This window comes from Scleropages formosus, chromosome 5 (genome assembly GCF_900964775.1).
Source record: "Scleropages formosus chromosome 5, fSclFor1.1, whole genome shotgun sequence".
Lineage (NCBI taxonomy): Eukaryota > Metazoa > Chordata > Actinopteri > Osteoglossiformes > Osteoglossidae > Scleropages > Scleropages formosus.
The window spans coordinates 20,338,227-20,461,849 of NC_041810.1; the positions used below are offsets into that span (position 1 = coordinate 20,338,227).

The 123,623-nt window shown below is 43.3% G+C and overlaps 8 protein-coding genes across 9 annotated transcripts; 6 read left to right on the forward strand and 2 right to left on the reverse strand.

Moving 5' to 3' along the window:
• The first annotated feature begins 215 nt into the window (after positions 1 to 215).
• Positions 216 to 5,019, forward strand: LOC108937802 (centrosomal protein of 290 kDa-like). 2 transcript variants are annotated; one of them, XM_029252433.1, is made up of 2 exons: positions 216 to 262; positions 2,589 to 5,019. In XM_029252433.1, exon 2 carries the CDS (start codon positions 2,601 to 2,603, stop codon positions 4,611 to 4,613), a length of 2,013 nt encoding a protein of 670 aa, XP_029108266.1. In that variant the 5' UTR covers positions 216 to 262; positions 2,589 to 2,600; the 3' UTR covers positions 4,614 to 5,019. The 2 variants fall into 2 exon arrangements, with proteins under 2 accessions (XP_029108266.1, XP_018613477.2); XM_018757961.2 differs by lacking the exon at positions 216 to 262 and adding an exon at positions 839 to 1,552.
• Positions 5,020 to 17,225: 12,206 nt separating this feature from the next.
• On the reverse strand, positions 17,226 to 36,386 carry LOC108937798 (uncharacterized). The gene is made up of 8 exons (XM_018757956.2): positions 36,254 to 36,386; positions 29,710 to 29,751; positions 27,985 to 28,176; positions 25,012 to 25,038; positions 21,644 to 21,739; positions 21,233 to 21,280; positions 18,621 to 18,693; positions 17,226 to 17,980 (listed from the first exon to the last, which is right to left on the reverse strand). Exons 1-8 carry the CDS (start codon positions 36,354 to 36,356, stop codon positions 17,908 to 17,910), a joined length of 654 nt encoding a protein of 217 aa, XP_018613472.1. The 5' UTR covers positions 36,357 to 36,386; the 3' UTR covers positions 17,226 to 17,907.
• A 3,880-nt stretch (positions 36,387 to 40,266) lies between these two features.
• rbm17 (RNA binding motif protein 17) lies at positions 40,267 to 46,341 on the forward strand. Its single transcript, XM_018757955.1, has 13 exons — positions 40,267 to 40,378; positions 41,567 to 41,710; positions 42,152 to 42,268; positions 42,475 to 42,641; positions 42,783 to 42,892; positions 43,000 to 43,056; positions 43,191 to 43,335; positions 43,491 to 43,642; positions 43,947 to 43,997; positions 44,762 to 44,835; positions 44,980 to 45,078; positions 45,154 to 45,226; positions 46,169 to 46,341. Exons 2-13 carry the CDS (start codon positions 41,591 to 41,593, stop codon positions 46,270 to 46,272), a joined length of 1,269 nt encoding a protein of 422 aa, XP_018613471.1. The 5' UTR covers positions 40,267 to 40,378; positions 41,567 to 41,590; the 3' UTR covers positions 46,273 to 46,341.
• A 2,863-nt stretch (positions 46,342 to 49,204) lies between these two features.
• On the reverse strand, positions 49,205 to 60,092 carry chchd3a (coiled-coil-helix-coiled-coil-helix domain containing 3a). The gene is made up of 9 exons (XM_018757954.2): positions 60,023 to 60,092; positions 59,647 to 59,729; positions 58,372 to 58,567; positions 57,185 to 57,278; positions 56,483 to 56,639; positions 55,708 to 55,791; positions 53,722 to 53,792; positions 52,031 to 52,166; positions 49,205 to 51,208 (listed from the first exon to the last, which is right to left on the reverse strand). Exons 2-9 carry the CDS (start codon positions 59,725 to 59,727, stop codon positions 51,185 to 51,187), a joined length of 843 nt encoding a protein of 280 aa, XP_018613470.1. The 5' UTR covers positions 59,728 to 59,729; positions 60,023 to 60,092; the 3' UTR covers positions 49,205 to 51,184.
• Positions 60,093 to 60,341: 249 nt separating this feature from the next.
• copg2 (COPI coat complex subunit gamma 2) lies at positions 60,342 to 72,852 on the forward strand. Its single transcript, XM_018757953.2, has 24 exons — positions 60,342 to 60,441; positions 61,856 to 61,908; positions 62,250 to 62,330; positions 62,600 to 62,671; positions 63,051 to 63,130; positions 63,257 to 63,332; positions 64,060 to 64,152; positions 64,244 to 64,330; positions 64,478 to 64,635; positions 64,783 to 64,916; positions 65,033 to 65,100; positions 65,823 to 66,011; positions 66,832 to 66,927; positions 67,021 to 67,264; positions 67,352 to 67,427; positions 67,981 to 68,084; positions 68,366 to 68,491; positions 68,712 to 68,780; positions 68,937 to 69,076; positions 69,859 to 70,030; positions 70,137 to 70,234; positions 70,879 to 71,017; positions 71,172 to 71,270; positions 71,679 to 72,852. The coding sequence occupies exons 1-24, from the start codon at positions 60,405 to 60,407 to the stop codon at positions 71,807 to 71,809; spliced, it is 2,622 nt and encodes an 873-aa protein (XP_018613469.2). The 5' UTR covers positions 60,342 to 60,404; the 3' UTR covers positions 71,810 to 72,852.
• A 3,107-nt stretch (positions 72,853 to 75,959) lies between these two features.
• Positions 75,960 to 83,842, forward strand: LOC108937801 (decorin-like). The gene is made up of 8 exons (XM_018757960.2): positions 75,960 to 76,536; positions 77,323 to 77,564; positions 79,604 to 79,716; positions 80,315 to 80,528; positions 81,096 to 81,209; positions 82,364 to 82,457; positions 82,927 to 83,065; positions 83,493 to 83,842. Exons 2-8 carry the CDS (start codon positions 77,348 to 77,350, stop codon positions 83,691 to 83,693), a joined length of 1,092 nt encoding a protein of 363 aa, XP_018613476.1. The 5' UTR covers positions 75,960 to 76,536; positions 77,323 to 77,347; the 3' UTR covers positions 83,694 to 83,842.
• A 6,224-nt stretch (positions 83,843 to 90,066) lies between these two features.
• LOC108937799 (lumican-like) lies at positions 90,067 to 91,714 on the forward strand. The gene is made up of 2 exons (XM_018757957.1): positions 90,067 to 91,231; positions 91,362 to 91,714. Exons 1-2 carry the CDS (start codon positions 90,067 to 90,069, stop codon positions 91,508 to 91,510), a joined length of 1,314 nt encoding a protein of 437 aa, XP_018613473.1. The 3' UTR covers positions 91,511 to 91,714.
• A 2,469-nt stretch (positions 91,715 to 94,183) lies between these two features.
• LOC108937800 (epiphycan-like) lies at positions 94,184 to 99,855 on the forward strand. The gene is made up of 6 exons (XM_018757958.1): positions 94,184 to 94,363; positions 95,121 to 95,271; positions 96,577 to 96,735; positions 98,465 to 98,667; positions 98,856 to 98,951; positions 99,685 to 99,855. The coding sequence occupies exons 1-6, from the start codon at positions 94,184 to 94,186 to the stop codon at positions 99,853 to 99,855; spliced, it is 960 nt and encodes a 319-aa protein (XP_018613474.1).
• Positions 99,856 to 123,623: the final 23,768 nt, after the last annotated feature.

The following is a 123,623-nucleotide window of genomic DNA, read 5'->3' on the forward strand; positions in this document are numbered from 1 at the left end:
ACAGAAACTGGCTCTTTCAAATGTCATGTTTCTCATATTAGCTTTACCATCCCACTCCTGCATAAAGGTTCTAGTGATCAAAATTGACTATATATGGTGTTTCATTAGGTACATATGAGCATAGAGGTGTGATGCAACAGGGGGGCGAGGCATTTTTTGGAAAGAATAAATACCTTTCCCTATTGCAAGGTTCCGAAAGAACAGCACAAGCTGGGGAAAAAGCTTTTTAGCTTCAAACACCATTGACATTGATCAGCATAAGGTATTTACATTTATTTACACTTTCATGTTATTCATTTAGCAGTCACTTTTTCTCCAAACTGAAGTACATCTCTGAGAAAAAGAGTGCATTACATCAACATTTGTTTCATTTTATATTTTTATTGGTATTAATATTTTACATTTTCAAACAATTTATTTTTCAATGTTTTAAATGAAAGACATGTCGCACGTTTACTATTTTATGTAGATTAAAAGTGGGCATTACTGAATGAATGCATCACAGGTGTGTGACATGGATTCCACTGAGTCAATAGAAGAGATTGCAAATATGTGAACTGGAGGGAAATAGTGCCCAACCAACTTGTGCAAGCTGACAGTATCGTGTCATATCTTTACACACCTACTTGTCTTCTTAAGATTACGATTTAGATAGCAGATCTAAAGCTTTTCTTTGTGAAAATGCAGAGAGTCGACGCTTGTAAACGGATTTTCCCCTCTTAACACCGACCGTCGTTATCACATCCTGATTGGCTATTTCTGGCACGTGCGCACAGGAGCCCGACAAAATACCAATATTCCGGACTACTGTACCACCAGTACGTTGCCACCACTGTGGTGTTCTGGCACCAAAATGTGGCTTCATACCTTAAAGAAAAGTTGACCAAGAAAATGGACAGCGCGATGAAGACTGGCAGTTAGAATTTATAAACGCTGAAACAAAACCAATCAATGTCTTTGGTCTGAGGCGAGTCCGTCGCTGACAAGAGAAGAGTACCAGAAGCGCTGCAACGAACAAGCGCTCAAACTTTGACAAAAATTTACGAACACGCGGATTAATGGGTTTTAAAAAGAAACCGGACTCATTTTCATCTAGCGGGAAAATGCTGCGGTTGCCCTCACCACGCACAAAATACGACCGTAATAACAGGAGCATGTTAGACAAACGGAACAGCGTTTCACAGCTTCCGTGTTCCCGTCGGGGCTGGTTCGCGAAAGAACCGTTTACAACCGATGCGAGACGAGAGTTTGTACCGAAATGCCACCAGGCGCGTGCAGTTAACTGATGGACATCCGGGTATCTTCTTGTGACCTGAAGTGCGCGCTTTGTGCGGTGTGAACCTGTTTTGGGGGGACAACTGGATCAGCCAGGTCCAGGTCACAAACACCAGAAGGATCACACTTGTTCTCTTGACCATGTAACATGTTTGCTATGAGCTTGACAAGCTTTTCGCATGTTAATGCAATAAAAATAAGTCGCCCACCCCCACTCCTCCCATCAGTGTCTGCGGATTGCTTTTCATATCATGCTTTACAGCTCCAGGAAAGTCAGGTAAGTGCAATTTAAGAGATAAGATCTAGGAAAACTGTCTTGTCTTCTCACACCTGTACTCTAGCTTCTAATTTACTCTGTACACACACTTTCACTCTTCATGCGAGTTTCACACCCCTATGTCCATAGAGTTGTTAGAGTAATACATGTCTGTGTGACCTCTGAATGTGACAGCTATGGTAAATGTACCCTGTACTAACCAGCTGAGTTAATAGATGCCTGTAAATTGCATCCAAACAGACTAGCAGTGCAGGACAACCTGAAGTCATCTTGCTTTGCTCATGTTTATAGTTTGTGCCTGGTGTTTGTGAGTGTTGCTGATTTGTAGTACAGCCAGTAAGAGGTTACTGCTAATATTATGTTGACAAAACAAGAGAAAGCTGAAATAGCAGAAACATGACGAACATTACATATACTTATGGAATGAACTGGTTGCACTTGTAATTTAAAACTACGAAAATAAAATGCTTACTACTTCAGCTGATGCTTTCTTCAAAGCAACGTACAATGTTAATCTTCCTACAACTATTTACATTTACTCATTTAGCTGATGCTTTTCTACAAAGCAACTTACAGGGTTAATCGACCTACCCCATTTATACAGCTGGGTAATTTTTCTAGAGCAATTTAGGGTAAGTAGTTTTTTCAAGGGTGCTACACCTGTAGGTGGGACTCAGACCTGCAACCTTTTAGACCAAAGTATTTTTTTCCATAATGAATTGCAATTAAATTATACTGCACACACACACACTTCCTGAACCGCCTGTCCATTACGGGGTCACGGGGAACCGGAGCCTACCCAGGCAACACAGGGCGTAAGGCCAGAGGGGGAGGGGACACACCCAGGACGGGACGCCAGTCTGTCGCAAGGCACCCCAAGCGGGACTCGAACCCTGGACCCACTGGAGAGCAGGACCCGGTCCAACCCACTGCACCACTGCACCCCCATAAATTATACTGCAGAAGAAGGAATTTTCCTTAATGGGATTAAATATTAAATTAATTTTTAACCTAAATGTAAATGTTTTCTTTCCAGGAAAGAAGAAATATGACAGAAGTTGTAAAATCAGTAAAATCACTTTGCAGGGCTGAAGATTTTAGAGAAGACACAAAAAAGATAATGCAACCGTATGCTAACTGGGAAAAGTTTTTGGTGCCTGGACCAGTCTCCATAGCCATTCTGGGGGAACTCGTCTGCATCTCCTCAGATGTAGATTTTTCCATCAACAAGAACCCCCCCAGTGGTGGGTTTCAGTTTATCAAGTATCCAGAGTCATTCCGTGCCTGTCTGATGCAAGTGGCCAATTCAGGATGGGCAGCATTCAATGAAGCTCATAAGAACATGGACCAGATTCGTCTCCATACTGCCAGTGTTCCAGGTTACGTGACAATGGCAGTGAAAATACTGCTCCAGGACAATGATGAGCTTGTCCAGACTCTCCTCCCTGACCAGCTGGAAAACATAGCTACTATATCAAAACAATGCACAAATCTAGCTAAGAATACTGAAAAGAAGTTCAATATTGTCATTAACCTGATCCAAGAATTATTAGAAGCATGCGTCAATGCAAAGAAAATCTATGGGGATGAGCTTGAAGAAGTGAAACGTAACATAGAAGCAACAAAAGAGAAGAAAAAGGCTTCAGATAAAGCCAATGAAAGAGCAACGAAAGCATATGAGGAGTTAAATAAGCACCTAGAAGAGGCACAGAACACATATAATACGGCAATAAATTCAATGCCAAGTGGATGGGAAGTTCTTGGGATGAACTTCGTTGAAGGACTCATGCAAGGTTTAACAGGTATGGTCGCTCAGTCCACTACTATAATAGGAAGTGACCAGAAGGATGAAAACAAGAATATTTTTGCAACAAGCAATGTATTCTCCAAATCAGGGCAGCTTCTTAAATATGCACAATCAGTGCGTGATTTTGTTCATGGAAACAAAATCAGTTGGTCTGACATATATGATCAACAATCTGAAAAATCCAAAACGGCTTTCCTGAAAGAGCAGTTTGAACAAATTCAGAAGGAGGTGAAAGATGAATCCTGTAAAGAAAAAGAGCTTGTAGCAAACATCTGCACAAAGGCTGTTGAGCTCTGTGCTGAGCTAACAAAGATTGCACCTACAGGAAAATGTGACGATGCTAAGACAAAAGAGCTGATTTCTGGAATCCAGGACTTGTTTATGCAAGCACATGAATTTGATTCTAAGAGTAAATCGTTCTCTAACACTCCTGCTTTTACACCTCAGCCCCCACTGCTGTCTAAAAGCAGCGAAAAGAAAGGGGCAGGTGAAGCTGCAGTGGAAAACGCCCGATTCCGTATAGAGCAAAGTCGAGCCCAGCTGGAAAAGATGAGAGAGGCACAGAAGCAGAGTTTGGAAAACCTGGAGAAAAACCAGAAGGAGCTGACTGAAATCCTCATCACCCTGAGAAGCTGTGAAGTCAAGGAAATAGATTTCACCACCACCATTAAAATGTTGGTTAAGGGACTTGATGCCATGGGAAGAGTGAAGGAGCAGTGGGAGAAGATGGTGCGATTCTTTCAAATGATTTCATCTATTATCGAGACCTGCTTGAGCACATCTCTGAATAATTTTGTTAAAACATCTGAGAAGTCATTAGAGAAGAAACTCTCATATGACACAAGAATGTTTCAGAAAGACCTGATCTATCAGCAGGCTTTTCATGCATCTAATGTTGCCAGTCTGGTGAACATGATCTCAGGGACCTACGTGGAGATTTCTGAGAAACACCTAATGGACAGGGTCAGCAGCCTGGGTAAACTCATGGCTCTCGATCCCAAATCAGAGGGTTTTGTATCCGAACGCCTAAAATTACAAAAGGGCTGCGATGAAGCTCAGGAGGCAATAAAAACTCTGGTTTCTGAGAATTGCGAGACCTACGATAAAAAAACTAAACAAAGATTTGAAACTATTCAGCGTGAGCTGAATGCAGTGCTGCCCCCAGCATCTGAGAAAGAAACAGAAAAACTAAGATCAATCACTGCAGCTGCATTTAAGGACTTGAGTACGGACGATGCAAATCAGTTTTGCTAAAGGTGTCAATTTAAATCAGTCAGTATGTACTTTCCTAAATTCTTAAACCTTTATTTGCTTTCATTCATGCTGGTGCTTTCCTACTGTATAGCACTTCTCATTGTACATAGACCGTTCATTTTCTCAAGTCTCTTCACCAGCTCCCCCTGCTGCTAAGATCCAGTTCAAGTTCCACAACCTACAGTTTCTTACATGGCTTGACTCCTCAGTACCTCCAGTCTGTCCACTCTCCTAGGGGTAACCTCTTTCCTGCCTCTGTTTCTCTTCTCTTGGAACTTCCTCTCTCCTAGCGTACAAGAAAAGACTGCTCATTCTCTCATCTTGATCCCAAACTGTTGGGTGAGCTTCCGCTCAACATCAGGTGGGCTTCCAATCTTTTGACTTTATGCTGTCATTTCAAGAGTCTCCTCTGCACTTGTCATCTTGGAACTGGCTAGCATCTATTACTATCTGTTACTCATAGAATTTTTTTGTATGTTGTATCTAGCTATACTTTCACCTTAGTTTATTGAGTTTTTAACAGCTCAGAAATCTAATTGCAAATGGCAAATTCCAGTTCATTGTTTTAGTAATTTGATCACACATTATTTATAGGTCAATATTTCATTTAAAAATGTATTTCAAACATTGTGAAAATTGGTAAATACACACACACACACACACACACACACACACACACACACATTTTCAGAACCGCTTGTCCCATACGGGGTCACGGGGATCCGGAGCCTACCCGGCAACACATGGCGCAAGGCCGGAGGGGGAGGGGACACACCCAGGACGGGACGCCAGTCCGTCGCAAGGCACCCCAAGCGGGACTCGAACCCCAGACCCACCGGAGAGCAGGACTGTGGTTCAACCCACTGCGCCATCGCAAAATTGGTAAATAGCTTTATTTAAATTAATTTTTTATCAGTTCCAAAATGTTTTTTTTAATAACTTTATTAATATAATTTGATCCAGAATCCAGATAATTCAATGCTTTACTTACTTTTTCTAAGCTTATTGATTCCGTTTTATTATTAAATACTAAAATATTGTTTTCTGAGTTCAACAAGAACAGGAACTCAAGTTGAAGTCAGGTGCTGCAGCAAAAGAGAATGCCTTCTACTGTTTTCCGAGGAAGTGGTCAGGATTTTGCTATTTGCATCATGTTTTCCTGACTGTGAGATATTAGTTTGTGTGTCAATTTTAGATCTAGGCAGAATCATGGCACACAAAGTAATATCTCACAGTTGGGATATAATCAGTTAGAACATGTTAGCAGTGACACTGCTGATGTCCATGACAAAATCACAACTGAAATGATTGTGATGCTCGAGGTGGTTTTACGAAATTGAAAATATTCGATGGCTTTAGAATGACTTTGTTGTTATGGGGGAACATGTGCGTATTATTGCTAAAGAATATTGTACTTTTGAGTTTACAATTGCATGTGATCTAGCGGCATACATTTCTGAAGTATGTAAAGTACATCAGTCTGATTTTTTTTTTTGACAGGATTAAATCTGTTTCTGAAGGCTCGGTAAATTCATAAATGTTCATATTCCAGCCACCGAGTAACGTGTGTAATTGTTTTTATTTGCTTTTGTCATTCTTTTAGTTGTTTCCCATTTATTTTTCTTTTACCATTCATTTACATTTATTTTTTTAATCAAATTTAATCAGTTTATCTTTTGTGTAATATCTTTTACTCTTTCCTGTGTTTGCTGTAACCGCAAGTAGTAGTTGTGCCTATGGGTGATACAGTTCATTCATAAGTTTGAGTTTGTTTCTTTTAGGCTTGAACTATAGGTAACATTTCCACTTTTCACTTATTTAGAATCAAATAAGGACGCATGGGACTTTTGAAGTGTACTTACTTTTTTACAATTGTATTATTTTCTCTTTATTATATTGCCATTTTCTTTCTACTACCATAAACTGATTACACTTGTACCTCTTGTTACGGACATCCAACTTAATACTTCTTGAAAGTACAAACATTTCCAAGTTTATTTTTAATTGCATTTCCTTTATCAGTCTATTATGTAAAATGTCTTAGTGAAAATGACCTACAGTTCTGCTTTACACCTTTAGGGGACAGTAAAACAGTCTTGCATTTGTAATACAGAGCACACCACTCTTTATGACAGTCTTATGGTTAATTTTCAGTTCATATTAACTTTCTCTAATGTGCTCAACCCTTTCCAGACAGACATTGCAAATTAGCATCAGCTCGTAATTATTTTTCCAAGTAATTTTGCCCAGAGAGAGTTAACAGAATGTAACCCATGCATAAGTCAAAGGATTAAGCTGTATAGTTCAATTTCTTTGATTATGTAATAGTGGGTGGACTTATGGACTCTTGAGTCCAACTGCTGGTCTAACTTGCGGTACAAATGTGTAATGATCTTTTTTTAATTATTCTTGAATTATTCTTTATTATGTTGGTCACTATATGGTAAACATCTTTTTTCTTATAGCATATTTCTTTATTTCACTTTATTGCCTGCCTTTGTTTTCAGAACAAACTAAAATTTCAAAGTGTTTTAAATGATAGCCCATAAACATGTTGGCATGGCAACACATGGGACACATTAACCTCATCATGGCCATAAGTTCTTTGCAAGTGCATATTCATTCATGATTGATATCATCCAGTGAGAACTGTATTCAAAATATGGAATGGCTAACTTTTGAAGATTTTTTTTGCCTCATTATTGAAAACTCCAAGAACCTCCAACTGGAAAAAAGAAATCAATCAGATCAATTCAGAAACATCAAGACTTCCTTGAAAAGTCCTGCAGACAAGTGTTGAACATCTCTGCAGACAAAATGCACAATTCTGAAGACAAGCAAGATTGATTACTATACCAGGACAGCGCTGTAGTTAGCGCTCTTCCCTTGTAAGCTAAAGACCGTCTCTGTAAGACAATTCTCCTGAATTGCTTCAATGAAAATCTTGTATGCATAGATAAATAATTGCAAGTTGGTTATTTAACATTGTAATTTGGCTCATAGAAAAAGTAAAACTTTTGCTTTTTCATTTTTCTTTAATTTATAATTGTTGCCTATATTTCAAATGAAGAATTTAGTGTGCACCAGGAAATGAGTTTATGTTTCTGAGTTTTGTGTAGATTACTATCAGGGATGATTTTGGGGGAATATTCTTTAACCGTAAATTACCCTTCAACTTGGCATTGAGTGCTGTGTTTCTGTTTGTCTTGAGATTAACAGTAGTTCTTCAATATAGAGGACAAAAGAAGCAAAGAGTTTTTGACTGTAGAACCCTGAAAGACACTGGTGGAAACCACTGCAAAAGAAGGTCTGAATGGATTATGTTTGTACCTGTACATTATATGGTGTTTTGGAAAGCTATCACTCTATGTCACCTTGGACAAAAGCATCGGCTAAATAAACATTTTGCTTCAATTTAGTCTGCATAAACTAATTTCAGTTCTCTCACTCAATCACAAATGTCTTTTCAGAAAGGAGGTATGATGGTGCTTTAAGGAAATTGTTCTGTGTTTTATAAAGAAGTGCAACATTCACAACATTTTATTGAGTAATGTTATTACAAGACTAAAGGATCAAATAAAGGCCAGAAAAACAAGGGAAATTGGGAAACAATTTTTAGCAATTTGAGATTTCACAGGTTATTTTAAGACTAGTGTAGACTTACTAATGCTATACACTGAATATACTACGTATGTTTGACATGTTGCATTTGTAGTACAATTAAGATATATATGGCTATGAAAACTATGGCTCCAGCTCGCCGCGACCCCGCTTGGGGCAAGTGGTTGTTGACAATGCTTGGTTGTTTGGCTATTGGTACTAATGACATAGTTAAAGTCAAGTGTGTGGAGAAGCTGTAAGTTTACAACTCTCAAGTCTGACAAACTGTTGAAAACACAAGAGAAAAGAAAAAGATTTAAAAGCGTCAAAGAAATACTTCTCTGTTCTGAGGACAGCGGGCTGGCTGACTCTGAGTCTGCACCTTGCCACAGATAACTGACTTGATTCATGAAATCAAAAGCTGAATGCAGAATATGTGTACTGTGAGGAAAGATTATTTAAACTGGTTGGGAGAGAGAACGTGTATAATAATCTCTAAGCGTTTAACTCTGATGGTCTGAATGTAATGGAATAAGTTTTCAATCATTATTGTAGACTGATTTGTGTTTGTACATTCAAGAGGATTTACTGTCTTTTATTTTTAGGTATTATAGCAATACTGCAATAGAAAAAATTATTTCTGCACAAAGAATGAAAAAGTGAATGAAAGAATGCAGCACAAACGGCAAGATAAACAATGACTGAAAACTTATTCTGTAAAGTTTACATGATTTGAGCATAACAGACTAATTTATTCCTTGTAATACTGACAATTTTTTTTTAGCTGTATTGTTAAAAGTTTTCTTTGGATAACTTCACAGAGAATTTTGCAAATAGTAGAAAGACACTTGAAACAATTAGCATATTAAAAATCAATTATGATGCAGAGTTAAAGGTAAATGATTTCGAAAAACTACAAGTCATCCATATAGAGGAAATACCTCCCAGTTTTGGCAATGAAGAGAAAACAACTGTCTAAGTGTTCAAGAAAATTTGGACTACCCATCATTTTTAGATGTGATTCCACATCCCACACACTACGAGCAATTCAGAGTCAGTACTTTGCATAAAATATTTCTCGGATTGTGGGAGAAAACAGGAGCACCTAGTAGGAAACTGTGTGAACTCCATATAGACTGAGCTTGGTTAATTTCCATGTCCAAACCCTCAACTTCTGAGCTGTGAGGTTCCAGTGGTAGATGCTGTGCGGCCGCATTGTCCCTTCTGTGTCTCGTTTGAGATATGGCAATATAAGGAACGGTGCTTTGCAGTGCTTGTACCTGGTATTTTCATTTTGTTATTATATGCTATGATAATTCAGAAACGGTACTTATATTAGCTTTAAATTTCTGTATATAAAAATATATATCTGCTTATAAATACATCTATATTAACAGTTATTACTTTTTATATTTACATTTGCTTATTTAGCAGACACTTTTCACCAAAGCAACTTCCAGTGAACTCTATGTAGCGTTATCAACCCATACACCTTATTCACCAAGGTGACTCACACTGCTAGATACACTACTTACACTGGGTCACTCAACCACACATCAGTGGAACACACTCTCTCTCTCCATCATTCACACACTATGGGTGAACCTGCACAGCATGTCTTTGGACTGTGAGAGGAAACCAGAGCACCCAAGGGAAACCCACACAGACACCGGGAGAACATGCAAACTCCACACAGACGGGGATTGAACCCATGTCCTCTCGCCCCACCTAGGTGCTGTGAGACAAGAGTGTTACTCACTGTGCCACCTTGCCACCCGCAACATTTATATACTTTGCTAAATATTTTCAGAAAATATTTATATGAGTATAACCCATGTACTAAAAACTAATGCGAAGGAATAGACACTTAGAAGAGTTTTTTATTGACATTGATCAGCAAAAGGCATTTACATTTATTTACATTTATTCATTTAGCAGACATTGTTCTCCAAATTGGAGTACATCTCAGAGGAAAATGCAAAAACTGAATTATATTAACATTTGTTTCAATTTATATTTTAATTGGAAATAATATTTTACATTTTCAAATGTGTTATTTTTCAGTGTTTTAAATTAAATAAATATTACATATTTCCCGTCCTGGGTGTGTCCCCTCCCCCTCCAGCCTTACGCCCTGTGTTGCCAGGTTAGGCTCTGGCTCCCCATGACCCTGAATGGGACAAGCGGTTCAGAAAGTGTGTGTGTGTGTATTACATATTTTTTATATGTATATTAAAAGTAGACATTACTGAATGATGAATTATGGATAACACACACACACACATTGTGTATAATATGGATTCTATCAATTAAGAGTCAATGAGCATGAATGTGTAAGCATATGTAACATACAGCATACAAAAGACTGCAATGTGTGAACTGGAGGGGAAATAGTGCCCAACCAGCTTGTGCAAACTGACAATACGGTGTCACATCCACACCACCTTGCCCTTTTAAGATGAACATTTAGAAGGCATGTTTCTGAGTTTTTATTTGTGAGTGAAAAGATGTACCTACTGGGGAAAAGAATCAGAACAGTAAAGGTATGAATATTGCTATGAATTAACACTACAGAAAGGGCTGCAGAAATCTGTGATTATGAACTGATGCATCTATGTTATGAATGGATAGCTATCCTGACTCCAACCATAATCCTATTCTCACTCTTAACTCCACCGCTAACCCCAACTCTAATCCTGATTCATTCCCCCATCCTCAAGGCAAGAGACCTGGGATGGTAACCAGGGCCTCTGAACCAGGAGGTTATGGGTTCATACCCCACCACAGTCTGACAAAGACCTACCCAAAAAGGAAAAAGTAACAGCAGAACACAAATAAAAAAAATAATAATAATAAAAAAAAAAAACAAAAGAGCAACTACATTCTAGGTAACCTCCCTAAAAATACCACAGAATGGAGCCAGACCATTTGAACCATTTCAAATACAGATCAGCTCCTGATGCACTTAACCACAAGGGGGTACTGTACAATGAAAAATTAAGGGGGATACTCACCTTTATACAGCTGGGTACACAATACCCAAACAAGAGAACAGACCAGAGCCAGAAATGCAAAGAGAGGGAACATTATAATAAAGCCAGAGCAAATCAAACACAACACTGGTGATTTTTTAAAGAAAGAACCTCTAATGAACTGATGAAGCACCCTATTTCTTCCCTTGTGCCTGACAGCGAGAGAGAGAGAGAGCGATGAGAAGCAGAGTGAGAGCGCGAACCCGAGCACGAGGACGGTGTAGCAGTGACCGACTCCCGGCCCCAGTCCCGAACGACCCAGGAGCATCCCCGCCATACCCCTTCTCAGTTCCACCTTCTCCTCCCGTTCCTTCCCCATGACAGGGGGTAGGGCTCGATCCCTGGTGATCCACGCAAATAAAATAACAGACATGAGAGCACCACACCTGCGGTCTCTGGCATCATCTGTTACACCTGTATACAGTGGAACGAGATGTCGTTTCTCCGGGACCATGGTCCAACACAGAAGAGTATGCAAAATTACACAAAGTGCAAAAAATACACAACACTGTGAGATACGTGCAGGATAATAAATATGCAGAACAGAACAGTTGATACACTGGACAATAAATACCCAGGACTAAAGATACACAGGACACGGGCTGTAAACTGTTTTGAAGTGTAGCAACAGTAAGTATTAAGTAGCAGCAAAAATGAGTTCCATAATAAGTGTGTCATGCAGTTTTGTAAAGCGCAGGTGTGCAATGGTATTTAGTCATACCGGGTTAGCTCTTTGATTTTTCCGGGTGAGTGTTGGGAGGCAGCAGGGTGTTGAATAGTTTGACTATTGCAGAGAAACTGTTGCGGAGTCTGTTGGTGGTGGCACGGATGCTCCTGTACCTTCTGCCAGATGGCAAGAGGGCAAAGAGTCCATGAGAGGGGTGAGAGCAATACTGGTGGTGGCTTTCCGGATGCAGCGGTTGTTGTATGAGGTGTCGATGGTGGGTAGAGAGACTCTGATGATCTTTTTGGTTGTTCTCACAATTCGCTGTAGGGTCTTGCAGTTGGAGGCTGTGCAGTTCTCAGTCCACATGGTGAGACAGCTGGTCAGGATGCTCTCTATCGTACCTCTACAGAAGGTGGTGAGGATGCGAGGGAGAGTTTGGCTCTTTTTAGCCTCTGTAGGAAGTGGAGGCACTGCTGGGCTTTCTTGGCTAGGTAGGTGGTGTTTGGAGTCCAGGAGAGGTCCTCTGTGATGTGCACACCAAGAAACTTGGAGCTTTTGACTCTCTCCGCAGTTGTTCCATTGATGTGCAATGGTGAGTGATTTACTTAGGTCATCCTGAATTTGACAACCATCTCTTTCAACAATCAACATTAAAAGATAGATTGTTGTCTATTCATAGGTCCATGATGCCATGCTTCACCCTGCCTCTTCCTGCTCCCTGAAAGGCATAGCACCTGACCCCCATGTTGGACCTTGTGGGTGGTGGGCCCACATGGCCCCCCACGTTACCTTTTCGGACTGAGCCCTGCCAGGTTACGTGGGCTGCCTGGCCACCAGGTGCTCACCTTGGAACAGTACTCCCAGGCCTGGCTCTTAGAGTAGGTTCCGCTGACCATATTCCAGGCAAGGCAAATGTTGTCTTGTTCACGTTCGCCAGAGGGGTTTTTTTGGATCGTGTTAGTCTGGACCTTCACTTCAGACCTGGTCGCCATGGGAGACCCTACCAGGAGCATACTGCTCCCAACCATATAGCTCTGGAGATCCCTAGATCATGCAAGCCCTTCCGCCATGACAAGGCCACGATCAAGGAAGAGATTTTCTTGTAAAACTGATTATAAAAACTTTGTCTTCACTATCTGCTTTCTGGACAGCAGCATAGAGAAAGATGGATCAGAGGCCCATCAGTTGCTATTATGTAACCTTGTAAGCAGTTATTTACTTATGTCATCTTCAAGAAAGGCATCAGCTAAACACACACACACACACACACACACACACACACACACACACACACACACACACTTTCAGAACCGCTTGTCCTATACGGGGTCGCGGGGAACCGGAGCCTACCCGGTAACACAGGGCGTAAGGCTAGAGGGGGAGGGGACACACCCAGGACGGGACGCCAGTCCGTCGCAAGGCACCCCAAGCGGGACTCACACCCCAGACCCACTGGAGAGCAGGACTGTGGTCCAACCCACTGCACCACCGCACCCCTTTCTATCAGCTAAATAAAGATTGATAAAACATTTATTCTTCATTCATTATTTTTCTACTTATTAAAAATACAAGTACAGAACAGAAAAGGATATTATACAATCAAGAACAAAAACAGAAAAATGAATTCAAATATGAAAAGAGACAATAAAAAAAAAAAACACTTCAGTTGTATGGCAACCACAAAGAGTTTTTATTGTAACAGACAAAGGTCTTTTTTTGAGTTTTAAAAGTAATTTGAAATTGTATGCAGAAGCATTAATCGTTGCCCGAAGACTAAGTGCATCTATGTAGTTTTAATAGATTTACTATTAATCTAAATGTGGTGAAAGGTAGATCAAAAAAGCAAGTAAGTGCTGCATGTTGCCAAGCATGATTTCTTACAACGGACAAGTTGGATCCTGTTTGCAAGTGAATTCCAAGATAAGTTTTTCAACTTTTACATTATCCTCCTGTTCTGTACCATGTACAAGCATGCAGAGTTACTTGAACCCTTGGCTTTGTATACAGAGATTGCATTTCCAGCTGGCATGGTAACAAATGGATACTGAACAAATCCTCTGGGGGTCCAAGTGCTAGTGGCTGCCCACCTCCCATCCTGGGCATTCTAGATTAAATAGTACTTCAAGCCAGTTTACAATTAATAATGGCATTGTTGCTGTATGATAACTTGATTTTCCAGCTCAGCAAAGTACGTCTTGTCCATCTTGGCGGTTGCTCATCATCTTCAGTCAGCATGGGGTGCTTCTGTAATGGCCGGTTAGCCTTCTCAGATCTCACTGTACGGAAACATTACTCAACAAGAAGAAATTGTTAGTAATTTATAACTTAAAGAAATTAGTTTAATATGTTTTGATACAGAGGTAGGAAAAACAGAAACGCAGCTAAGTGGAATTTAATTTCGTGGTGATATGGCCGAATGGACATGTATGTCTTTAGTCTTGGTCTGAAGACTGATACAGACAGGACATTTTTGACAGTAACTAGTTGACTGTTCCACAGTTTAGCTGCTCTATAGCTAAAGGCGTCGTCACACCATACCCTCGCCAGCAAAGCCAAGTGACCGCACCTGCTGCTGATCAGCATGACCAGGTATATAGGATGCGTTGTCACCACACAGGGTTGCGGAATCTTACAACGCTGACCAGCCTGGCTTGTGATTCAACAATCTATTCCCCATTCCCCATTCCCCATTCCTCATTTAGTGTTCCTGATTCTCCTGGCTTCTGACCCCTGCTTGCTTACCCGGTTACTGAGATCTGCTTCACCCTGGAAAACTATGTCTGTGCCTCAGAAGACCCACGCCTGTCCCCGACCTCCGTTCTCTGTCTCATCCCGTGACTGCACCAAAATAAATGTACCCGCACTTGGGTCCAAACCCCTACCTCCTGTTTCTTGTCCCTGTTAATGACAGGAGACTCCACCATTTTTCATGGACTCAGTGGAGTTGGAGTGCCTGCAAAAGGCAATGTCTGTGCAGGGAGTCCTGCTTGGCTCCCAGGGTCTGGTGCAAGCGCAGCAGAATGCAGGAACTGCTGAGGCGACTGCGTTGGCCGCAGCAGAAGCCCCAGTCACCGCCCCCGCAGCGCTCCCTTCGTTATCAGAAGCCACCCCATTTGTGCCAGTGACGGACCCCCAGCTTGCCACGCTGGAAACGTATGACGGATCGCCGGAAAAATGCCGGGGGTTCCTCCTACAATGTGCCTCACGTATATCAGTCTGACGCCAGCTGGATAACATATATTATACCTTTGTTAACCGGACCCTCGCTGGACTGGACAACGGCCCTTTGGCACAAATGGCAGTCCACTCTGTATGAGCACTTCCGGAAGTAGTTCCAGGCCGTGTTCGACCACCTGCTATCGGCATATGCTGCTAGTGACTGCCTAATGACTATCCGGTAGGGCAATCAGACCGTGTCCGCATATTCCATAGAGTTCCGGACCCTAGCAGAGCAGAGTGGCTGGAACCAAGCCGCCCTCCTGGCGTCTTTCAGGTGTGGGTTCCACCTGCGGATCCAAGCTGGACTGGCGTTTCGAGGGGAAGACTGGACTTTGGATCGCTTCATAGAAAATGCGTCATCGTTGACAACCTCACATGGGACCAACTGCCGCGTCCCTGGTGACCAATCTTGGAGACCCTTGTGACCCAGGATGCCTTGTAACCAACGCAACTGGGATAAGGACGCCTGACTCCTGAAGAGAGGCAGTGACGGCTCTGGGGTCACCTGTGCCTGTACTGTAGAGGGTCCAGGCACTTCACGGCAGCCTGCCCCACCAGACCACCCTCCAGAAACCCCTGCCAGGGAGTAGAGGTGAGTGCCCTCCACCACTCTGATAACCAGTTGACCGTGCCGGCAGAGGTGTCCTGGGGGGGGGGGGTCACCCGAGTACGGGTACAAGCTTTGATAGATTCAGGGGCAGCCAGCTGCTTTATGGACGTGGCCTTTGCCCAACGGCAGGACATGCCGGTGCACGAATGTGAGGACATGCTGTGGATCAATGCTTTGGATGGGCAGCTGTTGGGTTCTGGAGTGGTGGAGAGGCAGACGGTGCCATTGCGAGTACTAGTGGGGGCGTGCCATACAGAGGACCTTGCATTTTTCCTTATCCAGTCTCCCAATACACCATTAATACTAGGGTTCATGTGGCTAGCTAAACACGACCCGGTTTTCTCATGGATTACTGGTGAATTAGTAGCATGGGAACCACAATGTACCAACACATGCTTAGCCCTTCCCTGCCTGGCCACCTCAGTGGAAAGCCTGGACACAGCTGAGGCCTTTGCTATCCCTGCAGAATATCAGGACCTCACAGAGGTCTTTAGTAAGCAAGTAGTACCTCTCATAAAGCGAATTAGCACGGTAACTTCCTCTACAGTTATTACGTCTAAGCTACTGAAACGGTGCAGACAGCAACTAATATTATCATTGTTAGAACTGCTTACGCTGGCTAAGACCAAACTAGAGGGCATGATGGATGCCTGGATATTCTCTAATTTATCATTGAAAAACAACATAAATTCATCATTAGTAATGGAAGCAGAAATACATTGTTTATATTTGTGTTTACCAGTTAAGTAAACAATGGTATTAAACAAGAAAGGAGGATTTTTGCATAGTATTAGGACCTGGCATAAAAAAGTGCTTTTCTGTAGTTTTCCAGACAATCAGGCCAGACTACATAATAAAGGTGCAGTTTAGTTGAACGCCATTCACCCTTTAATTTGCAACATTCTAACTTTATAACATGAGTTGATTTGTTGAAACACGGTGAGTTTCTTACAGTTTGAATAAGTTTAGTTTTTGGTGGAGCCGCAGAATCTAAGGCGAATTTCAGCACTGAATTATACTCAAAAGTCATTGAATCAATACCTGCACTCGTTCCAAAATTGATAATTTTAGCAATATTATTTTCTTCAATCTGTTGCATGATTTTGGTCTTACTGTTGTCAGATGGCACCGGCAGGAGCAGACAAAGGTTAATAAGTAAAAATAAGAAATGATCAAATGATTAGTTATATAATGATCAAATTATAAGTTATTTGTAATGAAATGATGAAGTAATGACTTGTAATGAAAATGAATGAAAATATCAAATACCTTCTCTTGTGCGTTCTTAGCATTGAAAGAAAATGTTTTTCAGAAAGAAACTTCATACAACTTTATGCAACCTTTAATTAGAGTGATGAAATGTACATGCAAGCGAAAGAGACTGTAGAAGCTTTTATTTTGCATTTTCCCAAAATATTTTTTCAAAAATCCATCTATCTATCTATCTATCTATCTATCTATCTATTTATCTATCTAATCTCCGCCTAGTAACACTGAAGAATGGAGCGAGACTCCACTCAGAATCAGGTACGAATCACAACTTGATAATGGCTTCACTTTGCCTGTCACTGGCATTGCTTATCACTGTCTTTTGTCTAATACCAACGGTTGTCTAGTGTAACTCATCTTGCGGTAGCACAATATTTTATATTGCATTATTATTATCTGATTGCTCTCTTGTGACTTTGTAAGCACTTTATACAACATTAACATTGTAAGCTGCCTTAGACAACACACACACACACACACACACACACACACACACACATTTTCTGAACCACTTGTCCCATGCCTTAGACAACAGGTTATGATAAATAAATTGGAAGAACTTTTTGATACGGTTTTCATTGCTGTAAGCTGGTACATGGTAACAATTTTCTATATTGACCCCCTGGTCTAATTTTTGTAGTGCAGTTTTTCCTGTTATTTATGCACTGACTGTCTGGCCTCTTTCAAACCCAGTTAGATGTGTCAAGTTGCCTTACAAACTCATATATGAAAGTTCTGTTCTGTATGCTACTACTACAGCTGACATGTATTGGTAATTGACATTCAGTTTAATAGACAAGCTGTGTATCTAACAGCAATTATAACATCGTAGCCTCAAGATCTGGGTCCTTTAAAACTCCAAAACCCAAACATTTGTTTGTCTTCATTCAGCTTGGTTCATTCTACACGGGATATGGGCTGTGTCTCTGTGATGTGTACACCTCCATGTCCGCCTTGGCGCTTCTTTGAGCTGAGTGAAAAAGAGAGCAACAGAATCTGTTGACACCCATGTTTTCCAACCTGTCATTACCCAGTTTCACCACAACAACTGTGCAAGTTTTGAGCACTGAGGACTTCTGTGTAATGTTTTCTAAGTTTCTCTTTCCAAGTCGATTTGTGAGGATCAAAATATTAATATGCATTTTATGTTACAGACACATATTAACATTTAACACAACCATAGAGAGGACAGTTTTCAGCATACTGGAACAGACCTGTTTTTTATGGACAGTTTAGCATGAAATTTATCAGGTCCACTGCTTGATGACACAGAACATTCAGTGTGATATATATGCCTAATATATTCATAATGGTTGAAAATTAATTTAAGTTGATTGTGGTTAGGTGGACGTGGTGGAGCAGCAGGTTTGACCAGATTCAGCTCTCGGGTGGGTCTGTAGTTTGAGTCCCACTTGGGGTGCCCTGCAACCGACTGACGTCCTGTCCTGAGTGTGTCCCTTCCCCCTCCAGCCTTGTGTCCTGTGCTGCCAGGTTAGGCTCCGGTTTGCCGCGACCCCGTTTGGGACAAGCAGTTTCAGACAATATGTGTGTGTGTGTGTGTGTGTGTGTGTGTGTGTGATTGTGGTTAGCTGTAAAAAGTCTCTTCTTACTGTTGTCTTTGGCGCCACAGTACAGCTCCTCCAATACTGAGACCGAGAATGAGTCCAGCCGCACTGCAGACTCCTAAAGAGAGACCACTTGAATCAAACCATCGATGCTATTTCCACCCTCTTTGATCTTTAGCATTCCCTGCTAATGTTACTGTCACAACCCCTGACGATCAAACTTGGGATGAGTGTAGGGGGTGCCACCCCCAGAGCCACTCAGCCACATCAAGCACACCTGAACCCAGTAAACACTAAAACCCCAGCATCATAGAAGGAGTGACAGACAAACACCTGGCTGCAGATTCTTGATCAGCTCTCTACTGCCTTTCCTAGCGATTACTTAGTGATTCTCAGTCCATGTTTACTCATATGCTTCTGAAGTCCTGTTCACAGTGTGTTTGTGTTCTAGTCCAGTGCTCCAGTCCTGTCTGCGTCTGTCCTCCATGCTATTCTCCCGGTCCCATGTCCCTGACTGGTCTAAGTCACGTTTCTGTGTACTGCTTCCCTTAAGAGACACAGTGCATCTCATCGCTGCATGTTCCTTGTCTCACTTTGGCACTTTCTTTCTTTGGTTGCACAGTTCGCATAGATATGTTCATTCTGCTTTTGCGAACATCACCCTTCTTGTCTGCATTTGGACAGCAACACACATCCGTGTCCCTTTTACCTCCGGACATTACAGAAGAATCTGCCACAAAACGATGAACTCAACAGAGTTAAAAGCACTCCAGCAGGTGGTGGCTTCCAACGGAGAGCACCAAAGCACCCATCATCTGCAACTTGTTCACGTCGCAGAATTGATGGCAATAAGGTGACTCCTCTGAGGGGAAACCCCACACGACGCCCTCAGTTTATCCTGACCTGAATTGTCGTTGGATGTGACCACCCGCAATGGAAGAGGGAAAGCTGAAACCAACACGGAACCCCGCGTCTCACAACACAAAAATGAGACCAAATGGAATACAGAGGGACACTTGACTCTGAGGGAGCTACAGTGCCATTTTCAAGAGGGATTGTGTTTTTATTGCTGCTCTGCCCAGCACTTTATCATTTTATGTCTGGGGGCTGTGTTATCACAAAAGCAAGGAAATCCACTAAAAATGTATCCCTGTTCATTCTTTTTACATAAATTATCTGCCTCTGAAATGAATTTTGATGTTGGAAACAGGGAAGGACTTTGTTCTAGCTTTTAATATTTACGGCTAAGTGGAGGTCCCATGGCAATTGCCACCTGGCCTCCTAGAACCCTTGCCAGCCCTCAATAGTCCCTGGTCTCATATTGCTCTCGACTTCATCACAAATCTGCCCGCTTGGAGGGACACAGTTATACTTGTGGTGAGCGATAGATTTTCTAAAGCCTATCATCTGATCCCTATTAAGAAATTGCCCACAGCAGTGGAGCCAGTGGAAGCCATGTTCCAGCAAGTCTTCGGCTTGCATGGGATTCCAAAAAACATCATCTTTGACCGAGGGTCCCAGTTCACATCCAGGGTGTGGAAAGCATTTGCTCTTGACTTTGGGTATCAGTCAGTCTTACTTCAGGCTATCATCCCCAATCAAATGGACAAGTGGAGAGGCTGAACCAGGAGACTGGGCAGTTCCTCCATAGTTATAGTTCACAGAACCAGGCTAACTGGAGTTGGTATCTCCCCTGGGCAGAGTATTAACAGAACTCGCTGGTCCACTAAATTGACTCCATTCCAATATGTAATTGGGTATCAGCCCCCTCTGTTCCCTTGGACTCCTGAATCCAGAGATGTTCCAGCAGTGGATGAGTGGTACAAGACAGGTGAGTCAGTCTGGGAAGCGTCCCACACCTAACTTCAACACTTTGTCCAGACTGCCAAGGCACATGCAGACAAGAAGCAACACACAGTCTTCTATCAGCTAGGACAGAGAGTCTGCCTGTCAACTCAGGACATCAAACTGCCCTTGCCATCAAGAAAACTGTCCTGCAAATACATTGGACCCTTTAAGACTGTGAAGAGAATTAAACTTGTCACAAACCACTTACAGTTACCCGCCTATTACAGAATTTGTCCCATGTTCCATGTCTCAATGCTCAAGCCTGTTTTCATGTGACTTTTACAGCATCAGTCTCCCGTTGCTCCACCTCCACCCCTTGAGGTGGATGGTGCCCCAACTTATACTGTCAAGACTCTCCTGAACTCCAGACGACATAGAGGCTGCATGTACTACCTGGTGGACTGGGAGCGGTATGGACCAGAACAGCAATCCTGGGTCCCGGCATTTTAGACCCAAGCCTCATAAAAGATTGCCATTGATTGCATCCTGACCGTCCTATCTGTCACGAGCCCTGTTCAACGTATTTGTGTTGTAGTCCAGCGCTCCAGTCCCATTTGTGGCTGTCCTCCATGTCCTTGTCCTGCTCCCATGTCCCTGCCCGGTCTAAGTGATGTTTCTGCATATAGTTTCCATTACAAGAACACTCAGCAGGTGTTCCTCATCTCACTTCGGGACTTTCTTTCTGTTTGCACAGTGTACATTGATATATCCACTCTGCTTTTGAGAACATCACCCTTTTTGTCCACATTTGGATGCACGACAACACGTCAGTATCCCTTTTACCTCCGGACGTGACAGTTAATACTTACCAATTGTTACACATGAAAAATCCAAATTTTGAATTAATTTATCTTGTTCTGCAATAGTACAAGAGATGCTAAAGTTGAGCAGCTAATTTTAGTATGCAGCTGGAAAAATATCACATGTGCACAGGGTAAGACTGTCTCAGATGATCAATCTAAACTGATACCATGCAGGAAAACACAATTCTCTTCATATTCGTCACATTTTAATCCATGTTTAATTGTTTTAAAAAACTTTAATGAAATGATGCAAGCTTTTGGCACATAACGTGTTTAGGATATAGCGTGAATAGCTATGAGACAGGTTACTGAGAACTTGAACATCTGCATCTGAGATTACACTTCAATCTCATTTAACAGTATTATAAAATATCACCTCATCTTGCTAATGTAATAAAAACTGAGAAGTCTACAGACCTGATCTTGTAGATAGCGACAAGTGTTGCACTGTGCTTGTTTCCATAGTGGTAGATTGAGCTTTTGGCTTAGCTTTGGAACAATCTATATGAGGAACTGCAAATGAGAAATGCATGTTTTTTCAGTAAAAAACTAATTGTTCTTGAAAGAGCATAAGCTAGTCTTCAGCATAGAGAAGCACTGAGGAGGGAAATATCACAGATTGATGGAGTGTACTTTTTACTTTTCCTGTAATATACTGTATTATTTATCCTAATATATAAAATAATTCCCTTTTGTACCCTGTGTACTTTTTGACGTGCAACATCTGGGAAGAAACAGCTGTATTAAGCCTCATAATTTAGGGATCAAAGAAATCTGAAAAAGGTCAGTGCCAACACACAAAGTAACAACTAATTATCAAGGTATTTGTGCCACTGGCAAGGCAGACCATAACATTTCTCAGAGTAAAATCAGCAACCAACATCATTTTATGGCTTCTGTTAACAGCTCAAGACTGGTGGATGATTTAGGATGGTAACTTTGATTTCCGGCCACCATCACAGAGATGTGTCAAAGACTACACATTGTCTTGTTGTGGGGCAGCGGGCCAAAGAATGGTTTGAGTTGCCACCTCCAGCTATTGCACCCTTGAGCAAAGCACTTACTCTGACTTGCTCATGTAAAATTAACTAGCTGTATAAGGTATGAGGTATCTCTTCCTGGGATCAGGCTGTGGATTGATAAACCTGGTTGGGTTGCCTAGGCAAAGGTATCTGATGTTGAAGATCCAAAACATTCAGTTGATTCACTGATCGTGTGTCCAAGTGCATCAGAAGCTATAGAAGAGGGTGCAGTGGCACAGTGGGTTAGACTTCAGTCCTGCTTTCCGGTGGGTCTGGGGTTCGAGTCCCGCTTGGGGTGCCTTGCGATGGACTGGCGTCCCGTCCTGGGTGTGTCCCCTCCCTCTCTGGCCTTATGCCCTGTGTTACCGGGTAGGCTCCGTGACCCCGTATGGGACAAGTGATTCTGAAAATGTGTGTGGGGATGTGTATATATATACCTCAAAAAAATTAAAGGAATACTTTTTAATCAGAGTATAGCATCAAGTCAGTTAAACTCCTGGGATATTGATCTGGTCAGTTAAGAAGCAGAGGAGGTTGTTAATCAGTTTCAGCTGCTTTGGTGTTAATTAAATTAACAACAGGTGAACTAGAGGGGCAACAATGAGACGACCCCCAAAACAGGAATGGTTTTACAGGAGGAGGCCACTGACATTTTTTCCCTCCTCATCTTTTCTGACTGTTTTTCACTAGTTTTGCATTTGGCTAGGGTCAGTGTCACTACTGGTAGCATGAGGCGATACCTGGACCCTACAGAGGTTGCGCAGGCAGTCCAACTCCTCCAGGATGGCACATCGATACGTGCCGTTGCCAGAAGGTTTGCTGTGTCTCCCAGCACAGTCTCAAAAGCATGGAGGAGATTCCAGGAGACAGGCAGTTACTCTAGGAAAGCCGGACAGGGCCGTAGAAGGTCCTTAACCCATCGGCAGGACCGGTATCTGCTCCTTTGTGCAAGGAGGAACAGGATGAGCACTGCCAGAGCCCTACAAAATGACCTCCAGCAGGCCACTGGTGTGAATGTCTCTGACCAAACAATCAGAAACAGACTTCATGAGGGTGGCCTGAGGGCCCGACGTCCTCTAGTGGGCTCTGTGCTCGCTGCCTGGCACTCTGGAGCTCGATTGGCATTTGCCATAGAACACCAGAATTGGCAGGTCCACCACTGGTGCCCTGTGCTTTTCACAGATGAGAGCAGGTTCACCCTGAGCACATGTGACAGACGTGAAAGGGTCTGGAGAAGCCGTGGAGAACGTTATGCTGCCTGTAACATCGTTCAGCATGACCGGTTTGGTGGTGGGTCAGTGATGGTCTGGGGAGGTATATCCATGGAGGGACACACAGACCTCTACAGGCTAGACAATGGCACCCTGACTGCCATTAGGTATCGGGATGAAATCCTTGGACCCATTGTCAGACCCTACGCTGGTGCAGTGGGTCCTGGGTTCCTCCTGGTGCACGACAATGCCCGGCCTCATGTGGCGAGAGTATGCAGGCAGTTCCTGGAGGATGAAGGAATTGATACCATTGAATGGCCCCCACACTTGCCTGACCTAAATCCAATAGAACACCTCTGGGACATTATGTTTCGCTCCATCCGACGCCGCCAGGTTGCACCTCAGACTGTCCAGGAGCTCAGTGATGCCCTGGTCCAGATCTGGGAGGGAATACCCCAGGACACCATCCGTCGTCTCATTAGGAGCATGCCCCGACGTTCTCAGGCATGCATACAAGCACGTGGGGGCCATACAAACTACTGAGTACCATTTTGAGTTGCTACAATGAAATTTCAGCAAAATGGACTAGCCTGCCGCATCATTTTTTTCACTTTGATTTTCGGGGTGTCCTTGAATTCGGCCCTCTGTAGGTTGATAATTTTCATTTCCATCAAACGATGTGGCATCCTTTCGTTCCTAACACATTACCCAGTCCATATCAGTATAGATATCCAGCATGATTTTTTTCCCTATTGAGATCTGATATGTTTTCAAAGTGTTCCTTTAATTTTTTTCAGTAGTGTATATATGTAAAAAAAGCTGTGACTATTGCATTTTCCAAGAAAGTGTCAATTATCTCTTTACATCTCTGAGTCAGTGGATGAATGTGTAAGACCATCATGTTAAAAAGTCTTATCGGCCTCTGAAGGATGAGACAGGAAATGTTTTTAAAGATATACAGAAAGTCCCCAGGATGTAAGATCAGGATGTGATAAGCTGTTCTAACACAGACACACAGAAGGAGACTGAAATAAAACCAATACCTGAATTGGTTGGTTTTTATATGACCAAGCTAGTAATTATATAGACACACACATTTTGTAAACCACTTGTCCCATTTGGGGTCACGGGGAGCCAGAGCCTAACCTGGCAACACAGGGTGTAAGGCTGGAGGGGGAGGGGACATACCCAGGACAGGACGCCAGTCTGTCGCAAGGCACCCCAAGCAGGACTCAAACCCCAGACCCACTGGATAGCAGGACCTGGTCCAACCCACTGCGCCACTGCACCCCCAGCCTAGTAATTATATACTCTCTGGAAAATAATTTAATTTGATTTGTTAAGTGAGACGTAGTTGAAATCTGGTCTATTGACACATAGTGATATAAATTTACTGCTGAATAATTGCTGAATTTAATTCTGCATACATTTGCATTACAGCAAGGTCACACCTTCCTTTCCTTAACCTGCCAACCCCTTGAACATGCTGGAATCAACCTGTTTTCATCTTATAGACTACATGCATTTTGTGTTGATTGTGTTCAGCACTCACCTTCGACTGTCTTCGTCTCTGACATACCTGGATGGAAAGAGAAGGGGAAATTAATCACCCATACCATACCACAGTTCAGCAGTGTTGCACAGCATAAGGTAATTCAGCACACAATCAAAACACTTACTCCCTCATTCTCTTCAATTAAAGGGTCTACAGCATTGCCAATGACAAAATGAATTGTTTGACCTTCTCTTCGTACTGTACTTTCTAGTGGTAAATGTCTAGCATGTCTTTTTCAAAACAGAACACTAGTTCTTTCAAAAACTCACATGTATTTTATAACCAGTTATACACTGGCTCCTTGTGTTATGAATTTTTTTTGTGTTCAATTTAATTTTCTTCACTGTGATGGACTGAACTATTAGGCTAGTGCTGAATCATTCAGAAGTAGCCTCTGGACTACTGCGACCCTGCCAAGGAAAAGCTGTGAACAAAAGTGAGTGAGTGAGCGAGCAAGCAAATGAGTCAGTTAATTTTCTTCACTTATTCTAAAATTTATTTCTCTTGCGTAGCTAATCCTGCATTTTGGCTGTTACCTGGCAGCAGAACGCATTCAAACAGAACCGGTGTTTAGGACTTCAAGTTGCCCACACAGTGTTTACAGCTTGTGTGCAGTGTTCCTCAGTGTCAGTGATAAATAACAACATCACAAAAATTGTGCATGTTTATGGAATGAATTGGTCAAAAACTGGCAATGAACAGGAGTTTATGGAAAGAAGACAATTTACTTTTCATTTTAAACTGATCCAGCATGAAGTTTATAAAACATAAAATAACATTAAATAATACATTCTTACAGTGTATTTTCATGTACTAAAGCTTTAACCAGGACTTTAAGAGACTCTCTGGCCCAAAAATAATCTGATAACCATTTGTACCATTATACTGTTTTGATGGTGTAGATAGAAAAGAAGCCTCGAAGTGGATAGAATCTGTCAAACACTTCACATACAACCCCAATTCCAAAAAAGTTGGGGCAGTATGGAAAATGCCAATAAAAATAAAAAGGAGTGATTTGTAAATTTAGTTTTACTTGTATTCAAAGAAAAACAGTGTAAAGAGAAGATATTTTCATGTTTTGCTTAATCAGCTGCATTGTTTTTTGAAGATATACATTTATTCTGAAACTGATGCCTGCAACTCATTCCAGAAAAGTTGGGACGGGGTAGTTTTGGACTAATAACAATGTGACAAGTTGAAATGACAAGGTGATGTGAAACAGGTGATGATATATAAGGAGCCTCCAAAAAAAGACCTAGTTCTTCAAGAGCAAGGGTAGGTCAAAGCTCACCAATTTGTCAACCAATGCATCAGTGCATAATCCAGCACTTTGAGAACAACTTTGTCCAAAGACAAATTGATAGGATTTTGGTCATTTCACCCTCTACAGTGAACAATATAATGAAAAGATTCAAGGAATCCCGTCAAATCTCGGTACGTACAGGGCAAGGCCAAAAAACACTTCCGAATGCACATGATTTCCAGTCCCTCAGATGTCACTGTTTTAAAAACTGTCATGTGTCTGTAATGGATATCATGAAATGGGCTTGGTAATACTGCAGTAACCCTTTGTCAGTCACCACCATTTGCTGCTGCATCCACAGATGCAAGTTAAAGCTTTACTACACAAAGCAGCAGCCATACATCAACATGGTCCAGAAGCACCACTGACTTCTCTGGGCTCAGTCTCATCTGAGATGAACAGTAGCACAGCGGAACTGTGTTTCGTGGTCCGATGAGTCAACATTGCAAATAGTTTTTTTCAAAAACAGCCGTCGCATTCTCCAGGCAAAAGAGGAAATGGACCATCCATGCTGTAATCAGCATCAGGTCCAAAAGTCAGCGTCTGTAATGGTATGAGGGCGTGTCAGTGCCTGTGGCATGAGTAACATGCACTTCTGTAAAGGTACCATTAATGTAGAAAGATACATACAAATTTTGGAGCAACATATGTTGCCACCCAAATGCTACCTTTTCCAGGGATGCCCCTGCATTTTATAGCAGGATGATACCAAACCGCATTCTGCCCAGATTTCAAGTTCATGGTTGTGTAAGCAGAGAGTGTGGGTACTAGACTGGCCTGCCTTCAGTCCTGACCTGTCTCCGATTAATGTGTGTCGCATCATGAAGCACAAAATACGGCAAGAATTGCACAGCTGAAGACCTGTAATGGATGAATGCGGGAAAATTCCGCTTGCTAAACTTAACTAAATTAAGCTAAGCTAAACTGTTTTTAGTGCCCAAGTGTTTATAAGTGTTATTAAAAGACATGATGATGTTACACAGTGGTAAACACTCGAATGTCTCAGCATTTTTTTGGAACGTGTTGCAAACATCAATTTCGGAATAAAACAAGCAGCTGGTTTGATAAAACATGAAAATACCTTGTCTTTATACTGTTTTTGTTTGAATAAAAGTAAAGGTAAATTTAGAAATCACTTTTTTTTTGTTTTGTTTTATTAGCGCTTTCCATACTATCCCAACTTTTTTGGAAATGGGGTCGTACTTGGATGAAGGTATCGGTCATTGGATTTGATTAGGAAGTTGTGGAAAACATGTATTTTTCTGTTTTCAGTAATTTTATATTATTTTTAATTTTGCTTGAAGTTAGTAAAACTAATTAAATACATCAAGTATTTTTCAAACACAAGAGTTTTAATTTGTTATTTTATCCAAGGTCAAGACAAAACCTGACCGGCAAACAAATCCAGCGAGGTTGTTGCGCTTTCACAGATTTTGACTCTTCTGAACAGGAGACTTCATGGATTTACAAACAAATCAAGTTACAAACAGACTTCCATTCCCTGTTGTGTCCTTAAGTTGAGGAGGCTCTGTACCTTGCTAGCATACTGACATTGCTACCTTACTCTGTGAACTGTAGACAGAGGCGGCTATATGAGGGTCTTTTGAGCCCACATTGTATCCACTCTGCACAGGAGTCAACTTGAAGGAAAGAGTTTCAACACTTACTTATGCAGGCAAACTCTCCGTGACGCCACTTCAGGGTTCCATTTTTATTAACACATTGAAAATAGTTGGAGGTCCCTGCTTTTCTCAGATAGCCCTTCTTGCAGGCATACCGCAATATGCAGCCCTCTTGGAGTGTCTGTGTTTCATTGAATGGCTGTACATTTTCCATCACCGGTGGAGGAGGGCACGAGGCTGGAAACCAATGAGAAATGCTTTATAATTTCAAACCCATGCCTTTCAGTGAGACAGCCCCTACAGTTTGAAGACCACAAACAAAGACTGACAAAGTGTTCCCAATAGCTTGTAGCCCCAAGAACAAAGCTCTGACAGGCCAAATGGACAGTGTCTCCAACAGCAGACAGGTCACACAGCAACGATGCATGATTTATAAGCATGATCTTGCATGAAAATGATACACTTTTGTACAGTAAAGTGTGCAGTGAAACCATCAGTGTGTCCAAGTCATGCTAGAAAAGGATTTTTTAAGGAAAAGTTATCACTAGTGTATGTGTGTATTCATTAGGAGCTATTTCAATTGTTGTGATGCTTCATTTTCAGATTGTACACAGCTGCTGTACAAAACATGCTACCAAAATGTACCCGTATAATTAGTGGAAAATTATGAAAGTCGCAGGTAGTTCTTGAGGCCATTTGGAAATAGTGGGTAGACTTTTTGTACAAATCATGTGAACAGAAACTTACTTTTAAATTTATTTATTTGGCAGTTGCTTTTTTCCAAAGCGACTTCCAATGAACTTTATGTAGTCTTATCAGCCCACACACCTTATTCACCAAAGTGACTTACACGGCTAGATACACTACTTACAATGGGTCACTCATCCATACATTAGTGGAACACTCTCTCTCACTCACACACTATGGGGGAACCTGACCAGCATGTTTTTGGACCGTGGGAGGAAACCCACGCAGGCACAGGGAGAACATGCAAACTCCACACAGGCTGACTGTAGATCGAACCCATGCCCTCTTGCACAGTGGCACACTCACTGTGCCACCGTGCCAAAACTTTCATGGAAAGAGATGTGTTTTTATCATACACTGTACACGCAGCAATATTGATGAGGTAAAATGTTGCTTGAGGATTATTTGGTCACCTTGATGACGCAAAGAGTCAATGTTGAACTGAATGCTGACCAATGGATGTCATTATGAACCGATGGCTGATGGCTGAAGACCAAGATGTTTGAAAAGCATGATGTTGCTTGGCATGTTGATTGGGCCTTTTGTGAATCTATGAATCTTCTACCTCTTTCTTACTGCATGTGTATGGTGGCTTTCTTTAAAGGTCATCTTATATTTCCTTTGAGATCAAATTACCTCAACTGGCAGGAAGCAATACAATTTTTTTGAAGTGGTAAAAAAAATCCCCTCTTTCTGCAAGCAGACAGTGAGAAGAGGTGAGAATGTGAGAAATAGCTCTCACAGACAGAATGGAGCTACATGTGCAGGAGTAAAGTTCACACGTTATCGACTAGTCTTTTCGAAGGTAACTGCTAATCGTCTTCTGTTACATTTTGGCTCTTCCATTCTCACTGCTATTATTCTTATTTCATCAGTAGCAACTTACAGTTTTACTTCTTTATAATGGACATCCACTACACATCATCCAACAAAACACTGTAAAAATTGACACAGTATTTCATGTTTCACTCATATGTATTTACATTCATACTCTTCTTTGATATCTTGGTTGTCAGTACTTACCTGAGGATTTTGTAGTTTTGGGACCATCTGTTGGGTCAATACCTAAACATTGAAAAGAAGGAAAAATTGAAGAAAGTAAAATAACTTCCCAGGTGGGTTTTTGGAGGGCAGCATGTTACTTGGGTACAAAGAACAGAACTACATTTGAAACATGTATGAAAATCAAAACAGTGTTACGTTAAACATTTTATCCTTTCAACTGTACTGTTTCTTTGGTTGAAATTAAATAAAGAAAACATTTGGGGAAACATTAGTATTCGGAGCAAAATTCTAACCTTCAAGATGCATTAAAGAGAAAGCAGATCAATCAAACTGTAGGTTGGTTCCCTGACTTTAAAAAAACATTAAGAAACCATCTTTCAGTGACAATATTTCCCCATGTACGTATGTTTCTGCCTGGACATGCCCATAGGCTGACCTCATTACTAGGAGAACATGCATCAGGTTTAACAACTTGCCCAATGAAACACTAAGCAAACAAGAGTACAAAGCACTTGGTCAGGGTCCATGGGTGCATTTCACCATGACTGTCAAGTACGATCATGTATACAATTTATACAATTTTGACAGCTTGAAGGAAACATTTTTGAGTTTCCCAGGGCACTACACCTTGTTGAACTAATAATAAATCTTTCTTGATCAAAATAACACTGGTTCAGCTACTCACTGGGTGTGAAAGCCAGTGCAGAACAGCTGGCAGAAGTACTGCCGTCCAAGCATCATCTCGCTTTCCTGTGTATAAATGGTCATTAGAAATTTACATCAACAGTTGCTATTGTGGCAGAAAGGCCTGCGTTTAAAAAAAAAAACTGGCTCACAAGTGTCACACCCCTGACCACACACACCGCAGCCTACCGCAACTGGCATGAATCAGCGGGATTGAATATAAAAAACCATGCCACTGCTCCCAGGTTGCAGAATCAACCGGAGACAAATGTCCTCTCTGAGTTCGCAACCTGCATCTCCCGTCCTTCGCCTTGTGTTCTGTCTCGTTACCTCAGTACTGTTTCCTCACCCCAAGTCCTGATGTCTCAACCTTGACCACAGCTCCGTCCCTCGACCTTGACCTTGGATCATCCCTCGTACGACGTTCGCACGTCGATTCATTGACACACACCCGTTCCGACCACAAATATTGCTTAGGCTTTCAGAAAAGTAATAAAACAATCCTGCACTTGGGTCCTACCTACGGTCTCCTACACTCATGCCCCTGACAACAAGAGTGTGCACTGGTTTCTGTAATTTATTGAAACTTTGTAAGAAAAGCAGGGTAAGTTCGGAAGATACATTCCTTTTTTACAAACTGAGGACTAGTAACAGTAAAACTGAAGATAACAAAGAAGCAGGGGAAATGAATGCTACAGAGAGGGAAGAAGCAGGGAGAATGTGTGCTGCTAAGAGAGACGAGGAGGACGCAGAGATACAGTCGGAGAGGGAGCTTGTGGAGAAGCTCTACAGAGACAACACAGATCAGACCAGAATCAGAGATGAGCAAAGATACTCATGCAGTCAGTCATTGCCCACCAGGTCTATAGGTTACATAAGTTGTATCTGCAAACATAAAAAAATAATTTCCAATATCCAATTTGCATCATTAGCATCTAATGTTGTTTTATAGACATTTCTAAGTCCAGAGGTAAAGCTCCAGTACAGCCATGACTGAAGGTGTTTCCCAGGACTCTTCAGGAGACAGAAGAAGAAGCTTTAAGAGTGAACGGTACACAAGTTGGTTAGAATATGCCACAACTGCAGACTTTGCCTTCTGTTATACTTATAGACATTTTAGCCTCCCCAGCCACACAGAATCCACGTTCATAAATACTGTATCAGTGTCCAGAGATTTAGTACTGTTGAACATTTTTATTTTTCTTTACAAGGGGACATAGGATATGGTTTATTTAACAATTTCTTTAGAATTTGGATGCAGAAAATGGCTATAGTTCTCTTTTTCTTTCACACGCTTCTCTCTGTGTTGTTTCAGATAACTTGCCTGATGTTCCTTATTTGTAACATTTCCCTTTTTGCAGTGTTACTTGACAGCTGTTTTCTGTTTTTAGAGCAAAAGCTTGATTGGCCAAACAAAGGAATAAACATGAAAAGTCTGAGAAATGTCTGCTGTAATATAGACTGAGTAAGCAGGGGAAGAGTGTCTAACTGTATTTATGTGTGAAAGACTTGTGTTCATTTTGTTTAATGAGAGTCCCATAACATTTTTTGTTTGCTGACTTTATTAAGATATTTGTCATTTTATTCTGAAATTATCAGCCTACATTTTTTCCTTCTTTTGTATGGCATTGGAAATAAATTGGTAACTTTAAATTTCTTCTGTACATTTGGAATTTCTGTCTGTAGAATTTGCTTTTGGTACAGCATGTCACAGTCAGTTGTGATTTTTTTTTTTTTTTTTGGCCACCTCAGTGAAATCACTGGGTCTTACTTGCCCCCCCTGAAAAAAACTTCTGGCTATGCTCCTGCCTTCAGGTCTTGTACAAGTCCAGAATGAGGAAGCAGGCGGGCAAAATCGTCACTCATTCCACACACCATGGGCACAAACTCTTTACACATCTCCCCTCTGGCAGGCGTTACAGAGCACCGTCCACCAGAACGACCAGATGCAAGAACAGTTTTTTCCCCTCAGGCCATCACTTTCATCAACAGTTAACACTCCCCCATAGGTCTGCCATCAGTACAACATTATTCAACCACTTTTGGTAATTTAAGTCTTATTTACTTTTACTATGTATACTCTCATCTTTGTATACTCTGTAACTATGCTATTATTTATTTATTCTATAATTCTGTGTTAGCTGTTTGTTTGTTTGTTTGACAGAACCACAGCACATTCCTGGAGTGCGTCAGCACACTTGGCCAATAAAACTCATTCTGATTCTGATACTCTGTTCTCCCTCTCCACCTGCATGACCTGTCCTACTTTGAATTGCATCTTGTCTCTATCACTGCCCCAATCACTTTTGTTGTTGTTCTGTACCGCCCCCCTGGCCCTCTTGGCCGCTTCCTGGATGACCTTGACATCTTGTTGAGCTCTCTCTCAGGGTACAACTTTCCATTGATTCTCCTGGGTGACTTCAACCTGCATGTCGAGGACACTCATGCAAGCTGCCTCCTATCACTCCTGCAGTCCTTTGACCTCTCCCTGTCCTAGTCCCCTGCTACTCACAAAGCTGGCAATCACGCTGACCTTGTCTTCTCCCGTAACCATGGCTGTCCTGTCCTCTCTCTTACTCCACCGCATGTGTCTGATCATTTCTTCATCTACTTCCAGCCGTACGCCAGTACCCATCCCTCTCCTGCTTTTACACCCATTTTCACCTTCCACCATAACCTAAAATCTCTCTCGCCTTCCTGCCTTGCCTCTGCCACACTGTCCTCTCTCCCATCTGCTGCATAATTCTCACATTTGTCAACAGGCAATGCTGCAGTTGTTTTCTTCTCAGCCCTATCTCACTCTCTTGATTCTCTCTGTCATCTGACTTCCAGACCAGCATGCCCCAGTTCCACCCCATGGCTGACTGATATACTATGTGCCAACAGGAGCAGACTCCAGGCTTCAGAGTGATGATGGCAAAAATCTAACACTCGCACGGACCTGGGTGCCTACAAGGATCTCTTAGCAACCTTTCACTTTGCTGTCTCTTCAGCTTAAACCATGTTATTCCACAACAAAATACCATCTGCAATTAACAAACCACACATACTCTTTGCCACCTTTTTATTCCTACTCTGCCCTCTGCCACCTCCTCCTCCGCCTTCTTTTACTATTCATCAACTCATTGCTCACCTCTTGGTGATTCCCAAACGCCTTCAAAACTGCCCTCATTCTACCTGGGTGGCATGGTAGTAGCACAGCGAGTAGCACTGCTGTCTTACAGTGCCTGGGTGGTGCAAAAGAATGTGGGTTTGATCCCCACTCAGTCTGTGTAGTGTTTGCATGTTCTCCCTGTGTCCGAATGGGTCCTGCTACAGTTCCAAGACATGCTGTTCAGGTTCACCCATAGTGTGTGAGTGACAGAGGGAGTGTGTTCCACTGATGTATGGATGAGTGACCCATTGCAAGTAGTGTATCTAGCAGTGTGAGTCACCTTGGTGGATAAGATGTGTGGGCTGATAAAACTACAGAGAGTTCAATGGAAGTTGCTTTGGAGAAAAGCATCTGCTAAATTAATAAATGTAAACCTATGGTAAAGAAACCCTCTCTGGATCCCAACTCAGTCCAAAACTACCCTGGCCTTCCTGCTACTGCCATCAAACCTCTATAGTTGATACAGAATGCTGCTGCATGAGTTGTGTTTGACCAGCTGAAGCATTCCCACGTATTTCCCCTCCTTGTCTCTCTGCATTGGTTTCTTATAGCTGCCTGGAGCAAATTTAAGACCCTGGTTATAGCCTACAAAAGCATAACTGGAACTGCTCCCAGATATCTAAAAGACCTGATCATCTGCTACACCCCAATCAGACTGCTTCGCTCTTCCATATCTGTCCGCTTGGTGGTCCCAGGCACAAAAGGTCCAAAAGCAAAAAGTTTTTGGTTCTGGCCTCATGTGGTAGAATGAGCTCCCCCTGTCACTCAGAACTGCAGAATCTCTGTCTACATTTAAAAAGGTTAATAAAATTCACCGTTTCCAGACTCACTTCTCCTATGATCTCTTAAGTTCATGTAATGTGTAAATGTTCATCCTGTATAACTTTGAGATCATAACTGTTGAACAACAGATAAACCTTCACACGGCTATTTGTGTAATGTACATGTTTAAAAAAACATTAGGAATATGATTAGGAATTGTCAATATTCAGATAAAGGTGTGCAGTGCAGACTAACAAGTGAAATGCACAGGTAAAACGACAAACGTGCAACAAAGAGATGTACAGAGTGTTCTTATAAGGACGGTAAGTGGAACAGGGGTACGAGACCAGAGAAGGTGCACTGGGGCATGATGGAGGCAGGGCTGAAACACAGGACCAGGACAGGGGCATGGAGGACTGGTGCAGACAGGACAGGAACAGAAATGCACGGAGAACAAGACTTTGAGAAAACAGATACATAAATAAGGCCCGTTTACCGAACGCAGACAAGGCAATGTAATGTTGATTAATAATCCGTAACCTGATAGTACTCCTCCCCTTTTTTAAGGCTGGTCGACAATTCGGGATGAGGTGCACTGATGGGGTTGGGTGGGGCTGGACTGGCATCCCTCATGATCATTTGAATTGTTCTGCTGGGTCACATCAGTCTATTTGCAACTCAATCTGTTCGTAAAACCAGCTACTACGGTGCAATAAATTGGAGGTTAATAAGAGCGATGTCGCTTGATTTACTCCTGGGTTAGGTTCTGTAAAACTTCAAATAAAACTATAATGAATTAAAAATTCAAAAGACTTATCTGCTGAGCAGGCTCTGAGAAAAGTTTCAGATATAGCTACTGTATAATAAAAAAATGCATTGTAGGCTACATTATTATTCATTGTGTGTGTACATTATACACACATTATTATGTGTTAAAGCTACATTAAATGGAAAAGCTACATTAAATCAGAACTAATTCACTAATAATAAAAATACTTAATCTCTAAAACTTCCCATTACAAGGCAAGTGTTGACTGATTTATTCCATAGATGTATGCAATAGTTGTCATTTAGTCATTGATCCCTGACATTCAGGAAAACCAGACATACATAAACACCAACAGCAATTTCAGTAAGAGTGGTCCTCACGCTTTTCTTTGGTTTCTATTCTGTGTGTGTTTTATGCCAACTAAGAACGGGATGTGGAAAAAGGGGTGGCGTTGAATGAATAAATTATAATTAAAAATAATTTAACTGAAAATTTTTATATAAGGGGGCACAGTGGCGCAGTGGGTCGGACCGGGTCTTGCTTTCCGGTGGGTCTGGGGTTCGAGTCCCGCTTGGGGTGCCTTGCGACGGACTGGCGTCCTGTCCTGGCTGTGTCCCCTCCCCCTCCAGCCTTATGCCCTGTGCTTGCTGGGTTAGGCTCTGGCTCCTCACGACCCAAAATGGGACAAGGGGTTCAGATGGTGTGTGCATGTTTATATAATCAAAAGTTTGTGACTTTGAATGTTTGTAACATGAGGATCTAGTATGACTTACTCTTAGCATATACTAGCTTTATTAATAGCACATGGTCTGACTGTTGAGAAAAAACTCGTTCAGCTGTTTGTGCTCAGCTTTTTCCAAATAGTGCAATGATAAGGGCTATGCTACTCAAATACTTCTGACTTCTTTTCATACCTCACTCTACAAAGTTAACATTGCTTAGTTTAAACCACTGTTTTTTACCTCTTCATCAAACATTTATATCTATAAATTTTTTTTGGTAGTAGACACTGCTGGATCCAATCATGTTTTATAGACAAATACAAGTGAAAATGTCACTTCATTTAATTCCTGTTTTAATTCTGGCTCATACATTAACATCTTATTGCATTGAAATTGGATTTATTTATATTAGACTTTTTTTCAGAAATACAGAAGAAATATTGTCTGGTGAGAAAATCCCACAGTACTCACTTTTTGCCCAAACAAAGCCCAGGTGGAGGTTCGCCGTCAGAGACAGCAGCAGCAGTGTGAGCCCAAGCATGCTGTGGCAAATCATAATGTGCTCCTCAGGCATGTCCCCTGGTCGAGTACATACAGAGCACTCTTCTGCATCACTGTACTTTTTCAGAGCTCAGCAGAGGAACTACTTCTGTTTTTCTCCCCTCCCTTAAACAGGCTACTCCTCCCCCCACTTTTACTTTCATTCTGAGTTACACTCTGATGTCACAAAGCGTACACAGTAATAAATGAGTCTAAGTCTGCAGCATATTGTCTTACTTTTGGAGAAAAGTTGACGTGTAATGATATTTAATTGTATATAGACGTGTTTTTAGATCAAGACGAATGCATAATGCTAGAGGGACAGAAGAAGGGATTCTGCTTCTTGTTGTAGGATGTCATACGTTTTGACAGCATCAAAGTACCTCCAAAGTAGGCTGATGAGTTCTGTGGGTACGTTGCAACTTATTCAAGTAAGCTGCTGAATCGAATCTCTCTACAAAGTAAATTGTGTGCTTGGTAATCTTTTTTGGAATTAGCTAAATGTGCTTTTTTTATTAGAATTTTTTTTTTGATCAAGAGGTAGAGGAAGGAAGAAGATCACAGTCTGGAGAAAATATGTTACATGCAAGCAGGCAGTGTGGTACAAAGACATAAATGTAATAAATGACTCATCAGACATGCAAATGACCACCTTCAGATGAACAGCAGCTGGAAACTACCTCACCAGCTAGTCCTTCACCAGTTCCTAATTACAGCGGGATTTAAACGCAAAAGTGATCTCCTCATAGTTTGTAAAGTTCATTGTAACCGCTTTCAGCTTCCACAGCACGTTTGAGCAACGATTGCTAGATCCCACACTGGTTCATATAATGACAATTGTTTAATTTATTGCCTATTTTTTCTGAACATGGGGTTTTCCTTCCCCCGGAACCCAACTATATGTTGATATGACACCTGGTCAGGTATTTGGAAGCATTCACCTGCAGTTTTCTCACCATGTTCACGGGTTCAGTGAGTGTGAACAGGACCGTGACAGTTCATTTGTACTAGCCAGCTAAATATAACCCTTCATCTGAAATATTTTTACAAAATTAAAAATAGAAGAGTGAAGAAATCTGGACCATATAAGCAAAGAAAAAAAAAAAACACAAGTTTTTATTTATTCATTATTTTTTCTTCTAGGACCTTCTGGTCACATGTGCAACAGCTTAACCACTTTGGCACTTTCTGTCCTATGCAACATCACCATACAACTTAGTCTGGTTTTGGAAATCACCTATGCACCTTTTTCGGCTGCCTGAAGGGAAATTTTAAACCGTATCGCGCTGTATCTGTTTTTATAATCTTCTTTCTAGAATCATGTGTTGCATGCGTTTACGTTTCCTCACCTCAGTTTCTTTTCAGATGCTAAGATAAACCGGTTCATTTATTCAACCTCACAGAACATCCTGTTTTCTCTTGTGCTGCTTTCTCTGAAAAAAGGAGAATCTCTAATGAGTTGCTTTCTAAACGATGTATAAGGAAAACTGAAGATGGGGCTCACTTTTTTTATTTTATTTTTTATTTTCTCTACAGCATAATATAATATTACTCGGTCCTGCTCATAATGGAAATGAAAAAAAAAAATCTCAGGTAAAAAATATGCTTTATTCTAATATATATTAAAAGTCTAATATATATTAAAAGTTTATTCATAACTGTGTCAGCCAAATGGAAATGAGTGGCCAATGGCGTGACATGGAGCTTAACTGTTACTACAAATTGTTACAAATACTGCATAAAACAAAGTCTAATTTTAATTTAAAAAAGTGAAATAATAATTTCTGAGCAAAATGAAAACTTTGGGCTTTTTGCACACACATATACACAGGGGTGATTTAGAGCAGCCAATTCTCCTGAAATGCATATCTTGGACTGTTGGACCGCTTTGCCTTTTGCAACAGTGTAGAAATATATATCCAATGGGTCATTTTGGAGGATGTCAAAGTTGTGTGTTCTACTGCCCAGATTATCTCTTTACGATTATCGCTGTGTGATTATCGCTGATACTCGCTGTGCCGCTGTGCCACCCTGCCCCCCAGCACTTCTCCCTTTCCGGGTGTTTAGGTCCCACACACAAGACATCCAGAAATTAAAAGCCTGCAGGTTCTCAGTTTTGGCTGCAATGTGGTGAAATGACCCCATCTGTCCCTCATAACTGCTGAATCCCTCTCAACATTCAAGTTGGGTCTCACAACACATCTCTTTCATAGACACTTCTCTCCTGAAATCTTAGCTGATCCATAAACTTTCAATATATTAGCTGTTTAAAATTTAAAAAAAAAAAAAAAAAAAATCATTCCGAGTTAATTCACTACGCAGCTACTTTTGCAATGTATGTTAGTTAAACACTGGTTTGGGACTGAGTGACTTTACTTTGTGAATCAAGCATCCACATCTGTATATTTCTGTCTGCTGGTGATGTGCCCATTTGTCTAAAAACATTTGCTAAAAAAATAAATACAAATGTGTTTTATAACAGACTGTATGGTTTGTGTTTTTTTTAATGAATTTTTCCCCCCAAAATTTTGTTAAATTGTGCAAGAGATAAAAATTGAGCACATAACATTATGGTATTTTCTACCCCCTCATTTTCCAGTTCCTATTTGGCTGAGATATAAATATAATTTTGATTAATATAAAAACTATTTTTTAAAGAGGGAAATACTAGCCCACAACCCAGGCAATATTCAACTTCAGTCATTAACAACAGCTGGGCCTCCTAAAACTATATTGCTTCACCCTCACATATATATGTATTATATATACTTACAGTACCATATATACATTTTTTTTTTTTAATGTAGAATGGGTAAAAAATATGTTATTGAGAATATTCACATCTGTTCACTTTGCAAGTTCAGGTTCAAGTTGTTTTAATTGTCATTCCTCTATATAGCTTGTAAACAGTGGAACGAAATGTCTTTTCTCCAGAGATCATGGTGCAACACAGAACAAGGACAATAAATACACAAAAGAAATGGGCTGTAAACTGAAGCCACTTTGTAGTACATGGAGTCATGGCAGGTTAGTTGTTTCACTGTGCCAGGTGAGTATGGGGAGAGAGCAGGGTGTTGAGTAATTTAACCATCTCAGATAAAGACTTAGATGACCAGAAAAGGACTTGAACCAGCAATCTTCTGAGCTAAAATTAGATACCTTACTCATTAAGCCGCATAGGTACATACTAGCAGCACTCCTCATAACCTTTGCTCACCTACAGGTGCAAGTGCTCAAACCAACTGCAAGTCAGAGCTAGAGCCAGCAGGTGATGTAATGGTTCGAGCAGCTACCTTTAGGCTTCAAGGTCACAGGTTTGAATCCCACTGTAGTTCCCCTGAGCAAGGCACTTACCCTGAATTGCTCTAGTAAAAATGAGCCGGTGGTTTAAAAAAAAAAAAAAAAAAGCATAAATGGAAGTTATTGTTCACTTCAGAGAAACATGTCAGAGAGATTAGGAAGTGTTAGGACCAGCTGGTAGTCTAACAGGTAGTGCTACTACCATTGGACCAAAAGGGTGTGGGTTTGAATCACACTCCTAGCTGGAGCATCCTTAAGTAATGTACTTACCTAAAATTGTCCAGCTCTGTAAGTGGGTAAATCATTATGAATTGCTTTAGAGAAAAGTGCCAATTGAATTAGATGAATCAACAAATGGGAAGTCTGTTAAGTGTTCATGAAAACACACAATCACAGCTGCTGTGAGCTGAACAATAAAAGAGTGACTTTCTTCACAGACAAGGTGGACTTCTGGGGAGAAGATGAATTTGGGTGTCACCGGTACACATGTCACGGCAAGGTACAACGGTTCAAACAAACCCTGACCGTACAAAATGAGAAAAGGTGCAGTTACAGTCATCCACCATTGGATGGCAGCACACAAACCAGCGCACTCTCGTTCTCCGTGCTGAGCGCGCGTGGCTGCGTGACGTAATTCTCTTGCTGACAATATGGCGCCTCGCGTGTCGAAGTAGCGTCACGTACCGAGGATTTTCAGAGAGAAAGACGCCAAGGAAGCCAATATCGTATTACATGGAGGGTTTTGTTTGACGTTACGTAAGTTATCCCCGCTTGTGCTGGTGCCATGTATTTAAATAAATTCGCGGAGTGGAGTGGTTAGCTTTCCATTTCGCTTGAGCAGGTCGGGGCGCGCGTCTGGGCAGGATTAGGATACCGTTCTTATTTCTTTCACTAAAACACTGTTTAAAATGTATGTCCCTCCAATTTCTCCAAGCCAAGGCTACAGCAGTTTACCTGATACTATCAGTGATAGTAATAACTGAGGAGCAGAGTCTAGTAGAAGACCGTCATCACCGTGTGTGTCGCTGTGTTTTGCAACAGTAGTAGTATTAGACTACATTCTAGCAATGTAAATGTATAATTTATTACTTTTGCATTTATTTGGCGCTTTTTTTCAGAGCAAGTGTAACAGCAGGTGGCGCAGTGATTAAAGCTAGAAAGGGGAAGCTTCGCTCAGCTCAATTAAATAGAGCAGGATGAAGTCTGACCTCTTGTGCTGTGTTGTACCCTTGTTACTCAATTTAAAATAGTAAAAATATTAATAATAATAAATTATCCAGCACTAAATGGGTAACTTGTAGTAAAAAGCTTAACATTTTAAGTCACTTTGGAGGGGGGTATCAGATGAATTTATCTTTAACAATTTAGTTGGTGCTTTTCTCTGTAGTTGCTCACAATGTTCGGGTATTCACAATGATTTTTCCCTATTTATACAGCAGGGTAGTTTTCACTGGAGCAAATCAGGGTAAGAACTGTGCTCAAGGGTACTGCAGCTGGAGGTGGGATCTCATTCTGACCCAAAGGCACAGCGCTGTCCACGGTGCTACCAGCTGCCCTATAGATTTTATGTTTACATGTCAGTACACACTGTATAACAAAGCTTTAGATTCTCATGTATGATCATCACTGCACAGCTTGTTTGTTTGCTACTGTCATTTTCTGAGGCGCATTGCCCAGAGACCTGGCTGCAGAAATGAACACACAAGGTAAATTCCACTTATCCATTTAGTTGATGCTTTTCTTCAAAGCGACTTACAATGTTAAGGTTATAGCTATTATAAGCTTTCTGTTATTTACCAATTTATACTGCCGAGTAATTTTACTGGTTAAATTTAGGGTAAGAACCTTGCTCTATGGTCCTACAGCCAGAGATGGGCATTGAACCTTAGAGCTTTGGCTCCAAATGTAATGCATCAGAATAATTTAGTGACGTTTCCTTTTTAGGCATCCTCTTGAATTCTTGCAACAATGTCGCTCTATGATGATTTGGGTGTTGAGACCAGTGACAAGACTGAGGGCTGGTCCAAAAACTTCAAACTTCTGCAGTCTCAGCTGCAGGTGAAGAAGGCTGCACTCACGCAAGCAAAGGTATGCCAGTGCTGCTGAGGGCATTAAATCTGCTAGAGTTCAGAAGATTTTCATCAATGGTTCTCAGTCCGTGTGTATGAAGGGAGCTGATGATAAATCTGTCTTCACTGAATTATTCCAAACTGCAATATGGAACTGCTGTACTGCATGGGGCCATGGCTTGCAACCAGAGCAGCACCACACAGCAGCCAGTATTTCAGGAACAGTCAATGGCAAAATACAGATAATTCCAAAGAGACTGCAATTTTTTTAACTGTATTTCTGAGGATAATAGATTACTATAACCTTTTGGTTGTAAATTTAGTAAATTTGTTGTAATGTTATTTGAGCTTAAAAACCCAAAAAATTATAGTAGTTTGATTGGAACCTTGTGAAAAGCTTGTGCAAAAAAGATGACGATTTTTTTTTCCCGTCTTACGTAATGTGAACATTTAATTTCAGAGTCAGCGTTCGAAGCAGACTACTGTTCTTGCCCCAGTGATTGACTTGAAGAGGGGCAGCTCTGGTGATGACAAACAGGTCACAGACACATCCCCCCATCTGGCTGCAGGCCTTAAGGTGAGATGAGCAAAATTTTGGGGAAGAATGGAAGATAACAGGAGCGGCACCTTCTGATCAAACAGCATTGTTGTTAAAGCTGACATTATTCAGTTTGTTAAATAAGGAAGAAATTGTTGTTAATTTTGTAGTTCTATGTACTAAGGTGTAACAAAGTGCAGAAACAGCATCATGGAGTTCACACATTGTCTCCTCTGCCTCCACAGGACACAGTGCCCAGCGGGTTTCCCATGGGGGATGTGCTTATGCCGCTGGCTGATGAGTACGACCCTATGTTCCCCAACGAGTATGAGAAGGTGGTGAAAAGGCACCGGGAGGAGAGGCAGCGGCAGCGCGAGCAAGAGAGGCAGATGGAGATAGAGGAGAGAGAGAAGTAAGGGCATGCAAAAGATACATAGTAGAGAGCAGTGTGTTCATAGTCCTCATACAGATGTGTGCACACACACACAAGAGAGCCAGGTAAGGTATATCCACAGCTTGGTATATACGTAAGATGACTTTTGTGTATGTCCAGGAAGCGTAAGGAATGGCACGAAGGTGGGGCTCCCAGTGGATTCTCCCGCTTCCCTGCTGAGGGAGATTCTGATGAAGAGGATGAGTATGAGAAGGAGAAGAAGAAAAGGAGTGAGTACACATCTCTTCAGGGTTTACGGTCCTGTATTTTTCTCTAGTAAAATTTTTTGTAATTTTTTTTCTTTTGCTGGAGACTGAATTTTACTTCTCTGTCACAGCTATGGGTGGCGCTGCAATTGCCCCACCCACTTCATTGGTGGAAAAGGACCGAGAATGTAAGCATAGAAGCGGAAGTGTAGTTGGTGACACATAAAAAGATTTCATAGGAGTTTTTGCAGACACTGATTGCAAAAAATATCTACGGTACAAGTGCTGCATGATGATAGGACCACTATGTCTTGTCGTTCAGTGCTACCCCCTGCGTATGCCTATGATGACGAGGGCCGACCCCGCGGCCCCTCGTCAAAGGCTGCTATCCCTCCGCCTGTGTTTGAGGATTCAGACCGCCCTCGCTCCCCCCCTGGTCCCACAAGCTCTTTCCTGGCAAACATGGGGTAAGTGTCAATATACAGCAATTTCAAATAAGACCAATCTTGTGACACTTGTTTAGATTCCTGCATCCATCAGTTAAAACCTTTGATGTAAATGTGGTTATGTGTTGTGCACTGAACTGATCCACTTGCTCTGTTGGTGTGTCCTCCTGTTACAGTGGTACCGTGGCCCACAAGATCATGCAGAAATATGGCTTCCGTGAAGGCCAAGGGCTGGGTAAACACGAGCAGGGATTGAGCACTGCCCTGTCTGTGGAGAAGACCAGCAAAAGAGGTGGCAAGATCATCGTGGGAGACCTGACTGAGAAGGGTACCGAACCTCATTTTACACTGTTGCCACGGGCACAAGTTTTTTTTCTAGTTGTTGGTTTGAAGGTCTTGAAGGCTTTTTCCTTATTGTGCATATGTAGCTGGCCCTCTGTTCATTTAGTTTTATCTTCTTTAACAGAGTTTTTTTTTTTTTTTTTTTGTTAAGATTCAAATTGCCCTCCCTCCTCAGTCATTCTATAGCATCTACTGATATGGGTGTGACTGAGACCATGATAGGACTCGTTGTTGTAGGTATGTGATATTGAGCTTTGATCTGGCTGCGTGTTTGTCTATCCTGTCTACAGGAGGCAATCAAGTTGGACCAGAGACCCCAGGCTTTACCACGGGGGCTGCAGGTAAAGCTTTTTACTGTAGGTTTTGAACCAGCCTGTCTGTTTGTCAATCTCCTCCTGGTTTATTAATTAGTGTGGTTTATAACCAGAACTGGCACAAGTTCACAATTTTGTAATGTTTAATATGTTGATTTGACAGAGAACTTAGAGCTGAAATAGAAATTCTAGTAGCAGTACATAGTTTTAAAAGACCTTGAGTGTTTAAGAATCTTGCATTTCAAGTTTGGTTAGTTTTAAAGTCAAACTGTGTCCATCATTACGTGCACTCTACCCTCTGATTATCGCATGGAACTTGGACCTGAAAATTCCAAGTCGTCAATTTTCTCCAGCTTATTTACAGTTATATAATTCATATAGCATATACTTTTATCCAAAGAGACATGGAACTCTTAGTAAACAATGTCTGTCATCAACAAAGAGGTGCAGTTACGAAATTATGAAAGTACAGTTTGTCTAGTACCACCATTCTAGGCTGTGTTCGTTTTAGATGTATCTAAGATTGGGAAGCACAAAGGTGATTGTGACAGGTAATATAGTGCAAGTTTATGGAGCACATAGGAAAACAAGAGTCCAGGTTGGCCCAAAGGAGACGTGAGATGTATGGTTTATAGCCGTTTATACAGTTTAATAAATTGTAAAACCCTAATGTGATCAGTGCTGCAGATAGTCATGACCAGGATCAGAGTCACAGAACCAATTACACATTATTATACAATAATGAGAACTTCATCAAGATTCACTTTGTTGTGTCACTCCCCACTGAGTAGATGCGGGAAAAAAGACAGAAACCAACCCACTGACAGAAATTCTGAAATGTCCCACCAAGGTGGTGCTGTTGAGGGTAAGATCTGCCTCTCATTCTTTATGCAGCTGTGATATATATAAAACCCAATTTCACAGAACAAATAGGACATGCTTCAACACGCTAAGTCCAGAGGAGAGTGTGCGTGTGTTTGTGTTTGTCTAAATCTCACTCTCACGGTAGAACATGGTGGGAAGAGGAGAGGTGGATGAGGACCTGGAGGCTGAGACTAAGGAGGAATGTGAGAAATATGGCAAAGTGACAAAGTGTGTCATCTTTGAGGTAAGCACTGCTATGTGTGTACCTGTGTGCCTATGTCTGCATACTGGCGGATCCTGACAGTATCATTTTGGGCAGATCTCGGGGGTGTTGGATGACGAGGCTGTCCGGATATTCCTGGAGTTTGAGAGAGTGGAGTCTGCCATTAAAGGTGAGTATGGACTGGTAGATTCACTATGTCACCACTTGTTTGAGACTTTTAAAATATGGAACTGGTTCATATTTTTGGTACTGACTGGATTTGTTTCATGAGTTTTGTCAGTACGGCATAGCTAACAGAGTACGGATATTACGATTATGAAATTGCGATTTTTCCTGATAAATTCGGTGTTTCGAAAAAGTAAATTTTCACTGTTGTACTCTCTATTTTAGTAATATAAAACTATGGTGATAATCATCATACATCATATCATCCCCGCCTGTTCCCAGTTACGATTTGGCAGCTATAGTACATGGCTCAGCCAGGGTCATTCAGAGAAAATAGTTTGTCATGATAATAATAATCTTTAGCATTTTTGCTCACAATGATGGCAGCCACAAGGAATATCATCTTAGGCCCTTAAATGCCTTTCAGAGTGATTAATCATTTTATTCTGACTTGCTGAAGATTTTCAACAATGATAATGACGTTAGTAGTACTAGTCTGTCCGGTAATGATGTAACCTGCGGTGTTCAGTGATGTTTCTAAGATATGAAAAACAAAGATCAGCTCATATTCTTTTCATCTTTAATCTTCACTTTTTGATGAGACATCATGGAAATATCAAAGTTTATTTAAACCTCGTCTGTTGCTATGACAACCAGATGAACAAATGTAACAGTAATGAGGAACATGTCTAGACACCACAGTTTCTCTTAAGATTGTCAGTGACTGTTTTCTCCTGTAGCCATCAGAAATTCTATTCTGCACAGCTCACTGTTGATCAGTTTTCCTTTGCCACCTACCATTTCAGTTATGACTTTGATACAGTTTTATATTCCTTTAAGGCCTGGTCTGTTGCTGTTGGAAAAGCACTGACACACCTGCAGAGCGAAAACGTGCTTTAGAAGGAAAAGTCAGTTCTCAGGCTAACGTTCTCATTCCTTCGTACAGCTGTTGTGGATCTGAATGGTCGGTATTTCGGCGGACGAGTGGTGAAGGCCTGCTTTTACAACCTGGATAAGTTCCGAATATTGGACCTGGGGGATCAAGTGTGACTGGATGGCACAGTTATAAGATTCCGGTCCGTTCTTCCCTGTGTGTTGCTATAAACATTTTTTTTAATTCATTCTGTCTGCGTGTTTGTGTCTGCTTTGCTGTAGTTCTGCTTGCCTATACAAATATTTCATTCTTTAGGTTTATGAAATGGTGTGTGATATGGGGAGCACAGTGGTTCTGTGCAACTCTATGGAATGAGCACAAATGTCTGCATTCCAAAAATGTTTTTACAGTAGTTGCACAGAAAAGCCAAGAAACTGAATTGTTTTGGAGGCTGCTTGCTGGAAACTCCTAAAATGTTTATGAAAACTGCTGATTTTTTTTTTTTTTTCCCCCCCTCCCCTTTTTTAAAGTTGTTGTTGTTGTTCTGGACACCGTGAGCCATGTAATCGTAGTTGTTCTCTGGTTCTGTACTTTTTACAATTAGCCGTAGTACTGTGTTTTTGTTAGGTTAGTGTTAAAGTGTCTGTTAGGGTAATGTAAATATAAGTAGAGACTCTGCCCTCCCTGTGTGCTTCTGGTGCTTGATTGATTTATTTATTTATTGTTCATATTATAAGAATAATTTATTGAAAAAGACCCTGTTGACTACCACAGTGAATCCCAAACCTCTTTTGTGACAAACACAAATTGTTTTATGAGTTAATCAGTTGTACTTGTGAATAGAAGAAATTACTGGAAAGGTTTTTGGGGTCTTACAGGAGTGATCTTGAGATGTTTGTCAAACGATAGTCAGTTATATCAAGTAGTGGTAAATATGTCTTTTGTCAAAGTCTGAGACTGCATACATATATTAAGGGGTGGTGTGTGACCACCCACAGTCTTCTGTAGTCATACCATGGTTAAGCTCCAGTCTCCCTATTGTGTAATACCCCACTGGAATCAGGAACTGTCCTCTTCTACTCTACACTGTACACTCCAACCAGAGATGTATAGTAGTCTTGAGTAGGGAGAGTTTACTTCTTAGACAGTAAAGTTACCCTGCTGTGTAAATGGAACTACACCAGCGTTCCTCGGTGAGGGTGATGTTGCTGAAGAGAGAGAGAGCGTTGGGCTTTCTCTTTCCAGGCAAAGTCGCGGGCACAGAAGTGCAGCGCCAGGGAAACTCTTAATATTCTTCTGGAAAGTGCATGTTGTTTGCAGTATTTACAGGTCCAAACAGGTAATGTACAACAGAGCACTACACACTGTGTACAGGGGTTGTACAACTACTCACCTTCAGCATCAAGCCTTTATTCACTTCTTTTGTGTTCATGGCCGCACCCCTTTGGACCATCCTATATTTAAAATGTAAAGCATATGTATAGTGGCCTAAGACAAGTACAGAATACATGCAGATGTTCGTTTGAGAAATAAAATCAGATATGGAAAGATACATAAACATACATTTCACCCTACAATTACCACAAATGCCAATACATTTGAACACCCCTGCCACGGTGGTGTGTTCTCAGGAAAGGACAGGTACTTCCCATGAAGAACTATGGAGCCAGTTCAAATCCGTTGCTCCCGTTTTGCAATGAGGAAACATTAATACCCCGATAAGGTATTTTGGGTTTTTTTTCTTTTTTTAATTTAAAAAAAAAAAAAAAAAAAAAAAAAAAGTGGGGGGCACGAAGAAGCAAAGGTAAGTAGTGAAGTACTGCAAATGCACATGGTCACAGAACCAGTAAGTGCATCTTCTACTGAACGGTGGAATGTGTGTAGTATACTACTGGAATGGTGCGCGCGTCCCCATACATACACAGCGCTGGCAGGTTGTAGGGTTTTGTGTTTGCTTCCTAGCCAGTACAATGAAAATGGTTGTGTGACGTCTTTAATTGGTCACTTGCGACAGCCTTGTGTGTCACAAATGGGTAAATGTGGTCTTTGTGAAGAGCTTATAAAGGGAGCGGTAAATCATTGTTAATCATAATACCTAGCGCACCGTGGTCTTGTTTTGTATTTTTTTTTTTAGCATAATTGACAGTCTAATTTATTTGCACAGCAGATTTATAGAAAAATGAGTTAAAACTGCAAATTCTAGATATTAACATTGCTAGCACTGGTTCAACATTATAAGACCTTATTTGAATCTAAGTAACATCAGTACTTGAGTGGTTTTTTGACCTTTGCTCTTTTACATTTCTTTATGTAGCAGCTGTTTTTCTCTGTTGTGGTAATTAGCCTCGGAAAGACACAGATGGAAAGAAACTGACAGTAATAATTCTCAGAAAGCAACAGAACTGTAGACAAGATGTATTTTGCACTAATTTGTTACCTGTTTTGTTCCATTCTGAAATGAATATAGTAATGTTCATTTTAATACACAGCTGTACTGTTAAAACTAGTTCATGGTGAACTCTCAAAGTTATTTATAAATGTGGACATTGACCTTTATAAACATGACATTATTGTACCTATATTTCACACCATTGTCTATAATTTCTCTAAATTCCAGGGATTTGAGAAACATTAATGCTCAGAAAAGGTAAAGATTTTTGCTTTCCTCATTCTTCCTTGAATGATATTCCATGGAGTGGCCTCATTGCAATAATGGGTGGCACAGTGGCACAGCAAGTAGCACTGCTGTCTCATAGTGCCTGGGTGGTGTGAGAGAATGTGAGTTCAATTCTCTGCTCAGTCTGTGTAGAGTATGTGTGTTCTCACTGTGTCCGTGTAGATTTCTTCCAGGTGTGCCGGTTTCCTCCCAAAGACATGCTGTTCAGGTTCCCCCCATAGTGTGTGAGTGGGAGAGAGAGAGAGAGTGTGTTCCACTTATGTATGGATGAGTGACCCAGTGTAAGTAGTGTATCTAGCAGTGTAAGTCACCTTGGTGAATAAGGTGTGTGGGCTAGTAACACTACATAGTATCCATGGTAAGTCACTTTGGTGAAAAGCATCTGCTAAGTGAATAAATGTAATTATAAATAGCTTGTGTCACAGTAATAATCTGGTGTTACAGTCTTGAAGAGTAGCTTTGCTGAGGCTGCATTGAGCTGCTAACTATAACCCTGGACTGGATGTAGAATTTTAATTTTAGAATTTGTACATTTCAAATATTTTGGTCCAGCCAACAGGGCAGCAGGTAGTGGTTACCACTGCTTTTGGATGTGAAGGAGCCAGGTTCAGATCCCACCTGCACCTTTGAGCATGGTCCTTACCCTGATTCCCTCCCGACTTCTTAAAATTTAGCATTTAGAACACACCAAATATAGCACACCTTAGAGAAACAAGCTGAGTTAAATTTAAGTATTGATAAATCTGTTTAATATACATATTGACAAGGAAGACCAAAGCAGTCAAATTAGAAATATTTTTTTAAAGTAAACAAACTCTCCTTAAAAGTGAGAGATACAGTAATGATCACTAAGCTGTCAAAAGTTGCTAGTGGTTGATAATATCTTTAGAAGGCATAATTTGATCAATAAAAGTAACCTGATTTTTGACCCGATAGTGCTTTTTTTCCACCTCATAGCCTTACTGAAGAAGTTTTTGATGAGTTCTTCCGAGAAACTATTTTGAAGTACTTCTACCAGAATATTTTGACTGCTGAACTTCAGCGTCTCTATTGGGTTTAACATAAAGTGAGTAAAAAAAAAATAACATGACCGTTTACATATCAGCTCTGCCTTTAAGTTCATTTCTAGATTTTAGATGTTTTGGTCAAAGATATTTAAAAAAAGAAACTTGCTGAGTCATACAGAAAAACAAAAAAAGGGAAAAGGCCAGTTTCTGTAGGTCTGTTCAATCATACGGAGTATGTCTGCTCTTTCATCTATGTTCTTTCAATTTTTTCCCCTTAGAAACTTATGAAACTATACACCACATAGAGCAGAAAGATGTGTTAAATCTTCCATTTCTCTGAGAACTAGTATGTTTGCTGTGTATTATGTGCTGAGGGTACACTAGCTTTTCTAAAAAAAAAAAAAAAAAATATCTGCCATTTATCATTCTGCTACATCTGAAAGATTCCCATATACCTCATCTGTTTTGTTAGTTTTACTACCGCTCCCGCACTTTTCTTAAAATGTTAGCAGAAAATGATGGTATGGATAAGTGCCCTGAGAGAATGTGTAAAAAAGAAAAAAAAGTGCTGTACAAAAACAAACTGACATCCCCAAAAAAAAAAATTTTTCTGAACTCTCATGGATATCATTTGGTGTCAGGGGTACTCAACCCTAGTTTTATTGCACTCACTCACTGGCCACTTTATTAGGTACAGCTTTATCCACATGGAACATGGGAAGAAAATGACTGTGCCACCAAAAATCTGGAGCAAGTGTGTAGAGCTATGAAACTTGTAGACCAAGAAACCCCTGGAACGTATCAAGCAGCTTGCTGCCCAGTCCATGCTGCAACCCCATAGTAGCTAGATGTACCTAACGAAGTGACCAGTGCTCATAGAGTTGGTTGCACACTGGTTGAGTGCTGTTCACTTATCTGCACCCCATTGAAAGATTTTATTTGTTCAGAGCAAAACAGCAGCTCTCAGACATAGCAAGACAGGATGCACAGGTGACATTGGGGGGGGTGGGGCAGTGAGTAGAGTGGCTCTATATTATGGCTGCTTGGTAAGTGAGTAAAAACCAAGTCCCGGTTCTAGTGTGAAGATGGAAGAGACTAACACAAGTAGGTCCTTTCTTCATCTACCCCGTACTGGGTACTTCTGTAGTTTGTAACCGGAGATAGTCTTCCCACTACATCACAACATTACTGTTGGTTTGGTAGGGCTCTTCCCATTATAGGGGGGAGTGTGGAATGTAATGGGAGGTGTTTCAGTAGCAAGAGACAAGGTCTATACGGGGTTTCAGGTCTGAGTGACTGAATCAATGCGTTTCTGGACTGATGTCCTAAATCTGCTGTGTGCTTGGAGTCTCTGATGGTGATTTTCTTCTGAGTAGTCGCACACCAGTGGTCATGAGATGAGTGCTAGCCTCCAGTCCTCAGCTTCTTCTGGAAATAGAAACAGGACATCCCATGGACAGCGTAAGCACAGCGAAAAAGACTTACGTTGACATTGCTCTAACAGTGAGAAAGATGCCATATCTATGGACTCTGAATATGCCTGTTACCGTGGTAAGTGGCACTCAATGAGCAGTTACAACTAACGGATCAATGGTGAACTCTCCTTGCGGAGCACATCACCGGGGGGTTCAGATGGATATATCTCCAAGACAGTGCTGCAGTATGTGTTTAAACTATGGAATGTTAAAAACCAGTTGAAGATCAAGGGGCCATTTTCTGAAACTGTTTATCCTACTGACAGTGGCAGGTGTTTGGTATTTTACTCATTTTCACAGCTTTTTTTGGAGTGGGTAAACGGATAACCACATAAATGACGGAAAGTGCTTTTCAGTTAATGGAAATTCACCAGACAGATTTTTAGGATCAAACTGCATCTGCTAAACAAGGAAAGAGGGCATTTGTATTTTTTCAATACAAAACACTGAACTAGCAGTCCTATCACAGTTATACCATAAAATTACTGGTGTCACAAGGGAAGACTATATAAAGGATTCTAAATGCTTTAAACCTGTCTTTTTGGTCCTACAAATAACTACAAACTGTCCATGCAAGCTAACTACTGAAGTAAAACACTAACTCACATGTCAGCTGGCCAGATCTGAGCCATATCAAAACTGGTGTTCTTATTTGTCAAATGGAAGAAAAAAAAAAAAATAGCAGGGTATATCAACAGCAACCAATTAGTTACAGCTCTATGTGGCAACAAAGGGCAGCTGTGCCCACACACTCCTATACGGCCCTTAAACGCACCTGTTTGGCGTTGTTCACACACTGCAGGTACTGAGAGGCAATGCGGGAACAGGTGAGGGTCTGCCCAGTGTTCTCTTTATAGCACTGGAGGATCTCTCCCTGCAGGTCAGCACAGATGGGGGTAATCTCATACCGTCTGAAAACAGGGAGGGAATAAACAATTATTCTACCACCAAGTAAAAGCAATCAAAATTTGCTGTGAATTGATTATATAAAAGACGTTACAATTGAAAGACACTTAAGGTTACCAGAGGTCACTCAGGAATGGGAAGAGCAAGAGGCACAGTTGCTGTATAAACATGGTCACAGTACGTGATTGTCGTATTGTGAGATTTAGCAATTTCTTAAACTTCAAATCTTTCAGAAAGTATCAACATGTGTGAACCATAGAAGAGCTCAGCACTTCAGTGTGTGAAACAGGGTTTGCAGTGGAAAAGAGTGCCTAAAATGAGTCACTAAATTTTGCTATGATAAAGGGGAATATTAGTGTCAAAGAAGGCTGCATGACACTTGGGGGGGGGGTGAAATAGAAACTCTGAAGCACAGATGGACACAGAGTTATTGCTGAAACAAAACTTAAACTCCACTTCTGCAACACTTCCACAGCTAGATCGTTATCACTTGCACTGGAATTTAAGGGATTTGCTTGTATCAAAATAAATGTGTAAAATAATATGGTAACAATGAGCATAATGTCTTGTCTTTTGAATCTGAAATTGAGTTATAATCATTACATCTATTATTTAGTTGACACTTTTCCCCAGAGCAACTTGCAGCATTAAGCTCCTTACAATTATTTACCCATTTGTCCAGCTGGGTAATTTTAGTGGAGCAATTGTAGGACAAGTACCTTGTTCAAAAGTACTACAGCTAGAGATGGGACTCAAACCTGCAACCTTCAGGTTCAGAGGCAGCAGCTCTAACCATTACGTTACCAGGATTATTGTCCCCATGAATATGATTATTCCCCTCAGCAGTTGGAGCACTCACCTTATAATTGAAACACCTGGGTTCAAATTTCTGCTCCTGCTATAGTATTTTTGAACAAAGGTGTTTACCCTCAACTGCTCCAGTAAAAATTACAATTACCCTTTCATGCAGCAAAGTATGTAAGATTAGTTTACAAACCCTGGACCAGCTAAATTAATGTAAACGTTATACAAACTTTTCCCACCTTCATTTTCATTACAGTGGCTCGAACCACAGGCAGTCATTATATGGATGATCAAGTCATCACTTTGAGTGTTTAACCATGGCTCTGCTTTACCACACGTCATGTGTGACCAAACACTGGACCACACACTCCTCATGCTAATCCCCGTGTGGACCAGCTACTCTTGTTGACTTTGGCATCATCTATAATGTTAAAAAGCAACATGCTGGCAGTAAAAGTAATCCGTTATGTATTATTTCAAAAAAGTTTCATGGTTATTAGTCTTGAAAAATGAAATACCAAGCTTGAACTCCTATTGAGCAGTTCTACAATATGGCGCATTTCAGACTTACTTTTGATCTGCTGTGTGAACTTTACCTTCTGGAATAAACACAGTCCTCCAATTTTCACTGACTGGACAGTAGTATTTTTGACAGAATCACATTCCGTAATGGTGCACCTTCTCAGACCCTCTGCCACACGACCACAGTTGAAAAATGAATGTACCATGCAACATATCAGCCTGCCATCAACTCACTTGAACCTGGAGCTGACCTCGTCTGCTGCCCTGTGGTAGTTCTCCATGTTGACCTTGTGGGACTCTGTACTCTGAACAATATGACAACAATGCCGACAAAACGCCATGAGAAACCAGGTAAACCTTGTTACAGTTCACTATCTACTGCCACACAACACACAGAAAATGTTCTCTTTTGCCGGTCTGTCCACCTGGAGTTTTACAGACCACCTTCTCCATCCCACCATACTCACATTCAACCTCAGTGGGGGTCCTTAATGCCAGTGCTTCAGACAGCGTGCGCACATGCACGCGCACACACACACACGCGCGCACGCACAGCACACACACACCCCCCCCCCCCCCCCCCCCCCCCCCCCCTCTGGACCCAGAGGTTGCAGGTTCAAATCCCCCCTCCTGCTATAGTGTCCCTGTGCAAGGTACCTACCCTAAATTGTGCCAGTAAAAATAACTTGTCTTTTTAAATGGACTAGTAAGGTGAATAAGGCATGCAGGCTGATAACACTACATAGAGTTCATTGGAAATCGGTTTGAAGAAAAGCATCTAAGTAAATAAATGTAATCATGGTAAGTATCTTGATACTGTAAGTCACTTTGGAGAACAGCATCAGCTACATGAAGTGAAGCATATACACTGCCTGGCCAAAAAAAAAGAAAAAAAAAAAAAAGTCTCAGACTAATATTTTGTTGGACCGCCTTTTGCTTTGATTATGGCACGCATTTGCCGTGGCATCGTTTCAATAAGCTTATGCAATGTCACAACATTTATTTCTGTCCAGAGTTGCATTAATTTCTCGCCAAGATCTTGTATTGATGATGGGAGACTCAGACTGCTGCATAAAGTCTTCTCCAGCACATCCCAAAGATTCTCAATGGGGTTAAGGTCTGGACTCTGTGGTGGCCAATCCATGTGTGAAAATGTCGTCTCATGCTCCCTGAACCACTCTTTCACAATCTGAGCCCAATGAATCCTGGCATTGTCATCTTGGAATATGCCCATGCCATTAGGGAAGAAAAAAATCCATTGATGGAAAAACCTGGTCATTCAGTATATTCAGGTAGTCAGCTGACCTAATTTTTTGGGTACATAACATTGCTGAACCTAGACCTGACCAACTGAAGCAACCCCAGATCATAACACTGCCCCCACAGGCTTGTATGGTAGGCACTAGGCATGATGGGTGCATCACTTCATCCACCTCTCTTCCTACCCTAATGCGCCTATCACTCTGGAACGGGGTAAATCTGGACTCAGACCACATGACCTTTTTCCATTGCTCCAGAGTCCAATCTTTATGCTCCCTAGCAAACTGAAGCCTTCTTTTCCAATTAGCCTCACCGATAAGTGGTTTTCTTAAGGCTATACAGCTGTTTAGTCGTCTTTGCATTGTGCGTGGGGAAATGCTCTTGCTTTCACTATTAAACATAGCTGTGAGTTCTGTTGTTTTTTAATGATTTGATTTCACCAAACATTTAAGTGATCTCCAATCACGATCATTCAAGATTTTTTTTTCTGACCACATTTCTTCCTTCAAGATGATGGTTCACCACTATCCTTCCAGGTTTTAATAAAGCATTTGACAGTTCTTAACCCAATCTTAGTAGTTTCAATCTCCTTAGTTGTTTTCTTTGCTTGATGCAGGCCAATAATTTGACCCTTCTGAAACAGAGTTAATATCTTTTCCACAACCGCAGGATATGTCTTCCAACATGGTTGTTTAAGAAATAAGAAGCTACTCACTGCATCAGTTAGGGTTAAATAACTTGTTGCCAGCTGAAACAATTATTGCAGTAATTATCCAATGGAAAGCTCTTACCTATTTGCTTAGTTAAATCCAGGTAGCGACTTTTATTTTGGCCAGGCAGTGTATATGCCATATGCTGTAAGATATGGAACAGCAACATGGCAAGAACACAGCATAAATGTCAACACAGCAAAATAAAGTTGAATGATTATTAGTGATCAATCAATGTATAGACATCTACCCTCTCTTCCAGCTTGGCCAGCTGCTCTTTATAGAAGGCATCTTGCTTCCTCAGCTCTTGTTCCCTCTCCTCCAGCTGCTGAGCCTGCAGTAGCACACAAGAAAAGCTAACAATGAGCTATGCATGGCAAATGTCACCCAAAGTTCAGTGCAAGGTATAACAGGAATCCCAGAAAACAAGAGTGACCTTAGCAAACCTGGTAATGTGTTATGCATTATTACATCTAACTATTCTGTTGCTCGGCAACGTGGACTTCTAAAGACATCTGGGGAGGCCCTACCTTAACAAGTGTCCAAAAATATGATTCCTGGCAGTTTCCTTGTAATTTGATGGCATTACAAGTGGTAGTGACAGCCCTTATGCTAACTAGTATATTATTACAGAGTTTTGTTCAAAGGACTACAGGAAGATGTTGCATAATGCATCTTAACACAGAAGAAGCTTTTAAATAAAAAGAAAAAAAATTCTATCAATAATTCTTATAATATTACTCTATTAACGTGGAGCTTTCAGGTCAATTCCTCTGCAGTCATCTTGCTTGTTAGGTGATGTAACCCCAGAAATTGGTGAAACTACTGATGTTGAGCAGATGTTCATGTGGTTGAGAGACACGAGGAGCACAAATTTAGCTCAAATGGCCAAATTCATCTCCAGGGTTGTGCTCTTGGAACATGGGGGCTCTCTTCTGCATTAAAGGTAATGGATTCCTCAAAAAGACGCTTCTTTAATTGAAGGGAAATTCATCGGGTAAGAAGTAATTTGAGTAGTTGCTCACGTAGAACTGGGCTCTAAGCCGATCATCCTCAGCAGTCACCCTCTCCTTCAGCAGAGCCTGTCTGATGCTCTCCTGAGCTGCCACCCGCTCTGCTTCCAACATCCTTTGCACCTCTTGTTGGACTTGAGCCTGAGCCTTGGTCCTCTCCTCCTCCAACCTGAAGGCAGGCAGACAGGTAATAGCAGGAAGCTCTTCTCCAGCCTGCAGACACTCAAGCACACATTCAAGGAAGGAGATGCTGCAAAGAGTCTAAGCGAGAAAGCAGGTGAGAATCAGCAAAATCACTGAAAGGTAAAAACGAAAAAGAACGCCACACAATCAATCACGTCAAACCTCTGACGCAATGCAGGACATGTCCATTTACTCTTGTTTTACGGGGTCGAGTCAAAAAGTATCTGCAGTAATCTTTACATTGCCGATGTTGTGCTGTCAAGGATACTTTTTGACTTAACCTTGTTGTTTGCTAATATAAATCTGACAATAAGTAACATTTTGATGAGCAAAACTCGACAAGATTCAAATGAAAGTTTAATTGTATAAATTAAAAATGTATTTAACAATAATAACTGATACCGACGTTTAGAAGCTGAGGGTGTGAAAAACTCTCCATCACTGATTGCTTGGCAGCACATATCCATTAGGACGATCTACAAATATGCGATGTGTTGACCTGCAGGTTGTATGCGTGTGAGAGAGACTCGCCTCCTCTGCAGCTCTAGCTCAGCTTTACGCCTCTCCTGCTCCAACCCTCTCTGCAGCTCCTCTGTGACCTTCTTCCGCAGTTCAGGGTCATCAGCTTTACAAGAGATAAAGAGGCAGAATTAGCAACACAAGAGGGCAGGAAACCCATACATTTAGTTCCAGAGCCAGAGACCCATCATTACTTTCCATGTATCTGTGAGTACTACTTCACTTGCACCTCTGGCCTGAAAAACACTGCGGTGGTTTCTAATCATAAACAGCTGAGAACTTTGCTTCTTAAACACAAGATGCGTGACAACCCTGTTTTCAAATCAGGAACAATGTGCAGAAGCAAAGGCAACATGTCACAAAAATTCACAGTGCAAAAATGAAGACTTGTTACTGATGCCAGGGGGCCTTGAACTGGTCATTTCCAGTTCATGCTCTTCATTTTTACTTCTGAAAGATCAAGTGACTTTATATTTATCTGTCACTCAGGGAAAATATCTGTCAAGGTGTTCTCTTGGAGACCTAGGGCAGCACATTATATGCATAATCAATACATCTATAACCAATACATCACAGCTGTAGTTACTATCAAAGAGTTTTTCCTGAATAGAAAAGAAAAAAAAATTAAAGCAACCATTGCTTTTATTTCATGGTCAGCCTTACAGAGCCAGTTTACAAGTCAGCTTACAGAGAGGAGGTGCAGGAGCAAACGGACTGGTGCAGAGCCAACAACCTGTCCTTGAACGTGGACAAAACAAAAAGAGGTAGTTGTTGACTTCAGGAGAACACGGCACAACCGCTCTCTGCTGAACATCAACAGCTTCTCCGTGGAGATCGTCAAGAGCACCAAATTCCTTGGTGTTCACCTGGCGGAGAACCTAACCTGGTCCCTCAACACCACCTTCAAGTCAAGAAAGCCCAGCAGTGTCTCTACTTTCTGCAAAGTTTGAGAAAGGCCCATCTCTCACCCCCATCATCACCACATTCTACAGAGGGACTATCGAGTGCATCCTGAGCAGCTGCATCACTGCCTGGTTTGGTAACCGCGCCGTTTCGGATCTCAAAACCTTGCAGGGGTAGCGAAGACAGCTGAGAAGATCACTGGGGTCTCTCATCCCTCCATCACAGATAGTAAAGTCACCAGCATTGCTGATGACCCCACACACCCCTCACCCTCCTGCCATCTGGACCAAACTCACCAGCTAGAGGAGGAGCCCCTGATTCCCTGGAGGATTGTGGTGTCTGAATGGGCACAGTGGGTTCGAAAGGAGCAGGTGGTGGCAAAAAGGGGGCTAAAGGCTGAACAGGGGCCGGAGGTATGGGCGCTCCCGATGGTGGTGGCCGAAATGTCGGAGATGAGGTCTCTCTCATGCGATTGATCACATTCTCTGAGAGCTAGCAAGAGAAAGGTGGTAAATATTAAAAAAAAGAAAATATGCTCACTTCAACAAAAAGAAAAAATGTCAAATAAAAGGATAGGCCCTGAAAGTGTGCTCTTTAAAATATTCCAGTTTTTAAATGTCATACATGCCTTGTTCTCACTGCACAGGCTAAGGGGGATTATCCTGATTTTCTGACACGTGTATGTGTTTGTGCCAGTAAAACATTTGGTTAAGAAGTCCCACACCAAACATCCACTGATATGTCTATAGAAAAAAAAAAAGAAAAAAAAAAGTATGAATTTCATTTTACATGGTGCCACCTTATTATTTATTTATTTATTTTTTTTTTTTTTTTTTTTTTTTTTACAGGAGTAATTCTGGGTAAGTAGCTTGGTCATTGACACTACAGCACAAGATGGGATTTGAACCTAGAAGCTCTGAGTCCAAAGGGGGCAGCTTGAGCCACTATTCTACCTGCTAATGTGTGCGCTGTAAACTACGTATGCCAGAATTCAGTGCACCGGAAAGGGCGTGTCACTAACGATTGCCTTCAAGTGCTGGAAAAATGGCGGAAAGTTCTCTAGAATGTACATAACATATGTTACAGCGCTTTAGTTCTTTTTAAAAAACAAGCATTTGTACTGAGATTAAGTGCGTTTTAAATTAGGCTTCATTTATGTCCGAATTTTGCAATGCGTTACAGAAACCGTGACTCGACGACGGCTACTCGTGTTTACCGCACGTTCTGATGATCGCCCCACTGAATGTGACAACACTGCGTGCAGAACTTGTACGTGCCTTGTTGAGTTTTAGTGTTTACTAAGTGTTTTTTTAGTGAATCACGGACCATTTTAGCTTGAACACTGAATTATCATAAACAACCGTTTATTTGATCGTCAAGCAAAAACTTTTTTTGCGGACAAGCGTAATGCTACTGGCGATGAATAAAACAAAAAACAGTGGGATTGTTATTCTGATTAACCGCCCTTCGAACGTGTCACTAAAGACATGATTAATCCTTAGGAGAAATATAACCTACGCTACGCGCTGGAAGGACTAGTCCTCCGGGCTGCGGTCACTCCTCCTACTCACCCTAATGCCCTTCACGACCGTCACGTTGTCGTTCTCATCGGCCTCGAAGGAGACGCGGCGCGTGCTGTTGTTGCTTCCCATGTCTGACGAAGACAGAGAATATTATCTACATGCGGTCACCATCAATCCCTCCGAAACTGTTAACAAGCTATTCGTCGCGAGATTGCCTGTAGCGAACACTAGTCCAGAGCTGTCACACACGGATAGCGGCCAGCCTTGGCTCCGCCTACTTTGCGCTCACATATAATAAGCGTGTCCATTGGAGGAGGGGCGAAACCTATCTCTGTGAAGTTGCCCCCTATTGGCTACCTGTTGTGGAACTCTAAATACAAAACACTCAATGAGTTTTATGACAAATCATTGCCAGGGAATTTACTTGATGCCTTTGTACAGCTGGCAGACTGGAAGTCAGCGCTGCTTCGCGTGATTCTCCCACACCACACGTACGGCACTTCTTCAACTTAGTTCTTGCGAGGAGATCCGCCATCTCAGATGGGAGGTTTGCCAAGCATTCAAATCCACGAGTCACTAAGGAGTGTGACCTACATAAATCTTCAGACCCCTAAAATCAAATGCACTTTAAGGTACGAAAGCACTATATACATGTGGACAATTCCCTCTGTGTTCATCTGCTGTAAGATGTAGGAACAGTCATACTATCTGCGCATGCGCGTCCGGATCTGACATCACTTCCGCCTACGTGGAGCGTATCCAGATACCAAGCGACGTGGAAGTGGGATAACAGCTCGTCTGCAACAATGATAAAGAAGTTCGATAAAAAGGACGAGGAGTCTGGTGAGATTAATATGATTTAAAAGTAAGAAATAAGTCAGTAAGAGTGTGAACACGAATGACTGAAATGCCCGTAGATGTTTAGAGTACGGGCTCCCCTGCAGATCAGTCTGTGGAGAGGCCTTCTCAGTGTCCCCGGACAAACAACAACATCGACATGTCAAGTACGATGCGCTCTGATACATATTTGATTAAAACAGGAGTTTCTTCTGCATTATATTATATGTGGCTATTCAGTCTAAAACCAGCGCACGTAGGATGAGCACAGCCGTGCGCGTGTCTCGTCGCTCTGGAGAAATCTTGAAGTGTCGTTTTCGCTACGGATTTAGTCATTGTCTCTAAATTTAGTAATGTGTTTTGTTTAAGAATGAATTGAAAATAATAACCCTTCAGGAGTTACTGTTGCAAATTATTCGTCCGCCGAAGTTGTTTTCCATGGAATAAGCAGGATAGGATATGATATTGATATTTTAGTAAAGTAATAATATTCAGCATATGTCAGTGAAAGGTTTTACACCTGCTTCCGGCAATTACATTTTTTTTCCTTCAGAAGTAAAACAAAGCGTGTTCATGACTTGTGACAGGGTGTAAAATGACTAATTACTGTGTGGTTAGTGTAATACAGTGTCTTCAGAGAGGATTGAGGCTCTTCAGATTTGTGGACTTGTTTCAGAATTCTTGTGTAGATGAGCGTTTACTCGCGCTCCTTTTCGCGAACCGCTTGCCCTGAGTAGGGTCGTGGTGGTCTGGAGCCTATCCCAGAATCATTAGGTGCAAGGCTGAGCGGGGTACACTCTGGACTGGATGCCTGTCCAGGGTTGCAGGATAGCTACCCACACACACACACAAACTCTTCAGGCAGTTTAGTAACTACTTCACCTGAACTGCGTATCTTTGGACTGTGGGAGGAAACCAGAGTATCTGGAGGAAACCCATGGGGAGGACGTACTGAGCCGGATTCGAACCTACATTCAAATAGCTCTTACGCTGTGATTTGGCAAGGCTGCCAGCCCTGACAGATTTCAGTTTTTTATTTTTAATAAATTTTCCAAAAATTCACACATCATATGTTCACTTTGTCATTATGTTGTTTGTCGATTGGAAGGAAAAGAATGGATTAAGTTCATTTAGAAATTTGTCTGCAGCACAACAAAGTGGGAAAAAAACAGAGGGGTTTGAGTACTTTCTGAAGGTACTATATGTATCACGTATTTAGGAAGTACTTTCTTTTTCTCTGCTGCACTTTTATCTCCCCTGAGTGCAACTAACTTGTGCAGTGAAGAAAGCATAAAGTGTGACCCCAGGGAAGTGACAACACACTCGGTCCTGTTGCCCTAGTAGGGATCCTAAGTTCTTCTGGTCCTTCCTTATTCCTGTATTGTTATGCTCTGTAACTGTACATTGTCTCTCCATGTAGGAAGTGGCTCCAATCCTTTCCAACACTTGGAGAAGAGTGCAGTGTTACAGGAGGTAAACAAAACCAGTCTCTCTAATTCAGCCAAATTTGAATTTTGCTTCAGACGTGAAGGTGCCAGTTCACTGCTAGATGTTCTGGGTCACTTTTATTTGTATTAGTTTATTGCATACGCTTCCTCCATGCATGGACTGGACCTCTGATGACAAGATGTTGATGTCACTGTGTATATCTACAATCCTTTATTCGAACCCCTTAGGGGCCAGTGAATGTGAATGATAATCCTCTGCTCCACAATTTACCGTACATCATTTCTTTTATTCTTATGAATTCAAGTTCACAGTTTGCATTAATGTTCATTTTGGCTTTTTGTAAGTAGCTCATCTGTTCCTTTCAGGCTCGCATTTTTAATGAGACCCCCATTAACCCACGGCGATGTCTGCACATCCTCACCAAGATCATCTACCTACTCAACCAGGTGAGGTGCCTCAGAAGCCTTGCCACCTGCACTTCTGTGTTGTTGGAGCTGCATGTCTACAGTTGTATGGCTGGAAAGTGAGCATTTTACTCAAGTATTTCATGAATTATAGTGAACCAATGACAAGGAGTGATGTGGATCAGTTGTGGAAGAGATGGAGGTTGCTTTCCCTTTTTTCTTTGTGCTCTACATTCTTTGAGAATGATTTGTTTTTTACACTCGTTTGGGATGGTTTTTCACCCGACTGTTTTATTCACCTCTGTCTGCAGGGAGAACATTTTGGGACCACTGAGGCTACAGAAGCCTTCTTTGCTATGACTCGCCTTTTCCAGTCTAATGACGTTAGTATCTTTTAGTCTTCTTTTCACTGCCTCTGATTACTGCACTTTACATTCAGTTGTTTTGCTGGTGCTTTTTATGAAAGACAAGTTGTTGGATCAATGTATGCAGCTTAAAAAAGAGCTTTTTTTGTACAGGTGAAGCTGGTGTATGTAATTCGACTGGTAGTGTAGTGGTTAGAGTCACTGACTTTGGGTGCAAAAGTTGCAGGTTCTATCCCCACCTCTGGTTGTAGTACCCTTGAGCAAGGTACTTATCCTAAATTGCTCCAGTAAAATTACCCAGCTGTATAAATAAGTAAATAATTGTAAGTCGCTTTGGAGAAAAGGGTCAGCTAAATGAATACATGTAATGGAATTCTTTTTTTACGTATCACTACAGCAAACACTCCGTAGGATGTGCTATCTGACCATAAAGGAGATGGCAAACATCTCTGAAGATGTCATCATTGTGACCAGCAGGTAATGAGAAGGCTTAAAGTGATAGTTATACATAAATGAAAGCCAGTATCTGTAGTCATTGTGACATTGTGATGTTTACAGATGCAAAGACATGTGTTGACCAGTGTGCTATTTATTTTTTTTCAGTCTCACCAAGGACATGACTGGGAAGGAAGATGTTTACAGGGGTCCAGCCATCAGAGCGCTGTGCCGGATCACAGATGTAAGACTTTCTCACTAGCTGAATGGGTTGTTTTGGTGCTCTTTATGCTGCTCTTCCAAAAAAGCACATTTATAGACTACAGTTAGTGCAGAATGCAGCCTCTTCAATATTAACTAAAACAAAAAAGAGCTCATATGACTTCTGTAATTGTTAAATTCCATTGATTACCTCTAAGCTTTGCAATTTAAGATTCTTCTGTGAGTTTACGAGGCCATAAGTAGATTGGCACCAGAAAACGTTATCGATAGCCTTCTAGAGTACATTCTTAGCCATGTTTTTTGATCTTCAGGTTCAGACTTATTGCATATTCCTAAAGTTACACATAAGGATGGATAGGCAGATCTGTTTCTATGCACTGAGATGATGGAACAAAACCCCAATGTATATTAGCGTAGCAGATTCTGTGGATACTTTTAAAAAAGCTGCTCAAAGCATATTTTTAATTCAGCTTTTTATGAACCATTTAATGTTATTTTTCTAAATTTTTAATTTTTTAAAATATTAATGTTAAATTTATGTTAATGTTTAATAACAGTCTTTATTAAGATTAATTTTCTTTTTTGAAAAGTACTTCAAGCTGCAAGATTTTTTTGAAAGGTGCTATGTAAATGCCGTTGTTATTTGGAAACACCCACTGTTTTAAACATGGAAAATAGACAAGGATGTTAGAAAGAGTACTGTACATTGCACCAAGCCTTCCCTCTAACAAAGCAATCCCTTCTTTTAGACCACAATGTTGCAAGCCATAGAAAGGTACATGAAGCAGGCCATTGTGGATAAGGTCCCCAGTGTCTCCAGTTCTGCTCTGGTTTCCTCACTGGTGAGTCCAGCTCAATACACCTCAACGTAAGTGTAATAAAACTCGGCACAGTGGGCATATGTGTGATGAATCGAATATGTTCTGTTTGCAGCACATGGTTAAGATGAGCTATGATGTGGTGAAACGCTGGGTGAATGAGGCACAGGAAGCAGCCTCCAGTGACAACATCATGGTGCAGGTAGGTGAAATTTAATTTCAGGGTGTATATGTCTCTCCACATCACTGTGACTTACTGGGCCTTTGTACATATGGAGAACCGATAACTGGGTATCATGTCCTATGGCAGATTGGCTTGGTTTTAAAGTTATCTTCCCAATGATTGTAGTACCATGCCTTGGGCCTGCTGTACCACCTTCGCAAGAATGATCGCCTGGCTGTTTCCAAGATGTTGAACAAGTTCACCAAGTCTGGCCTTAAATCACCCTTTGCCTACTGCATGCTCATCCGCATCGCCAGCCGGCTGTTGGAAGAGACCGAGGGAGGGTATGTGTGTGCATGCGGGGGTACTTGGGATGCGCACGAATCTATAAGGTTTTTTCCTGGCTTTTTATGTTTATAAGTTTTGAGTGCAGTGTAAAAGGCCCATGTTACTGGAGTTTGTGTTTATTGGAGCCTCTCCTCTGTCTGCAGGCATGACAGCCCCCTGTTTGATTTCATTGAGAGTTGCCTGAGGAACAAACATGAGATGGTGGTGTATGAAGCCGCTTCTGCTATTGTCCACATGCCCAACTGCACTGCTCGTGAGCTGGCCCCAGCTGTGTCAGGTGACTTAACTGGAATGTTTGTGTGTATGTATGTGTGTGATGTGTAACATGCCCTGCAATGCACATTGCTTTGAAGACACTATGCCTTAAATCTCTTATGTTGTGTTTGTGGACAGTTCTCCAACTCTTCTGCAGCTCCCCAAAAGCAGCCCTCAGGTATGCTGCGGTCAGGACCCTCAACAAGGTACGACACACAATTCCTGGGACAGAACAAAATAATACAGCAATCCTTCAGTTTATGAAATTAATCCCTTTCCATAGATGGTGTGGATACCAAAACTTCCTGTACTACAAGCCTATTTCCCATTTCTTTAAATGGGGAAAATAATAATGTGTTCCCAAAGCTCTGTACAAAAACGAATTTTTACAAAATCACTGAAACAGAGTAAAACACCTTAATAATTATCAACCCATTTCCACATGATATATACCCAAAGGGGTCCTTAATGATTATGTTTAAGCAGTACATTTTGGAAACATATGGTTTTCCTTATATCTAGTGGTCAGCAAGAAATAGTCAGTAATGAGATTTGTTTAAAACATAAGTGCAGACAACAGTGTAAAATATGGCAGTTCACTGTAATGAACTGTTACTGTACTCTATGAGTGAAGAGAAGAACTGGGTGGGATAAGTGGAAGAGGGAGGAACCTTGGCAGTCATTCTTTCACTGCCACTGCAGAAATGCATGGAAAAAAAGCAAACATGAGACAGGAAACCAACAGCAAATAGCTGATGGTACAGCAGTGCCAACTACAGTACATTATTTTTGAATCATGTACTTTATTTTTTGTGCCGATGTGTGATGAAAGCAGTTGGTGTAGTAAATAATGGGATTCTCAATTTTGCTGCAGTTTCACCCCACTAGGGGATGTGTTTGTAATTGTTGTGTGTTGTGCTACCATCAGGTGGCGATGAAGCACCCTTCTGCTGTGACAGCTTGTAATCTTGACCTGGAGAACCTGATCACAGACTCGAACCGCAGTATTGCCACGCTAGCCATCACCACGTTGCTGAAAACTGGCAGCGAGAGCAGCGTGGACCGTCTGATGAAGCAGATCTCTTCCTTTGTGTCTGAGATCTCCGATGAGTTCAAGGTAATCATCTACTCCTCTGCTGCGCACTGGTAATTTATACATCATAATGAAGAACCTGGCTCATTTGTAATAAAATGCGAAACTATGAAATGACTTTGCAACCTAACTAAAAATCCATATTCACACAAGTGTGTGGGGAAAAATACATCCTTGTCTGCTTTACACTCATTGTTTGTGGTAAACCAGTGTTGCAAACCTCCTATGCTTCAGTTACAAGAATACTTTACTAGGAAATAATACAAATTTTAAATCCATACTTCTTCCTGATAAGGAGGAAAACACAAAGTGTGTCTGATATCAGAGCCATTACACAGTGTTTTTCCCATTTCAGTTTAGTACCCACATGACCATGAGTAAAACTCTTGTGACAGATTGTTGCGATATTATAAAGCTAAATGATGCACTGTATTTATTGCTTTTCAATATATTTTACAAATATAATTCTTAAATTGTATTGAAATAGTGCATTAATGAGAGGTTAAGAGCCTTACACTGAAAGGACTGCCTTGTTTGGTTGTGTTTTAATAACCAGTGTGGCATACTAAAGTTTTTCTTTTACTCGTGAGGTAATGATTTAAAACCTTTTGGTGAAAAATGGGAGAACTTTTGACATTTTTCTTATAGTATAGCACATAACAATTTGTTTTGCAAGCTGTCCGTAGGAACTAAGTCAACTTATATGCATGATTTTAACGTTTCATTTTTGTTAACCTACATTTTGTGTTTTGTACTTTATGTGGAAATTTAATCAAAGGGACCTTTATGAGCTACAGTATCTGCTGTGCCAGTGCCAGGTTTGACATTATGGGTTGTTCTTCAGGTGGTTGTGGTACAGGCAATCAGTGCTCTTTGCCAGAAGTATCCCAGGAAGCACAGCGTCATGATGAACTTCCTGTCCAACATGCTTCGAGATGATGTGAGTTTTTACATATCACATCTGTTTTTGGGGAGGTGGTACAAGTGGCTAATCACATTGTTAAATACCTCTTCCCCCCCCCCTTTGATACAGGGTGGGTTTGAGTACAAGCGGGCCATTGTGGATTGCATCATCGGCATCATCGAGGAGAACCCTGAGAGCAAGGAGACTGGCCTGGCGCACCTCTGCGAGTTCATCGAAGACTGTGAGCACACGGTCCTGGCCACCAAGATCTTGCATCTCCTTGGCAGAGAGGGCCCTCGCACACCCTCACCCTCCAAATATATACGCTTCATCTTCAACCGTGTGGTGCTGGAGAGTGAGGCCGTGCGTGCTGGTAAGTAAAGTGCTGTGACTTTTTTTACCCATGATCCACCCATGTTTTATGCTCATAAAGATTAACAGGGTCTCTCTTACTCTCCAGCTGCAGTTAGTGCCCTTGCCAAGTTTGGTGCCCAGAATGATGACCTGCTCCCCAGTGTGCTAGTACTGATGCAAAGGTGAGTAACCGTGTGGTTTAGTATAAGCCACAGTTTACCATGTGCAGTTGAGACGCCGTATTTCTCATTGACTCGGTCAGTGTGTTTATCGGGGATTGTGTTTTATTTCCAAAAGCTTTGTTTTAATAACAGCATGTCCTCTGTTGTCCCATTTAGATTCAAATTAACAGGCAAAGTGGTATAAAAAGGAAAAAAGATTTAGAAATGAAAGTGAAAATCATAGTGCAGCCTAATGAAAAACTACTGTAGGGTATTCTGTGTTAATCATGAATAATGTGTGAAATGAGTAAAAAAATATAACAGCACTTTTATACAACATGGGATTCATGCATATTTTCACAACATTCAAGCATATATTACACCATAAGAGTATATAAGGGGATTTATCACATAGGACAATGGTCATTGGAATCCTGCCACAGACAAGGACCCACCTGTATACTCTACTCGGATAAATCAAAATGACTAAATTCCATGCATCTTTTAAAATGAGATTTGGGAAAAATGGAAAAAATTGTTTAGAAATGATTTTTACATGTATGTTATGTTGCAGGTGTATGATGGACAGTGACGACGAGGTGCGAGACAGGGCGACTTTCTACATGAATGTTCTGCAACAGAAACAGAAGGCGCTGAATGCAGCCTACATTTTCAATGGTAATTCAAAGTGCTATGGGAGAAAAAGGCATCTGCTTCAAAACAGGGTTATGACCTGTAACTCCTCTGAACAACAGTCATTCTGGACACTATGGTGTCCAACGTCCGTGTTTTACGTTAAGGTCCATGTTGCCTTTCTGCTCGTCTTCTGGGAGGCTGAATTTCCATACTAGAGGATGTCTATTCCTGTAACAAATTTCTTTTATTGTTGTGTTTTTACCATTTTTCTGGTGGAGGTAATATTTTTGTGGCATGTTTGTTTTGCTGGTGTGTTGGCCCAGGTCTTTCTGTTTCCATCCCTGGGCTGGAGAAGTCTCTACATCAGTACACCCTGGAACCTTCTGAAAAACCCTTTGACATGAAGACTGTTCCCCTGGCAACAACACCGATCACTGAGCAGAAAACTGGTAAGAGTCCAAGAGATCAGGAGAGAAGTGGGTTTTGAAACCTTGGAGTGTTGAAAGGGATTCAGCAGTTGTGAGAGAGGGAGCCTTTTCTGCTGCATTGGAGCCAGAACTTAGTCTGTCCCATCAATAATATAAATATGATAGTTTGAATGTAGCATCTGCTGTTTGTGTGTCATCGTAATGTCTTTTAGTGTATTATAGCTGAATGATTCAATTTTAGAAATGGCCCCTGTGGCTTCCAGCAAACTCCCAGAGAAGTTGGCTCCTTCTCGGCAGGACATATACCAAGGTAAGGTGGTCCTCTGTTCCGCTTTGGCCTTCAGCATGTTTTATAACGAACCCTAATTGTACTGTTGTCCCCCCCCCCCCACCAGTTCACCATTCCAGTGTGAGCAGATGCCAGACTCTGTGCCTCCAGTATGCCATGTGCTTTCTGTCTTTATAGAGCAACTCGCTGCCATCCCAGAGTTCCAAGGTTTGGGTCCTCTGTTCAAGTCTTCGGAGCCTGTGCAGCTCACTGAGGCCGAGACAGAGTATGTGGTGCGCTGCATCAAGCACACCTTTGCCAATCACATGGTCTTTCAGGTATGCCCTCACCTTGTTGCACATCTTTGTTGGAACATGATCTGCAGGTTACATGGGTCACATAGAGAAGGGATTATTGTCAGTGAAAAAGGTTGACGCTACCAGTGGACTTTGGGTTACAATCTTGTGGCAAGTTGACTTTGATGGAGCAGCACCCTCATTATACAAAACCCAAGGATATTTTAACCATTAATATGCATGAATGCTGTGTTGTGTATTGGGCATTGCAATATTTTTCACTAATTTCACATATTGTTGGTGTTACAATAATGCCGATGTAGAATGATGCTATAAGTACTTTTCTATTTTCATTCAGAACTATTTAACTATCATTTCTAAATCTATTGTCTTCCACTGTTCAGCACCACCAAAGACTCCCTTTTTCTCTTGCTAGCTATTGTAAATAAATGGTGATTTGAAGAGAATCACAGAGGAAAAGTCACTGCTAGAGATGCGAACAATAACCTATACGGATGCCTTATGGCAGCATGACCAGCTAGTATTATTGTAGAGCAGAAGGGGAAATCATTGCTAAATGATACAACCAAATGTCCAGAGTCAAATAATATATGATTAATAGCCCTCGTAACTCCTGGTCATCATTAATTTGCATGTTGTAACTTGAAGACCACCTGTAGTGCAGAAATGGGCAGATACACTGCAGCGGTGGTTTTGTTCCAGTGAAATTGCAGTACGAATGTAAACATTAATTTTTCATGTTTCTCTGGTGTAGCGTTAACATATTTAACTTAGTGATGTTCTTCATTTCCACCCCTCCACAGTTTGATTGCACAAACACACTGAATGATCAGCTGCTACAGAAGGTAGTGGTGCAGATGGAGCCATCCGAAGCGTACGAGGTGGTTCAATATGTGCCAGCAGCCAGCCTACCCTACAGCCAACCCGGGTCTTGTTACTGCCTGGTGCGCCTACCGGAAGATGACCCAACAGCGGGTACACCGACTCTGCAGTTTTGCCTCGTGTTTATGCATATTAATCTTGTGTTTCTCCATTCAGTACAGTCACTCGTGTGTAACTGGCAACTCTGTGTGTTCATCAGTTTCCTGTACATTCAGCTGTACAATGAAATACCTGGTCCGGGACTGCGACCCTAACACGGGCGAGCCAGACGACGACGGCTACGATGACGAATATGTGGTATGAATTTAACCAACAATGTGGTTGTGAATGATTGTATTCGTTGTCTGGTTTTCACCCGTTTGGCAGCTCTATTAAGTTCCCTTATGATGGACTCAGGAAGGCAGCAATCTAGGCTTAGACCCCAAAATCTGTTCTGTTGTTAGTCAAGCTCTGCGCTTCTGCACATTAAGCAAAGCTCAGTCGATATTAGTCTGGTCATCTCACTTAAGATCCTTAATGAGTAGTGCAGGTTTAAGCTGTACACCATTTTCATTTATGAATTTAGCTGACCCTTTTCTCCAAAGCGATGTACAACTCAGTGAACAAAAGTGCTTTTCACTAACAGACGGAAAGACAGAGATACAGATTACTCGGAAGTACAAGTACAGTCACTTAGTCCAATACCACCGGCATATATTGCACATGTAGCTGCATAAAGAATTGATAGAGTAGCTTTTTAAAACATAAAGTAGAACACATTTATGGAGTAGATAGATGAGTGTGCTTGAAAGATGTTTTGAGACCCTTGAATGTTGAGAGATTTTCAGTTCTGTGTAAAATAACAAAGTTATCAAAAAATGTATGCAGTATTGCTTTTTAAGTCCTCCTGTTCAGTTACAGCCTCTGAGTCTCACCCTGTGCTCCCTATCGACCCCTTTCAGCTGGAAGATTTGGAAGTCACAGTAGCAGACCACATTCAGAAAGTGCTCAAGCCAAATTTTGCTGCAGCCTGGGAGGAGGTCGGCGACGAATTTGAGAAAGAAGAAACGTTTGCGCTGTCCTCTGTCCGAACTCTTGACGGTAACCTCCTAGTCTGCTGGAAAACAGTTTTAAGACACGTTAAAAAAATGACATTTATGCCATTAAGTGTCCATTACATTAGTGTGCCTGCTACTAGATGGGTCTTCTGATGGACTGACTCTATTTCATGATGGCTTGTTCCATGAACCCTCAGAGGCTGTCGGCAACATTATCAGTTTCCTGGGAATGCAGCCCTGTGAGCGATCTGATAAAGTCCCCGAAAATAAGAATTCCCACGTCCTATTTCTTGCAGGTGAGCGTTATTTACATTATATATGTTAATTTAGCTGACAAAGCGACTTAGTGTTAAGCTACTTAGTTATTTACCCATTTATACAGCTGGGTAATTTTATTGGTGCAATTTAGGGTAAGTACCTGACTCATGGGTGTTATAGCTGGGATTTGAACCCTGTAACATCTGGATCCAAAGGCAACAGCTCTAACCACTATGCTACCAGCTGCCCTCTTATGTGTTTATATCTCAACATAGAAACCATATAAACAAGTTTAATAAAAAGAACAAAGGAGAAATTTTTTTGTAGTATAGTTTAGAATTTTACTGAAGCGTTACTGAATAGCATGCCTTAAAAACAACAAACTGGTACTTGTATGATGTGACCGTACAAGTATAGTCTTGACAGCTGTCCCTCCCCTACCGCAGGTGTTTTCCGAGGGGGGCACGACGTGTTGGTACGGTCACGCTTGGCCTTGGCTGATGGCGTGACCATGCAGGTGACCGTGCGGAGCGGGGAAGAGACAGTGGTCGACGTTATCCTTGCCTCTGTGGGCTAGACGGTTCTGTTCCCGGGAGCCTACCAAACCGCTATAAGCCCATTTTGGGGAAGGAAGTTATAGTTTAGAAGTATATATCAAAAGTTTTCCTGGGTTAAAGTCACAGAGGCTATGCTAGCTTTTATGAGTAGCATGAACTCATTGTTGTCATACTGTGCAGAACTGCACTCCTGGTTTATTCTGTTTATCAAAAATGTCTCGCTAGGTTTCCTTCAGCATGGACCTGGAACTATGTAGGAAACTTGAAACTGAAATTTTCTGTTTCTTTCACTAACCTGTATCTGCAGTGCTGGTCTTGGACTCTTTTTCATCTCTTAATAAATGGTCATCATAAAGCTAAGAATTTATTTCTTTGATAGTTTTGAGATTTTTATTGTGGGGTATTTTTTCCTTCTTGAAACTTTGTCTGTGACGTTTCAGCCTTTGTCATGGTTTCAGTGTGCTTCGGTATTCTAAATATAAGGGCAAGATGCAGGAACATTTTGCAACTGTCAGCTGGTAGCGAATATAATGGAATGCGGAGTAGTCCTTTACACATGTCCAGATTTTCATCTGTATTTGCCACAGTGTAACAAGTGGAATTCCTCTTATTTCCCGAAACAACCTAATTTGTTCTCAGTGAGGTATACAGAAAACATCATGGGTTTTCTGTGAAATTCGATGACAGGTGTAAGGAAAAGACATGGTTCCACAATGAAATTTCAGGTAAATCAGTTATGCTAGATAGTCTGCCTTTTGGCTAAAATATAGTACCGATAACGTTTAAAAATATATATTTTGAAATGTTAAACAATTACAGATACATGAACATCAGTCCATTATGGGAAGACTTCACTAATAGATTCTTGAGCTGTGCTTTTTATATATAAAAAAAACTATGTACAGGACAAAAATAAATATAGATACACATTCAGCAGACACTTTTCTTCAGTGAAGACTATGTAGTTTTATCAGCCCATGCCTTGTTCACTTAAGGTGACACACTGCTAGATACACTACTTACAATGGGTCAGTCATCCATACACCAGTGAAACACACTTCGTCACACACTATGGGTGTTTCTAGAGTCACCAGTTTACCTGGACAGTATGTCTTTGTCTAAGAAACCAGAGCACCCAGAGGAAACCAACACAGATTCCACACAAACTGAGCAGGGATTGAACCCACATCTCACACCTCACAGGTACTGTGAGACAGTAGCGCTTCTTACTGTGCCACTAATGTTTGATGCTTGTTAACTATCTAGTAGAGAAAGAGCAACAGGAATGAGAACCATTACCAAGTGGAAAGTAAAGACTGTGGTTGTTGACCTCTGTTTAATATTTATTGATTCTAGCAGTTATTTTGGAACCAAATAATAGTCAAAATAAGCCCCAAGGTTTTTATTTCTTTTTTAAAAACTAGCTAAATAACATGAATCTGCCAACATGTTTTGCTGAAAATGTCTGGTTTCAATATTTTGTGTTTTTGTGAATCTCGATGAGAAAATACAATGCCGTTTAAAAGTGTGTGGAGCCCTTGTGTCCTTAGTTTTATCATGAAATGGTTATTTAATGAGAATCAGTGCTTCTCATGTGACACAATAGGTGTTTAATAAGTTGCATTGGTTACACCAAGTAGGTAAGTAGAATCATGGGTGTAAATCATGGTCATTTATTAGTTTTACATATTTCTTTTAAGATTTAACATTTCAGTTGTACATGTTTAATATCTTATATAAGAATAATGACCATCCCTATAGGGTTCAAATACTTTCAAGCAGCACTTTTACTGTATTCTTTTACATAGTGTAATAGCTCTTAAATTAGAGGTCTGGAGTAGAAAGGGAACAAACTGCTGGATTAACCAGTTTAAAAATCAAAGAGAAACATTTTTTCGCTTCACTTATACTGGGGTAAAATGATCTTATCGTCTGGAAAGAGGAACAACATTTCCGATGTGAAGAACATCTCTGAGGTTTCACCATCAGTTGAGATGCCATCATCAGTGCTACCAGTGTTCTTTCTTGTTCCTAGTATTGTTTATCCCTCCAGCACTCCTGTAGCACACTTATACACATCTTACCATTAAAAATACAGATAAACTGCAATCAACAGAAAACATTTGCCGGTGTGTTTATTTTAAAACATTTGTAACATTTGTTAATCCTTGTTGAGAAGGGTTTATTGTGATTACATGGTATTAACTGACAACCAAATATTGTCCCTTTTTCTTAAAAGCAATGAGGGTCCAGATCCTTTCTTTCATGTCTTAGGAATCAAAATGATTGATGATCATGATGATGATGATTATTATTGTTATTGCTATTATTATTATTATTGCATCCAGGTTGACACATCAATTTTTCTTGATGTGTAGCACCCAAAAGAAACTTGTGCTCATCTGCTCTTTCTAACCTGTATATCTCATATGCCAAATGTGATGTCACAACCAGAAAGCTCACAGGTTCACTGGTTCATAGGTACAATATCATAGCGTTATGACTTGATGTATTTTTGTTGTTTCCACACTAGGATATATTGTATATATTATGTGTTATATACTATGGTTAGTCATTTGTCATCCACTTTTTTGGTCTGCGATCACAATGTGATTTGTGCTTTGTGTCCTTACTCCCAGGGTGACCACCTGGCCAACCCATCAGCTGTTTGTCCCTCCTGCAGCTCCAAAAGCCATAAACGTGTCAGGACACCAGGCCCGTTTCTAAAGTTTAATGAGTTTGAGAGAAAATGCTCATGGGGTGAGCAGCCCGAGACTCGCGCACGGGCCTCGCGCCAGTAGCATAGTTGCGGCTGTGTGTGTTTGTTCGCGTGGCGCACATTTCAAACTATGAAAACACCAGTGTAACAGCCAAGCTTCAATTTCTGTGCTCGTCGCCTGACTGAACGTGGCATCCGCACCTCTGACTCCCGAAACCTGCTGGATACCGCATGGTCTCCATTTCAAAGTATTTTTGTAAATCCATTATAATTTGGTGAGCTATTTAAAACCATTGTTTGTTCTTAATTAATGGTATCCATTTTTTAAGACAGTGTTGCTGCTTTAAGATGCTAGGTTTTTATATCTTTGCTCATATTGTCTTTTATAGACATTGCTGATGATTTGAAAGTTAGTTCAGCTTTTGAAAAATCTCTTTCTTAAAACTCGTGATCAGTAAATTACATGACATAAACAGACAAACAAGTGGTTCCACTTTCCTCTTTCTGTGATCAGGACCTGCAGATACAATCAGGGCCAAAATATTGGCACCCTTGGGCTCTTTGCAAATAGGGCAGCATAGTGAATAGTGCTGTTGTCTCACAGCACCTGGGTGGTGCGGTAGGGTGTGGGTTTGATCCCCACTTGGTCTTTGTGGTGTCCGTGTTTGCATGAGCCTCCTCCTACCACCCAGGGGCAGGTGCTTCAGGTGACTCTAAGTCACCTATAGTGTAGCCTAGAGTGTGTTACATTGCTCGTGTGTAGTTGAGTGACTGATTGTTGGTAGTGTATCTAGTAGTTTAAGTCATCTTGGATGAAAAAGGTGTCAGCTAAATACTATATAATACTCACTGTAAGAAAACCATCTGATTAATAATTGTATTTTATTATCCACATGGAGAAATTGACTGATTTTGCCACAGTGTCACATGAACGTCCATAAGTTATGAGTGGATTTTGTGATTCAGATGTTTTTGTTTTTCTGGTTTGATTCCTGTTTACTCAGTGACATCTCTTGATTTTGGGTCTTTGGCTTTTTTGACATCTATGTGTGCTTCATTGTATTTCATTCCAGCTCTAGAGATGTTCCTAATGGTACATATCATCCCAAGACCACACACACACACACACACACACACACACACACACAGAGAGAGAGAGAGTCTGATACTGCTTGTCCCAAGCAGGGTTGCGGCAAACCGGAGCCTAACCCGGCAACACAGGATGCAAGGCTGGAGGGGGAGAGGACACACCCAGGATGGGACATCAGTCTGTCACAAGGCACCCCAAGTGGGACTTGAACCCCAGACCCACCGGAAAGCAGGACCCGGTCAAACCCACTGCGCCCCTCTCAAACCATAACACAATATACAAAATAACCATCTTAATATCTTGGATTTTTACGTGCAGATTGTTCATATAACTCATGAGTGTCATTTTCTGGTACTGTATATTATTTATAATTCATTATGATGATTAACATGTCAGCATATTATATCTTATTTGGAGTGAGGCGAGAACCAAAATCCATAGAGTACAAAAATTGCGAGAGACCTTGTCACACACACATATCTTCATCATAGGATTGATTCAAGACAAATCCTGCATGAACTCTATGAGACAAAAAAATGATCATGTTTAACTACAGTAAAACCCTCAATCGCTCAAATGATTACTGGAGTCTTACTGAAAGTGATCCTTTCCTCTTTTGCTATCCCACAATGAAAGTTTTTTTTTTTTTAATGATTGTTAAAATTAGAATGGATTTATAGAGAAGAAAAATACAGTGATTAATAAATATTATAACTTTGTATAGGGAAGTTTTCTGCTGACTCATTCACTTAATCATAGGACCCTCCCCATCTTCTCCCCCCCTCCTCTCTTCTTCCCAACTCTCTTTCTGCTTCTCTCTCCATTTCACAGTCCAGCTCTTCTCTTCTCTTCTCTTCCACCATTGTGGAACGTTTTTTTGGTATCTTTGGACCTGGAAAAAACCTCCAGCTCAAAAATCGACTTGTGTTCTCCTACAGGTACTTCTTCATTGCATCACTTGGGTTTTGGGAGGTTCTGGGGAAGAATCTTTGGCTGAATAGTGTTTCTTACATTTGCACCCATCCTGATGCCAATGAGTGTGTAAGATACTAAATTAAAAATATAGTTACTCAAGATCTAAATGATCAGCAACAGGTTTTTGGCATTAATGGTAAATAAGTGTGATAAACTTGATGTGCTTGAGGTTCTAATATTTGCTTAAAATGCTGTATTTGCTTGTTAAAAATTAATGAGTGCAGAAGAACAAAAGTGTATTATGGTCTAGATCTGGCTTGACTGTTCAAATTGAGACCTCACAGCTTTCAGTCTATAAAGGTCCCATGTAGTGCAAATTACTCCACTTCAAGGTTTGTGAGGTTGAACTTTGAATTTGTGTCTGTTTAATGTAAAAATGCAGTAACAGTGTGTGTTTATTGGGGTACAGTGGTATTTCCCTATTAAGTGTGTATTCAAGCATAGGGAAAGTGATAGGGGACACATGCATGTGTCATAATTTGGGTTCCAAACCCAGTAGCTTTATCGTAATCAATTTGGAGGATCGTTCTATCCATTATGCGTTTTGCATACAGGAGAAATTAATTTATTCTCATCAAACATTTAGGAAAATAGCTTTACAATTATTTTTAAAAGTTTTGCGTGGTCATACTTTGTGTGCTTTGACAGGAGCATTTTGCCATAGAAATAGTCACCATTAGAGGAGGGGCTGCTATTCATTACTTGAAAAAATGGTGAAGCTGAACTTTGTCTCCATGTCTGTCTTGCAGATTCTGTCATCCAGGCAGTGCCAAGATGTCATCCTTTCTCCTTATGCTTCTGCTCAGTCATTGTGCTGCCTTGCCCTTCCACAACATGGACTTCCTGGATTTCATGATGGAAGATGAAGCAGGCTCTGGGGTAACAGATAGTATTTCAAATACTGTACCCATCTTTCACCACCTTGCAGAGGAACCCACCTGCCCCTTCAGATGCCAGTGCCATGGCACGGTGACACAGTGCTCCGACTTAGGTATGGCAGCCTGACCACTAAGTACAAACTACAAACTAAACAATCGTAAACAAGGTGTTCAAGAAAGCAGTGTACTGATGTTTAAGAATTTCTAAAGTTATCTGTTAAATTACTTGAAGGCAAGTTGCAAGTTCTTTGTTCATTTCTTTGAGATCTGACCTTTTGGTTTCCCCACCAGAGCAAAGCCTTGACTTACAAATGATCAACTTAGGAACTTCCAGTAATACAAACAAGCTTGGCCGAGTTTCTTAGTCTTTATAGACTGATGACTAACTTCAGCTACAGACCGCACTGAGCCAAAGTTCCAGAATTCCTAGAATTCCAGCAATCCTGTTCAAATCAATGCCAATGTATTATTGTACATTGCTGCTAAGAAAAGGCAACCTCTAGTACTGTAAGTAAAAAAAACGTAAATAAATGGAAAAAACTCCTAAACAAGGTGAGAAAATTGCAAGTCATCCATGATTTTGACATGACTGGGTTGAGCGCTGGAATTAATTACTGCTGTCCTTGCACATTTTACAAGTAATTTACAAATAATGTAGAATTATGACTCACAAACAGATCTTCAGCCCCCATCAATTATATGCATTGAGTGCTTACTCTAATTTGCATATTTGAGTCTTTTTGTGGTGCATCCCAAAGCATAATTCTCATACCAGTGAGACCACCACAGTTTTGCAAAACCACACAATTGCAATAATGTGTTCATGGCACTCCTGACCATGTTATACTCCATACTTACCCCGGATGTTTGGATTACTGTATATGAAGGGAAATTAATTAATGTTAATTTACAGTATGTTTTCCAGATCAGTCTCGCATATTCCCCATTCATAGCTATGGAGATGGCTTCATCTGGTCTGAACAAAGGAACAAAAGAGATGAGACTAAATAGTGAAGGTTCTTTAAGCTGACATATCTGATGGGTGACTTAAGGTCTGCTTACTTTGCTTTTGTAAATAAAGACAAATGCAAGCGAATGCCTTGTCTCATTCATGTCTAAACTGTTTACAGATGAACAGTAATTTCCCATCACATGTATATCTAAACTGTTTACATGTTACATACTGAAAACAACAGCAGAGCGACATGTAGCACAGATCACTTCATGTTTGATTGGAAGGCTGGGAAGACACAGGAAATTGCTTTAAAAACAAGTTGAGGTTTAGGTGATTTTCTGAGACAAGGAAAAAAATTAAACACACTTTAGCTGTTTAAGGTTAAGTATATGGATTTTGAAAAGTCTCAGTTAAATTTCCAACAAAAATTACTCCTACTGTGAAAATCCAAAGGATTAGTAAATAACTCAAATTTTCTTAAAATATGAAAGACGAAAGCATATCATTGTGTATAATAAAATTTTCTATCTTTCTATCTGATCATCTGATTGAAAGACATTTTTTTCTGAAATAAGCAATTATTTAAATTAAGCCCCTTTCACTGGGTTCGCTTTGTGCTTAGCAGCCTTCATCACAGCTGCATTATATTACCAGGCAGTTGCTTCATCATTAAAGTAATTGTGGTCAGGCATTCTGCTCTAGGTTCCAACTATGTTTTTTTTTACAGCTGGAATGTATAACTTTCAAAAGCCCCAGCACTTTCATACATTCATTATTACTATCTGTGTCATGTCTTGTTGCCAGATTTTAAAAATGATGGGGCACTAAATGTCATATGCACCAAAGAAAGTGACATCAACTTTTCTTAACAGACAAGAATGGTTCGACTGGACCATCTTGAACAAGTTTGCTTGTTTTCCTGTTAATATGAATATTATTTTTAGATTTTGGTTAGATATTCAAGTTAATTAATCCCGCTACACTTTTTAAACAGCTTTGTGAGAATTGTACATCCTTGTTACTCATGACTGGTAGCTAAGTATGGAGAAAATAAGAATCTGTTTATTAGTTATGAACATATCATGTATGCGGGAAACTATGTATATGTACTATGTCTGAGGTTTTATAAAATCAGAACATTTGTATGTATCCAATGTGTTATGGAACTTTGATGGTGTCCCTGTTTCTAACCTCTAGGCTTGGAAATTGTCCCAGCTGAAATCTCAGCAGACACAACTTGGCTTGACCTGCAAAACAATAAAATCACAGAAATAAAAGAAAATGACTTCAAAAACCTCAAGAGACTACATGTAAGCCTCAGTTTATTTCTCTTTCGTTTGTGTATGTGTGTCTGAAGTTGTATTTGCCCCTTTCCAATTTTCACAGATTGTGAACTTTTTGCCCATTAACAGCTACATGGAGGATTTAGTTGCAGTTGTTGCAGCTAAAGGTTCTGGAACAATTTTTTGTCTATGAAGGGGAAGTTACTTTCTCACTACTGTGATTGTGCATTTCATTATCTTTCACACCAAAACAATAGGATAAAACATCCTGTAACTTTTTTCTCTCTCAGACTCCATTTATATACTACTTCATAGGTAAAAGTTTATGTGTAAATTCAAAGTGTTTTTTTTAGTTTGTTAGTTTTTTTAGTTGAACAACATATTTTTGTCGTAAGGTCATTATACAGACCTTAACTGGTATGCATCTTATAACGGTCCAGATGCTCAAGGAGGGTTTTGTTTATATGGTTAATTTGATCTCAAATAGTTTGGAAACTTATAACTTGGTTGCATCTTCTTTATCATGAAGAATTTGCCAGTATCGTGAATCCTCAAAATCCACCAATCTCCATCAGATATTGCAACAGACTGAATCTGTTTCCTTCTTTTATATTTACTTCTGAAGCTCCTGATTCTTGTGAACAACCTGATCACCACCATCCACCCCAAAGCCTTCGTGCCCCTTGGCCAGCTGGAGAGACTTTACCTGTCCAAAAACCTGCTGAAGGAGATGCCGGTAAACATACCCAAGAGTCTGCAGGAGCTGCGCATCCATGAGAATAAAATCACGAAGATCAAGAAGAGCTCCTTCCAGGGCATGACAGAGGTCATCGTCATGGGTACGGACAGATGTCACACGGATATCTCTACCTTTCTGCAACATCAAACAGATTCCACAAAGGCTTTATCATATTTATTGGAAACTCTGCCAGTTTACTCAGCCCACAACTGATTCCACGTGAAACAGACCCATATATAAGACCCTCAGAATATTAATTTGAAATTAATATGGGCCTTCACCCCATGTCCCCAGTTTTGTCCAGTTTTCTGTAGTTGTTTTGCAACTTTAGATCGAATTATTATGTTGGCTGTCAAGCTTCAGATACAAAAACAGCTAAATAAACAATCTAACCTTTTCACTTTATTATTCCTACAGCCAATTTTTAAGTGTTTGGTTGAGATGTAGTGTTAAAATTTTCGTATAAGAACAGGTGTAACGACCACTACGATTTTAATATTTGTGAGCCAGTTCACTGTATCCAGAAGAGCAGAATGGGAAAATAAAGTAACAAAACACACTGGAGAACTGACAACAATGCAGAAAGTATGAAGACAGTGAAAACCGTGTCAAAACCCATTCATTTACCATGCTGTCCTTCTGCCTTTACTCCCTTTCTTTTACTTAGAGCTTGGCAGCAACCCACTGACCAGCTCAGGGATTGACAGCGGTACATTTGCAGAGCTGAAGAAAGTGTCCTACATCCGCATCGCAGACACCAACCTGACAGAGATCCCCAAAGGTTGTTTTTATTCCATCCTAACCCAGAACATGGTACCTAATTTGGAACTGGAATCTCAAGGCTTGACTGCACTGAAGATACAATCAAAGACTATACCTTTCACACAATGGACTCAGCTAAGGATAAACATGTACATTTGTTCATTTAGTCAACACTTTTCTCCAAAATGACTTACAGTGTTAAGTTACCTGCAATTATTTACCTATTTATACAGCTGAGTAACTTTTGATAAAGCAATTGAGGGTGAACACCTTGCTCAAGGCCACTATAGTAAGGGGGGATTCAAACCTATGAGCTCTGAGTCTGAAGTGTGGAAGAAAACAATAAGCCTTGCAGGTGATTAGTTAAAATAATTTACCTTTTCCCAGCAACAGGAAGTCACAGAGTAAAGTGTTCTTAACCCCCAGGGGGTCTATGAACTTTGATGAGAAAAAATGTACATCTTTATTTTCACTAACCTCTTACTGAAATTTAGCATTTTATATATATATATATATATATATATATATATATATATATATATATATATATATATTACTATGTCACAAGTTTGTTTCTTTAAAATATTTTGTTAATTGTAGTTCAGTATAATTAGTTTTCTTTGTAATCCTATGCATTTTATTTTTTGCATTTAAATACACTATTCTGAGAAGGGCTTCATAGGTTTTCACCTGACTGCCAAAAGAGTCGGTGGCATAAAAAGAAGCACTGTACTATTTTCTTTGGTGTCCCCCACAAAGACATGTATGTATGCCATGAAAGACCGCATGTTGTTGATCAAGCCAAACAAGTTTAAGATGGAAACAAATGGTCCAATAAGGTGTAAAAAAGAGCTTGACTTACCTCTGCTTATATTTACATGTACATGTATTCATTTATCAGATGCTTTTCTCCAAGAGAAAAATAGAAAGAGTGTATCAAATTAATGCTTGCTTAGGCCACTCCTAAACTCCCTACGTCATAAAAAACATTAAGATGAGTTAGACAGTTGCGACATACTACCAGTCATGGAACTGCGGACCGTGCAATGAACTGTAACTTTCCTCACAGTTTGTTTTAACATCCCATCACATCCACAGAGTACACTATCCAAGCAACACATGTCCATGGTAAAGGCAGCAGTACTGTCCTCTAACGTCTCTGCTGATGCACAGGCCTTCCAAGTTCACTCTCCGAGCTACATCTAGACGGGAACAAGATCAGCAAAGTGCATGCAGACAGCCTCAAAGGCCTTGTAAACCTGACCAAGTGAGACCTCTTTCCAGAATTGACTTTGTGCACCAATTTTGTTATGAGCAGCACCCCTCCTCCATATTTAGTTTGGTTTAATGCTCCCTTCAGTTTAGATAGTAAACTCGTATGAAAATTGATGATAGCCGACATTCACAGACACCAGATACATGCTGTTTTATTTATACCGCTCTAGTTACAAATGATTAATTGTTTTGTGTGCTGCTCTAATCCACTCTTTTATGGCTAGGCAGTATGGAAAATATCCCCTAATTTGCTAAATCTTCAAAAATTTGTTCCTTACATTCATAATGTAAGGAGTACTTATTTAATGCATGGAAAACACAATTTCTCTCGGATTTGGTAATTTTCCTAAATTCCTGAGTTTTATATTCCTTCCTCTTTTGCACTGTGTAACACTCTCATAGACTCATGTTCCCAAGTTTCTATACTTTGTGTAACTTTTGCATTGATTTGTTCCGTGCAGATTTGGTCTCAGTCATAATGAGATCAGCGTTGTGGAGAATGACACCCTTGCCATGGTTCCTTTCCTCCATGAGCTCCATCTGGACGATAATTTTTTAACTAAGGTTCCTCCAGGTCTTTCGGACCACAAAAATATCAAGGTGAGCTGACCCACCGGGGTCATATGTGTGGTAAAAATTATACTGTCAACGTGAAAGGAGAAACCAGCATACTTTGTTTACACAATAAGATTAGTCCCTTATGTCAATGGATTGTGTGTTGTTTTCTTGGGAGTGGTTTTCTCTTTTTTAAAAAATAGGTTGTTTTGTTTGTGAATAAGCAATTTCAACCAAGGTCCATTGTAACCACATTAGAGTGCCAAGGAGAGATGGGCACCGACTGGTATTTGGATCCCGAAAAGTTTATTCTTCTGCCTTTCTTCATGGCTAGGATTTTTTTTGTTTTCCTCTCCTCAGCTCTTCCAGCTGGCTTACTTTCATACAGCTTTTAGCACTATGGCTACTATGAATGGTTTTATCATTACCATGTATGATCATGACCTACTAATCCAAGCTATATGCGTTCCAGGTCATCTACCTTCATAGCAACAAGATAACAATGGTTGGTACAGATGACTTCTGCCCTCTTAACTACAATGCCAAGAAGGCCACGTACTCTGCTATTAGCCTCTTCAACAACCCTGTGCACTACTGGGAGGTGCAACCCCTCACCTTCCGGTGTGTGTATGACCGCTCTGTTATTCAATTTGGCAACTACAGGAAGAAATAACTCCAAAGCTCAGAACGTAACAGCCCTATGTTACCACATTTATCACATAAACCACGTTTACCACTCATATCTGTTTACCACAAAACATATTATAGTCCGTGCAACAAAACCTGTAACTAACCAGCAAAACTTCATACACTCTTTGTAGCAAATCATATCATAAAAATGTACATATTACACTCATAACTCAAGATATGTTGATTTGGGTTACAAGAATTTGATTTCATGAGGAGTTTAATTTAATAATTACTTTGGCTTGTGTGGCATTTCTGACATTTAAGAGGACTAAATTTGGATTTTGCAGCTGTGCATGCATGAGACCAGAGCCACCGTGAGGTTTTCTTTGCAGTTATAGTTTGGCTCATGCTGCACTAGGTTTCCAAAGTTCGTTGCCTCTTGTCTTCTACTTCTACCTGATATAATCTTGGTAACTGTCGCTCCTGTTTGGACCATCCAAAGTGTGTCTTCTTGTTCAATGAGTGTGAATTCATTTGTATTGATTTCACTGACTTATTTTGTTTTTACTGCTCTGTTGCAATAAAGATTGAATTAATATATAAAATGTTGAGTATCATTTTATAGCACCACTGCAGTGTTACTGCATGTTGGGTCCAAAGATAGGAATCTTTGGAAAAGCTGTTTTGGGAAAAATACAAAAATTCAATTAATCAAAAAACTAAAAGCATACCACATTGAAGAATACCCCAGTATTCCACCAGATGCAATTTAGTATGACAGCCTGCTGGTAAAAGGTGACAAAATAATGGTCAACTAACGTCAATTTCTTAAAGATTCCATGTTAAAAATGGTTCTGAGCTTCATCTTGGCTTTCTAAAGACAACGTTTATTTTGGGTTGAAACCAAAAAAATACTCCTAAATATTTATTGCACCTTGACATTTAACAGCTGTAGTTTAGCTATCTGTAGTTCAAGTAGAGTTCAAGTAGAGGACCAAATAATAACTCTGATTCAACTAAGAAACAGGTACAGAGAAATGCTTTTTGTGTGTAACAATGTTATGCAACCAAAATTCATTACATCCTTGGGGGGGTCATGTGGCCTGGTTCTGAGATGGCCACTTAAATTCTTTCTCTGTTCTTAGAAAGCCAAAAATCTATTCCTCATCCCTGTATTAAGAAAATGCAATTGTCAGGTATGTCAATGTCTCGCATAAAGGACAACAAAGAGTATGTAGCTTTTTCGACAGCATGGCCTCAAAAGGCAAACGAGCTATAGACACAAAGAAAAGAGATGAACTCAGTACTTCCAATCTCGACACATTAAAAAAGAAAAAGAAAAAAGACTTTATGCTTCTGCTTCTACTCATAACAGTTTAGTTTAAATGAAGAGCTTGTATCACCGATTAAAAAGATATCTGTCAAAATTAATATTCTGTTTGGATGAACAAGCTGCATGGAGCTCAACTCTCAAAGTAGGATGCACTTCTATCAAAATGAAGATGTTTCTATACCCGATTGTGCCTAGAGAAACAAAACTTACCAACTTAACCTAATGTTTGAATAACTTTGAAAAGTATATTGATGGACCTAAATAGAAGATTTGTTCAATAAAGAACTGGGGCTAATCGCAAACTGAATCTTAAATTGCCCTCCCCTAGAAACTTGTGCTGAACTAGAACAAGAGCCATGATGCAATAATCTTGAAATCACCAGCTCACCCAAGAAACTAAAAGGCAATACTCCGCTCCAGCAATTTGTACAGAGCAAATGACCATCACGGGTGGGTCTGCAGATAGATTCTTGAGCCAATGCGGTAGATTTAGTCTTATTTAGATGTAGTCAATTTAAAATAAAAAAAATAAAAAAAAGTAGTTATTGTTCTGAATGCTTGCTTAATATTTTGAAAGAACAATTATCTCTCATTGATTCTGCATCAGACATTGTAACGTCTTCTAAATTCTAACCTTAACCCTAATCCTGGTTCAGAATGTGATTGGAGGCTGATTGATTGCCAATAATTTTTTCCATCCTATTATAAACAACAAAACCAACTAGTCAAAACCAACACAAAACTCAAAGGGTGCAGCAGCCCAGTACTATCAATGTACTGATCTCACCAGTATTCTCAGTTTAGAAAGGTTTATTGAAGACTCAACAATGGTGCAGCTGTGTTTAGTATGGAGTGCAGTCATGCTGGGGTATTGTAAACAGACTGATTTCAGGAGGTTCTATCCCATATTGTGAAGTATATCAAGAGAGGTGCAGAAGACAATACAAAGAAGTCCAGAATATATATATATATACACACACACACACACACACACACACACACACACACACACACACACTTTCAGAACTGCTTGTCCCATACAGGGTCACGGGGAACCAGAGCCTACCTGGTAACACAGGGCGTAAGGCCGGAGGGGGAGGGGACACACCCAGGACGGGACGCCAGTCCGTCACAAGGCACCCCAAGCGGGACTCCAACCCCAGACCCACCGAAGAGCAGGATTGTGGCCAAACCCACTGCGCCACTGCACCCCGTTAAGTCCAGAATATAATGTTCTAAAGAATCAGGTCACTTGTTGTTGTTTAGGATGATGGTGTATCTGTGCATTTTAAAAGCTGCCAGTATTCTAGGAAGGTGCTCAATACTTTATAAATATTTTGCATCCTGGCTTCTACATAGACTGCAACACAAGTTATGTTAGGAGGTTGGTGAGCCTGTAAAATAATATATTATGAAATCTTCCACAGCCGTACAGGGCTAAGTAAGCTAGTAAGCTATATTTGGTAGTGGAAGGGGCACGTGGCAGAAAGTGTAGTTTCAGAAAGGAACAGTTACACAATGATAGGGTGTGAGAAAATGATGGTGAATGAAGTGTGTTGCCCAAACACAACCCAAGAGACTGCACATTGCTCTCATAGCCCAGTGTTAATACATCTAATTCAATACACCTTGAATTGTTAAAACAAATGCTATTAGGGCTGCATTAAATAAAAAATATGCTGTGAACAATTTGCAGCAGCCTGAAATGTAAATAATACAAAAGCTGCAAATATAAAAATAATGTAGTACAGCATCATAAGAAATATTGGAATGTGTGAGAAATACTTTGAACTCTCTCATAACGTCTTACTTTATTTCAGTGTTAAAATGCACACATTAGACATCATGCTAAACAGGAGTCAGATTGGACTGGGTGTGTCTCTGGAAACCACAATAAGAAAACCTCTCATTTTCACTGTTTCCTTCTGCATCGTATTGTTCTCCACTTTTTTCTTCTTTTTCTTGTCATGGCCTTAACTCTTTCAGTCAGAAATTTTGCTGAACTAATATGATGATATAGAATCATTGTAAGCCTCCAGAGCATCAGGCAGCTCTACAGCAGCTGTCAGTATCCACCCCCCCACCCAACCCGCTATGCAAGTCCCATAGAAACAAACAAGTTATCTTTTTTCATAATTTATGTTTTACAGACAAACTGACACAGAATTCTGTCCAAATATCACAACCAGCTGCCTTCAAGAAAAGATAAACTTTATGAACATTGCCTTCAATGTCAGTAAAGAAGCTTTCTTTTTTTTTTACTGGAATTACAGTATTTTGAAGCCACTTTTCAGTTTTCATGGATTCAGTTCACCTCAATTTATTTTTATGGATGCAAATCCAAAAGAAGAAATTCATATGTAAAAGGTCTGTCTTGTTTGGTGACAGATGAGATGGGAGTTAGAAGAAGAGAACCATGAGTTGCCACATATCTCTCTTCCCGATGACATTGCCATTGTAGCACCATTGTTCTGCATCCCATTGGGCCATTGGGTTTGTCACTTTAAGTCTACAGAGGTTTGGCTAAGCCTCCTGCTTTATCTAACTCCCATCTCTTGACTCTGAGCCTGGAACTCACTGATCTTTGACCAGCTGTGCTTCCAGAGAAGGTAAGGACCTGTTAGTCACTGTAATGTTCCTCTTTTTAAAAGTTATTTCATGAATATTTCAAATGGACATTGAATGCCTCTTGAAGCTGGAAGATGATAGAGTTATGGAGATAATCTGTTGATTTTAAGAGAGTATGGTTTTCTTCCAGCTCAGTGTGGTCGACACAGATTTGATACTAATTCTTTGTTCATGTGATGCTGAACTCAGATTTCAGTGAAGAGTATTTACAATATGTGCTGCTACAGCTTCAGTGCAGCCATGACTTCTGCACAATTACTGTATTTTCATACATACAACTCATTTGTTGTAATTACTTCAAACAAATGTACTAGCATACCTTAGAATTTAAAATCAATATTTAAATATGTAATAAAATAAAAACAATGACTGTTGACCAATGCCAAATTTGCTAAGTTAATATGTGAACTCTAGCTGATCCACTAAATGAGTCTGACCACGCTTTGACTGGTTGCCCTTCAGGAAAATTACTGGGGAGCTCAAATACTGTTAGTCTTGCTCCAGTTTCACCGCGAAAATGAATTCCATCAAAATGAAGTGCTTGATGAGTTTACTGTTATAATTACTACTCTTCATCATTCCGTTGTGGTTACTATGGAAACCATGATGAATGGATTGGGCAGAACTTTGTCATATGTTGGAGTAGGAAGTCTAACACAAAACCATCAGTGATCCTACAGCATGAAACATTCCCAACTTTGCTGATTTTTAACATTTCTTTACAGATTACCGTATTATTTGTAAATAGTTGGTAATTATACTAAAACCTATACAGTGAAAGTAGAAGCATTTAGAAGAACAAAAAGTTTTGGTTTGCATGAGCACCAGTTGGAAAAGAAGAAACAGAATGCCTTAGTGGAAAAAAAAAAAAAAAAAAAAAAAAAAAAAAAAAATTAGTTATTGGAAGACAAGGCAATAATGGAAATTGGTAATAACAAATCTCTTCACAACTATTTGTCTGTTCTTGCTATGTTCTGAAATAATGGACAAAATACACATGCTTTTTTACACTACGATCTCTAGTCTACTGTATTTAGCAATCTATGGCAGCATTTCAAAACCCGCAGTGAAGATAGTTATCTATGCTGTTTCCTAAAATATTTCATAATTTCAGAGACTGGTTTCTTCTGCAGTTATAGTGAAATTGGAATTTTAACACTTTATATTCCACTGACTCTGGGGTTGTCCTGTTTAGATTGGTAGTTTACATTTACATTTATTCATTTAGCAGACGCTTTTCTCCGAAGTGACATACATCTCAGCAAAAATACAGTTTTTAGATACACACACATTTTCTGAACCGCTTGTCCCATACGGGGTCGCAGGGAACCGGAGCCTACCCGGCAACACAGGACGCAAGGCCGGAGGGGGAGGAGACACACCCAGGACGGGACGCCAGTCCGTCGCAAGGCACCCAAGCGGGACTCGAACCTCAGACCCACTGGAGAGCAGGACCTGGTCCAACCCACTGCACCACCGCACCCCCATCAATTTTTAGATAGTTAGATAAATTAACAAAAAAAATTCAGTGACAAAGCAAACAGAGCCACATCCATGCTCTGCCTAATGTGAATGTGTTTTTTTGGGAGGATGGATATATATTGGGAGGAGGGGGGGAGGGACAGTGGTGCAGCGGGTTTGGCCAGGGTCTGCTCTGTGGGGGGTCTGGGGCTCAAGTCCTGCTTGGGGTGCCTTACAATGGACTGGTGTCCCATCTTGGGTGTGTCCCTTTCCCCTTCAGCCTTACACCCTGTGTTGCCAGGTTAGGCTCCAGCTTACCTTGCCCTGCTTGTGTGTGTGTGTGTGTGTGTGTGTGTGTGTGTGTGTGTGTGTGTGTGTGTGTGTGTGTGGATATATATATTCGTGATCTTAACTTAGATTATCAGAGCATCCATGTGGGTGTCATTGTAAATATTGCTACTGGCACAAAATATCTGAAATGACACGTAAGAAAAAAGGGATCCCCTTGATGGAATCTGGGGGCAGTAAAACCCTTTTCCATTTCCACTTAGTGTCCTTGTATATGATTATCCTTTAAATCACTCTGGGTAGTGCCCAAAAAAATGAATAAATGTAAATATCTTAGAATCTCCAGAAATTAGGTTATAATGTTGGTGACTCACATTTTCACATGGATTCACATGGAAATGATTATCATGGGACTGTTGAACACATTCATCTCAGACCTCAGTTGACACATAATACTTTAACTGTAGCAAAAGTCTGTTCCTAAAGACCAGACAGTAGATATTGGAAATGTATAATTTACAAATGTTTTGTACTACATCTTTGTAATCCTGTTATATTGCTCATAACTTTTATATTTGTTGTATCAGTTTACAGTGCTTATTTTCTTTGTACACATAAACTACATCACAATCTCACCTCTACAAATGTAACGTTTATTTTTAGTGTTGTCCCCTTTGACATCGGTGGGCAACGTGTGACCGAAAAGATGGGTTATCTGCATATAACTGTCATAGTGGCTCTGGTCATCACCACCCTATGTCAAGACTATGACTCTGGTCAGTATGACACACTTGTGGAAGAATATGACCGCTATCCCTTACCTGAGCCAGACTATGACCGCTTTCCTCAACGTCAGACAGATTATGACCGGGAACCCCGCCCTCATCCAGACTATGATGGCTTTCCTCAACGTCAGACAGATTATGACCGGGAACCCCGCCCTTATCCAGACTATGGCCGCTATCCTGAACCTCATCCAGACTATGACCGCTATCGTGCTCAGCCGGACTATGAAAGTTACATCCAACCTCAGCCGGACTATGACAGCTACGCCCAACCACAACCTGACTATGACAGTTACATTCCAAGTACTTACCCTGTGATCCCTCGCTGTGCTCTGGAGTGTGACTGCCCCTTTCATTTCCCCACTGCCATGTACTGCAATGAACGTAATCTCCACTTCATTCCTGTTGTTCCCTCTGGAATCAAGTACCTGTACCTGCAGAATAACATGATCCAAGACATCAAGGCCAGTGTTTTTGAAAATGCTACCGACCTCTTGTGGCTTATCCTAGACCGCAATCACATCAGTAGTGAAAACATTGAAAAGGGTGTATTTGAGAAGCTAGTCCACCTGGAGAAGCTGTTTATCAACTACAACAACCTGACGGAGCTAATGGGCCCATTACCAATGTCCTTAAATGAGATGAGCTTGATTGGGAACAGGTTGTCAAAATTGCCCTCGGAAACACTGGTGGGGTTGGAAAATCTAACTGCTTTGTACCTGGAAGGTAATGAACTAACGTCTCAGACTATTTCTGGGGCCTTCAATGGACTCAAGTCTCTCGTGTATCTGGACATCAGTAACAACAACCTCAAGGAGCTACCCCTTGGAATTTCCAACTCCCTAGAGGTTTTATATGCTGATCAAAACATTATCAGCAGCATCTCAAGTGGCTACCTGCAGAACCTCCCTGTCCTGCAGTACCTCCGGATCTCCCACAACCAGCTGACTGATGCAGGGGTCCCTGCTGGTGTCTTCAACCTCTCCTCTCTCCTTGAGCTTGACCTCTCATTCAACAACCTGCAGTCCATCCCTGAGGTGAATGAGAACTTGGAGAATCTCTACCTCCAGGTCAACAACATTAACAGTGAGTCTCCTTCCATGTCCCTTCTTATATGGTACACATGAAATACAGTCTACATTTGTCTGGTCTGAATGTATATTGTTTATTCAACATGGAATGATGCAATGCTGTTCTGGTTCTCTCATCCTTTTAGAGTTCAACATATCTAGTTTCTGCGGATTTTCAGGAGCTTCCTCCAGACTGACACACCTGCGGCTTGATGGCAATCATATAACGCGCAGAGACTTGCCTTTGGAGATTCCCATGTGCCTCCGTAGGGTTACTATGTTCCTAATTGACTAGAGGTTGTCATCCATCTCCTCTTCTTACAGTGACACAGTGGAACAAATCAAGTGTCTGATTCCTTTGTCCATACCATCCCATGAAAATAACAATGTGTGATCCCATTCCCCTCACATCTGTCCTATACTATCCAAAAGGTCTCTTCTCTCATAAGGTATCTGTGGAACCACTGCAACAAAATCTGCTGTGAAAAGCATCAGCAAATGATTTGACATTAACAACATGTATTTTTATTTGTTTGGACACAGCAATGTTCTCACAGTTACATTTCCACACAAGTATTAATAGTTTGGAATTCCAGCAATTAAACAATTTTCAAATAAATATTGTTTTATATGACACATGGTGTGAATTTCAGTTTGGTTGCTCTTTGATTCGTATAAACAAATTTGCTGGGAATATGTAACAGCTACTGATCTTGTTTGAAACGGAATATAAAAACAGCCAGATTATTTGGGTCACATTATTTCTATTTGGTTAAAGACAGTTTGGAAGATTCAGCAAAGACTCCAATGGGGAAACCTTTTGCCCAACTGGGTGTCTGTTAGCAGCAGACCTGTAGGACAGACCTTCCACTGTTCAGGTCAGTCAAGTTCCAAGCAGACATAATAACAGGAAGACAAATATCACAAACATGTGATGACATTTTTTTGAAATACCGTTTGGGTTACAGTGGACACAAGGATATGCAGACAGTCAGGGTTGCTCAGATTCAAGCACATGTATACACACTGGTGGACACACCACTTTGTCCATTGGTTTGCAAGACTGTCTCTCAGCACCTTCAGCTCAGCAGCACGAAGACAGAGGTGAGGATTTGGGTTTCCGTTATTCTATTTTGATGTCACATTTATTACTTTTTATTACTCATTTACAGCAGTATTTTAAAAGAGTTTGTCGTTCTGCCCTCATTCTTCATATGGTAGTTTGTGCTTATAAAATAGGCTGTAATATGAGCCCCAACTGCATTATTTCTAGCACCCCCAAACTTGCCGAATTGCACTTTTTATTGTTTTTCTTTTCGTATAGCAATTAGATGCTCTTTCTAAATACAGAATATAATACAAAGAGAGGTGTTTCATGGATTATTTAGGAATTTGAACCCCAGAGCAAGCTGATTTGTTTCAATCTAAACTTTTAAGTAAAATGAAAACAGTGGCTATTTCATATTTGCTTTAATTTTCTGCAATGATGCAGTTATTTCACAAAGCAATTTAAATACGTATGCTGGAAAACTTTTGCAAAACACTCAGGATTTGCCCAGTTGGGAAAAAAGAATTAATTTCTATTCCAAAAACTTTTTAATGTATTCATTAATCTTCTTTGGCAATTTTGAATCACCTTGTTTAGCAAAAATATTTAGCAAGAAATATTTGTGAAATTCAAAAAATAAGCTGCTTTTATATGGTTTGGTTGTGCACCATAATCAGCATACACATTATTACAAATATATTATTTCAATAATACTATACTGTAAGTAATACTATTATAATATATATTGCTTGAAGGTTTGATCTAAACTTGTCAAAAGAGATATTAGTATACTAATTTAAGGAAAAATAGGAAATTGTCGAAGTGTAAATTGGCCAAATGTAAAACAAATTTGGCTATTACGAGTATGAATAAAATTGTCTGACTTTGTATAGGGCTGTTCCAGGGTCTTGTGCATAGAAATGTATGCACTTTTATGTCATGTTTACCTGCTGGAATGTGAGTGCCAGACTGGCCCTAGAAGTGAAATGTTTCCTTCACCTTCCTGTCCACATCACAGCGTTGAATTTCTTTGGTACATGACAAGTCACACATTCTCATAAGGACTCTCTGTCAGTAAAAGTAAGGCAGCAGATGAGAGCTCTTTCCACTTCATCCCAGTCCTCCCTGAGGTCCTCTGTTCCTCCTCATCCGACCCCTCCTGATGAGCCAGTTGCCGCACTTGAGAGCTCCTCGGTGCTGCTGTTGGGGGGGGGGAACATAGAGCAGTTTAGACAGAAGGTGTTGAATTATGAGGGACACCACAAGACACATAAAAGTGAATTCCAAGAAATTTTCTTATAAAATTGTTTTGCAGTTGGCTTGAATCTGAGATTCCTTATTCAATCAAATAATAGTTTTTTGGCTCCTGGTTTTTTCAGTTTCATCCAGCAGAGATGGGCATTGACATTTGAGACCATATAGAGCAGGACTCTGTTTTTTCTGGATGCCTTACAGTGACTTGTGCAGTGGAAAGTGCTATCTACTCCTGTGTGGTGAAAAGCTTTCTGGCACATAGTATTATCCAACAGTTGTGCAATTGTTATTAAAATTTGAACACAGGAGATTTAAACTGGGTTTTACTTGTTTCAGAAATGAATGAGAATTGAAAAGGCTGTATCAAACTCAGGTTGCCACAATTAAAAAGACCCATAAAATCATATTTTCGGTAAAACTGTAACATTTGTAGACATGCTTGGATTTTTGTAAAAATTTTGCCAACAGCCTGAAACTTTATTAAAGAAAAAAAAACTGATTTAGAATATTAATTAGATAATATTCTGTTTCTTAATCACCAATACATAGAACTCAGTAAACAGTATTACTAATCTTTGCCCACATTGAAAAAAAATATTGTCTTAATAAATAAAATGAGATACAATGCATTTGTGCCACAGGCATCGCAGTGCCCAGGAGTGAATGATGAGGACACTATTGAATCTCATTTTGGAAGTATTTGTCCTGAAGTTGGCACTAGCAGTTCCCTCCAGACATAACCCACAGGTGGAACTTGACACTTACTACAGTGCCAACTATGACGTGGATCTCGGCAACCTGAACCTGTACAATTATGATGACGGCCTTACTATTGACGAACCACAGGTGAGAACTTCCATTATTGCACCTCAGCCAAATTCAAAATCTTTGGAGAAATGCACTTTGGGTCATCTAATCTGTAACACACTGAAGGGCTTTAATCAGTAATGTCTAGGTTGTAGAAAAACTTTCAAAAGTAGGACCATTTGTAAATGAAATGTAATGGCCAGCAAGGAAGTCAGGAGTAATCCTGCACTTATCTCCTCATGCTACAGTGTAACCCCTGTATGGTTGGTTATCAGAAGTCTATAAATAACATTAATTATGCAATAATCTCTTCTCAATGAAATTTGGCAGCTTAATTTTCCAGAGAAAGACTATCAAAAAGACATACTGCACTAAACAAAATTAAGGAACAACCCACACATTGTCCAAAACCGCTTGTCCCATACGGGGTTGCAGCGAGCCAGAGCCTAACCTAGCAACACAGGCATTAGGCTAGAGGTGGAGGGAACACACCCAGGACAGGACGGCAGTCCGTCACAAGGCACCCCAAGAGAACAGGACCCAATTAAACCCACCGCGCCTAGGGAACAGCCTTGGTGCTCAAATATGAATTGTATGCAGTCTGTTAGAAAAAGTCCTTTTGAACTTATAGAAACAATTTCAGTAGCTCAAAACATGGATGCATGTGCATTAGGTAAAGAGAAACATAGACAGTGTATAGGGGATACAGGGTTGTGTGCAGGGGAATTTTCCATGTTAAGATTAATTCAAGCACCAAGCTGTGGGCTGATGAGACTGCTTTTTTTTCCGGTTGCAGATTGAGATCGGCACATTGCCTCCCTTTGTGGACCATTTCCAGGCCCCAGCAGCCTCATTGGAGGAAGAGGAAGAGGAGGAGGAGCGACCTCTGCAGCCCCATATGCCATCTGGAGGCTCAGGAGTGCTCACGGACCTTGACACTCCAGGAGGTAAGGGGCAAACCCAGCCCAAACTGTGAAAATCCATCTCACCTGAATTACAACCTATGCTCATCCTAATAATACTGACCTGAACATCTGCACATCTGTCTTAATTCTAGAAATCTTCTTTTTTTTTGCCAATAACAGTATGTCTATATGTATACCTAGGGTTCTGAACACTGTCTACCTGAATACAGTAGCAACTTTTAATACTTAAACCACTGAATTCAAGCTTTAAACATGTATAGATATTAATTAATTATAGAAATATAAATGAATTACATCAATGACATAAATATAAAGAAATTTTCTGCATCTCTTTGCCCATGTCCCCTATGCCACCGGTAACATTGCATACCTGACGTAGAAAGAAGTCATGTCTACCACTAATGGCCTTGCCACATTACTGCAGCTCCTCTACTGTCATAAACATAACATTAACTGCATATATAGTCATGTGAAAAAGTAAGGACACCCCATGAAAAATTTTGCCTTTGTCAACAAATTTCAACATGCCAGACATTTTATATTCATTTAACCATTGCCTACATATAAAGGTGATTATCTTGAACAAATGACACATCAAACTCACATTATGTACTCTTTTTTTATAATTTAAATAAACAAAAACAGAGATTTGTTACATGGAAAAAGTAAGTACTCCCTGACATTTATCACAACTTCAAATGGACAAAGTTATATTGAGGTGTACCAGATGAGATGCCAAAGATTAGAACATTTCTAGGGAGTATCCCAGAAGAAACTATGTTATTTAAATCTCAAACATCTAGGGTGTGGATCTAGCTTCTGAGACCTGGGGTGTGCTTATCTTTTCACATAGGAATATTACATCAGTTAATTTTTTTCTTGAAAAATCTAATTTTCATTGTGTTTTTATTCAGGTATATCACCTTTATCTACAGAAACTCTTTAAATGAAGATCAAATGTCTGCATGTCCAAATATGTTGGAAAAAGCTGAATTTTCCATGGGGTGTACTTACTTTTTCACATGACTGTATGTTCCAGGCAGTAATTTTCCTTAATACCGATGCTACACTTGCCATGAATTTTTTTTACTTCTAAGATTGCCCAGCATAAGGTGAAATTTCTCATGTGAAGTTGCTCTATTCATATGTGCAATATAACAGACATATCAACAGCAATAGAGCAAATGTTGTCAGATGTTACTGTTACATTCTGATATATTGATATACTGATTTATATAGACTTTGCAGGCAGCAAATCTGAGCAAATCTTAATATTTTTTTGCTCCACAATCATTGTGTTCACCCTTCATCCTTTAAATACCTCAGGCTTGCACACCTGTCTGCAGTGTACCTGCCTTGGGAGTTCAGTCTACTGCGATGATGCCAAGCAGGAGCGCATTCCCCCACTGCCTAAGGCCACCACCCACTTCTATGCCCGTTACAACAAGATCTCCAAGGTCCACAAATCTGACTTTTCCCGGATGAGTATGTTCCAGCTCTGTCATCATATCCCTGAAGATTTGGCTGTGGGTTCAAGTTGTAAAGTTATCCACTGATGATTTCCTCTGAAAGAGTGGGTTTCCACTAATCAAGATCAACAAATCATATATTGTTCAAATCAAATCATATATCATTGTGTTAGGAGCCACTAACAAGAAAAACTGGTATACTGGTAGATATTGCAGATTCCATTTTAGCTCTTCGCAGCTACATCATCCTGCTGTTGGATTTTTCTTTTCATATAAGTATCTGTACTACAGAGGTCTGACTTGTATGTATTGGTGTCATGCACATCAGGGCAGAAGACAGGAGGTCAGACCCAGGGGTGGGATTATTCGTTCATTCATCCAAAGGGCAAGGCAAAAGACATGTTCAGGCCAAGCGTGGGCCAAAGACTCAAGGGGCATATGTTGCTCTGAGGGATGTTCGAGATTGGGGTTGTACTCAAAGCGGTAGCTGAAGACAAGGGAGTCAAGACTTGGGGGTGTGGATTCAGGTCTAGGGTGGCGTGACAGGAAAACAGAGCGAGAGTCGTCGAAGCATGTTAAAAATGCAGAAGGGACAGTTGTCTCACAGAGATTACGCAGCCTGAGAGCGGTGGTCCTTTATACTCAGCGTTTCTGATTTCTGCCAGGTGCATTCGGCTGGGGTGCCGTTGAGAATGTGACAATTGGAAGTCTGTGTTGTTCCATTTTTGGGACACTAGAGAAATTAGAATATCATGTATACGGTGTTGTAAAAAAGTATTTGCTCTTTCCTCCATTTTTTGCAGTTTAACCTCACAGTTGATGAGACTTTTTTGTCTGTTCTAGTAGTAGAATAGAGTGTGAGAAAAAGTGACACCTGTACTGATTTTTTTTTTTTTGTCATTTCTTTGTTGTAGAAGATATGAAATGTCCAGTCATAGCTGTGAAAAAAAAATAATTTCACCTTAACAGTCAATAAGTGGTTCTGACACCTTTAGCTGACATGACTGCAACTAATCGCCTCCTGTAGCTGTCAACCAGGGTCTTGCATCGCTGCAAAGGAGTTTTGGATCACTCCTCTATGCGTAACCACTTTAGTTAAGCAGCATTTGCAGTTTTTTTAACATGAAGATCTTTTTCAAGTCGTGCCACAACATCAGTCAGACTCAGGTGAAGACTTTGACTAGGCCATTCCATAATTTATATTTTCTTGTTCATCAGCCATTCTCTTCACTTGCTTCTATGTTTGGGATCACTGCCAAATTTACAGAGTGATGGTTTGATGTTTGCCTTTAGAATTTTCTGATATTAAGATAAATGTGATTCCTTTAATGACAGCAAGGCGCTGAGATCCTGTGGCCATAAACCATATCCACAACGTTTCACTGCCACCACCATGCTTGATTGTTGGTAGACGTTTCTTACACTGAAACAACTTCTCTCTGGAGGTCTTCAAAAATTTCCTTTGAGAGTGATGTTAAATCTGTTTTTACCAACTTGACTGTTGCTGATAAGGGTTTAAGAAGTTGAAAATTCTGATAGACAGGGCTTACCTTAATTAAACTCACTCACTATCATCAGTCACAAGTCCAAATGAGGATTGTAGTGGTCCACAGCTATCCCAGAGGCACACGGTGCAAGGCTAAAGAGGATACACCCTGGGCAGGACACCAGTCTATTGCAGGATAAAACTAAATTAAACCTAAATGAAGTGAATGAAAACAGTGTTATGGTATTCCTTGCTCCAGACAAACTGAAGAAAATTGACCTGACCAGCAACCAGATCTCAGAGCTGGACAAGGACTCATTCATTGATCTTCCTGCCCTGGAGGAGCTGGTGCTGAGAGAGAACCAGGTGTCTCTGCTACCTCCTCTGCCTGACAGCATGACCCTCATAGATGCAAGCCATAACAAATTGAGTAGCCGGGGCATCCAGAGAGAGGCCTTCAAGGTAAGAGACTGCAGCTTGTATTAGATGAAAAGATGCAGAGTACAGCTTGCTTGCACGTGCAGTACAGACACTTGATTTAAAAAAAACTAACTAAACACTTGATAATTTATTGCTTTTATCTCTGACATTCACATTCCTGTGTGTTAGTTGTACAGACACTGAATTTGGTGTGGTCATACTATTTTCAGGCAATGTCAAACTTGCAGTATCTCTACCTGGCTGATAACCACATTGATTACATCCCAGTGCCCCTTCCAGACAGTTTGCGTTCTCTTCACCTGCAGGTCAGTCCAAGCACAGTTGTTTCTCCCGTTTCTCTTTCTGATGGTCCATTTCTACACTGTAGTCTCAGTAGCTCTCTATTGTTGCCCGTATCTCTTCTGCCATGCTATAATCCCCATCTAGTGGACTGTTTCTACAATGCAGTCTAAGTGCAGGTTTCCCTTAGAGGAATTTAAGTGGAACTAATACTGACAGAGGTCAGAATGCTATTATGAGAAAATTAATATGCAAAATTTTCTTAAATCATGAATAATCAATTTTTAGAAATAGTTCAGTTCAGATGTGCACCTTGGTGTCATCGAACGTCATGCAAGACAAGCAGACTTAGCCCATGCCACATGCATGCATGGCTTTTCCTGCAAGTATTAGTAATCTTAGCCATGTGCATCCATCACTGTCATGACTTTGTCATTATTATAAGGAGCTAAAAAGTAAAAAAAAAGGTGTTTTGAGATAGTGCTAAAATTAAAAAAGAAAGCCTTAAATAAACTTGATGTGATAAAAACAATGCTCTTGAAAGGCAGCATCATTACAGCTTTTTATGATTTGACTATTTATTGCAAATGATACTTTATTAATGCCTTGCGGAGATGGATTCCAAGCATTAAGCGTGATTTCAGTAATGATGAAAACTACTGAAACTTCATGGAAAAATAAATATATGTGTTACAATTTAAAAAGCAATATACAATACCTGAATTTGAAACTTACCAATTGTTTCCCCACATCCTCCAGAACAACAACATCCAGATGATACATGAGGACACATTCTGCAATCTGAAAGATCACAACTACCTGCGGAATGCGCTAGAGGACATCCGACTGGATGGAAATCCAGTCAACCTCAGTAAAATCCCACAGGCTTACATCTGCCTGCCCCGCATACCCATCGGTGGACTTGTGTAGAGTTATGCACACGTTCACACTTGCAAAAACATGTCCATCACACAAACACACAGAAAACACACAAATATGAGAAACATGTTTTGGTCAAGTAGTATATTTGACCTGCTGCTAGGTTTTATCACCTTGGGGCTTACTTTCACCATTACATTTTGCCTGATTAACAGCCAGATGGAATAAATATTAAAAAATGGTCATAAACTCTGGTCCCCACTTTCCACTAATAATGGTGGTTAGCATTTTCCCCAAGTTCTTAATTGGATGTTTCATAAATGTATTTCTATTTTTTATTGAGCCCCTGAAATACACAATTTTATTGTAAAATAATAAATTACTGTTAAATTGTTCTGAGAATTTGAACAAGGACTACATTTAATTAATGCTTTCAGTTGTTTTTGCTTTAAAAAAGATAAACCCTTTTATCATTGTGAATTAACAAAGTAAGTTTGTTCTCTTTTTCCTGTTTGTTTGTCCTTTACACACACCCAAACATATACAATGCAAACTCTTAAAACTGTAGATCATTTCACACTATAATTCCTTTACATTTCTAACTTATAAGTTAGTTATCTTGGTTCTTGCCTCAACCAAGATAAACATGTACGATTATTTCTAATATTTCAATTCAAAGTAGTTTACTTGTTAAAATGATTTCTTTTGATTTTTAGTTTGTCATCTGCAATGCACAAATGCCACCATCAGTGGTATAATTTAGGAAATGCTTTTAGCCTCCGCTGTGAAGTCTAATTTTAAGGCATGTATTTGCAGCTATGTTTCTAATAATTGCAACATTTTAAAAATTATAATGTAAAGTATTTTAGTATGCACCATGCAGTTAACTTAAATGTAGTAAAAAATAGTGGAATGAAATGGATAAAGGATGGTATGAATTATCAACAGCTGGTATGTTTTGTTTTGAACTTTCTTAAATAGGAGCTTAATGTCAACAATGTGTGTAAACAGGCTGAGACTATTATTGTTTTACAAACATTTTTTAAATTACATCAACAAAGCTTTGGCTTAGAGCAGAACTCATTGTAGGTTAGACATGTTAGAAAACTGTTAAAATGAAATACATGCTGTATGCTTAATATTTATATTGAAGGAGTAATGGGTTAATGTTTTTAAAATGACATGGAAAATGAGTAAAAAGACAATACAATGCTCCGTGGTATGTGGGCTTTACATAATACAGTAAATGATAGTTCATACCCATTGCACCGCTTTTTGAAATCCTGCTCCAGACACTAAGGGATTGAATTAGTATAATTTCAATATATTTCTTATGGAGAACAATGGTATGTGTTGTAAAGGGTTATGCATTTAGGAAGTAAAATAATAGAATATTAAAATACAGTTCTGGTCATGGTAACTGGCAGCTGTAATTACACAAACTGTGTTAAATTATAATAAGCTCAACAAAGTGGGGTGCAAGGGGATGTGTACATCCAATGTCCAAGAAATGTTCTTGGACACCCTACAATATGTGTGTACCTCTTATGAATAAAATAAATAATATTTTGCTACTGAATCTACAAAAGTAACAAAGTAATGGAAAACTGAGTAATTTATCAACCTGAGTTCAGAAATGTAAAGGCTATGGAAATGGAGAGAACAGAAGAGTTTAGGGATCAACATGGTCTTTTTTTAAGATGATGTCGTTTTCGGCATCTGAAGAGATGCTGTAGGGAGTATAGAATCGTCTCGCTTTCCATGCCCGACGCAGAAAGCCCTGGCTCCGTCCCCTGAGCTCATTTTCGGCCACGTCCATGAAAGCGCCCAGGAGAACATCCTCTGGAATTCTGTCATCACGTGGAATCAGGAGCTAAAAGAAGACATTGAAGTAGAGGTTATGAGTACAATGAGCAGAGATCCTGGTGTTGAAAATCACCACCAAAGTGCTCCATTATTGTGTGGAAGATTCATATTAACTGGCCAGTCAATTGGTAGAAGCAAAGATTTCTTTCTTGTAAAGCTCTGTAATGACCCACAAGGACAATACCCCTACAGGCCAGAGGAGGCGCCACTCAGTGCCACCAGCCCAGACCCATGCACCTGTCCACAATCTGGTTAGTAGGGTATAAAAGGAGCAGGAGGCCATGGATGAATGGTGGATTTTTAAATCAGCATTTCCATTGTGCTCTCTTGGTGACCATTAGTTCCCTGTTTCCTCAGTTTGTTCCGTAGGTGTTATGTTCCAGTCCCGAGTGCCCGTCCCTTCCATCCTGCCTCTTATTCTCCAGTCCCGGTCCCGCGTTCCAGTCCGGTATTTCGTCACGCCTCCGTGTTCAAGTCCTTCTCAAAGTTTCGCGTTTCGCTTTTCGCCTCCGTGCGAATAAACTGTGTGTCTGGTTGTCTCGCGTTCACTTCAGCGTTTGCGCTGTGCGCTTATAAATACACTCTGAACGTGGGGTCACTTTACTTTGCGTCCGTGTTTGGACGTTACAGCAACGCGCGTCCGTGTCGGACTTTCGTCCGGACTCCACAAGATCCATCAGCCTGTGCGTGTGAATGGGATTCATTTCCTCATACTAGAATATATAATCATATACAATATACATTACAGTATACGTATGTTTAGAATATATTCGTCAGTACGGTTTCTCTTGATTATATAACTTTCAGATCAAAACCTTCTCACTTGTTTATGTAAAGCAAAGGCCTATATAATAAAATTTAGTTTATCAAGTATCAGCTCTTTAGACTCAGGCATTCCTCAGTACCTTACAAAAAACCAAATTCAGAAAATTCTGTGAATACAACTTAATTGACATTTTAATACTTCTGTATTTAAATATATTTCTTATAGTAGGTTCTTTGTTATTCAGTTACTGTTGATGGCTTTTACAGTGAAAAGACTTACTGTTACCTTTTGATCTTCTTGTTTTTGACGAAACATTTTAAAAAATGATGGAACACCACTGAAGACTTGTTTTTTTTTTCCCCGGAAGTTTTGTAAATATATATTTTTGAAAACTATAGTTTTTGAAATATTTTTCACAAGTCTTATTTTTTCATAGCATTCTAACAGCTATACATTTTTTTTTTTTTCTTTAGCTGTGACTAAAATGTCACGCAGCTCAAATTAAACAAGTGTGAGTGCTGGATTTCTCACACCTTGTTCTTGGCAACTATACACATGACTGTTACCTCAGTGCCATGGTAACAACTTTTTTTTCTTAAATTATTATTGCAAATTTAATTTTGAATGGTTGTAATCAGTGAATTCTGAGCCAGCAACTCAAAGTGCTGAATAAACATCCAATTAATTATATTATCTGCACTAGATGTTACAATTTTGCATTTATTACGACTCAGCTAAGAAAGATATAATTTAGAGATTTTAGAACCAATTAAAATTAATTTTACAACTAAATACTATTTTACAGGACACCTTTTGTTGTTACTCCTGTTTTTAAGGCATTTAGAGATTACATTTTAAATTTCTTTTGTATTTTGACTAAACATTGTTTTGAAAAAATTTAATTGATTTTTGAACACCTGTTATCCTTCTAAAAGTAATATTTTTTTGAAAACTACACAAAGCATTTGAATATAAACTTTATGGATATATTCATTTTTCATGCAAAACTGACATATGTCTAGTATTTTCTTCTGCTGTGACTGAAGTGCAGTTATAACACAAATGAAACATATGCTAAAAAAGGCAGCAGTGTGTAGTTCCCTGGTCCAACCTTCACGTCCAGCTGTAGCACCCATGTGCAAGGTTTTTTCTCAAAATTACTCTGTTAAAATTACCCAACTGTATAATGAATGGGTAAATTCATTGTTTTGTACAGCAGTGTTACCTAAACAAATGTGTTAAATTTATAACCTGTTACTATTGTCAGTTCACTGTATCATTGTCATGGTAACACTGTTTTGTATTGTAAGTTTAGCAAGCCAAATTACACAGGATTAATGCTTTTATCTCTTTTTTCCTTAGATTTATTACATATTGATATAATTCAAAATTGTACTTGCAGCATACAAACCTTCATATGGTTTAAGAAACCTAAAGCTGAAGAGGGGTTTGTGGGAACACAAACATCAAACCACTTATTTTTATTTAATTATAATTACTACCTTAAGTAGTTGGAAAAATACAGACACATGAGGCAGCCGAAAAAATTGACAGCCCTCCCATGATGATTTTAACAGTGAAAGAGGCAAGGGCAGCACAGATCCATTCAGATCATTGTAGTCCGCATGGCAAAGCTTGACTTTTGCCATTGAATATCACATATTTTAATTTGGATGTTATAATTAAATTCACTTATTTATCATTTTCTGTTAACTGAGTACAATATTTAACCATGGGTCTTTGTTATTTATTTGTGACCTTTTATGTAATCTTACTTTTGTCTAAAGTTAACATTTAAAGTCTGTCATGTCCACACCCACAACTCAACAGACAACAGCTCTGACAAGCGTACAGATTATGATGGTGATTTTTCTTTTTTTTTTAAAAAAATGATCATGACAGTTGTTACTCCAACAGACAGTAAACATGGCTCTGTGCCACGCGGACTACAATGATGTTTTCCAACCATTGTGTCATGACTAACATGCTGTAAACACATGTCAACACAGAGTAAATAGTTAAATATGCCTGCATGTATCAGTCATCTGCTGTCACATTAAATGCTGAAGGTCTGACAAATATTTAAAAGCAGTGGCAACTCCTTCGGAGAGGACTCTGATTCCAAGCATACAGTTGTACCAAAGTCTCAGAAGAGAGAATGTCCAGGCCAGAATTGGATTGTCATGATAACACCATACAATTGTCTTTGCTAGAGTTTTGTGCCCTTTTTTAAGCAGTACCTTGGAAAAAAGAAACATTGTCCCTTAAAACAACGCATAGTATAAAGCATCAATAATTTGGGTATCCATGGACGAAGGCAAGCCAGGACATGAGGAAGGCAGCACCCAAGTGCAGGAATGATTATTCAGAAACAAAGGATTTGAAGGGTTCTTGTTGGCAGGCACAGACGCATGTTTGGTCGATCGGCGGTCAGAGTGAAAGCGAAGATCCGTGGACGAAATCAAGAAGCGAGACGAATGGTCTAGAGCCAGGGAACAAAGAACATGATTCGAGGATGAAGGGGAACAGGAAATGGAACCTGGCGTGTGCTATTAGTGCAAAGGGGATGGTTGTCTCAATGACATTCCGCATCTGAAAAGGGGCTGAGGAGTGTCTTACAAAACTGAGTGCTCCAACTGAAGCCTCCGAATGAGGCAGGGGTGTAGCCAGAACCTTTTTTCAGGAGTGGCCGAGTAAGACCCAGTGATTTCATTGGGGTAGCCAAAAAAAAAAAAACACAACTGACTGTGACATGCTGTGCCAAAAGCAAATTCTACAGACAGGAATTCTATAAATTCTACAGAATTTATTACAAATGTATACAAGAAATTACAGTGGCAGTACTTAGAAATGTCTGTAAAAGCATTATAATATAATTTAATACGATCCTTATTCTACGTTATTTGTATATTTAGATGCTAATGATGTAAATTGAGTATTGGAATTCTTTTTTTTTTTTTTAATGTTTACAGATACAGCTGATGTGACCTACATACCTGGTGGGCAATGACTTACTACATGAGTGTTTTTGCTTGTCTCTGATTCTGTTCTGATCAGACTGATGTGTGTGTCTGTAGAGCTTCTCCACAAGCTCTACGGTTTAAACAAATACACCTATCACGAAACACTTTTATTATTAAATTGAATAGCTACTTACAAAAAACAGTGACAGACTCATAATAATGTAAGTGTATGATGTGGTAACACACACATACACATTTTCTGAACTGCTTGTCCCATTTGGGGTCACGGGGAGCCAGAGGCTAACCTGGCAACACAGGGCATAAGGCTGGAGGAGACACGCCCAGGACAGGATGCCAGTCTGTCGCAAGACACCCCAAGCGGGACTTGAACCCCAGACCCACCGGAGAGCAGGACCCAGTCCAACCCACTGCACCACCGCGCCCTATGTGGTAACATTATTTTTAAAAATTAGCTAGCTAGCAACTGCAATAACTGCGGAGGAGCGTGAGCGAGAGTTATGGGCATATTCGGCCTATGATAGATACCATGCCCACTGGTCCTGGCCACAGTAGCTTCGGAAGAAGTGGCTGAGGTCTTTATTTAGGCGCACCACTTGTCCATTAGCCTGAGGATGATACCCAGAGGTGAGGCTTATGGAGACACCGAGTTTCTGCCAGAACCCCCTCCACACCCTGATCATAAATTGTGGTCCTCAGTCAGGTACAATATCTTCCGGTAATGTGAAGATGCGGAACACATTCTGGAAAAGATGTTCGGCCGTGGCTAGAGCAGTGGGGAGTCGGGGCAAAGGGATTAATCGACAGTCTTTGGAAAACATGTCTAGGATCACCAGGATCATGGTATTACCAGCAGAAGGAGGTAAGTCTGTCAGGAAGTTCACTGCCACATGGGACCAGGACCAGGAGGGTACTTGGAGTGATTCTAGTAACCCTGTAGCTTTCTGATTCAGGGATTTTGCCTGAGTACACATCTCATATGCCTCCACAAATTCTTACACATCCCCCCCTTAACAAGGGTCACCAGTACCTCTTTTGTTGTAGCGAGAGAGTTTGTCAACATCCTGCGTGGCCAGCTGTTGGGGCATCATATATCCAGTGGAGTAACTGGGTATGCATCCTAGCTGGGACATACTCTTTGCTCTCGGGGGTGTCAACTGCACCAGATTCCTCTACTTGGGCCCTCTGGAGGTCCTGTGTCAACTGCTAACGCACCGGCACCACAAAGCAGGTGCTTAGCAAAATGGTCACAGGTGAGGTTGGGGTCGGGTCTCTGGCGGAGAGCTTGGACAGAGCACTGATCTTAGTGTTCTTGGAGCTGAGACGATACGAGATGCTGAACCGGAACCTGGCAAAGAAAAGGACCCAAGGGGCTTGTCAAGGGTTCAACCAATGTGCTGTTCGAAGGTATTCCAGGTTCCAGTGGTCTGTAAGGATTAAGAACAGGCGAGTAGCCCCCTCCAACTAATGTCTGCTCTCCCCTAACATTAGTTAGATTGCCAGCAGTTCCCCACTCCTGATATCATAGTTGCGCTCAGTGGACGACAGCTTACGGGAGAAGTATGCATACGAGTGGAGCGTTGCAGGGGTCGCCTGCCGTTGTAATAAAACTGCCCCTACTCCCCACAGTAGAGGTATCTGCTTTAACAATCAACGGTAAGGAGAGATAGGGATGCTTGAGTATAAGAGCAGTTGCGAATCGCCTTTTGAGTTCCTGAAATGTGTTCAGGGCCTCTGGCTGCCAGAAAATTCAGGGTCCCTTCTCTTTGAGCGAAGATATGATTGTGACCACTATACTACTAAAGCTCAGATGAACTGATGGTAAAAATTTGTGAACCCTAAGAGCCACTGTAGAGCCTTCATGGAACTGGGATGGGGCCAATCGAGTACCACCTGGTACTTAGTTGGATCCAGTGCCACGTCGTCTGGGCTAAGAATGAAGCCCAGGAAGTCTACATGTTCCTGGTGAAAGAGACACTTTTCATCATTGACAAAGAGACTGTTTTCTAAAAGGCAGCTGAGGACTTGCCGTACGTGTTGTACGTGTTCAGACATTGAGCGCGAGAACACTAAAATGTCATCCAAATACACGAGAATACATTCATTCACCAAATCCCCCAACGCATGGTTAACAAAGGCCTGAAACAGGGAGGGAGCATTAGCTAGACCGAATGGCATGATCAAATATTCATAGTGCCCCAGGGTGGTGCTAAATGTCGTCTTCCACTCAGCCTGTTCTCCTATGTGGATTAGGTTATACGTGCTGTGCAGGTTTAATTTGGTGAAAACCCGTGTCCTGTAGATTTGTTCCAGCACTGCCGTGATCAAAGGTAAGGGATGGGGATACTTACTCGTTATGCCATTCAGGTCATGATAATTAATACAGGGATGCACCCCACCATCCTTCTTACCCACAAAGAAAAAGCCTGCAGAGGCCGGCAAGTAGAAGGTCGGATGATACCCAAGGCCAGGGCCTCGGCCACATAATCCTCCATAGCCTTCTGCTCTGGAAGGGACACTGGGCACACTTGGCTTCTAAGAGGTGATCTCTGGCAGGAGGTCTATAACACAGTCCCAGGATAGATGCGGGGGCAGGGCAGATGCTTGCGATTTGCTAAAGATCTCAGCGAGGTCTCTGTACTCCTTTGTCACAGCTGGAGGTTGTGTGGCCCCAGGTGTCTCTGTTGAGGTGGCTCTACAGAGTAGGGACAGGCAAGAAGCAGTGCACTGTGAACCTCAGAAGATCAATTCCCCGTGTTCTCCTGGAGCAGGTCATGAAAGGAGGAGAGGATTTCTTTGTGGCAGACCCCTACCTGAAGCCTCAACCTCTATGTGTGGGACTGCACTATACCTTTCCCAAGTGGTTACCCATCGAGCGCACTAACTAGTTGCGATTGGCTGGAAAACACCAGGTTGCACTGGAAGAGAAATCCTTAGTACATTTCTGGGTCACCACCATATGGTGTGGACATGGCAAGCCAGGGGGTCTGTTACTGGAACAGCGGCCGGTGATGATGCTTGATCTGGCACTGTTGCCAGTGTCGCCTCGGTTCCTTCTTTGGCTGAAACTGACGCAAAAGCTTCAACAGGGTGCCAGATATCCAGTTCAGCATCTTATCATGGGCTCCGAGGGCAGCTTCGTGGGAAGCGACACCTGCAGCAGTCGTTCGATGGCTGCTGGGTCCATGTCATTGGTGGGATCGTCTGTGATGCGACGCAGAAGACACTGGGAAGGCAGAACCCAAGTGCAGGATTGTTCATTCAGAAACAAAGGATTAGAAAGGCTCTCGTTGTTGAGGATGGGCAAATGGTCGGTTGATCAGCAGTCAGGAAAAAAACGAAGATCCGTGGATGAAGTCGGGAAGCAAGGCAAAAAGTGAAGAGTCAGGGAACAAAGAGCACTTACCCTAGCCCGAAACCGAACCCTTCCTCCAGCCTTAACCCTACCTCCAGCCATAGCCCAGGCTCCAGCCTTAACCCGACCTCCAGCCCTAACCCTAGCTCCCAGCTGAACTGTAGCTGCTGTGAAAACCACAGCGCCGAACCGGAAACAGGTGAAACTGTAATCCTGGCTCCAGCACTTACCATTCTCTAACCCTAACCCTAGCTCCAGCCATAACCCTAGCTCCAGCCATAGCCCAGGCTCCAGCCTTAACCCGACCTCCAGCCCTAACCCTAGCTCCCAGCTGAAATCCGGCTGCTGCGCAAGCCACAGCGCCGGCCCCGCAAAAAGCCGAAACCCTTAGCCGGGCTCCAGCACTTGCCCCAGCCCGAACCCTAACCCTAGCTCCAGCCATAGCCCAGGCTCCAGCCTTAACCCGACCTCCAGCCCTAACCCTAGCTCCCAGCTGAAATCCGGCTGCTGCGCAAGCCACAGCGCCGGCCCCGCAAAAAGCCGAAACCCTTAGCCGGGCTCCAGCACTTGCCCCAGCCCGAACCCTAACCCTAGCTCCAGCCATAACCCTAGCTCCAGCCATAGCCCAGGCTCCAGCCTTAACCCGACCTCCAGCCCTAACCCTAGCTCCCAGCTGAAATCCGGCTGCTGCGCAAGCCACAGCGCCGGCCCCGCAAAAAGCCGAAACCCTTAGCCGGGCTCCAGCACTTACCATTCTCTAACCCTAACCCTAGCTCCAGCCATAACCCTAGCTCCAGCCATAGCCCAGGCTCCAGCCTTAACCCGACCTCCAGCCCTAACCCTAGCTCCCAGCTGAAATCCGGCTGCTGCGCAAGCCACAGCGCCGGCCCCGCAAAAAGCCGAAACCCTTAGCCGGGCTCCAGCACTTGCCCCAGCCCGAACCCTAACCCTAGCTCCAGCCATAACCCTAGCTCCAGCCATAGCCCAGGCTCCAGCCTTAACCCGACCTCCAGCCCTAACCCTAGCTCCCAGCTGAAATCCGGCTGCTGCGCAAGCCACAGCGCCGGCCCCGCAAAAAGCCGAAACCCTTAGCCGGGCCCCAGCACTTACCATTCTCTAACCCTAACCCTAGCTCCAGCCATAACCCTAGCTCCAGCCATAGCCCAGGCTCCAGCCTTAACCCGACCTCCAGCCCTAACCCTAGCTCCCAGCTGAAATCCGGCTGCTGCGCAAGCCACAGCGCCGGCCCCGCAAAAAGCCGAAACCCTTAGCCGGGCTCCAGCACTTGCCCCAGCCCGAACCCTAACCCTAGCTCCAGCCATAACCCTAGCTCCAGCCATAGCCCAGGCTCCAGCCTTAACCCGACCTCCAGCCCTAACCCTAGCTCCCAGCTGAAATCCGGCTGCTGCGCAAGCCACAGCGCCGGCCCCGCAAAAAGCCGAAACCCTTAGCCGGGCTCCAGCACTTGCCCAGTCTCGAACCCTAACCCTAGCTCCAGCCATAACCCTAGCTCCAGCCATAGCCCAGGCTCCAGCCTTAACCCGACCTCCAGCCCTAACCCTAGCTCCCAGCTGAAATCCGGCTGCTGCGCAAGCCACAGCGCCGGCCCCGCAAAAAGCCGAAACCCTTAGCCGGGCTCCAGCACTTGCCCCAGCCCGAACCCTAACCCTAGCTCCAGCCATAACCCTAGCTCCAGCCATAGCCCAGGCTCCAGCCTTAACCCGACCTCCAGCCCTAACCCTAGCTCCCAGCTGAAATCCGGCTGCTGCGCAAGCCACAGCGCCGGCCCCGCAAAAAGCCGAAACCCTTAGCCGGGCTCCAGCACTTGCCCCAGCCCGAACCCTAACCCTAGCTCCAGCCATAACCCTAGCTCCAGCCATAGCCCAGGCTCCAGCCTTAACCCGACCTCCAGCCCTAACCCTAGCTCCCAGCTGAAATCCGGCTGCTGCGCAAGCCACAGCGCCGGCCCCGCAAAAAGCCGAAACCCTTAGCCGGGCTCCAGCACTTACCATTCTCTAACCCTAACCCTAGCTCCAGCCATAACCCTAGCTCCAGCCATAGCCCAGGCTCCAGCCTTAACCCGACCTCCAGCCCTAACCCTAGCTCCCAGCTGAAATCCGGCTGCTGCGCAAGCCACAGCGCCGGCCCCGCAAAAAGCCGAAACCCTTAGCCGGGCTCCAGCACTTACCCTTCTCTAACCCTAACCCTAGCTCCAGCCATAACCCTAGCTCCAGCCATAGCCCAGGCTCCAGCCTTAACCCGACCTCCAGCCCTAACCCTAGCTCCCAGCTGAAATCCGGCTGCTGCGCAAGCCACAGCGCCGGCCCCGCAAAAAGCCGAAACCCTTAGCCGGGCTCCAGCACTTGCCCCAGCCCGAACCCTAACCCTAGCTCCAGCCATAACCCTAGCTCCAGCCATAGCCCAGGCTCCAGCCTTAACCCGACCTCCAGCCCTAACCCTAGCTCCCAGCTGAAATCCGGCTGCTGCGCAAGCCACAGCGCCGGCCCCGCAAAAAGCCGAAACCCTTAGCCGGGCTCCAGCACTTGCCCCAGCCCGAACCCTAACCCTAGCTCCAGCCATAACCCTAGCTCCAGCCATAGCCCAGGCTCCAGCCTTAACCCGACCTCCAGCCCTAACCCTAGCTCCCAGCTGAAATCCGGCTGCTGCGCAAGCCACAGCGCCGGCCCCGCAAAAAGCCGAAACCCTTAGCCGGGCTCCAGCACTTGCCCCAGCCCGAACCCTAACCCTAGCTCCAGCCATAACCCTAGCTCCAGCCATAGCCCAGGCTCCAGCCTTAACCCGACCTCCAGCCCTAACCCTAGCTCCCAGCTGAAATCCGGCTGCTGCGCAAGCCACAGCGCCGGCCCCGCAAAAAGCCGAAACCCTTAGCCGGGCTCCAGCACTTGCCCCAGCCCGAACCCTAACCCTAGCTCCAGCCATAACCCTAGCTCCAGCCATAGCCCAGGCTCCAGCCTTAACCCGACCTCCAGCCCTAACCCTAGCTCCCAGCTGAAATCCGGCTGCTGCGCAAGCCACAGCGCCGGCCCCGCAAAAAGCCGAAACCCTTAGCCGGGCTCCAGCACTTGCCCCATCTCTAACCCTAACCCTAGCTCCAGCCATAACCCTAGCTCCAGCCATAGCCCAGGCTCCAGCCTTAACCCGACCTCCAGCCCTAACCCTAGCTCCCAGCTGAAATCCGGCTGCTGCGCAAGCCACAGCGCCGGCCCCGCAAAAAGCCGAAACCCTTAGCCGGGCTCCAGCACTTGCCCCAGCCCGAACCCTAACCCTAGCTCCAGCCATAACCCTAGCTCCAGCCATAGCCCAGGCTCCAGCCTTAACCCGACCTCCAGCCCTAACCCTAGCTCCCAGCTGAAATCCGGCTGCTGCGCAAGCCACAGCGCCGGCCCCGCAAAAAGCCGAAACCCTTAGCCGGGCTCCAGCACTTGCCCATCTCTAACCCTAACCCTAGCTCCAGCCATAACCCTAGCTCCAGCCATAGCCCAGGCTCCAGCCTTAACCCGACCTCCAGCCCTAACCCTAGCTCCCAGCTGAAATCCGGCTGCTGCGCAAGCCACAGCGCCGGCCCCGCAAAAAGCCGAAACCCTTAGCCGGGCTCCAGCACTTGCCCCAGCCCGAACCCTAACCCTAGCTCCAGCCATAGCCCAGGCTCCAGCCTTAACCCGACCTCCAGCCCTAACCCTAGCTCCCAGCTGAAATCCGGCTGCTGCGCAAGCCACAGCGCCGGCCCCGCAAAAAGCCGAAACCCTTAGCCGGGCTCCAGCACTTGCCCCAGCCCGAACCCTAACCCTAGCTCCAGCCATAACCCTAGCTCCAGCCATAGCCCAGGCTCCAGCCTTAACCCGACCTCCAGCCCTAACCCTAGCTCCCAGCTGAAATCCGGCTGCTGCGCAAGCCACAGCGCCGGCCCCGCAAAAAGCCGAAACCCTTAGCCGGGCTCCAGCACTTGCCCATCCCGAACCCTAACCCTAGCTCCAGCCATAACCCTAGCTCCAGCCATAGCCCAGGCTCCAGCCTTAACCCGACCTCCAGCCCTAACCCTAGCTCCCAGCTGAAATCCGGCTGCTGCGCAAGCCACAGCGCCGGCCCCGCAAAAAGCCGAAACCCTTAGCCGGGCTCCAGCACTTGCCCATTCTCTAACCCTAACCCTAGCTCCAGCCATAACCCTAGCTCCAGCCATAGCCCAGGCTCCAGCCTTAACCCGACCTCCAGCCCTAACCCTAGCTCCCAGCTGAAATCCGGCTGCTGCGCAAGCCACAGCGCCGGCCCCGCAAAAAGCCGAAACCCTTAGCCGGGCTCCAGCACTTACCATTCTCTAACCCTAACCCTAGCTCCAGCCATAACCCTAGCTCCAGCCATAGCCCAGGCTCCAGCCTTAACCCGACCTCCAGCCCTAACCCTAGCTCCCAGCTGAAATCCGGCTGCTGCGCAAGCCACAGCGCCGGCCCCGCAAAAAGCCGAAACCCTTAGCCGGGCTCCAGCACTTGCCCCAGCCCGAACCCTAACCCTAGCTCCAGCCATAACCCTAGCTCCAGCCATAGCCCAGGCTCCAGCCTTAACCCGACCTCCAGCCCTAACCCTAGCTCCCAGCTGAAATCCGGCTGCTGCGCAAGCCACAGCGCCGGCCCCGCAAAAAGCCGAAACCCTTAGCCGGGCTCCAGCACTTACCATTCTCTAACCCTAACCCTAGCTCCAGCCATAACCCTAGCTCCAGCCATAGCCCAGGCTCCAGCCTTAACCCGACCTCCAGCCCTAACCCTAGCTCCCAGCTGAAATCCGGCTGCTGCGCAAGCCACAGCGCCGGCCCCGCAAAAAGCCGAAACCCTTAGCCGGGCTCCAGCACTTGCCCCATTCTCTAACCCTAACCCTAGCTCCAGCCATAACCCTAGCTCCAGCCATAGCCCAGGCTCCAGCCTTAACCCGACCTCCAGCCCTAACCCTAGCTCCCAGCTGAAATCCGGCTGCTGCGCAAGCCACAGCGCCGGCCCCGCAAAAAGCCGAAACCCTTAGCCGGGCTCCAGCACTTGCCCCATCCCGAACCCTAACCCTAGCTCCAGCCATAACCCTAGCTCCAGCCATAGCCCAGGCTCCAGCCTTAACCCGACCTCCAGCCCTAACCCTAGCTCCCAGCTGAAATCCGGCTGCTGCGCAAGCCACAGCGCCGGCCCCGCAAAAAGCCGAAACCCTTAGCCGGGCTCCAGCACTTGCCCATCTCGAACCCTAACCCTAGCTCCAGCCATAACCCTAGCTCCAGCCATAGCCCAGGCTCCAGCCTTAACCCGACCTCCAGCCCTAACCCTAGCTCCCAGCTGAAATCCGGCTGCTGCGCAAGCCACAGCGCCGGCCCCGCAAAAAGCCGAAACCCTTAGCCGGGCTCCAGCACTTGCCCATCTCGAACCCTAACCCTAGCTCCAGCCATAACCCTAGCTCCAGCCATAGCCCAGGCTCCAGCCTTAACCCGACCTCCAGCCCTAACCCTAGCTCCCAGCTGAAATCCGGCTGCTGCGCAAGCCACAGCGCCGGCCCCGCAAAAAGCCGAAACCCTTAGCCGGGCTCCAGCACTTACCATTCTCTAACCCTAACCCTAGCTCCAGCCATAACCCTAGCTCCAGCCATAGCCCAGGCTCCAGCCTTAACCCGACCTCCAGCCCTAACCCTAGCTCCCAGCTGAAATCCGGCTGCTGCGCAAGCCACAGCGCCGGCCCCGCAAAAAGCCGAAACCCTTAGCCGGGCTCCAGCACTTGCCCCAGCCCGAACCCTAACCCTAGCTCCAGCCATAACCCTAGCTCCAGCCATAGCCCAGGCTCCAGCCTTAACCCGACCTCCAGCCCTAACCCTAGCTCCCAGCTGAAATCCGGCTGCTGCGCAAGCCACAGCGCCGGCCCCGCAAAAAGCCGAAACCCTTAGCCGGGCTCCAGCACTTACCCATTCTCTAACCCTAACCCTAGCTCCAGCCATAACCCTAGCTCCAGCCATAGCCCAGGCTCCAGCCTTAACCCGACCTCCAGCCCTAACCCTAGCTCCCAGCTGAAATCCGGCTGCTGCGCAAGCCACAGCGCCGGCCCCGCAAAAAGCCGAAACCCTTAGCCGGGCTCCAGCACTTGCCCCAGCCCGAACCCTAACCCTAGCTCCAGCCATAACCCTAGCTCCAGCCATAGCCCAGGCTCCAGCCTTAACCCGACCTCCAGCCCTAACCCTAGCTCCCAGCTGAAATCCGGCTGCTGCGCAAGCCACAGCGCCGGCCCCGCAAAAAGCCGAAACCCTTAGCCGGGCTCCAGCACTTGCCCCAGCCCGAACCCTAACCCTAGCTCCAGCCATAACCCTAGCTCCAGCCATAGCCCAGGCTCCAGCCTTAACCCGACCTCCAGCCCTAACCCTAGCTCCCAGCTGAAATCCGGCTGCTGCGCAAGCCACAGCGCCGGCCCCGCAAAAAGCCGAAACCCTTAGCCGGGCTCCAGCACTTGCCCATCCCCAACCCTAACCCTAGCTCCAGCCATAACCCTAGCTCCAGCCATAGCCCAGGCTCCAGCCTTAACCCGACCTCCAGCCCTAACCCTAGCTCCCAGCTGAAATCCGGCTGCTGCGCAAGCCACAGCGCCGGCCCCGCAAAAAGCCGAAACCCTTAGCCGGGCTCCAGCACTTGCCCAGTCCCTAACCCTAACCCTAGCTCCAGCCATAACCCTAGCTCCAGCCATAGCCCAGGCTCCAGCCTTAACCCGACCTCCAGCCCTAACCCTAGCTCCCAGCTGAAATCCGGCTGCTGCGCAAGCCACAGCGCCGGCCCCGCAAAAAGCCGAAACCCTTAGCCGGGCTCCAGCACTTGCCCCAGCCCGAACCCTAACCCTAGCTCCAGCCATAACCCTAGCTCCAGCCATAGCCCAGGCTCCAGCCTTAACCCGACCTCCAGCCCTAACCCTAGCTCCCAGCTGAAATCCGGCTGCTGCGCAAGCCACAGCGCCGGCCCCGCAAAAAGCCGAAACCCTTAGCCGGGCTCCAGCACTTGCCCCAGCCCGAACCCTAACCCTAGCTCCAGCCATAACCCTAGCTCCAGCCATAGCCCAGGCTCCAGCCTTAACCCGACCTCCAGCCCTAACCCTAGCTCCCAGCTGAAATCCGGCTGCTGCGCAAGCCACAGCGCCGGCCCCGCAAAAAGCCGAAACCCTTAGCCGGGCTCCAGCACTTGCCCCAGCCCGAACCCTAACCCTAGCTCCAGCCATAACCCTAGCTCCAGCCATAGCCCAGGCTCCAGCCTTAACCCGACCTCCAGCCCTAACCCTAGCTCCCAGCTGAAATCCGGCTGCTGCGCAAGCCACAGCGCCGGCCCCGCAAAAAGCCGAAACCCTTAGCCGGGCTCCAGCACTTGCCCCAGCCCGAACCCTAACCCTAGCTCCAGCCATAACCCTAGCTCCAGCCATAGCCCAGGCTCCAGCCTTAACCCGACCTCCAGCCCTAACCCTAGCTCCCAGCTGAAATCCGGCTGCTGCGCAAGCCACAGCGCCGGCCCCGCAAAAAGCCGAAACCCTTAGCCGGGCTCCAGCACTTGCCCCAGCCCGAACCCTAACCCTAGCTCCAGCCATAACCCTAGCTCCAGCCATAGCCCAGGCTCCAGCCTTAACCCGACCTCCAGCCCTAACCCTAGCTCCCAGCTGAAATCCGGCTGCTGCGCAAGCCACAGCGCCGGCCCCGCAAAAAGCCGAAACCCTTAGCCGGGCTCCAGCACTTGCCCCAGCCCGAACCCTAACCCTAGCTCCAGCCATAACCCTAGCTCCAGCCATAGCCCAGGCTCCAGCCTTAACCCGACCTCCAGCCCTAACCCTAGCTCCCAGCTGAAATCCGGCTGCTGCGCAAGCCACAGCGCCGGCCCCGCAAAAAGCCGAAACCCTTAGCCGGGCCCCAGCACTTACCATTCTCTAACCCTAACCCTAGCTCCAGCCATAACCCTAGCTCCAGCCATAGCCCAGGCTCCAGCCTTAACCCGACCTCCAGCCCTAACCCTAGCTCCCAGCTGAAATCCGGCTGCTGCGCAAGCCACAGCGCCGGCCCCGCAAAAAGCCGAAACCCTTAGCCGGGCTCCAGCACTTGCCCCAGCCCGAACCCTAACCCTAGCTCCAGCCATAACCCTAGCTCCAGCCATAGCCCAGGCTCCAGCCTTAACCCGACCTCCAGCCCTAACCCTAGCTCCCAGCTGAAATCCGGCTGCTGCGCAAGCCACAGCGCCGGCCCCGCAAAAAGCCGAAACCCTTAGCCGGGCTCCAGCACTTGCCCCAGCCCGAACCCTAACCCTAGCTCCAGCCATAACCCTAGCTCCAGCCATAGCCCAGGCTCCAGCCTTAACCCGACCTCCAGCCCTAACCCTAGCTCCCAGCTGAAATCCGGCTGCTGCGCAAGCCACAGCGCCGGCCCCGCAAAAAGCCGAAACCCTTAGCCGGGCTCCAGCACTTACCATTCTCTAACCCTAACCCTAGCTCCAGCCATAACCCTAGCTCCAGCCATAGCCCAGGCTCCAGCCTTAACCCGACCTCCAGCCCTAACCCTAGCTCCCAGCTGAAATCCGGCTGCTGCGCAAGCCACAGCGCCGGCCCCGCAAAAAGCCGAAACCCTTAGCCGGGCTCCAGCACTTGCCCCAGCCCGAACCCTAACCCTAGCTCCAGCCATAACCCTAGCTCCAGCCATAGCCCAGGCTCCAGCCTTAACCCGACCTCCAGCCCTAACCCTAGCTCCCAGCTGAAATCCGGCTGCTGCGCAAGCCACAGCGCCGGCCCCGCAAAAAGCCGAAACCCTTAGCCGGGCTCCAGCACTTACCATTCTCTAACCCTAACCCTAGCTCCAGCCATAACCCTAGCTCCAGCCATAGCCCAGGCTCCAGCCTTAACCCGACCTCCAGCCCTAACCCTAGCTCCCAGCTGAAATCCGGCTGCTGCGCAAGCCACAGCGCCGGCCCCGCAAAAAGCCGAAACCCTTAGCCGGGCTCCAGCACTTGCCCCAGCCCGAACCCTAACCCTAGCTCCAGCCATAACCCTAGCTCCAGCCATAGCCCAGGCTCCAGCCTTAACCCGACCTCCAGCCCTAACCCTAGCTCCCAGCTGAAATCCGGCTGCTGCGCAAGCCACAGCGCCGGCCCCGCAAAAAGCCGAAACCCTTAGCCGGGCTCCAGCACTTGCCCCAGCCCGAACCCTAACCCTAGCTCCAGCCATAACCCTAGCTCCAGCCATAGCCCAGGCTCCAGCCTTAACCCGACCTCCAGCCCTAACCCTAGCTCCCAGCTGAAATCCGGCTGCTGCGCAAGCCACAGCGCCGGCCCCGCAAAAAGCCGAAACCCTTAGCCGGGCTCCAGCACTTGCCCCAGCCCGAACCCTAACCCTAGCTCCAGCCATAACCCTAGCTCCAGCCATAGCCCAGGCTCCAGCCTTAACCCGACCTCCAGCCCTAACCCTAGCTCCCAGCTGAAATCCGGCTGCTGCGCAAGCCACAGCGCCGGCCCCGCAAAAAGCCGAAACCCTTAGCCGGGCTCCAGCACTTACCCCTCCCGAACCCTAACCCTAGCTCCAGCCATAACCCTAGCTCCAGCCATAGCCCAGGCTCCAGCCTTAACCCGACCTCCAGCCCTAACCCTAGCTCCCAGCTGAAATCCGGCTGCTGCGCAAGCCACAGCGCCGGCCCCGCAAAAAGCCGAAACCCTTAGCCGGGCTCCAGCACTTGCCCCAGCCCGAACCCTAACCCTAGCTCCAGCCATAACCCTAGCTCCAGCCATAGCCCAGGCTCCAGCCTTAACCCGACCTCCAGCCCTAACCCTAGCTCCCAGCTGAAATCCGGCTGCTGCGCAAGCCACAGCGCCGGCCCCGCAAAAAGCCGAAACCCTTAGCCGGGCTCCAGCACTTGCCCCAGCCCGAACCCTAACCCTAGCTCCAGCCATAACCCTAGCTCCAGCCATAGCCCAGGCTCCAGCCTTAACCCGACCTCCAGCCCTAACCCTAGCTCCCAGCTGAAATCCGGCTGCTGCGCAAGCCACAGCGCCGGCCCCGCAAAAAGCCGAAACCCTTAGCCGGGCTCCAGCACTTACCATTCTCTAACCCTAACCCTAGCTCCAGCCATAACCCTAGCTCCAGCCATAGCCCAGGCTCCAGCCTTAACCCGACCTCCAGCCCTAACCCTAGCTCCCAGCTGAAATCCGGCTGCTGCGCAAGCCACAGCGCCGGCCCCGCAAAAAGCCGAAACCCTTAGCCGGGCTCCAGCACTTGCCCCAGCCCGAACCCTAACCCTAGCTCCAGCCATAACCCTAGCTCCAGCCATAGCCCAGGCTCCAGCCTTAACCCGACCTCCAGCCCTAACCCTAGCTCCCAGCTGAAATCCGGCTGCTGCGCAAGCCACAGCGCCGGCCCCGCAAAAAGCCGAAACCCTTAGCCGGGCTCCAGCACTTACCATTCTCTAACCCTAACCCTAGCTCCAGCCATAACCCTAGCTCCAGCCATAGCCCAGGCTCCAGCCTTAACCCGACCTCCAGCCCTAACCCTAGCTCCCAGCTGAAATCCGGCTGCTGCGCAAGCCACAGCGCCGGCCCCGCAAAAAGCCGAAACCCTTAGCCGGGCTCCAGCACTTGCCCCAGCCCGAACCCTAACCCTAGCTCCAGCCATAACCCTAGCTCCAGCCATAGCCCAGGCTCCAGCCTTAACCCGACCTCCAGCCCTAACCCTAGCTCCCAGCTGAAATCCGGCTGCTGCGCAAGCCACAGCGCCGGCCCCGCAAAAAGCCGAAACCCTTAGCCGGGCTCCAGCACTTGCCCCATCCCGAACCCTAACCCTAGCTCCAGCCATAACCCTAGCTCCAGCCATAGCCCAGGCTCCAGCCTTAACCCGACCTCCAGCCCTAACCCTAGCTCCCAGCTGAAATCCGGCTGCTGCGCAAGCCACAGCGCCGGCCCCGCAAAAAGCCGAAACCCTTAGCCGGGCTCCAGCACTTACCATTCTCTAACCCTAACCCTAGCTCCAGCCATAACCCTAGCTCCAGCCATAGCCCAGGCTCCAGCCTTAACCCGACCTCCAGCCCTAACCCTAGCTCCCAGCTGAAATCCGGCTGCTGCGCAAGCCACAGCGCCGGCCCCGCAAAAAGCCGAAACCCTTAGCCGGGCTCCAGCACTTGCCCTTCTCGAACCCTAACCCTAGCTCCAGCCATAACCCTAGCTCCAGCCATAGCCCAGGCTCCAGCCTTAACCCGACCTCCAGCCCTAACCCTAGCTCCCAGCTGAAATCCGGCTGCTGCGCAAGCCACAGCGCCGGCCCCGCAAAAAGCCGAAACCCTTAGCCGGGCTCCAGCACTTGCCCCATCCCTAACCCTAACCCTAGCTCCAGCCATAACCCTAGCTCCAGCCATAGCCCAGGCTCCAGCCTTAACCCGACCTCCAGCCCTAACCCTAGCTCCCAGCTGAAATCCGGCTGCTGCGCAAGCCACAGCGCCGGCCCCGCAAAAAGCCGAAACCCTTAGCCGGGCTCCAGCACTTACCCATTCTCTAACCCTAACCCTAGCTCCAGCCATAACCCTAGCTCCAGCCATAGCCCAGGCTCCAGCCTTAACCCGACCTCCAGCCCTAACCCTAGCTCCCAGCTGAAATCCGGCTGCTGCGCAAGCCACAGCGCCGGCCCCGCAAAAAGCCGAAACCCTTAGCCGGGCTCCAGCACTTACCCATCTCGAACCCTAACCCTAGCTCCAGCCATAACCCTAGCTCCAGCCATAGCCCAGGCTCCAGCCTTAACCCGACCTCCAGCCCTAACCCTAGCTCCCAGCTGAAATCCGGCTGCTGCGCAAGCCACAGCGCCGGCCCCGCAAAAAGCCGAAACCCTTAGCCGGGCTCCAGCACTTACCATTCTCTAACCCTAACCCTAGCTCCAGCCATAACCCTAGCTCCAGCCATAGCCCAGGCTCCAGCCTTAACCCGACCTCCAGCCCTAACCCTAGCTCCCAGCTGAAATCCGGCTGCTGCGCAAGCCACAGCGCCGGCCCCGCAAAAAGCCGAAACCCTTAGCCGGGCTCCAGCACTTGCCCCAGCCCGAACCCTAACCCTAGCTCCAGCCATAACCCTAGCTCCAGCCATAGCCCAGGCTCCAGCCTTAACCCGACCTCCAGCCCTAACCCTAGCTCCCAGCTGAAATCCGGCTGCTGCGCAAGCCACAGCGCCGGCCCCGCAAAAAGCCGAAACCCTTAGCCGGGCTCCAGCACTTGCCCCAGCCCGAACCCTAACCCTAGCTCCAGCCATAACCCTAGCTCCAGCCATAGCCCAGGCTCCAGCCTTAACCCGACCTCCAGCCCTAACCCTAGCTCCCAGCTGAAATCCGGCTGCTGCGCAAGCCACAGCGCCGGCCCCGCAAAAAGCCGAAACCCTTAGCCGGGCTCCAGCACTTGCCCCATCCCGAACCCTAACCCTAGCTCCAGCCATAACCCTAGCTCCAGCCATAGCCCAGGCTCCAGCCTTAACCCGACCTCCAGCCCTAACCCTAGCTCCCAGCTGAAATCCGGCTGCTGCGCAAGCCACAGCGCCGGCCCCGCAAAAAGCCGAAACCCTTAGCCGGGCTCCAGCACTTGCCCCAGCCCGAACCCTAACCCTAGCTCCAGCCATAACCCTAGCTCCAGCCATAGCCCAGGCTCCAGCCTTAACCCGACCTCCAGCCCTAACCCTAGCTCCCAGCTGAAATCCGGCTGCTGCGCAAGCCACAGCGCCGGCCCCGCAAAAAGCCGAAACCCTTAGCCGGGCTCCAGCACTTGCCCCATCCCGAACCCTAACCCTAGCTCCAGCCATAACCCTAGCTCCAGCCATAGCCCAGGCTCCAGCCTTAACCCGACCTCCAGCCCTAACCCTAGCTCCCAGCTGAAATCCGGCTGCTGCGCAAGCCACAGCGCCGGCCCCGCAAAAAGCCGAAACCCTTAGCCGGGCTCCAGCACTTGCCCCAGCCCGAACCCTAACCCTAGCTCCAGCCATAACCCTAGCTCCAGCCATAGCCCAGGCTCCAGCCTTAACCCGACCTCCAGCCCTAACCCTAGCTCCCAGCTGAAATCCGGCTGCTGCGCAAGCCACAGCGCCGGCCCCGCAAAAAGCCGAAACCCTTAGCCGGGCTCCAGCACTTGCCCTTCCCGAACCCTAACCCTAGCTCCAGCCATAACCCTAGCTCCAGCCATAGCCCAGGCTCCAGCCTTAACCCGACCTCCAGCCCTAACCCTAGCTCCCAGCTGAAATCCGGCTGCTGCGCAAGCCACAGCGCCGGCCCCGCAAAAAGCCGAAACCCTTAGCCGGGCTCCAGCACTTGCCCCATCCCGAACCCTAACCCTAGCTCCAGCCATAACCCTAGCTCCAGCCATAGCCCAGGCTCCAGCCTTAACCCGACCTCCAGCCCTAACCCTAGCTCCCAGCTGAAATCCGGCTGCTGCGCAAGCCACAGCGCCGGCCCCGCAAAAAGCCGAAACCCTTAGCCGGGCTCCAGCACTTGCCCCAGCCCGAACCCTAACCCTAGCTCCAGCCATAACCCTAGCTCCAGCCATAGCCCAGGCTCCAGCCTTAACCCGACCTCCAGCCCTAACCCTAGCTCCCAGCTGAAATCCGGCTGCTGCGCAAGCCACAGCGCCGGCCCCGCAAAAAGCCGAAACCCTTAGCCGGGCTCCAGCACTTGCCCATCCCGAACCCTAACCCTAGCTCCAGCCATAACCCTAGCTCCAGCCATAGCCCAGGCTCCAGCCTTAACCCGACCTCCAGCCCTAACCCTAGCTCCCAGCTGAAATCCGGCTGCTGCGCAAGCCACAGCGCCGGCCCCGCAAAAAGCCGAAACCCTTAGCCGGGCTCCAGCACTTACCATTCTCTAACCCTAACCCTAGCTCCAGCCATAACCCTAGCTCCAGCCATAGCCCAGGCTCCAGCCTTAACCCGACCTCCAGCCCTAACCCTAGCTCCCAGCTGAAATCCGGCTGCTGCGCAAGCCACAGCGCCGGCCCCGCAAAAAGCCGAAACCCTTAGCCGGGCTCCAGCACTTGCCCCAGCCCGAACCCTAACCCTAGCTCCAGCCATAACCCTAGCTCCAGCCATAGCCCAGGCTCCAGCCTTAACCCGACCTCCAGCCCTAACCCTAGCTCCCAGCTGAAATCCGGCTGCTGCGCAAGCCACAGCGCCGGCCCCGCAAAAAGCCGAAACCCTTAGCCGGGCTCCAGCACTTGCCCATTCTCTAACCCTAACCCTAGCTCCAGCCATAACCCTAGCTCCAGCCATAGCCCAGGCTCCAGCCTTAACCCGACCTCCAGCCCTAACCCTAGCTCCCAGCTGAAATCCGGCTGCTGCGCAAGCCACAGCGCCGGCCCCGCAAAAAGCCGAAACCCTTAGCCGGGCTCCAGCACTTGCCCCAGCCCGAACCCTAACCCTAGCTCCAGCCATAACCCTAGCTCCAGCCATAGCCCAGGCTCCAGCCTTAACCCGACCTCCAGCCCTAACCCTAGCTCCCAGCTGAAATCCGGCTGCTGCGCAAGCCACAGCGCCGGCCCCGCAAAAAGCCGAAACCCTTAGCCGGGCTCCAGCACTTGCCCATTCTCCGAACCCTAACCCTAGCTCCAGCCATAACCCTAGCTCCAGCCATAGCCCAGGCTCCAGCCTTAACCCGACCTCCAGCCCTAACCCTAGCTCCCAGCTGAAATCCGGCTGCTGCGCAAGCCACAGCGCCGGCCCCGCAAAAAGCCGAAACCCTTAGCCGGGCTCCAGCACTTACCATTCCCTAACCCTAACCCTAGCTCCAGCCATAACCCTAGCTCCAGCCATAGCCCAGGCTCCAGCCTTAACCCGACCTCCAGCCCTAACCCTAGCTCCCAG

What these genes read in the sequence shown, in the direction of transcription:
- LOC108937799 (XM_018757957.1), top strand. Translation starts at nt 90,067, where the DNA reads ATGGGTTATCTGCATATAACTGTCATAGTGGCTCTGGTCATCACCACC. An exon ending in CCAGGTCAACAACATTAACA is followed by an intron (nt 91,232 to 91,361) that starts GTGAGTCTCCTT and finishes TCATCCTTTTAG; the next exon opens with AGTTCAACATATCTAGTTTC.
- rbm17 (XM_018757955.1), top strand. Translation starts at nt 41,591, where the DNA reads ATGTCGCTCTATGATGATTTGGGTGTTGAGACCAGTGACAAGACTGAG. An exon ending in GAAGGAGAAGAAGAAAAGGA is followed by an intron (nt 42,893 to 42,999) that starts GTGAGTACACAT and finishes TCTCTGTCACAG; the next exon opens with CTATGGGTGGCGCTGCAATT. An exon ending in GGTGGAAAAGGACCGAGAAT is followed by an intron (nt 43,057 to 43,190) that starts GTAAGCATAGAA and finishes CTTGTCGTTCAG; the next exon opens with TGCTACCCCCTGCGTATGCC.
- LOC108937800 (XM_018757958.1), top strand. Translation starts at nt 94,184, where the DNA reads ATGAGGACACTATTGAATCTCATTTTGGAAGTATTTGTCCTGAAGTTG. An exon ending in TTACTATTGACGAACCACAG is followed by an intron (nt 94,364 to 95,120) that starts GTGAGAACTTCC and finishes TTCCGGTTGCAG; the next exon opens with ATTGAGATCGGCACATTGCC. An exon ending in ATCTGACTTTTCCCGGATGA is followed by an intron (nt 96,736 to 98,464) that starts GTATGTTCCAGC and finishes TCCTTGCTCCAG; the next exon opens with ACAAACTGAAGAAAATTGAC.
- LOC108937801 (XM_018757960.2), top strand. Translation starts at nt 77,348, where the DNA reads ATGTCATCCTTTCTCCTTATGCTTCTGCTCAGTCATTGTGCTGCCTTG. An exon ending in GACACAGTGCTCCGACTTAG is followed by an intron (nt 77,565 to 79,603) that starts GTATGGCAGCCT and finishes TCTAACCTCTAG; the next exon opens with GCTTGGAAATTGTCCCAGCT. An exon ending in CCTGACAGAGATCCCCAAAG is followed by an intron (nt 81,210 to 82,363) that starts GTTGTTTTTATT and finishes GCTGATGCACAG; the next exon opens with GCCTTCCAAGTTCACTCTCC.
- copg2 (XM_018757953.2), top strand. Translation starts at nt 60,405, where the DNA reads ATGATAAAGAAGTTCGATAAAAAGGACGAGGAGTCTG. An exon ending in AGAGTGCAGTGTTACAGGAG is followed by an intron (nt 61,909 to 62,249) that starts GTAAACAAAACC and finishes TGTTCCTTTCAG; the next exon opens with GCTCGCATTTTTAATGAGAC. An exon ending in GTGCTAGTACTGATGCAAAG is followed by an intron (nt 67,428 to 67,980) that starts GTGAGTAACCGT and finishes GTTATGTTGCAG; the next exon opens with GTGTATGATGGACAGTGACG.
- LOC108937802 (XM_018757961.2), top strand. Translation starts at nt 1,424, where the DNA reads ATGTTTGCTATGAGCTTGACAAGCTTTTCGCATGTTAATGCAATAAAA. An exon ending in TACAGCTCCAGGAAAGTCAG is followed by an intron (nt 1,553 to 2,588) that starts GTAAGTGCAATT and finishes TTTTCTTTCCAG; the next exon opens with GAAAGAAGAAATATGACAGA.
- LOC108937798 (XM_018757956.2), bottom strand. Translation starts at nt 36,356, where the DNA reads ATGCCTGAGGAGCACATTATGATTTGCCACAGCATGCTTGGGCTCACA. An exon ending in CAAAACTACAAAATCCTCAG is followed by an intron (nt 28,177 to 29,709) that starts GTAAGTACTGAC and finishes ATTGGTTTCCAG; the next exon opens with CCTCGTGCCCTCCTCCACCG. An exon ending in AGAGACGAAGACAGTCGAAG is followed by an intron (nt 21,740 to 25,011) that starts GTGAGTGCTGAA and finishes TCTCATTTGCAG; the next exon opens with TTCCTCATATAGATTGTTCC.
- chchd3a (XM_018757954.2), bottom strand. Translation starts at nt 59,727, where the DNA reads ATGGGAAGCAACAACAGCACGCGCCGCGTCTCCTTCGAGGCCGATGAG. An exon ending in GAGCTAGAGCTGCAGAGGAG is followed by an intron (nt 56,640 to 57,184) that starts GCGAGTCTCTCT and finishes GCCTGCCTTCAG; the next exon opens with GTTGGAGGAGGAGAGGACCA. An exon ending in GAGGTCAGCTCCAGGTTCAA is followed by an intron (nt 52,167 to 53,721) that starts GTGAGTTGATGG and finishes CCCTGTTTTCAG; the next exon opens with ACGGTATGAGATTACCCCCA.